The following is a 142,032-nucleotide window of genomic DNA, read 5'->3' as shown; positions in this document are numbered from 1 at the left end:
CTGAACATCTCTGATTCTCAATCAGGTGTTTGTTTTGTTTTCTTCTTATTGTACACCTCTCTTCAGACCTGACATCCCTGTTTTTATCTTTGCCTTCCTCAACCTGTGTCCTTCCCAAACTTTCTCACTTTCCAAACTCTAATCATTACATTTCACCTCCTCTCCAGAACCATCCAGTGCTGCCCAGATTTCAGATTTCCCAGATCTCTGCACATGAAGGCTATTCTCACTTCCAGTGCCCTGTCCTCTCCACCTTCCCCTTTGCAGTTTACAGCAGCAGTCTCTGACCCTGGCTCCCTCTCCCACTCTGAGAGTTCTGATTGCAGGGGAACGGTGCGGGGGGGTTGTTCTCATGCCAGCACAGATAAACTCACTTTCTCTTTAACCCTTTTTCCTCTGTACACTATTCCACTATTTGTACCCTCATTTACACTTCCACGTACCCTCAACAATACTTCCGTATGACATTAACAACTACACTTTCTTATACCAGCCAAACAGTTTGTCCCATTCCCTTCAAAACCCACAAATCAAACAACATAGTTCTTCAGTTTCCATAAACACTCTTACTACCTTATAACTTTCCCTTAGCAATCCATATCGTTCAGTTATGCACCTCTCACCACAGAGCCAGCACTGACTGACCCACCTCCCTTACAGCTCTTCGCAGGCAGAATACAGTATCACATAAATGGCTTGATACTCATTCCACACAGACATCCCTCTATATTTTCATTGTCCCTGTCCTCTAGCTTATACATCAACCACCACTGATTACAATATTTAATCAGGATTTTTTTTTTTCGGCTCAGGGTTCCTCCTGGTTCCCCAGCGATATCTCGCCAATGTGCCAGTATACACCCCAGGGGTGAGCGCGCAGGGACCTCTTTGCTCTGTGATTTTCCCATCGTAACTTAATATAAACCACCGTATTCTTTTATAAGTAAAACCACTTCTGACACAACAGCACTGTTATAACTAATGACCACATACTTTACAACAATCGGTAATTAATAATACAAAATAAACACGTATTAAAACATAGATAAACAAGTATTGGAGACAACTTTCGCTTCGTCCGTCCCCGGCCGTTTCCCTCGCGGGAGGACGGAACCGCGGGTCGGGACTCCTCACTCGCCCCGCAGCTGGGCTGCGTCTCACTCACACCACACTCACACGACAATTCAAACAGAATTACAATATATCATTTGTTAAGCTTAACCAAAGATGTTAAGAACACCGGTGCTAGTTGTTGACGTAGGTCACCTATATAAACAGCGCTGTACGATACCAATTATCCCAGGATTACCCAAATCACCCTGTACCAGAGAGCAGACAAGCTCTGCCCAATTAGCAATCACCTGAATGTGAGCAATAGCTCTTTTACCATGCGTACGACTTACTGGCCCCTTTGTAGGCACTCCCTAGGGAGTCCTCCTAACCCAGCCGGCAACCTAACCTAACCCGTGAGCTCACATCCCTGGGGGGGAGCACGCCGACTCCACTGTGCCCTGCGTAGGACGTCTCCTCACGACTTACGGGTCCCCCATTTCACATACCTGGTCCGCCGATAGATGGTTCTTGTCTGCTCCTGCAGTGATCAGATGAGGGAGGGGAGTCCTTCCGAGAAATCTCGGGGCGCGCCAAAGGCGTCCCCCTTCTCAGCTGGTCCTGCAGCCGAACAGAGAGGGTCCCATCTGGGGTGCCAAATTGACTTGCGGAATCAAACTCTATAATCCAGAGATGGGTTATAAAGCAGGTATGTTTATTCCAGCGTTGCGCAGCGCCGGGTGCAAGGGGGATAGCTCCTCCAAACTTGCACACCGTAAGGAGAAAAGTGTGTTACAGTTATAGGTCAAGCTAATACATAATCAATAGTCTCCTCCTCAGTTTGATTACATATTCATTACATTCCCTATGGCCCCGTTCCCCGCAACCCCATTCCCTCATTCCCCCTGACCCCATTCCCCATGACCCTTGCCGATGTTTTGGGGTGAAATTCTTCTTCTGTTTTCTTCTTGGTGTTATCTGCTGTTATTGTTCTCCCATGTCGGCATCATCTTGCCCGGGGGGGGGGATCTAATCCTTCTTGTCAGAGGTCTCCGGACAGTTTCTTCTTATCTTTATTGCCCTCTTCTCTGGCTTTATTTTGACTAAGTGTCTGTAATTCCCCCTTTCCCTGCACTTTTAAATGTACAGTTACCCTTTGTCTTGGTTTCTGTGAAGTTCCCCTTTCCCTTTCTATAGCAAAATGTTACCTTACCACCATTTTGAGGTTTTGCTCACTCTTCAGATGGATGGACACTGCCAAAGGTTTGTTAGCAACAGCTTTATGTCCAAACAGAACAGTGACAAGTGGTATCCCTTAGGAGTCCATTCTGGAACAATGGGATCGAGTGCATCTCAGCAAGTTTGCTGATGATACTAAGCTGAGTGGTGGTGTTCACAAAACAGAATGAAGGGATGCCATCAAGAGAGACCTGGAAAAACTCAAATACTGGTGTCACATAAATGAACTGAGGTTCAGCTCGTTCAGGTACTAGGTGCTGTACTTGGGTCAGAGCAGTCCCAGACAAGGGTACAGTCTGGGAGAAGGACTCCTTGAGGGCAGTCCTGTGGAGAAGGGCTCAGCATGAGCCAGTAATATGCACTTGTAGCTCAGAAAGCCAAATGCATGCTGTGATGAATCAAAAGAAGCATGATCAGACCTCTCTGCTGTGCCCTCATGAGGCCCCATTTGGAGTACTGTGTCCTGGTCTGGGGTCTCCAGTGCAAGGAGTATGTCCAAAGGAGGCCGCAAGGATGAACAGAGGGCTGGAGCACCTCTGCTACAGAAAAAGGCTGAAGTATCTGGGGCTCCAGTCAGAAGAAGAGAAGGTTTGAGGGAGACATCATTGTGGCCTGTCACTTCATACAGGGGGCTTCTAAAAAAGATAGGGAGAAACTTTTCAAGCAACATAAGTAGTTACAGGACAAGGGGAAACAGTTTAAACTAAAAGCGGGGAGATTGAGATTAAAAGGAAATTCTTTACTCAGAGAGTGGTGAGGCTCTGAAACAGGTGGCCCAGATAAGCTGTGGATGCTCTGAGGGCATGCAAGCTGAGGTTGGATGGGGCTCTGGACAGCCTGGTCTACTGGATGGTAATCCTGTCAATGGCAGTGGAGTGGAAGTAGGTGATACCTTTAAAGTCTCTTCCTGCCTAAGCTATTCTATTATTCTGTGATTAGTATAAACCAACAGAGCAGGCACTTAAGTGCACTTGCAATACAATGGCACTCTGAATTGAATATACAAGATTAAATAAGTATAAGCATGAAATGGCATTACAGTTTTCTTGACTGTTTTGTCACAAAAAAAATATTCCATGACTACTTTCCTCTAAATTAATCATCGGATGTAATTAGAGTTGATCAAATCATCAATTCCTTTCAATAATTATTTTACTTTTAAAACCTACCAGGATTAACACTTGTTAAAGCAACTCTCAGCTTCTGTAAAAGTTGACTATATTAACTTTGTAGTAGTTAGAACTGACACAATGCAGTTTTTCTTTTGCTTCAATGTGAGCCTGCATTTGTAAAGTACAGTATATTAAAAATATTATAGGCAAGCTTATTCTGTATGCCAGCTTGCTTGTTGCACCACTCCATCATCTGTTCATTGTTAAGAAAAGAGAAAATTAAAAATAATTTCACATTTTGAGCCTGTGTACTTTCAGATGCACACAACATCAGCCAGTTATCCCATAGTTCAGTTAGAAAATGAAGTAAATTCCAACAATACAGATGTTACCATCTTGTTTTGCTTTCAACTGCCAAAGCATGATTACAGCTTTAGGCAGCAGGATGATTGTGATCCTTCAATTGAGTTCTTAACTGTGCAGACCAGCTATATGATGTATTGATTGTTACTTATATGACTTTCACCGTATTCTGTGTGTACTGCAGGATGCTGAGGACTTACTCAAAGTAAATTTATTTCTGCCCAGCTGTCTTCACTCTGATCCAAAATCTGGGTTTTTAACATTCTGTCTGACAAAAAAAAAAAAAACAAACCCCAAAATGAAACAAAATAAAACCCCTAAGAATTAGATCATATTCTGTTCTGAATCATTTAACTGAAAAAATAAAACATAACTCACATGCTACAAAAGTGTGAATTGGCAGCACTCAGTGGTACATCACCCACTACAGTAAATGACTACAACTTAATTTTTCCTTTTTAACTGCAGATTATTTTTGCATAAACTTTTTCATCTGGGTATCGCCTGTGATTTCTTATTGGATGCATGGATAGGGATGGAGCTTTTTGATTCAAGTTCTGCCAACTCTACAATAATGCAGAGAGATGGATTTCAAATGTTTTACAAGAATAACAAAATGGTTCGCATTTCTTTTCTTGACCGTGTCAATATAAAGGGACTGGGAATATCTGGTGCCTCATTATTCTCTATCAGTCTATGCAAGATAAAAGTCTATTGTCTAATTTTTCAAAAGTATTCACCACATTGTGAATTTATATTAATTCCATTAGCCAAGATTCTAATATTACTATCCAAATTTGAGTTAGGGTTGAAAACCAAAACTAAGTTCACCCAGGGGTTTTGCTTCCAATTAGTCATGAGGAATGTGCACATTTTCAGTATGAACTACAAGGGCTGTTCCAAAAATAATGCCTTTTATTTTATTATATTGGCCCTCAGTGTCAGAAGCAGACAGTGTTATGGCAGAAGAGGTTGAATATTTCCTGCTAATATTTCAGTGCATGTGACAGATGGCAGAAGAGGGGCAAGGTAACCAAACAGTGTCTGACATGGGAGCACATATGAAGCAAAGGTGTATTACTGAATTCCTTCAGGTGGAAAAAACTGCATCCATTGACATTCATTGATGCTTGTTGGGCTCTTATGGAGGCCAGACAGTGAATGTGAGCACGGTGATGTGGTGATGTGTTTCAGCTGTGTCAACAATGGGTAATCTCCACTGGTATCAATTTTTACTAGTGCAGTATGCAGGTTCTTGTTCATCACTGGTGAAAATGAACAGCTACTGGTCGTGACTGTGTTGAAAGATAGTGTGCTGTGGCTGCTCTATCAAATGGTGCTAATACGCTGTTCGTATCTATTGTAATTTCCATAGAGCCAAAGAAGAGGCTTTAATTTTGGAACAATCTACCTACATTCTGAATTCCCAAATAATATTTCAAAATAAGAGTACTTGGATGATGATGCTTAAATATGACACTCTCTTTCTTGAGGCATATTTTAACAACTGCTTTAACTGAATCTCATCACCAGTAATCCTAAAATGTTCAGCTATAATAGCAGGCAGATCATTTTTTGTCTGCAGCTACTGAAAGTAAATAATCTAATATGCAGCCATGGGGCAAAGGTAAGAGAAATGTATGTCTGCCTGTCTGTTTCCATGTAGAATTGTAGATTTTGTGGCTGAAAGATCAGTCTGACAAATTCTATCCTTGCCAATCTCTCAGACATTTCAATGCCCACATTATTGAATTAGAAGGCAAAAAAAGGTCCTCTCTTCCTCTCCTTCTTTCTCCATTATAGGCTCTCATTCATATCTGAGTATAACTAGGGTTATTTTCTTTTAACAACATTTCATCCTCCAAGAGTTTTAAATTATCTTCACTCCTGTTTTGTTACCTGCAGCTTGTATGTAAGTGTAAAGAATTAAACATTTCAGAATTCATTTCTTTGTACTCTCTCTTCTATTGGAAGATTCTCCTCTCAGATTCAGTTGCCGTGATTGTTGCTGCCAAACATTTTGAAATATTCATTTCAGATCTACAGTTTCTCTATTCATTAGTAGTATTTCGAAGTCTAAAAAATATAAGATCAGGATGATTTAACAGAAGTTTAAAACAGTTCTGGGAGGAAAATTCATAGAAGTCACTAGCATACTTTAAAGATTGTAAAGGTAATGGTTAAAGACAGATCTTGCCTAAAATGCCTTATTTTACTGGCTAGAATGAAGAACCAGAAAATCCTGGAAACATCCTCTTTTTAATTTTACATATTGACTGTCCAGCAGTAATACCTTAGAAGCCTGAAGTGAGGCTGGAGTTATGCTGCAAACCTGCTAAATTTGTGAATCACAGGCAACTTTATCTGTGCTCCTGACACTGATCTTGCTGTGCTTAAGAAGAGTAGAAAGAGCTCTTAAGGCATGATTCACCTCATCCTAATACAGACATATGTAATAGGGCACATGAATCACCTGCCCCAGGTGCCAGCGTTTCTCTGTTGATTAATAAGAGAGCCTTGGATAACTGTTCATGTGTTTGCTTCTGTACTACAGGCACTGAAGCTAAGTAATATGAAATTGCAAAGAGTGGGAAGAGACACAAAGGCAAAGAGCAACAAGGTGATTTACCCAAATAAAAATGGAAGCTGGGGCCAAACTCTGAGGGTGAAACAAAAATCTGTCAATCTACTGCTTAACTCCCAAATGTCTATCCCACCTATCAGGTGGTACACGTGTTCTTTCTTTCTTCTTTCAAGAAATGAGACATACTTCACATTCTAGGAGAGGGCTGGTGATCAGAACATTAGACCACACCATAATCACAATTCATTCCTTATTCTGTATCTTGAAAGAGTCTTGACAGAAAGATATGAGAATATATTCCTCTAAAATGAGAAATTTCATTTTCCTCTTGGATTCTTGAAGAGATTTTATGTGGGTCTGTAAAAAGTAGAAACTTGTATCATCTCATGTGTATTTGCTTATCATTTTCTGTACAGTTCCATTAGTGCTTTCGGTTTGTTTACCTTATCTCGTGCCATGCCTGTTTCAGAATATGTCACTGTCTAGTACAGTTTCGCTATCAAAAGCCCCCCTTTATGGCCTGCATTGCCTATCAGTAGAGATAACATTAAACTGTGATATTGTCTTTGAGAAGAAACTTTACATACTTCTCTTCGGATAATTTGATACTTTGAAGTGTTTGCCTTTAGATATGAAATTGTGAATATTTTAAGGTTTAATTTTTGAAATAATGATCACATGCAGCTGTAATTGGTTATATTTAATTTCTTGTACCTACAAACTTTATTTAATTGAATTATCTTGTGATCTTGGTTTCCATGAAATAGTTATAACCCTGATATTCTTCAAAAAACACATCCTAGTTTGATCTGTAGCCATCTCCTAATTCCACAGACTGAAGAAAACTGGAATATTTGTCTTTCAGTGGAATGCTGAAAATGTACAGTTGGGCAGAAGAGCAAACCAGAAAAAATGTGCTGTATAATTTATTACTTTGCATTTTAAATACCAGTGAGATTTGAATAAGACCATTAGTATAGCTTATGTTGAAAATTTTTTTATTGTGAATTATTTTGTTTTAAGTAATGTTTTGTTTGGAAAACACTTTATAGAGACCTTAAATTACCTATCCTAAAAATGCAGTGTTGGTTTGCTTGTAAAATACCCAATAAAGGTTTTAATGCAGCTGCAGGCTATGTTGTTTTTGATCTTCAGCCTCCCCAAGGAATTGTTAAAAACTAAATACTGCTTTAAACCTTAGAGTCACACTCATTTCTTTGGGAGAGGGAGAATACATGGCAGAGTTTGGTGGATGAGTGTGAAATCAAGGGAAGAAAGGCAGGAGAAGGGTCCTTTCGTTGATATTTAACACTATAAAGTATGGGTAAAAATGCATATGCGTACATATCTTCATTTGGGACAGAGAGATTGCTCCTTGCAGGCAGGAAACAGATTTCTTCTTTTTCTTCTCTGCTTTCTGTGCTTGCCCCAGCTGAAGTAAAACCGAGAACACTCCCCAAGCAACATTTGCTCATCGAGAGGTCAAGTGTGGGTTGTGGAGGAAAACCTTTTCCCCTCCTGTCAGCTGTGTCTGTGGGTATGGGCTCACTGCACAGAGAGATGAGTTTTGTCCTGGACCATCTGTCTTGATGCCCTCAGGGCAGCAATTGCAAGAGCTCTGCTTTGCTTGTTGGAGAGGAAAAGAGGAATGGCCTGGGTGGGAGGCGCTGGTGCCCTACTACTGCCACAGGTGTCACCTATCAAGTGCCATGGAGATTTGGAGGAAACTTTATGATGCCACTGAGCTTACACAGAAAGAAAAACAGATTGAAGTGTCCTGTTCTGCTGCCCTCCAGCTGCCTGCTTTTATGGGCAGCTGCTTACATTATAAGCACCACAAGCTGTAATCACATGCAAATATTTGCTCATTTCCCACCTACATGCGCCATTTTCTGAGGGATATTAATACAACACATTCCATTCACGTCTATATTAATAAATACAAACAGAAAAGCTCAGTTTCAGAATAGCAGTGGGACCTTTTGCACAGCCCGTTTTTGGAAGGCTGTTGCATTTCAAGTGGGTGACGTCACGCTGCCTTCAGCTTCAGGGCTCAGGCACCTGCCAGAGCTGTGCTGCAGTTGTGTACAAAAGCTGCTTTTGGAGTTTCTGTCTAGCTGCTGACCCTTCTGCTGTGGGGCACTGTCAGGGTAGCTGCAGCTCATCCTCCTGTGGGGTCTGGGCTGATCCTCTTGGGGCTGTGGCCTTGCCAAGGCCTACAAGCAGCACCCAGCTTCCTTTTGTGTCCCAGCTGCCTGGCAACGTCTGTGCTGACCTCCCCAGGTTGCCATGGTGACACCTGCAGTGCAAGTGTCACCAGGAAGGGGATCGGAAATGATTTTCTCTTTAGAAATGAAGTTCTGGTGATGCTGACCTCAAGGAGTGGGTAATTTTGTTGCTGTCACCAAGGAACTGTACCTTTTAGAGCTGAGACAGCTGACTGAATTTGTCAGCAGGCAGTCGACAGTCTTAAAATACACTTGTAAGCAGAATGACAGTACCTCAGGGGGGTTTCAGCTCTTTTGGGCCTGGAGCATCCTCAACAGCGTGTTTCCAGCCCTTCATGGATGTGCATTTATTCCTTTTGTTTCTGCAGCTTTCAGGCCTGTCTGAAGCAGCATCTGACTGGCACAAAGTGGACTGTGACTTCTCAGCTCACATCAAAACTGTTGTTCTTGGCTGGATTAACTTTTGCCCCTCTGTGCATTATAAGCATAAGGCTCTGTCAGCCTCCTCACACCAACCTTTACAAATGTCACAGCCATATGCCCTCCAATGAGCTTTCAGGGGAGATTTCTTCTTGCAACCCAACACTTGGTCATCCCATTTGCAGACCAACTCCAACTGGAGTTCTAGGATTCATCTTCTTCCTACCTCAAATCCAACTCTAACCATAATATATATAAACAGATGCACCCCAAGAACAGGATGAACTGCAAGAAGAGAGTTCCTCTTGAGACCTTGCTTACATGCAAAAGCTCTGCTGCTGTCAACATTTTTGTTTATGTGTAAGATTACTTTCATAAGTAGAAGCTGCAAAAGGGCTGAAAAAGTAGGAGAGAGCTACAAGGCTTTGCGATAAATGTCCTCTTCTACCTTGACCAACAGGGATGTAGCTAAGGCTCAGCCAAGGTGAAGATGAAGGGCTTCAGTTGGAGTGTCAGTACAAAGAGGATATTGAAGAAAGGGATAGGCAGCACAGACTTCAACAGCGAACCTTTACAACATGGTAATGGCTCATGGTGTTGGAGCAGGGTTTCAGGCCAGGAGAAGAACTACATCTAGGATATCAGATAGAGTTAGGAGAGAAACAAAGCCCAGGGCTCCAAATGGAGTTGGGTTGCAAAGGGAAGGTAGGATGCAAGAGAAATCTACACTGATAACTTCTTCAAGAGGAGCATGATTGGGGACCTTGGAACAGGTCTGAAGCAAGGCCAAGATCTTATTTTAGAGTTAGATTCTGTTTAGAATTACTATTAGGAGAGAAACAGTGCCTCTGGCTTGAGTTGGTGTTGTTTCAATGGAACTGCTGAAAAAAGTAGATTGCATAGTCAAATCATTTGTGGGAAATTCTTCAATTGTGGCATAGGTGGCAGTATTAAGAACAGGTTATGCAGAGGCCCAAACCTTGCTTTATCCCATCATCTTGGGTAAATCCTACCAAAAGATGCCTGTCCATAGCCTTGTTCAACAAAATTTCAGAGGACTGTTGTAACATTATGCAGTAATTATGTTTCTGAACTCTGCATTTAGACTATTCATGGTATTTCTAATGGTATCTAATTTACCACACTATTTTATTTTGATGATCAAGAATGATGAGCTATCCGTAAATGCCTGTGACCTCTGCATTCCAGTGGTGTTAGAATGCAGCTTTTGTGGAATTCTTGCCTAGTGCAATTATAATGAAATATAGAGTATTTCCATAGCACTTCTCAGTTTCACAGTGCTTCATGAAGATAAATCAACTTAAGTCTTTCATGCTAATTTTCTTATAATGAAATGTTTTAATAATTATTCTGACCAGCACTTTTGTAACTTGAATGCTCACTGTGAACACAATGATTGCAGCCAAGCCCCTGAGTAAAGCAGAATATGTAACTCAGTCACCACCTTGGTAGAGGCTCCTGTATGCCAATAGATCTCATCAAGTTATTGCTGCTGCTGTAAATGTTGACTGTACAAAGGAGTCATAGGTCTGCGGTGGCAGACCAAGCAAGCAGTGATTGCAGCAGCTGGTCAAAGTCTGTGAAGATAGGAAGTAACTGGAAAGGAAGGGAGAAGAATTCCTGGATGAAAGGAGCTTGAGAGTTTGCGGGGGAGAAAAAGGATCTGTATGTCATGGACACTAAACTATCTCACTGAGGCCACTGGCAATTACACTATCCTCTTGTTTCCTTTTACAGGAAAGTACTGAGTCCAAATATAGTTGTTTCTCATCTAAATTAAGCATTCATCTTCTCTCGATTAAGAGATAAAATTTTTGAATCATTCAGTGACATTGTTGGAGGGTTTTTGTTTGTTTCCTTGCTTGCTTGCTTTATCATTGCTACGGTTGTACAATAAAGTATTTCTGCATGTCTGCATGGTTCAATCATTTTCTTTTCCCTGAAAACAGGTGATCTGTTATTGAAGCAGTGTGTTTCTAATTACATTTCAGGGGAAAAGCCTTGTTCCCACCATATATTTTAGGAGAAATGACAACAAAATGTCTTGAAGAAGCACTTGAGTAAGCAAGTGCCAATTTAAAAGTAAAAAAAAAAAAAAGATTCACAACCTGGGAGGAAGTTTATAGAAACACTCGTGAAATGGAAATGCAAAGATGGCAAACTAACTGAAACAAAATGCTTCATTCTTTGGGGGAGAAAAGGGGAAGAGAGAGAGAGAGAATGAACAGCAGAAAAGAACTGTACATAAATACAGAGAACTGGAATAAAATGGACAGTGACCAGGCAGTAATAGGCAGTGAAGGCAGTAAACTGTCAAGAGGACAATCCAACTACAGTACACCATGTCAAGATTAAAAAGTATGAAGAGAGATAGCCATGAGAATAGCCATGGACCACCCGGTCCAAACCTTGCTCAAGTGTTGACAATCATAGCAGGTTTCCCAAGACAGTGTCCAGTGTCTCACCATTTCTGTGCAACAATAATTTCTACGCACCAAAAATACTGCATAGTAAAATAGTCAATTTGCTGCAATACATATACTGCATTTTATGAACATGCTAGTGGCACACATTACTAAATAACATGCCAGAGAAACCAAACTATTTTAAAACTCATCTGATGAATACCTTCTTTTATAGAATTAGTATTTGAATGTACCTAAATTTCTACCATCAAAATATTTAGTCTTTTAACAATCTGTATCACTCTTACCACTTTCTATCAGTCCAAACTAGTTAAAGGAAGTAGCTAAGTGCTTTATATTGGTTGATAAATGCCATTTCAGCAGGTTTTTCACTGAAAGCTGGAAAGTTAAGTCAAAACAGGTACAGCTCAGTGCTACCATAACAAGAATGCTCACAGTATACAAGTGTGTTTGAAGCTGTCTCACACATCTCTACTCTACTTGTGGTCTGCGGGATTAGCACCCTCATTAAGTTCACACTGTTGAAAAAAAAAAAGGACAGGAAAGAGGGAATATGTGTGATTTCCTGGGAATGTTTAACTGTGAGCAGTGAAAGCCTGGGAAAAGTCATAGCAGAGGAGGTTGGGACTAATCTCCTCTGTTATATGTTTTATTAACAACTATCAATAAAAGTTAAAAAACAAATGTCAGGAGGTGAATGAGTTGAATTACAACTTAGCGTGTGGTCTGTGCTTGTAGGCTGGGAGAAGTGTTTGCAGCAGTGCTTCTGGACTTTGCCAAATTCAGATTTTAAGATGTGAAACTGAAGAGAACTTGACATGGGTGATGGAAGAGCAACAGCAAGTTTATTGAAAGTTATAAGGCAGCTGCAAAGCTTGGCCTCAGTCCTGTAGAAACAGCAGAAACTGTTCCAGCAACAGATGGTCTCGGGGCTTTCATTTATTCAGGGACTGTTAGAGTGTACCTACCCATTTCTGTCTCTAGTGGAAGGATGTCACAAGGACAAAAGAACAATTGTACTGGGTCAGAGATACATCCAGCCTTGTTTCCTGTCTGATAGTAGCCATTGCTCTCAGAAGAAGAGCATCAAGTGCAGTTCCAGGAGAAGATCCTTTTCTTGGTATGTGTCTGGGCCTGCACCAATTTGGCTTGAATATTTCCTGTCATTTCACTGCATCTTCTACATTATTCCAGTTCTAAAGTAGGGCTATTTTTTCTGTTGTTTATTCGGTTTATCCATCTATTATTTATTTATTTATTTGTTTGTTTCACAGCTCATTTATTTATTTGTTTACTGGTGGGGAAATGCATATTTTCAAATGGAAATAAAATGAATATTATTACTGCTAACTGCCCTTCCTCAGTTGAAGAGATGCATGGGGCTGAATCCACTTGTGATTCCTTGTGATACTCGTGATATCTGTGAGAATGCGGCTGTTGGGAACTACTGCAAGTGTTCTGAAAAGCTGAAGACTTATTGGCCAGCTTCCCAGGAACTGTGCAAGTGATGAGCAAAAGGATGTAAATCTCACCAAGTCCAGCCATCTGTATTTCAATCAAATACTCGACTAAGGGTGAGCTAATGTAATTTCAGTTGGGCTTACTCTGTATTACTCTGCAAGAATGAGGATTGTAGAATCAGAATCACCCACTCAGTCAAGCTTTTAAGGAAAAATCTAAGTCCTGTTGACTTACATGAAAAATAAGAGTATCTCTAAGAGCAATGCTAAGCAAGAGATACTATCAGGAAGTCATATTTAATTTTTAGACTTTACAGGGGGGAGCATGCACTGACATGAACTGAAATACTGAAGACTGAGCTTATGCTGAATAGTTTTGCTCACCTGTCTGAAAATTATGTAACATAGTCACTGCTCTTTAAAGAGACTTGTATGCCTCCATCATAAGTAATATTATTCTACAGCAACCTGCTTCACAATAATAGAACAGGAAGACTTTCAGAAGCTTGTGTTAATTTTTTCTTTAAAATCATAAAAATACTCCTTGTTATATTATTCTATTTTAACTTAAATGTCTTTCTTCTTATAATAGTTACTGGCAGTCTTACTAAACTGTAACCTAAAGGGATACTAGCACTTCAGCAACTGAAGCTCCCGAATGCACAGCCTTTTGAAAGTTCAATGACTAACCTAACTTACCAATGATGAGACATAGATGTATTGCCATGAGAACTATGTGTAAACAATAACGTGTGTTCAGAACAAGATGCATAAGCAGTTTCAAAATACACTGTCCTAGACACTAAGATAAGGAAAAAGTGTGTAGCATCTCTGTTGTTTCCAAATGCAGGGAATAAATGAGCTATTAATATGGATGCATTAATGCTTACAGTTAGCTCTATCTATTCAGTCATGTTGCAGTAGCTCTGTAAAATAACCCCTTCATTTGAATGAGAAATATATGTTTGTGTGGTGGATTATGGACTGTATAAAACTAAAATTATGAATCATATCATTTCTGTAAGGAAGGATATGACTGCTGCTGTCTCAGATCATAGTGTCCCTCATGTAGGACAAGCAGGCTGACAAACTACCAAGAGCTGTAGACTGGCCAGCAGCAGTATGGAGAGACTCACTGGCCCCAGAAGTATGAAACATGTTGTGGATGGGCAGCAAGGCAGTGCACACAGCCCCTGCTAGTGAGGTTCACTTCTTTGACTGGTGAGATGCCTACCTGGTGTGCAGGGCCATCGTGGGCCAAGAGGCTTGTTCTGCCTCTCTGATGCTCACAAGCCAAATAAGTTGTCCTGCTGGTCTCATGTGTGGGCCTTAGTTCCACATCCTTCTATCTGATATGCCTTTAGAGCAGGGCAAAGATCACCTGATGGACTGTGGCTCAGAGGCAAAATACTTTAAATGCCAGGCAGAGTGCCACGTTTGTAATGAGTGCTGAACAATCATCAGGAAAACATGCCATGAATTATCACCAACAGCTTTCCTCAGCATGGGAGCTAAACTTCAGAGGTAGAGATTGGCAAATCACCACACATCCAAATGATTTGTTATTCTGTATCAGAAACCAAACAGGGTGGAACCAATGTTCAATAGATAAATTACTCTAACTAGGGGGCTACAACCAGATGGACCAGACTCTGTACCTGAGAATCCAGACTAACTCAGAAAGGGGAGAAAAAACTAAATCTTGCAGTTGCTGGCACTGTGCTACTGAGATGATTTCTAAATTATTTTAGTAAGGATAACCCACATGATGAAGTGATGCTTACTCTGAAGTCAAGGTGATGAAAGTCAAACAGAAGGAAATAAAAATTATAGACTTGTCAAAGGCAGAGGCTTTGGGAGACAAAGTGGTTTATTAATTCAAATGTCCTCATGCTATCTCTGTCGTAGTATCAAGATAGACGGGGGATTTTCTTATCACTCTGCTTAGAAAAGGAACCAAATATCTGTTTGGTTTTTTTTTTTGTTTTTTGTTTTTTGTTTTTTTAAAAATCCCATGTAACCCACAGGTTACTTACAGGGTAGGACCCAAAACGTTTCTCAACCACCTTTTCAACAGTCAAACAGCACTACATTCCTTTATCTTGTCTCAGTTCACGACCTGCCTCTGAATTCAGTCGAGCAGGTGGACACTGGCTGTAAAATCTTCTTCACTTTGAAAAGTTCTTCTATACCTGTTAGCAAGGAAAATAAAAAGGACAATAGTAAATTTCAAATCTACTTTCCTGAACCTAATTTCCTTAAAACAAATCATGATTTATAGATAACATATAGAGTTCATATGATCAGCAGCAAGACTATGGGACTATTCCTGAAGCTTCTATACATCCTTTTTCATATGACATTTTAAGAGACATTTTCAAACATGCATGCTAGTGACTGATTGTGTTATTTCTCAATTGCCCTCCAAAGTACAGCAGTTCTGGAATATACCTTTACAATTTTAAATTCACTCGGTTCTTTGAGTTTCTTCAGTGATGAGTTAGAAGGTTATGTGTTTTTCTGCTGTTCGTTCTCCAGTGTGAATGTAACGCTCTGCTTATTGAGATTAGAATAAGGAGGTTTGTCTAATGCATCTTGTTCGTTTTAAATCTGAAAAGAGTAGTTATAGAAGCTTTGCCCCTTCCCCTCTTGCAAACACTCCTGAGTGAATCTGAAAATTGTAACAGCAATACACGATGTACACAAAGTTATCTAAAGCATGGCAACTATCAAAAGTGTCTTTTGAAATGAGTCAGACTTTAACTTTAAGCTGCGTTGTGTGACCTTTCGTTCTGACTGTGTTCTTGTATAGTGATGGTTTCACTAACCCTTGCATACAACTTTTTCCCAAAATCCTGCCTTCCAAATCAAGCCTTTTAAAACTTGGAAGTATAAGCAGAATACACGGTTTTCAGACATTCTATCTTCCTTCTCACAATGAAATGCGCCTTTTTTTCATGGTCACTATTTAGATGGTGGCATAACAGTGGGCAGTCTGATCTAGTGAGTAGCAAGCTTGCTCACAGCAGGGGATTTGGAACTAGGTGATCATTAAGGTCCCTTCCAATCCTGCCCAAGCCATTCTGTGATTCTATTAACAGCAATTTCTGCTCTAGCTGTTTCCAGCTAACCTAACCCCTCACATGTCTATCGCGATTTTATTGGCTGCTCAGCAGATCTGGTTCAGTAAGGTGATACCTTTCCCATGTGGTTTCTCTTGACATTTGTTTGCATCAATGTGTGCTGTTACTGTTTCCCTGTGAGCATGACTTAGTAATTATCTTCGGTGACAATTCTTTTGTATTGACTTCATCTTTTTGCATAGAGAGGACCTGCTCTTGAATTTCAAAAGCTGATTTCTCCTCAGAGGTGCCATAATTCCTTGATACTGCTGAGTTCAGAAGCCACCAAGTAATGAGACATGAATCTTGGGAGACGAGGATAGCTCTGAGTCTTTATGAAAAGGCCTGGATGCTGACAGTGAAGGAAGCCAGCTTAGCTGTGATATTTCCCTTTTGCTTTGCTGTTTCCCCAGTCAGAGTTAACAGACCTATGTTATCTCAGATTACAATGGCTATATCTGAAGTCATTTTATCTAAGAAGTGACTCAGTTTTGCTAATTAATGAGGAATCAAAATGAATGCAAATATCAACTAAGAAAAAAGCAATTTCAAAGACCTTTGTTATGTAGAGTGAACAGAAACAGGTTGATTGTGCTTTAACTCATTGTTAGCTGATAATTTCAGATATTATTTGAGCATCTTCAAGAGATGCTGAAAAATATAGTCAAGGTAAATGAATGATCATTGTCTCCTTTTCTGGAATTTGTATTTTCTGTAATAAAAATGGAATGATAGTACTTGTCTATTTCTCCTTCTAAATTCATACAACACCTTAAAAAGCTTTTTAAATACTAGAAAAAATTCGAAAGTAAATATAAATTTCAGTGCTTAGGTAGGCCTCCCTGAACTGAATTCTTTACTCACCCTCATTTGTAGAGACAAGTAACTGCATCTGCAGGAGCATGCACTGAGCATTCATTTAGCAATCAGAAATCAGGAATTATCTGTCATTTAGCAATCAGGATCTCCTAACGGTCATTAAGCTGGCAGATCCAGCTAACTACATAGGCTATAGTGCTAAGACTAAAATACATTGTAAGCAGCCAGGAGCTGATGGGTCAAGACTGACACCAAAGTTTTAAACAGGAATGAAAGTAGATGTTCATTCCATGCTCACTGTTATATGCTGATGCTAGCTGAGTTGGGGTTTTGTAGATGACCCTTTCAGGACTGTCCTTAGCACACCTAAAATAAGACAGACATGTAACGTTCATCCACTTTTAAGGTTAAAATCAGATGTGCCTTGAATTCTCCAGTCATATCTTGTGACTCTTGTGTATTACATACATCTGAGGAACCAGTCTTTTCCTGGATGAAGAGGAAATGTGTAACTTCTCACATAGCAGGACTGTTCTGGACACAGCCTCTGTGTTATCATCTTGAAGGCTGGTATTTTCCTTGTTGCTGGCAGATAGTGGTATGATGTCAACTGAGTGCAGTGCTCACAGACTGATATGTGAGGGACAGTTTGAATGATTTTACTAAAGGTCTACATGCTAGTGCCATGCCCTGTGTATGAAGAGAAGCAGAAATAGGAGTGCCGTCAATCAGCCTACGGGTGTAAATTCACATGCTGTAGAAGGACATAATTTGAACATGATATCAGTATGTAAGTAAAGCACATTTAAAAGATAAGAGGTCTCAAATGAAAAGAAATGTTTGAAAATTATGTGCTTTTTATAGTTAATTTATTAGGAGAAGCAATGAGAAAATAGATCAGGAGTGGGTCTTATTTTCCTGTGCAAACTGATGGGCTTCTGTCATAATGCAGGCATTGCACTCTGGCTGTAATACATCAAGGTGCTTGATTCCTTGAATGTCTTGACTTTGCATTTACAACCTCTTTAATTTCATAGCACGGGTGTTTATAGGCATATAATTAAAAATAACTCATTAAAACAATGTGTTTTACTCAGTTTTCCCAGATCATATAAATTAATCGCTGTCATATCATTCTCTGACCTTGTTGTAAGTAGGAAGGATGAGTTCATTTGACATTTACTCTTTGCCAGATTCACTTCCTGAACATCCCCTACAAAGCAGCAGATTAATTCTCCAGGGTTAAAGCATGATGCAGACAATGCAGCTGAACAAGAGACTGACAGAATAAGAAAACTCCTTACCACTCACTCCACTGGACACCAAAATATCAACGGCAAGATCTAGCAAGCTCTCTTCCTGTCAGCATGCATCAGAAGAGGAAAGAGATGACAGATGATTCCACTTCTTTCCTTGAAGTATCACAGCTTTAACAACAAAGTGCTGCTCACTGTGGGTTGGGACAAGGTGCAAAGGGGGGCACTACCTGTGAAGATTGTTGCTCAGAACTTTCCCTATACTCAAAGAAAACACTGTGAGCATGAACATGACTTGAATGCACCTTAAAATAAGAAAAACAAAAATAAAAATTCAGATGAGAACTAATGGAAACCATTCTGACAATAATGGCAGTTTGATGCAATTTTAAAACTGATGAGGCTCTAGTAATAGCACGGCTCATTTTGTCTTTCTAGTTTTGCCTGAGAAAAGAACTGCAATATGTAATAAACTATTAACAATACCAAGGAAAGAAAACAACACCCACTCTGTCTGATGTTTTGCCATGAAGATTGACTGGCTACCAACACAAAGCTTTTCAGGTCACAGTGTTCCATATTTTCCTCATGAAGTGCACTGTACACTTTGGTCACTTGGATAAATCTGTGTATACAGCTTCCTGATAAATTTTTCATTTTATTGCCTAATAAAAGGGACTATAAAGATCACGTGGATCTGTAATTGAAGATCCTAGGCTTAAAGAGAGAACAATTTTATAGCACCACAAGGGATGTGGTATTTGTTCTGAGAGTAGAGCTTACTTGCATCATATTTTTTTGCACTGCAGATGCTGAACAAAGAGATGCTGAGAATTTTTTTGCAGACAGACGCCAGACAGCCCTGGTTCAGTCCTTAAGCAATAGGAATGCAATTATAGACAAGGTGTCTTCCCCAGGCTGCATTGTGTGCAAGACCAGCTGCCCTCCCTCCAGCCCTGAGCATTGGGGTTTTGCTGTCTTGGCCTCCCACCTCCTGCAGCAGCAGCTCTGAGGGGCACGTGGCTCCCGTGGGCAGCACAGCACTGACCTGACCAGGCTGGGATTTTGGTTCAGCCTTGGGCTGCCCAGGGCAAATACATAAAAGAGGATATATTTAATCACAGTCAGGAAGTGTGTGAATTGTGAGCTCACATGATGTATCCTTTAAAAAATGCATCAGAGTTAGTCCTTGTTACCTTAGCTTGCTAGCCTTCAGCTACATGTTTTAAAGGTTCTGCTGTCCAGGGTGTGGTTGATTGATTAGGAAATCCTCCATGTGTAATCATCTGTTATGAGATACATATATATATATATATATATATATACTCTACAGGTTTGTGACAAATGGAAGGAGCAGAGTTTGTGCTGCATGTTTTTTTTTTTCTATCACAGCATACCACCATGTGTTAGATACATTTACATTGAGGAGAGCAGAGATTTATGCCCTAGATTACACATATTAAATAAGAGTTGGCTACTCTGTATTTCTCCAGAATTTTTGGATCCAGTCCATTCTGGAGAAATCTTGACTAACACAACCTCACAAGCTGGGATGAAAAGCTGCAGTTTCAAAATGACTTAAATGAAATCTATTGAAATGGAGAAATGTCAGTTAAGTTTCCACTTTGAGATTTTTATTATTCCAGTCAACAGTTGAAAGGAAATATTTGCAGGGAGAAGAATACCTTCTTAACACCCTTTGCATGAAAATGCATCTAAATGCATCTGGTAACCCTATCTAAAGATAAGATGATACAGTGTCACACAACAGCTTTCAATATGAAAAATGTATGTCTTAGATCAGAGACTATAACTAAACTGGAGACTGTATGGACAGGGCATCAAACAGAAATATAAGATTAAAGAGAATTAAAGATAGAAAAAGGAAATTCTTGAAAGATCTGTTTTAGAGTCTTTTCATAGGATCATAAAATCACCAAGGTTGGAAAAGTCCTTTAAGAACATCCAGTCCAACTGTCCACCTATCATCAGTGCTTTCCACTAAGCCATGTCTCTCAGTACAACATACAAATGTTTCTTGAACACCTCCAGGAACGGTGACTCTACCACCTCCCTGGGCAGCCCATTACAGCTCCTGACCACTCTTTCAGAGAAGTATTTCCTAACACCCGACCTGAATCTCTCCTGCTGCCACTCGAGGCCATTCCCTCTTGTCGTACTGCTAGTTACATGGCAGAAAAGGCCGACCCAAATCAGCATAACCTCCCTTTAGGCAGTTGTAGAGAGCAATAAAGTCACCCTTGAGCCTCCGCTTCTCCAGACTGAACCATCTCATCTCCCTCAGCTGCTTTTCTATTTTTTTTTAACAAAAGATCTGACAGATTTGTAAAGAAACAGGAGGAGGAATGTATGCTATAGTCCCTTGAGGACAGAAATTTCTTTTACTAAAAGAAATTTAGTAGCAGAAAAAAATAGAGGCATGAACATCTCAAGCACAGAAAAATTTGCTGGAAACTGGCAGTACAATAGTTGGAGGAGGAGAGACTTCAGAATGTTCTGCAGCCACTTTTTACCTAGTTCAGTAGTGTGTTATAATGGAACAGAAAGAAAATACGATCTTGTAGTGTATCGTACAGAAGTTTTCAATATCAACAGCAGTGTATGTAAACTGTAGGAGGCACTGCCACTGTCCAGGATGGGAACTGAACATTCACAACAAGTGAAAAAGATTACAAGGCTGCTATAAGGAATGGAAATTCTTTTACAGGGCAGCAACTGGAAAAGATTCATTTCTTTATGACTGTTAAACAGAACCTGAGGGAACATGTTAATGTTTTTATAAATATAGTTTGGGGAAAATCTAAGACACGCGGTGGCATGGAAACAAGAACATGCAAACTTAAATTCACTGAAAAAAAATATAGTCAAGTTATATAAATAATAAAAAATATATTCAAAGAATATCTCTGACCAGCAAGGAGCTGGAATAACCTGCAATGAGAAGTAGCAGAGACAAAAGAATATACACAGCTTTCATGTTAATGCACCAGATACTGTCCACTGCCCTGATCCTTACCACCTAGAATGGTATAAAGCTCAACTTTTTTCCAGGCACAGAGCAAACATAATTATTGGCTAATTTCTCTTTCGTTGTTGTCATTCTTTACTACCTTCTTCTGACAAATATTAGCATTAAGATTGCTTCTATCCCTTGCACATTTAAAATGCAGGCTTATGTTGTATTTGCCTCTCCTAGCCCATTTTCTTATCCAACACCTTGTTCTCCTCCATAATTTCCGATTTAGAACAGCCTCAAGACATTTATTGTGTCATATTTTATAGTTTTGGTTCTATCTTAACTTTCTGCTTGTCTGAGAAAAGAAAACATCTACAGATGCGTGTTTTGATGATCCAGTTTACTTCCTAATAAAATCAACTGATCAAACCATAAAAGTAGGGCAAGGCAGCAAGAGGAACAAGAAGCCAGAGACTGGAGCTTCTTTTGTTAGCATCACTCAGCAGGCAGCACAATCCAAGGCTATGAGCGGGTACTGAGCATCACTGCTATGAGTTCTGTGCCAAAACAGGAAAGAAAGACAACAAATTTTCTTATCTTTGCCTGCTATTCATAATGCCTGCCCTGGCACTCAGAAAGTTAATGTTGTTAACTCAAGTTAGAATAACTACACCTTAAAATAGTTTGCAGATCATCCCCCTATACTGCCTACTCCATGCTGCAGCTGGGAATGCCTTGCTGGTGTCCACCTTCCCTGCTGACGCTGTTCGCCATTCACAGTTGTGCCCACCTCGCTCCCTTTGAATGCAAACAAAGATAGAAAGACAGACCCCAAATGCTTACCTTACAAAGAGCAGTGGCTAAAGGACATGAAAGTAGCATCCCTGACCTTTCATCCTTTCTTCTTCATCTAGGCATTCAGATTGAGAAGCACCCCACCAGTGTGCTGGTTTGTGCCATGCATTGGAACTGATCTTGGCAAGGTTACTTTTATTTAGTTTCATGACCGAACCTTTTTCATCCTATGGAGCCCAGTTGAGTTTTTGTCATGCATCACAGGGAGAGCCAGAAGGAAATACTAGATTGGGGCTGCTGCTACCACACATGTCCACAGCTCACCATGGTAAATGAGAGGATTAGACTCTGATAGGGACAATATCCACAGCCCCATAAGAATTAACTTATGCCAGAGCCCATGGGCTGAGCTTCCACAACCTCACACTGGGCTCTGAAAATCACCTAGTATGAAGAACAAGAGGGATTACACTGCTCCTACTTCTTCAGTGCAAGTTGTCCCTAGCATTCAGTTTACTTCTCTTTCTCACCTGCCTCTGCCATGTTTCAAGCCCATAGGAATCTTGAAGACAGAATTTTTCTGAATTTCCCCTAAAATGTACCTAAGTGTTCTGCCAGCTTCTGCACCTCCTGAGGGTTCTTTTTAAAAATGCACAAGTTACTCATCCTTACTTCGGAGTTATTACTCTCCAAACCCAAGATTATTCCACACAGATAATTTCATATTGAACAAGAAACACAGAAGCCCCCAGAAAGGGCTTCCTGAGCAAGGAATCGATCAGAGCAAGATGCTTTGTCCACTTGCAGTAAAATTACTTGTCCTTACACACACATCTATTCTGGTATTTCTTACACGACTGATTTGCCAGCCAAACCACACGATTGTCTCTACCTAGCGAGCCATGTGACATTGATGGGGCGAGTCAAATGTGAGGGACTGCAAGAATGTAACCCCTTTAACTGAATAAACTGTGCAGCTTTCCATTTGTTCATCTGTGTCTGTGGCACAAACTGTTAGCTATAACTTGCAGTCAATGGTCTATTTAAAGAGTTAAGCTGTACATGCAGGAAACTTGCCACAGGGAAGAGATTATGCCACCGAGGCAGCATTCCCAGTAGTCGTCTTGTGTAAAACATATTAATCAAAGCAACTCTATCAGCTCCTTGAGGGCAGTGGACTATGCTCCATCGGTGTTGCTCAAACCACTAGTGGCCATCTACATTCCCAGCTGTGTACACAACTTGCAATTCTAGCAGCTAACGAAATGGCTAATTGCACGTATAGACAAAGCCAGGGTGCTTTGACTATGAAATTTCAATGAATTTGAGTTTGTCAGAGGCATTCACCTTTTCTTTCCCCCTAGAGGAATGTTACTTCTTGCTGTGAGCTATGCCAGTTATTTGAAGGATGAGAAAAATAGTTTAAATCATCATACTATATACCTAAGAAGGAGAATGTAGAAACCAAATTAGATTTGTGCCTCATTAAATGCCACCGACCTTAAAATGCTCATGTTCCTGTCGCACTGGTATTGCTAACTGCCTCTGTGCATCATGCTGTCAGTTAGAGAATGAGCTTCCTGAGGTGCCCATAGGTCACACACTTTGTTCAGCTGGCAATAATTTCAGAGATTATTGCCCAGCAATGATTTTTTTTGTCATGTATAATAAGTCAAAGAGTAATGAGCAACAGTTGTGCAAGGCAGTTTTTCATTGCTGCTTTTTATTTCTGTGGGCTGTTGTGCATTTGGCAAACATTTAACCCGTTTAACCTTGAAAGTTCTTGTCTCATTCACCCATATCAGGAGAGGATAATGAGTATTATGGACTCTTAAAAATGCTACACTGAAAGCTGTGCTTACATTCCCCTTATTTACACTCACTCTTATCCTTCTTGCAGTTACGCTTTGGAAGAAGGCATTGCTCAGTAAAACTTACCATTACATAATTTAGCAGGTTGAGATTCAGGTGACATTCAGCTGTGCTCTGTTTTGCCTTTTCTTGATTGTTTTCTTACCTCCTCAAATGTGATTCTTTTGCAAGGCTTCAGAATGCCTAAGTACTTTCACAGAGTGATGATATATCAGGTTAAGATGTATTTCTAACTTAGGTGACTAAAAATGGGTCTTCTCTTTTTGCTTTTTTATTTCCTTTGTGTGATTGCTGTACCTTGTATATGGCAAGAGTGTTGTTGCTGGTTTTGAAAAAGAGAATAGAGGAAAGGATGCAAAGGGAGGGAAGGGAATAGAAGGAGAAGGGAGTAATGATCAGGATATTGAATGAGACCCGTAAGAACCCAACTGCTATGTGGCCCAGTTTTCTTCAATAGCCTGGAGTAAACCAAGTGCCAGGTGGTGAAGTGGTGAGCCATCTTGGAGCCTTGCTCCTGCTGTAGGCTTCAGACTCAAAATTTGGACATTAAAACTTCCGCCACTGGTGTGGAAATATGCAAACAGAAGACACCTATTCCAGAAGAGGTGTCTCCTGACCGAATCTGTCTCAGAACAAATATTCCAAGTGGGGATGATTACAGTGCCATGCCTGGGCTCCGGTAATTCAGTCTGCGGAGCAGATTGCTCGTCTGTATTTCAGTGAGACCTCTGCAACAGACAAGGAACAAAGCCTAGACTGTACCATATTCTAAAGATATTTATATATTTTTTTTCTCAAGTTGAACACTGTTATCACATAGCAAGTAATACATGGTTAATTAGGCTTGCTTTTCTGCCTGTTGTTCAGATATCAACAATCAAATCACCACAGCAGATCTTCATCTTTTAAAGGCAGCTCTGTGAGGCACAGATTATATTATGCGTATTTATCTTTATATAAATACATTTTTAGCCTCCAGATAAGGAAGGACATTGACACGTTAGTATGGCATTGAAAATAATTATATCATTTATGAGCCGAACCCATTCACAAACCCACTCTTGACGCTTCCTTTCATTCCCTAAAATCAGCAAAATAAAGAGACAACAAAAATTAAATAGTGTTTTTCTTAGCATTATTGTTAAGCCTCTAAAATTGCTTCCTGAAGCTTGTATTCATGACCAGTGTGGTACCTCACTGTCCACTTCTGGGATTTCAAGCATTCTACTGCTGTTTTTGTCAGTCTAACATTCTTCTAAGAGCTTCCTAAGTATCTTTTATTGTAGCTGATCTGTATATGTTTTTTCTCTGACTTCCAGAAACCATGTCAAGCTGACCTGATCAAATATGAAACTGGATTCTTTGCAATAGCTCTCTCTGTTAAGAAGGTGTGGTAGAATTTTCAATAGATATGATTTCAACCTCTTGCTGCCCTGATATAAACTAAAGTGCTTTTTAACATGTATGCAGTCCCCTGTGCTACCAGGGTAGATGTCTACGCAATATCTGCCTGTCTGGCTGCTTTTATCTCCATTATCGGAGTAGCTGAGTTCTTCACAAGCACTGAAGAATTAATCTTTCCTCAGAACACCGTGTGGTTTTGAAGTACTAACTTCATTATCTCCCTGGGGAATTAATAGAAAAGAAAGATTAAGAGCTAAAGCATAAAGGTACTCAAGGTTTGCAACGCTGAGCTGAATAGCATCTAGAGGCACTGAACCCAATATATTTTCGTCTCCAGGTCAGCTAGTCCTGGGGAGAATTAGGAGCTTGTGGAACTGATCCCAAGAAACCTCTGATGCTATCCAAGATTTAAATACAGAAGGAGGTGGAACTTAAGTTAAATGCCTCTGCCTGTTCCTTTTATAGTGTGCATCTACACTTGGTTGGACTAAAATAATAATAAGTGATTGGAAATGATTGGAAAGCACTTATCTCAAATAAATGAAGAAATAGATGTTAGGGAGGTGGAAACCTGGTTTTGAATATTTCCATTTAGACAGAACAGGGATCTGAACCTGGTTTCCTGCTTACCTCAGGTCTGTCCTGTTGACAGGAAGATCTTTTTTCTTCCCTATTATTTACCTCATTCTTCTTAGGATTTTCAGGTCAGCAATTCTGAAGTTCACAGTAATTCTGGGCTGTATGACTTCATCAGTGCTTGTAGCACAGTAGCTTTGTACAGATGATCTATGGAGTGTACCGATCCATGGAGTTAGGGGACTAACAAGTGCTTCCTCAAATTATCAGTGTCACCTACCTGGATTGTGGCCTTTGTTGTCAGAAAAGAGATATCAGTTGCACCCTTGTCTACAGGAACTGAATTAAGACTTTGTAGAGTGCCTTGCCTTACCCTTGAACATGTATAAATAATTATCTGTGCAGGCAAAGACTGAGAGTAGGAGAATCCAGATTCCTTTAACTTCTGATGATCTTTCAGCCTTACCTGTTGTGAATCAATGGTGGTATGTTTGCCAATTGGGTAATTTCTCATCAAAACTTGGGTATAAATTGGAGATTAAGCTAAAACTAGAGCCTCTGCAAGAGTCACCTGTTCCTAGTTGCCTCATAGGTTTCAGCCAAGAATAGCTTGCCATAATCATGAAATAAAGTGCTATTAAAGATGATATTATTGAGTTAAAATTAACTTTAAAAAGTTATTTTTTTTAGTTGATCATTGCATAACAGAAAAAAAAAAAAAAAAAAAAACCTAATGAAGCTGCTCATGATCTTTTTTCTATGCAGCCAAGTAGTTTTTGTTGATGCCAAGAACGTATCATGTGAATAGCCTTAAATCCAAGAGATGTAACTGCACAGCATATCCAAACTTAGGCTTAGGAGAACAACTCCAGAAAAGGATATTTAATTCTGGAATAGTGTCCAAAGAATGGAGGAGAAAACCAGCAAACAGAAAATGATAAACTGGGTGTATGGAAGCACCAGCTGGATTTTCATTCCTTCATAAAATTTCACAGTGCGTATGCTATTTCTGTGCCTACTGAAAGGAACGTCCCCTTTGCAATACTACAGGCTTTATAACAGTCCTTTTACTGAGATGCATTTTTGATGGGACTAGCAAAAATATGAAATTGGGAGGTGAGCGTGGATTGAGAGTGAGTTCTTTAGGAAAAGAACATGTAAAATAATTTCAAGATGTAGAAAAAAGTCTTCTAAAGTTGCTGTCAGAAAAGTGTACAGGTTCTATGGTCCACTTATCCATTTTAAAACTTAATAATACCTGAAGTTTCTAATCAGAAAGCTATCCAGATTTGCCACTTTAAAATGCTCCATCTTAGAGTTTGATACAAATTATTTCTTTAGGAAAAATCTATTTAAAAAGAACTTGCATAACTTATTTGGGTTATCTTGGTTATGTGGCAATGACCTTATAAATGGGTCAGAAACAGCAGCTAAAATAAATACTGCATTTTCATTCCATGCATCCTGCTTCATCCACTTCTGCTGTTCAGGTCTAGAAGGGACATTATATCACAAATTAACATTTCAATAGCAATTCTCAACAACTCTTATTGCCATGGTTCTGTTCACCCACTGTAGGGCAATGAGAAGTGGTATCATGCTGTTTCTGAATCAAAGAGAGCATACTCCCCTTATGAGAAAGGAAAGAACTCATCAGACAGGAAGGAATATACACAGGTCCCCAGCTTTTATTCCCAACAATACAAGCCAGGTCTAATTTAGGCATAGAAGTTAATTATGGTTGTTCTGCATTGAAATATTCTCCGATGTGAAATGTACCCTATGATAAGAATCTTGCCTTTGGAAAGCTACTTTTGTTACCAAAGACTACAGATGAAATGGTGTGACTGCCAGGAAGACACCACAGACAAACAAGTTGGAATCTTAATATAAAATACCCAACAAGAGGCAGGTAAGGCAAGGACTGTATGGGAAATTTTCCTCATCAGTCACAGGTTTGGTACTAAATGTAGTGTGCTTCTATCCTGTGTAGGATCTGTTTTTACATTAACAGTAGCATACCCAATTATATATAATCCAACTATATATACATTTAACCCCACAGGGGTGAAAATGAGATGAGCTCACAGGAGAATTCTGAGATGAACCATCACATTGTGGGGGCATTCGTGGGGAGAAAATGTTTCCCACAAGTAAATCAGCACCTGAAAAATTGCATCTGAAAATCTTTATGGAACATTTCAAACAGGCAATGATGTGCTTATTGCTCTACATGCTTGCTTTCAGTTAGAGGAACAACTGCCTTTGAAAATCATTTTTGGTGTGTTTATTTTTTTTCCCTCCCTGCCCTCTCCCAAATACAGAATCATAGAATCATAGAATAACCATGGTTGGAAAAGACCTCTAAGATCATCCAGCCCAGCCATCCACCTATCACCAATATTTCCCCACTAAACCATGTCTCTTAGCACAACATCTAGACATTTCTTGAACACCTCCAGGGTTGGTGACTCCACCCTTTCTCCAGGCAGCCTGTGCCAGGCTTTTCCTAAAATCCAACCTGAACCTCCTCTGGTGCAACTTGAGGCCATTCTCTCTAATTCTGTTGCTAGTTACATAGAAAAAAAGCTGATACCTACCTGGGCACAACCTCCTTTCAGGTACTTGTATAGAGAATAATGTCTCCCCTGAACTTCCTCTTCTCCAGAAAGAGGGATGTCAGAAGAGGAAAAATGAGGGTGTATGACAGAAACAGTTGATTGCATAATCAGAATGATAATAAATATCAGAGCAAAGAAAATAATGCAGGATGTCCAGAGAAAGACAAGGTGATTGTTACATAGATCACTGTCTGCTGCTAAATTAGGAATCCTCTAGTTAAGGTCATAGGTGAGTGAGCATCAGATTTGCTGAAAAGACTTTTCCTTAGCAAAAATATTGTTATGATATATTTAGCTCTCCTTGAGTGACCTAATGACTTAATTTGCTTTTTCATTTTCTGTAACAATATTTGCATAGTCCATTTTGCAAGTAAATGATTTGGATCTGGAAAGATGTTAACATGCCAGAGCTGTAGCAACTTATAGGAATTCTAGACTCCGCTCATGACGCACAGAAGGGCAACACAATAAGAAAGTATTGATGCAAGTGAGACAAGTACCCTGTGCTAGTTCCTATCAAGTCAAGTTGAATGGAGTGCACAGAGAAACAAAGAACATGATGGACTAATGGCTCTCTCAGAGATAGACCTGTGGATGAGCAAATTCCTCTGAGTTATGAGGATGGAACGAGATAGTTTGACAAATGAGAAAGACTCAATTGGCGAGTGATGATAAATGTTATGAACTTGCCACATCATTTGTGCTTCTGGAAACATGTACTCAAGCCACTTTGTAAAAAGCAGATTTGAAAGTATTCAAAATCCTTGATGCAGCCCTGTAGCAGTGCAGTGATCAGGAGGCATTCCATGTGAAACAGAAAATAATGACGTCCATTCTAACAGAATCTGGAAAAAATGAAATCTTGTCTTCTGGTGTTTTATCTTTGTATGTTGTTATTACAAGTGATACCTAAATAATTTCAGTTTAAACATACAGGAAGGATGGAGTAAAACCTATTTCAGTGATGTTTATTTACCTATTCAGAAAAGTTAGACATTCTTGCTCCTGTCCAGGTGGAATTAGTCCCATGAAAATGCCTTTAATTTTAGTGGTTCTGCTCTGCAATAAATTAATGCATGCCAGTGATATCAGGGGGTTGTAAACCAGTTTGAGATGTCTTCCCAGGACCCAGGGTGCATCTCCATTACAGAGCAAAGGGCAGGAAAAAGTCCTTAGTAAAGCAAGTAAGAAGCCGTGAAAACCTCAAGGACCAGTGTGAGCATTCGAAACCATGCAAAATCATCACATACATTCCTATGAGCTGCTGCTGTGCCTTAAATTTGTACCAAATATTTTGCCCACGTCGTGTGCTGGAATAAGAGCTGCTAATGGCCTGTCCCCTGAAGCAGCCCCAGCCTTGTATGGGGAGAGAAGTGTTCCTTGGGCAGGAGGGCCACAAGGTCTCTCACAAAACCTGATTTATGGACAGCAAGCTTTGAGTCCAGCAGCATGAGGAACAGCAGGCCTTGGCTGAAGTCACCAGCATTACAGCAAGGAAGAGCTTTTCCTGCAGTCAGGAAGGTCTTTAGACATAAACACTGCAAGAAGCAGAGCTTTCAATGGAAAGAGACCCTTCCTAGGGCTGAAAATATGTTTGGAGGCTGAGCAAATGCAGAAAATTTGTTGGCAAAAAAAAGAAATGATATGGAAATAATACTCCCATTAAAATAGGCTTCAATGAAAGTATTAGCAGAAATCTGTATTAACTGCAGTTTTGTGCTGGGAAGCAACAGGCTATGCAGGAGTTTTGCAGAAGTAATGTATCATCTCCGGGGTTATGTTAGAGCAGGGATTAAATGAAAGTCAGCTGTGACATGCCCTAGAGAAAAGGAGCAGTGTAAGCTGAAGGTCAGCTTGTAAGGGAAAGGCACTGCAGTTCTGTTCTGTGTTGGCAGGGTCTCAGCTGGACAGTCACTTTTAGTGCAGGACATTAAAAAAAAAAACAAAACCAAAATCAAAAGATTTTAGAGAAGTCTAGAAAACATGATTTTTAAGGAAAAGAATTCAAAGAATCGGTGTTTAGTCTGAAGGAAATGACTGAAGTGACAATAGTCCTCAAATTCACAGGAGGCTGTGGAAGAGGAAAAGAACAATCTGCCCTAACTCACTGGGCTGGGGCGGGAAGGCCTCAAAGGAAGTAAGGAAACTTCAGGTCATGAAAGAAGGAGAAAAAAACATCTGCCTGCAGCAAGTGCAGAGTGTGGGCTGTGACTGCTGTAGAGTCACCTGCACCTGGGTGTGTAAAAACACATCAAGGGAAAGGCTCCCACAAAGCTGATCCCATGGCGGGATGAGGGGCGGGCTTCTGAGCTTCACTTCGCAACATTTTGTTTGTGGGTTTCTAAAAGAGCAGTCCAACTCCCAGGCTGCTTTTGTTGGCCATCAATAGAGACAATGTTTTAATATAGTTGTTAGACATTTCCTGCCAGAAAGCACTATATTAAGGCAAAGCTGACCGGAAATATAGTATGTAGCAAATGGCAAGAGCCTGACCCTGAGGAAGTGGATTTTTAGTAGATTTCAGTGATTTTTATCATCACGTTCCCACGAGCTCTGCTGGAGCTTATGGATTTCACACTAATGTAATGCTTTTATTCATCAAGAGGGAAGAAAGATCTGGTGAAGATTCCAGACAGACATAGGGAAATGCAAAACCTTCACTCAAGTGTTTATGGGGCAAAGAGATAGGAGGGGAATGGAAAGCAAACTGCTCTTGTTTCTCTGGCACCAATGAGGAACAGGCACAGATATACAAAATCCTTAGTCCATGTGAAACCCTGACAGTGTTTTCAGGATAGTAGATGGACTTTTTGAAAACAGTTTGGAAGCCATTTCCATAAAAGCAACTGTTGGCAGTTCAATCAATAAGCACATTTCCATCTCGTACTGGAAGAGTACTGGTTTTTGCCTTAGGCACATAAGGCACATAACTTCAGGGGTCACAGACAAAATTTCTTTAGGCATGGCAAAGCGATGCCACTGACTTCACTGTGAGCTCGATGGAGAAGGCTTTTTAAGAAATGATGTGGTTTGTGCTTCAGATTGGATGAAATACTCCCCTCGAGTATTTGGATTGCAGTATATCTAAGTTATTTTAGAATGTGCTCAAGATGTAACCTATTTAGTGCCCAAAATACAGAAGCTGTGTTTTCATAAAGTTAATGGCAGGTTGTTTTTGGATGACCATTTTATATCCTGTGGGTTTTAGCCACTTTTAATACCATCTACATCATGAGGAACAAAAAAAGTCTTTTGAGGGAGGTATTATCTTTAATTTGACTCTGGGTTTGTGATTTATAGAGATGGATTTGAAAGGAAAAAAACAATTGTTGGAATTCAGGCTTCTGAGCTTTAATCTGTATTAGCAGTCCGTGACTGTGGATGAAGACAGTGAAGCTGTGGCAGCTGAGGCTTATGAGTGCCAGAATCCTGTGAGCCAAATGTCTTGGTGACATTTCAGGTCTAAAAGATCATTTTTTTTCCAAACCCTTTACTCAGAGGAGAGTGAACTCATAGTTCCTTTAGTTCATACTGAAAATGGAAAATGCATTCTTTTCTGGGTCCAGATTGACCAAGACATGAAAATTCTTCTAGTTTGGACTGACAGTCACTGAGGCAAATCCTGTGCTTTTAATCAGGCTGCTGCGCCCTAATATTGTAAGCGTTGTTGACATTCAGTTAAATTAAAAGCGGGTGTTTGGATGTGCATGAGTGGAAATACATCTGTTCATGTGAATTTGCATGTACTTCATGTATTGTTTTAATGCAGATAGTGATGCATATGTACATAAATATATTGTATTTTATAGATGTATATATACAGAGAATATACATAAGTTATACACACATCTATTGAATATGCACTTTTCAAAATTTATAAACAAAAGGAGACTGAGAAGACTAAGACTGGAGGTTTGCAAAAAAGTGATTTTTTTTCCAATGTGGAATTTGATCCAGTGTGGTTATAAACTTCCTTATAAGAAAGTAACATTTCTGTCATTCCATGTACAGAAGCAATACGAGATGATATTGGTCAGGAGGAGAAAAAAATCCTTTCTTCTCATCAAAAAAAGAAAAGTAAAAAAGAAGAAAGAAGAATACTTTAGCTTTCCATTTCAGTCTACCTTATCCATTTTCAAACTAAAACCACACCGAATACTTCTGGAGCACTGCCACTCCAACCTCTCCCTTGTCATTTGGATGCTTTCTCTCTGAGGTCAGACTCCAGGACGTTTGTATAGAAGTTCAGTAAATCACCATATAGCCAGTGATAATAACTGAATAAAATAGTTTATTTCATAGAATCCTCGAACTGTACAATTAGAGAATCATAGAATGGCTTGAGTTGGATGGGACCTCAAGCCCTGCGTGTTCAAGTCTCTACAGTGGGCTGGTTGCCCCCCTCCACCAGCTCAGGCAGCCCAGGACCCATCCAACCTGGCCTTGAGCACCTCCAGGGATGGAGCACCACAGCTCTCTGGGCAGCTGTGCCAGGGCTTCACTCCTCTCTCAGTGAAAATTTATCTCTGATATCTAATCTAAATCTTCCTTCCTTCTGTTTAAAACCATTCCCCTTGTCAATATCAACCCATTTCTTCTTCTTGAATGGGGCAAGATCTTATCCACAGTGGCTTGGAGTTTGCCAGAAGGGGCAGGCTGTGTGTGGGCTAAAGTGCTCAGGAAGCAGAGGTCGATCAGTTCATGACTCACATGGGGCCTGGAGGACGGAAGGACACAAGCAGTAATGACAGTGGAGGCTGATGGTCACATTGTACCTTGGGTACAGGATAGAGCTTACTATTTTGTTTAAAAGTAGAAAGATATATTTTCTGTCCCCACAATGAAAGCCTTCCACAGTTCCTTATTTTGCTCACCACAAAACACTAGCGCCAAATACACACAAAGCAGCCCCGTCTCTGGGTTAAAAGGACAGCATAGCCCTTATCTTTATAGCAGGTGATGGGATCTTGCTCTTTCCTACTGAACACCAGTGTTGTGCAGATAATACAACAGTGAGCCCTTCGTTCATTGTTCAGTCTGGTGTAGGCTTAGAAGGCACCTGTGAGGAGCTTTCAAGAATTATCACTAAAACCATAAAAAGTTCCTGTTCTTTTTCAGACTGCAGTGTGTAAAGATTCTAGCATTGGGTTTGGTGGAAATTACTTATGAAGGAAAGGGTTAAAATGCAATACAGCAATAAATCATGATGGCTTTTCCCCCCAAGTAACTCTCATTTTCAGCTTAGCTTCTAAGAGGCATAGAAAACTTGCAGTCAATTTACTTGCATTTCTTCTTAGACTCTCAAGTCTCAAGAGCAAGGGAAGGAAGAAAACAGATACAAGACTGTGTAACCTAATCACTTTTCTGCCAAATAAAACTCATTAGCTGAAGTCATTCAGCCCTGGTGGCCCTACCAGGATGGCAGTCATGCCAGCCCTACAGGAAGAAACCAGACCAGAGATTGATGAATGTAAGTCACAAGTACAACGAATATTTAAAGGAGATTTCATGATTATAACCAAGGCAGCAAAGAGTCATTGAGCAGGTATGGAGCTGGAGCCTTGGCCTGGGTGTGGGTGCCAGGGCTGCTGGGTCCAGTTCCCCACTCACACTCAACATTTTAAAAGCTCTTGTGTACCCATAAAGGACATACATGCAAAAGAATCCACCAGAAACCTCTGATTCCGTCCTTTTTGTGTGAGAAAAATATAGCAGAAGACCTTTGCAGAGCAGCAACACTGATTAGCTGCTGGAACCAGGAAACATTTGCACTGATGAAGAAATAGTGGATGAAAATTGAGAGCACAGAGGCATCTCTTCTTGTTACAAAATCTGAATAAACCTAGAGAAGCTCCAGGAACAAAGGAAAGAAGGAATCAAGGCATATTTCATACTCGTAACCCATTGAAGCTGGCCCATGGCAATCAAAGCATAATAAGTCCAATTCATTTGACTTCCTGCTCTAAATCAAGATCAAGTTCTCTGCTCCCATCTCATGGTTCCTGCCACACAAATGAGCAATTCAGTCCACTGCCTCCACCCAGCTCTTCCAAAATCCACACCAAACTTTGCTGAACAAGTATTTATTGGGGGTAAATGAAATGGTGCAAGGTAAGAAAGGAGACAAAGGAATAGGAAAAGAAATATGATGAGATGAAAATTGCTGAGGTAGGCTGAGCACAACGCAATTCTTGGTTGGGTTATCCTTATGAATGACAGCAGATGTATCTTATGAATTTAGAGTAATTATTAAATATACATACTAGATGTTATTCAAGGGATTACTTCCTATATAGAGTTTCATTTTGATGACACTGTAAAGAATTGATACAATTTATCTTTAAAGAATTGTTAGACAAATTTCTAGGCAATGTTTAAACACTTTTGCATCAGGTTGGAATAACATTCTGCTAGATCAAATGGTTACATTCTGCATTCCTCGGCTGTCCCAAGTAGAGGTTGGTCACATTTGTTTGCCTGTGTTGGTTTATCTGCTTGGGGCTTTTGCTTGGCTGCTCCTTCCTTGTTTATTTTCCTTGGCTGGGAAAACAAAATAAATACTGAAAAATTGCTGTGCTCAGATGAGAGGGAAGGGATTAATCATAGGTCTGGATTTTGTACATAATCTTTAATGTATTTCTCAAACTCACCAAGGGAAAAGTGCAGTGTTGAGATCTCTTTCACCCTTCCAATTATTGGAGTTCAAATGAGAGGCTAAGTTAGGAATTAAGACAAATGTGCAAATACTGCTGGTTAGATATTACTAATAGTTGTCATAGATAAGTAGAAATGATAGTTCCAGTTATCATAGTCTTTTCAGTGTGCATAAAAGTATCCATAATAGAGTCAGCATCAGAGTGGATTTTAGTTTTGAAGGAAGCTCAGTAGATGTCCTGGTCAGTGCAGTTCCAACCCTGCAAAGATGGCTCAAGGCTTTTGTTTGGTCCCTTCTTGAAAACCTCCAAAAATAAGAACTCTGTGAGCAGCCTGTGTCAGTGTGTGAGGACAGACAGTGGGAAAGCACATTTCCAGCATCTAATCTGAGCTTCTTGCAGCTCACTGTGTCCATTGCTCCTTGTTCTCAATATGGGACTGAGCTGTATAATAACTACAGGATCACTGAGTCTGAAATGTTTTCCTTAAGCATTTATTGGTGCTTTTGAGCAGTTTCAGTGAAGTTAGAGACTTTCTTGACTATCTGCTTTATAGAAAACGTTGCATTTGAATGCTCAAAGTGCCAAAAATAAAATAAAATAAAATAAAATAAAAATTGGTGTCTTTATATGTAGAATATATACATATAATATATATAATATATATATATATATGTATGTATGAGTGTATGTGATGTGTGTATCTTTTATATGCATAACACTTATGCAGATGTGTGTGACAGAGGAAGGCTGCCTGAGCTCTGCTGTAGGCGTTGGGTAGGGCTGGGCGCGTTGCTGCCAGCCAAGAGCAGGGCCGCACTGCCCCGGCGTGGCGGCTCATCTCCTTGCATGCTTTTGTTCCCTGTCATCCTTCTCACTTTTTGTCTTCAGAGCTTTGCTCCATTGAGACGGGGTTTTTTGTTTCCTTTGTAACAGTGATCTGCAGATAAGTTTTGCTGCATTACTGAGCAGTCTGAAGCAGCCCCAAAGGTACCACGCTTTGCTTTGCGTTTAAGTCACCCACTACAACAGCAGATGGATATGAACAGTGCGATGTGGATTTTGTGGTTTCTCAGGGTTTGATCCATCAGCTGCTGAATGCCTGAGAGAAATATAGCATAATTAGGCTTCTATCACATAAAGCACTTGTGCTGACGTTGCTGTCCTGAAGTAGTTCTCATGCCTGTATGACAGTTGGGACCAGTTGTACCTGATTTGGAGGATTTTAGGCTGATTTATCAGCCCTATGTGAGTCATGTGAAGTCAGCTGAAGGCACTATGAGCATTACAACAGTGACCTCAAACAGTGAATTCCTGCATCAGATCTAAATAACACTACAGCTTGTAGTGGGCTCTGCCTCTGTGCTGGCTTTTCCTTAACACCTTCATCCAAACAATTTAAGAGAAAGCCAGGCTTTGGTTTGAATTAAGCTTGTGTCCCTTCTTGGCTGGCGGGTTGCACACATGCTTCTAGGGAAACAGAGCTCACAAATGTAGGAACACAGAGACCCCATGCTATCCAAGGCTGATCAACTTGATTTAGAGTGATGCTCAACCAGGTCACCCATTGCAGTCACTGCTGCTGCAGCCTGAGAATGCAAGAAAAATCTGAACAAGGCTATGAAGTTTGCTTTTTGTAGGGATGCACCCTGCTGAGGGGATTTATTTGTGTTAGAGCTGCTTACAACCTCTCGTAATGCCAAGGGTAATGTATCCCTATTTTTCTAGGGCCTGATTGTAATCTCTATTTCCTTTTTCACAATAATCAAAAAGAAATAAGAATGAGGACAGTCGATCTGGTTTTCAGAATTTAGTTTGCTCAGACAAGTCTTCTGTTTAAATTATCCTTTTTTATATGGAGATTTCTGGAAAGCTGATGCATTTAATGCAATTAGCCACAACCTTGACAAACGTACTGCATGAGGATAAGCAGGTTATACCATAATTGTTAATGAGACAATACATGTATTTCCTATCTGGACTTGTTAATTCAGGCCCCTGGCCATGGTATAATGAGTTTATGTTGGCAGGGGCATGGCACTGTTGTGGGAAATTATTGTTTTTGAGCTTATTGTTACTGAGCAAAAGAGTAGATGAAGGGACATAGAAATACAGATGGGAAGTAAAATTGCCAGGATACTTGCTTTATTGGAAAAAGAATGATATTTTATGTAATTATATATATATAATTAAGACATTTATGGGGATGAACATGGCAAATTGCAGGTTTCAATGGAACTTACATAGGGAATGTTCAGGAGTCTAACAATAGACTATAATTATTGTAAATTGGAGCAAATGTGATAGGATCCCAGGTTACATCAAATCCTGTCTTTGATCCAGACAGCAATTATATTTATTTTGGACAGTACTAGGGAAAAAAATGCTGTCGTGTTGTTGTGACTCAGCTAAATCAACAGGCAGCTGTCAACAGCTTCTGTGTCTGCCATCCACGCACACTTACTGCCAAAGGAATTTACAATAGTTCATAAACTAAGACATTAGATATGCTAGAATTGTCCTTGCTGGACTCCGAAAACCTAGCCATGGTTCCACAGAGACTCTGTCATAACTCAGCCCTGATTCCAATTGTTCTCATTCTCTCTTACCCACAAAGCCACCTGAATTGAGAAATACCTGAGATTTTATTTGAAGCTTATCTTCTCAAGGTGGTTTTCACCTTTGCTCTGACTTAATTTACTTTGGACAAACAGCTGTAGGCAGGTATGGCATGGAACAGCATATATAAAGGTAATCGTCAGACTCACTATAATGCTTAATTTATGCTATCAGAGTACACAGGAAGGCAGATTCACTCTCTGTATAATTCCATTGCCACCGAGATGGATGAATTTGACTCAGACTGTAAAGTCTGGAGTAGCAGCTCTGCTACAGCGTACCCTGATGAATTCAAACATCATTTACATGCCAGAAAGTCTGGGCTGTCTTAGCTACAGCCATTAAATAAGATGTATCCTTTACTACCATCTGTGTTCTCTGGCATGCATTCTGTGATCTGCAGGTATGTGGTGGGCTTTACCTAACTGCAGTTGTGTGCTGTGCATGGGAAAATCTCCATATGACAAACTATTGGCTAGTAGATGCTATGCTATGCCAGTACTGTAAAATTTACAGACATTGAAAATGTTGACCTGAAATATGTTTGTTTCTGTTGGAGTTAAATTCCTGCATGAATCAAGTATGTAAGTAAATAAACCTGAAAGTAAATGAGTATGCTTAAGAATATATTATTTAAATGAATTACTAGAATAACAGAAGGGGTATGCGCAGCAGAAACATCTTTTTGGAGACACATGTACATGTCAGCCTTGCATTGACCAAGACTGCTTCCAATATTCAAATCTTTTCTGTAATAAAGTCTGAGATTATTTGCTCTAGAGATTCTTTCAGAGGCTGACTGCAGCCTTCTGGCATGAGTAGTGTTCTCTGTGTAAAAGGAAACTCATGTATTTGAATTCTGAGTGAGCGTGATAACAAAAGTGTTTGCCAAAAATAATTCTCAATCTTTGGAGACATGTTTACTTCTAAGGAGCTGCTGAGGACACTCATGTGCCCAGTCCCTGTCCTAAACCAAGACTTACCTCTGAAGCATCCTTCAGGCAACAGCACTCTGTGCCAAGCCCATGAAGCAGAAGGTGCCGAAGGTCTGTACTCACCACACAGATGTTCACAACTAAAGGTGTGTGGCAGAGGATGGGACTTACCTGAGCAGTAGAAAGAGCTATTTTGAAAGAGTGTTTGGATGGCGTATTTTAGACATATAAAATTGTGCCCTGGAATTTTTTCTTTCCTTTCAGAGACTAGAGGAGGAACCGAAAAGGCTCTAGAAGTCTCTGCTGAAGGGATGTGTCAGCGTCATGAATCATGGCTTCCTAAGCTAAAGCACAAGTAATACATACAATCCACTCCAGAGGGAAGAAGCTCATCACACTGTTAAGTGATGCTGATGAATTTGAGCAGCTCGTTCCTGGAACAAGTATTTTCAATTGGAAAATAAAACTTCCACCTCAGGGGAGGTCAGATGTGCTTTGTTCAGCACAGCCATCCACAGTACTCTTGAATCTTTTACTGTGACACCATTTGATAACAACCCAATATGTTCCAGTTTTCTGTTCACCATACAAACTCACTCATGATGCACGGCATTTTAAACAATTTACTGTGTTCATTATTTTTCTCTGTTCAGAAGCAGGTTTGCTTTGGACCATCTGCAGAGCCACAGCTTACCATGAGAGGGTGGGCAACGACTAACAAGGCTGCAGATGGGACAGGCCCCGTGTGTGCTTTAATGAGTACTGTTAGAACTGCAGCTCCCATGAGCAGCCCCACAGCAATGCATTTTCTTGTGAAGGCATCAATATATAAAACATCGTTTGTGTTGTTGTTTCTTTTTTCCTTACTGCAGTGGATTGCTCTGTTGTTTTGGTGGGAGGTGTGCGAGTGGGGTGGTTCTGAACTGCCCATTGGTATTAACCCACCATAGCACAAGTTGTTTTAATTATGCCCTTCTTGACAAAATGCACAAACCTACCAGAACATACTCCTTGTTGCTTATAAAGCATAATGAAATACCAAAGTGATATAGAAGTGCTTATACATATAAATGTATAAAATTATTGCTGTTCACATTGATAATGATTTATCTCCTGAGCAGTATTTGCAGACAATGCCATCTGGTCTTTTTCAATTATTTTGATTGGAGATCCATTCATTAAAGGAGCAAAGAATGAATGCCAAGGAGTTGAACCACAGAATTTTGAAAAGGTTAAAGCAAAATCAGTTGCTTCTCCAACAGCTGCCTGGACATAAAAGCACTGAAAGAACCTTTGAAGTGATCTTTGAAGTGACCTCTTGTGATCACCTCAGCAATGTCACATTAAGGATGGTGACAAAACCAGAAAGAGAAACAGGTGCCTGATTGTGATAATGAAAGAAATAGAACAATTGCAATATTTTGAGCTACTCAAGGCCATACACTCCAGGGAAGAGCACTGCATTCTATGGGATTCCCTCCTAAGAGTGTGAAATTTAAAGTCATTCCTCAGCCTCGCCTAACTTCTCTTTCTGAATGGGCTTGAGAAGTACATTTTCATTTTTCCAAAGAGAAACTTTCTGATTTATGAGCTCTATCTTCCGCAGACCAAATTAAAATGTAAGAGGAACACAAATGCATAGAAGTAAGAAACATCATTCACACTGGAAATTTTCAAAAGAATTTTTAAAAAGCATTAAATATTTACATGAAAATGAGTCGTTTTCAGCAACAGGAAGAAGTATTCTGTTCTGTGAATGAGTATAGTTGCACATTATGTTGTCCATAATGTATTAATTAGAACATTCTGCTACAGATTTCAGGCTTGAGGAAAACCCGTGACAGGGAATTGCAAGAGTTCGTTGGACTAAACTGCATTCTGGGACACTGAGAACGTGCTCTTAGTAAATTATATGATACAGCTGCTGTAGCCAAAGCATTGCCAAGATCAAACTGGGTATTGCAAACTTTACCTTAAAGAGATAATATTGAAAATAGATGCTTACCGTAATGTAATGAAGTATAGGAAATTAACTTCTCATTTCTGTAAAGTTTCTGGTTCACCACCATGAATTTAGTCACCAAGTGCAACCAAGTTGCAGTTTTTGTAATGTCCTGGGTAGATGCAGTTAATGGGTATTTTCATTTATGCCTACTCACAGTTACATTATTGAAGAAGAAAAAAGACCCCATAATATTACCTCAGATAAAAGAACCACAGTAATACATTAACCTTGAGGGATGGGTTGGATTCTTCTGTTGGCAGGTTAGATCCCGCCCCCCTCAATGGCTGGCTTCACCAATTCAAGCATTTCAAGCAGATGATCATCTGTGATGGTTCACAGCTCTGCATTGTACCGCAAGCTGGGACATCTCACACTTCATTGTAGACATCGGTAATAGCTGCAGTGGCTTCTTTACAGAAATTTGAGAGAAATGGCCGTTTCCAATGTATGACTTATCTAGGAAACTCTCCTATCTTCAAACGAGGCACAATCACACCACTGAACACTGCATGTAAAGAAAGTCTAGATGAGATCATGAGCAAAGTCTTCATGGTTGGCACAGAATATAAGCTGACCCCATACATCCCCTTCTAAAACCAGCAGGATTCATTAGCTTGACTTACCAGTGCTCTAAAATGGGATGAAATACAGCAAATTTTAACATGAAATATCTGAATCTATGCACGGAATCCTTTATCTCTCACTCAGGACACATTTCTGAAAAATCTGTATACACAAAACTTGTATTAGACTCTTATGCTGTAGTATCTGTGTTCCACCTTGACAAATAAGCTCGGCATGATTTGGTTTCAACCAAATAATTGGAGAAAACCCAGTACAAAGCAGTGTTAATTTTGGAATTGTCTTAGAATTATTAATTTATGGTGTGTATGTATCTATTTATTTTATTCTGTTCACAATTTAAGCCCTCCTATATTTTTAGTGTAATGTTCATGTTAACAAAGAGGAGAATGTCTAGGAGATGATGGATCCTACTTACTGCATTTTATAATTCAAATTTAAGATACATTAATGGGAAAAAATATTAAAAGCCAATGTTTTTTCACATTAGGTCTGTTTTGGATGTGAAAACTGCTGTCACAGGAGATGTGAACTAATGAGCTCAAAAAATTAACGTGATTTAAAGGAGCACTCAAGTAGGTAGCACGACTATGTTGTAATCCTAATAATTCACCCAAAAAAGTCTGGAAACACTTCCTCAGCAAAATTATGTCAGTCTTTTCATTAGAAACCTGAAGTAGAACCATGTAGGATGAAAACTGCCTGTTACTTAATACAGGGTCCTTCAGAAATGTCCAGCATCAGTCAAAATTAACCAGAGCAAGCTAATTTCACTTTGCATCTAATGATGAAGTACAAGTCCTTTGACCCTTCCCAGAAACTTTAGTAGTAGTGGTAGTAGTAGCACTGCTAGCAATGTGAAGTATTTGCATGAGGCAGTGAAGGGCCAACGTGATCATACAATGCAACACAAAGGTATTTTGAGTCCGGTATGTTTAATTTTTGATCAGAAATAGATATTTGGTATTGTGCTCATTTTAAATACTACAATGTTTGTCACACTACATTTGGCATTAGACCTCTTCAAATATATTTAACAAATTGTTCCATGAGTAATAACTACATATAAAATATATTCATTGAATTAAAAAAATCCATATGTTTTTGTTGGTTTTTTTTTTCATGAAATACAATATATACATTATGATCCTATAGTTTTAAGATAAAATTTGGGCTTAGACAAATTCACAGTGTCCATTTTGTCTCTGTAAGAAAAATCTTCACTTTAAAAGTGCCAGGATTTTAAATTACATTTACACATTTCCTTAAGTGCCACTTCCTCACACTGCATTTATGGAGATCGAAGGTTTTACCATCATCCAGCACTGGGCCGCGAGTCCAAATTATACATTACAATGAACAAAAAAACATAGTGAAAGCAAATTTTGACTATAATTGCAAGTTAGAATTCTGGTAGACAGATTACTTAAAGGTGGAAAATCTTTGTGCAGTGGGGTCTCTAATGTGGTCACTAACTGGAGCCGTAGAAAGTGCTTGCTACTTCAGAAAACCAGGCTGCAGATATTCATGTGGGAATCCAAAATCAGCAGCCAATCCTGACTCAAGGAGATGGACAGAAGCCTTCTAGGTGCCAAAAGACAGTGAAGATAGATGGCTTCATGCTGACTTCCAACCACAGACCACCCCTACTGCCTTCGTTTCTGCAAAGTGGCTGACACAGAAACCAGAGCATCTCTGCTGATGTACAACCATCACGGCCATCTCAGAGTCTGCAGCACTCCCTGTGGACTACTGCAGAAAACATAGCAGGTTATGAGGTAATGCTTTTTAATTATCAAAGGCAAGTTATCAAATCGACTATTCTGTAGCTCATAGTTTTCCAGTCACACACAGTGTTTGTAATACATCTTGTTCTAGTGCCTTTGAAAAACTCGTTTCCTTTCTCCTTCCTCAGAAGAAGAGACCTTAAAAATTTCTAAACCCTGAGTTCATTGTATCTGAGTCCCACATGCTCCAATAGTGGCAAACCTCATGGGCTGAGCATAAGGCTGAGAAGTTCCCCAAATTCGTGGTTAATACTGCCTGGGAAGACCAACCTGCACATCTGACCACACTCCAGGTGGGACAGAACCCCTCAGAGTTCCCTGTATCTCTACATGGCTGCAAAACCAGTTCTCATTCAGTCTTTTTTTTTTTTCCCCTGAAAATACACAGTAATCTGACCAAAGTTTTTTAAGAAAGGACTCTCAATAAATTCAGATGGAAATGAATCTACAACCATTAAAAATAACATTTTTATACCTCCAGTCTAAAAGAGAGACGTGGAAAGATTCTGACACATTCCACAATAAATAAGATTCACAAAGCTACTTTAAAAGCAATTACTGTCAAGCCATTGCTAGCCTTGTTTCCTAAGCATACAAGGTTTTTATAGGTGTGTTATGCATCTTGAAGTTTGCATTAAAATGTTTCCCAGCCCTTTTAATTCCTTTAAACAATCTTAAAGAGGAACATAATAAATGTTCATAACAATCTCAGAATTGATGATTGTTAGAAAAGAGAAACCCAATTACTGTATTAATTGAGGGAAAAATGAGATGGCATTTAGCCCACATCCACTTGGAGAAACAGAAAACAGCCAACTATTCTGCATGTAGGTATTAGCTGGTTAGTCACACAACTGACAATCAGACTTAGCTTACACTACCTCTCCTCCAGCTAGAGAAAAGGGAGTACTGCAGTGAACAAGGTGGAAGCACTGGTGGATACTGATGATGAGATGCAAAAGATTTTTCATTGATGAAGTCCCAGGAAACACAGCACAGGACATTCTCACAGGGAAAAAAAAATAAAAGAAAAAGCAAAAAAAGGACAAGGGATGAAAACATCCAAACATGAGATTTCAGGCCTTTTGGAACAACAAGTTTTCTTTTGCTGTGGATACATCTGAACAAAATTCAACAATTTAAACAATGTTACCTTTGAGGAATCGAGGTCCCCAGAATTCAGAGGGTTCACACCTAATATTTTATTATTTCCCAATTTAAATAACTCTTATTGAAATTTCTTTGCAGTTTGTGAGTTTTACTTCAAGACAGAAAAGCAGAACCTGGGAGCTGGAACTTCAAGGATTCATTGTTTTGGATTTAAAAGAATTTGTCTCAGGCCTCAGAAACAGCTCTTCAATAAGCTTGGTGAAAAATATTTCCTTCTTCATGCACCGACTCCCATTGGAACCCAGGCATCTTTCAGGACGCCTCAGCAGTGATAGAGATAAGTAGGGAAGACCTCTGAGTATTCTGCTACCTATCTCTTTCAATGAGGCACTCAAATAAATTAATATCCTGCACATATTTAAGAAAGGCAATTAGCTTTTTTTTTTTTTTTTTTTTTTTCCTAGTTGGGAATGCTTGAAAAATTACATAGATTCTGATATAAATATGTAAATGACGAGAATATCCCTCTTCTGATTCATTAAAACAAATGCATGAATGTCTATTAAATGAAATTTGTTAAAGCAACCAGTTAAGGTAGGAAAAGTTTGGATTTATGTTTTTAATCTTTCCTGTTTGCTTATTAAGATTTCGCTCACGTTCTAGAAGAGGTAAATTGAATTTTAAAATGATCTAAAACTATCTCTTCAACGGGTAATGAATAAATAAATATCAAGTCATATTTCATCTTTACCATAGACACAGGATTTGCCACTGTGATTTCTGCAATAAAGAATTGGAATGCTGCGGTTTCTGAATCCGTAGTAGAAATGTGAGCTAGACTTGAGAAAAACAGAAATATGGCTTTGAGTGGATCAATGTTCTGTTGCATTTCTTAAATGTTTGGTTATCTCTTGCTTTCTTCTTTAGAGTTGATTGACAGTTTTTCCCCAAGTTTCCTTATAAGTTCTGCCAGATCTTCTGAATTTTGAGATTTTTCCTCAAGGAGTTCATACCGGAGACTTGAAATGTCCTGTTTAATCTCCTTCAGTTCACCTATAACAGACATTAGAAGGTCATACTGTTAAGAAAACATATCATGGAATCATAGAATCACCAAGGTTGGAAAAGACATAAAAGATCATCCAGCCCAACCATTCACCTATTACTAATACCTCCCATCTGGCATCAGTCTTCATGAAACAGTGCCAGATTGGTGATATTTTCTGATGGGAAAGGAGAAGCAGAAAGCCACATCTCTTCCTTAACTTCAATGTAAAGTTAATTTCATATTTCACTTCTAAACATGCAAAGTGGACTAAGTCTTTGGGGAATATTTTTTCAAGTGGCGTATGTAACCGCGTAGTTTGTTTTGGTTCTCTGATTAGAGGTAAACATGTAATTCATCAACATACTCACCTTCATTGACTTCATCACTTTCCTTATCGATCTGAGCTTTCAGTACATATCTTTTAATCAGACGCTTCATTATTTTCTGCAGAGAAGAAAGTAAGAAAATAGATTTCTGACTCGCTTATTGCTATGAAATTTCAACATCTATGCTATTTAGTCTATATATAGACTATTTTTTCTTGCTTTCAGACTTTTCACAGTATAGGACTGGTCAGATTGGAAGTAGGGATGTACAGCTCTCCAGTATCATCTACAGTAGACATTTAAACATTATTATTCTATTTAAGCATGCACATGAAAGTTAGAAAACTAATTATTATCTTCCTAATGTTATTACTTGTGAAGCTCAAATCAGACCTCTACTAAAGTCTGTAAGAACCATTAATACAGTTGCAGCTTTGATCTCCACATAGGTGAAAACATCTGGCCTTCAGTGCTACCAGATGATAGCAACCAAATAACCAGGCTAATTGCTAAAATCTTTTGCAATGTTTATTTTAACCTGTTTTTAGTATTACAACCAGTATCTTTTTAAAATGTGAATGTCACAGAAAATGGGACACACAAAAGAGTCATTTAAGCACCTCAGCCATGACTCATTTAACCAAACACGGATATTTTATTATGTAAATATACATATCCGTGGCAGTCACCTTTAACTGCTTTTAAGGAGAGAAAAGGCAAATATGAGAGCACAGTTCAGCTCAGGCAGCTAAAACTGCAAATGAATCACACAGTGCAAATGACCACCCCCTCCACTAATAAGACCAGTGACCCATATCAGCAAATTTAGATGTAAATTTTACTTTTCTAGGATGACTGAATTCTGTCCCTTGTTTTCCCATTAGTTCAAATTACTTGGCTAATAAGCTAACTGCTTCTGCATATCTATCTTGGCTTTAAATATTTTCATATAGTTTAAGCTGTGGCAACACGATATTTTTTGTTTTTCACTGCAGGATAGAAAATACATATAGGATCTTGAGTTTGCATTTGTCTCCATAGGAATGGATCTGAACAGAGGCAGCTGAGAAGTGAATCATCCTATTTAGTGGCTCCAGATCATCATTACAGTCATGCTGGCAAGTTCAGATGTGTTACTGTTTATTCCAATAACCTGAAAATTTTTCAGATCCAAAGCCACACACCCTCATGTTTATGGGATAAATTTATAATCTTACTATCCCTGCATGGTAATGATACAGGTCATGAAAAGGTGAGAAGTTTTTGGAATAAAGAAAAAGAAAGCAGCTTATGGTTAGAAAAGGTATCATTACTTTACTTCAGACTATTTTCAATACTCTTTCATTGAAGAAACAAACTTGGTTTCTTTGCTCTGCACCACTGTTGTTATTATGCAGCATCTGTACAAGTCTATTCCAAAAACTCTCACCTTTTCATGTCTGGTATCATTAGGATGCAGTGATAGACAGTAAGATCATCAGGAGACAAAAAATAAAGAGAATAATGAAAGCATAAAGGCTGGAAGATATTACCTGTACTTGAAGTATTAGAATCTAGAAACATGACACAATAAGTTAAGCTGCTTCAGCAAACAGATCAGGAATCTCTTGCATTTCTTTAGAATAATAGAACCACAGAATCATAGAATCACAGAATGGCCTGGGTTGAAAATGACCACAATGATCATCTGGTTTCAACCCCCTGCTATGTGCAGGGTCACCAACCACCAGACCAGGCTGCCCAGAGCCACATCCAGCCTGGCCTTGAATGGCTCCAGGAATGGGGCATCCACAGCCTCCTTGGGTGACATGTTCCAGAGCGTCACCACCCTCCGTATGAAAAACTTCCTCCTTACATCTAAATTAATCTTCCCTGTAAAATACTGTAAAATATTGCGAACAATTTTGCAAACAACAAAGACAAAAACAAACGATCAAATAAACAAAACCCCTTATATTTTATTGTATTGAAATGACTGTATTTTATTTCTGACCTACAGGAAGTCTATGGATTTGTTCTCAATTCATGTTGTTTAGCATAGATTCAGACTGTCTTCATGATGTCACTGATCTGCTCGTTACACAACTTCTTGACTGGCTGTAAAAATAAAGTTCTTTTTACCTGATATTGTCTTGGAGGATTGTTAAAACTGTTTAAGTGGATTTCATCAGAACTTCTTATACTTGACTGCTTCCTTTGACCAAGCTGAAATGGAAACACTACTTATAAGACAAAATAAATATGAGTGCAATATTAAATTAAATTACCCCACACAGATATCGTACATTAAAACATTAACTGTTGAGTTATGGAGTATGAAAGTACTGTGGCAGTCTTCGTACCTACGCATAACTCCATCACAGGGGCTGAAACAAGCCCTTCCAGGTTGTGCTGTAGGATAGGGAGAAAATGGGAGGTTTTCTCTGGATTATGTGTATTTTAAAAGGCAAAAACAATTGTACAATAGGCAGACAGATACACAGTCAATAATTATTGTTTGTATCTAACATACTAAGTTGAATTCAGATGGAAACTGAAATAAAGTTGGATGAAAAGCTAATGTAGCATTTTCATGCTTAAATAAAGATACCTTAAATGCTTTCAATATATGTTGGAAAACATAAGTTTATCTAACATGTTGCAATTTAAGTGATGTGATTTATAGCAAAAAACTTTGGCTAGTGTGTGCACATCACTGTATAAGCACTATTTTACAGGGTTTGAAAACTGATACATATTCTTCTGAGCCTCAGCTTTATTATAAGAATAAAAGAGAAAAGAACACCTCCCTGCTTCTTCAGCTCCTGGTTTCCTAATGAACAATTTCTGGAAGTGATGTAGTAGAATAAAGTGGAGAGTTTGCTCCCCCTGCAAAAAGCACATTTGTGTGCTTCACACACTATGCATGGACTGCATGCTGCTGAACGTCCACTTGGTGGCAGAAACTGCCAAGATTTCCACATAGCTTCATTTTTACACTGATTTGTTAAGCATCCTCCCTATGGCTTTTTCCCCTCCTAAAAACATCTGCTATAATGAACTCAGCTTGTCATATTAATGCCTGAACTAACACGCGTTTTTAAGGAACTTGCAATTAAACATTAGCACAAGAGTAACTGAAGAGCAAAGCGAAGGCAATTTAAATACACCAATGATACAAACTAACAAAAATAAGTCTCCTCCGTGGGAGTTGTTTGAAAGAAACGCAGCATACATGCCATTGCTCTTAGGAAAAAACCCTTAATGTTTACACTTGCTTCTCATGTCAGCTGTCTCAAGTACTGTTTGAAATTCAACGCAGTGGTGAAATCAACTCTCTTTAAGTAGCTTGATGAGAAGTTTAGAAAATGCCGACTCAGTAAAACCTTGAGCAAAAGCTGAGGGAATGGAATGGAGCTCTGGGGTTGACTTCTGGATGGTGCTGCATGGAGTCAAGATTTGGGCTCAGTGATCTTTGTGAATCCCATCAAATTCAGAATACTCCGTAAGATCTGTGAGATGCTAAAAGATTGACCTGCAGCACACAAGACATCTGAAATTCAAAACAAGGCTGCCTTTGGTGGCAGTGTTTGTCACATCTGTGTTTGCCTTTATAAGCCATTATGAACTTAGCCAGAGGCAGGGGCATGCCAGGGGCAGAGTGTTGCTCCATGCTTCCTTCTAGGCTTGTAACGAATTTCTTGTCACTTCTACTCTTCAGCTGTTATGAAAGAAGTGCTTGTCAGACTGGCTAAGAACCCACAGAGACATGTAATTTCTTTACTGGCTCCCATTCTGCCTAACTATAGCATAACTATCTCAAAAATTACTGACATTGAACAGGCCTCTGCTCAGTCTGCTGCCTATTTTAACAGTGATCCTCCCACTTTAAAAAGTTTCATAAAGGACATACTTGATTGTGCCAAAATAACAAAGTATTTATTTATTTATTTATTTATTTATTTATTTATTTATTTTTATAAGTGGCTGTTGCCATATGCTCACTTTTCTACATATTAAGCCTCATTGGTTCCTTACAAAGCTTTTCTTCCACAATGTGTTATAACAATGTTAGTCTTTAAACTTCCAGCTCTACCTAAAATCCTACATTCTCCTAATGCAATTAATTTATTCCAAACCACTGCAAGAAAAGTAGACCAGCTATAAACTCTTTAAACAAGCCTATTATATACAGCTATGAATAAACTCAAGTGCTTTTTATAACACTTGCATAAAACAAATATCAGAATGCTTTGGAATAAAAGCAAACTGCTTTCTTGGTGGGCAGGCTTAGATACAGGATGCAAAGGGAAATTCAAAACACTGCCCAAGCATGAGGGAGGCATTAGGAAAGCCAAGACTCACCTGAAGCTGACATCTGTAAGGGCAAAGAGAAGAGCTTCTACTGCTGAAACAGCAGGAAAAGGCTGAACAGGGGAAAATGTGGGTCTGTGGCTCAGTGGAGCATGGTGGTTAGTGACAGTGGACAAGTAGAGCTGAGGGACTTGGTGCTTTCCCTCTTTCAGGCTTCACCATTAACCTACCAGGGCACCCATGCTTAGTGAAGGGTTTTGATGAGGAGTTCCAGCAACTGGCTGAGAATGAGAGTTGAGTCGGGGCAAGTTGAGAGATCTTGGCCAACGCATGTTTGTTGGATCTGATGGGCTGCAACCATGGGTGCTGAGAGCAGATGGAGTCCTTGCAAAGATGACAAAAAAGTCATGGAGACTGGAAGAGGTCTCCAAAGAAAGACAGGTGTCAAACTCATCTTCAAAACAACCCAAAATCATGATCCTGGCAACCACAGGCTGCTCAGTCTTACTTTGGTAACTGGAAAATAATGGATTGAGTCCTCTCAGAGAACATTTCTGGATACATGGAGGAGCATATGGTTTCTGGGAACTGTAAGTGTGGATTTATGAAGGCTAAAATCTGCCTGACACTCCAGATGGCCCTCTGTGATAAAATGACTAGATTTGCAGATGAAGGAAGAGCTGGGGATATAATCTATCTTTACTTTAACAAGGTTGTTACAAGTTCTAGCAGTGGGCTCAGGTGAATCTCATGAAGTTCAACAAGTCCAAGTCCAATGTACTTTACCTGGCTCATGGCCACCTCCACTGTCAGTACATGCTGGGGGACAAAAGGATGGAGCACAGCCCTGCCAAAAAGGACTTTGTGTAGCAGGGAATGGCAAGCTGGACAAGAGTCAACAGCGTGCCCTCACAGCCCAGAGAGCCAACTGTATTCAGGGCTGCATTGAAGGAAGCGTGGCCAGTAGGGCAAGAGAAGGGCTGCATTGAAGGAAGCGTGGCCAGTAGGGCAAGAGAGGTGATCCTGCCCCTCTGCTCTGCCCTGGTGAGACCTCACCTGGAGTACTGAGTCTAAATGTGAAGTCTAAATCACTTTCCCTATAAGAAAAGGTAAAAGAAGCTGGGCTTGTTCAGCCTAAAACAAGAGAGGTTCTGCCGGGATGGAAGACTGCCCAGACAGGTTGTGCTGTCTCTGTCCACGGAGGTTTTCAAGTCTGGACTAGGCAAGGTCCTAAGCAGCCTGGTCTGACCTCAGAACTGATCAGGAAATTTATCAGAAAAAAAACCGATCAAGACTTACAATGAAAACTTAAAATTGTTATTATCTTTTGAAATTAGTAGTCAGTACATATACCATAAAATTACCTTGTTCATCTCTGCATCTTCCTGGAAGCTTTTCTTTTGGCACATGAATGGTTTAGTGATCCATTTTTTGAGTCTGAGTAAGAGATACAGCAAAGATTTTGGACTTGGTACTAAGTTGAAGGGTACTGGAAGAGTCCTCCCTTCTTCAAAGTAAGAAAACCAAAGTTTAGCCCTTGCAAATTTCCATTCTACGTCAGCATCATCCTGAAAAACAGAAACATTACTATTAATATGTATTAATAGCATTGTTAGTATTGAAGATGCTCTGGATAATGTTGTGTGTTTGAATGCAGTTGGCTGAATTTAATTTCAAACAGATCAAGGGTTTGTTTCTACCATGTGAAAACCACATATAAATGAACTATTATAAATACATCTAAAATAATGCAATTTCAGAAGAATAAAGTAATTTTGATTTAGAAACTGGTTAATGCAGAATGAGTGATAATATTCTGTGTTACAGCATCATGAAAACTTTTTGCACGTGCTCTAAGAGTAAGAGTAATAGGAATTAAAACTTCACACACAGTACAATGCCTAACTAAAACATGGCAACATTCAACTTCATACTCCTGGGCTTGACTGAGCAGTCATTTTCTTGGGAATCTGTTGTGATTTTTCTTTGTCATTTACTATGTTAACAGAAATGTAATACGCTCAACGAGAAAATGAGCTGTGATTTCTTATCATTTAATCTTTTATTTTCTTTGTGAAGAAGAAATAATATCAAAATTTTAACTAAGACTTTTGCTACTTTAAGTATGAGCTTATAAAAATTAGGGATTATTCCTGAATTCCTTCCACTTGCTTAAAAATTTGATTAAATCAGCTAGCATCACCACAATTTATGTTTAACATTTGTAATGGTCAAAACACTTATTTTACTCCTTTGTGTAAATCACAGAATGCTAAGGCCGGTCCCCTACACAGGTTGTAGAGGAAAGTGTCCAGGCTGGTTTTAGATATCTCAACCAAAGGTAACTCCATAGCTTATTGAGTCAGCTTGTCTCAGAGCTCCCTCAAAGTAACAAAGCTTTTCAAGTTCAGATGGAACTTCCCTTGTTCCAGTTTGTGCCCATTCACTTGGCCATGAGGGCACACTGCCGGCTCATGGTCAACATCTAGACTACCAGGACACCCAGCTCTTTCTCTGCAGAGCTCAAGAGAAAAGTTCAAGAGAAGTCCATTCTGCAGAAAGAAATGACTCAGTATAAAAAAGAAAGAAAGGACATGACTCAGTATAGCTGTATCTGGTTTTAGAAGCTGTTTTCTATTCATTTATGATGCTTATGGATAACAGTATGGGTTTTATTGCTCTGAACCTGATTGTTTATTCTATGGTCTTCTTAGTCAGAAAATTCTGAACCTCCCTGGAGAATGTGTGCTGCTCTTGCTTAGGCTGTGACCTCAAGCCAGAGCCCAGATCCTGGAACCAGATCAGCATCTACCAATCTGGGCATGCTGCTTTGTGGCAAAGCATCACCTGTAAAAGGCTGGGATGGGTTAGATTCTATTTTTTCAAAGCAATGATAATTATTTAAGTCTTTGTAGTGCATGGCAAGCAAAGGTTCATGACAATTGTCAGCAGCTCTGCTGTTTACTTTGTCAGATAAAAGTTTTGTTCACTTCAGAGGACTAAAGAAATGGTTGTTTAAAGTAAAGAAGGAAACAGTATGTTTTAGTCTAGCAAGGTCAAGGCATAGGAATGAAAACATTATTGTAGCAAGGAGGACACTATTCACTACTCAAATAGTAACTACAAACAAGGTGTAGGGAAGATTTACTAAGTCATACAATACAGCATATCCTTTTTAGGACCCTAAGACAGTTCAGTAGCAGTTCCTTGGTCCAGCCTAGTTCTTACTTCTTCAAGTACAAGCAGCTGAGCAATTTCCAGGTATTTTATAATAAAAACAAATGTTGCAATTAATATTTTTGAGTGATACATTCCAAAATCCTATGATGTGTTATTTTTCTAATATCAGATGACAACCAGAAAGCATTTCCAGGAGATGTAGACAATCAGATGTAAAACTATTTCATTAACAAATGGAATTTTTACCTCAATTTCCTGGAAGGAGCTATTGATCATGGCAATAAGCATGTTCAGTAAGACAATGACCATGGTAACATTATAGACTCCATAAAGAACGTAGCCAATATTTTCAATGAACTTGTGTTTATAATTGATAACAACTGATTTAACTTCTGAAAGTCCAAATATAGCCCAGAACAATGTCTTGAAACTTTCTTCAACACTAAAAGGAAAAATTAAACACATGCACATTACTGAAGAACTGTAGAGCCTTGTACAATACAAATTGCCAGCAACTCTTTTTATACAGACTATGACATTTTCTATTACCATAATGTACAACTCCTCCACCACAATATTATGCAGAGAAAGCTGACTATCTAATTTCCTACATATATGCTGATCTATAATGTAACGTAATTCCTAATATTTAAGAATGACAATAAAAAATTTGATCCAGTTTAGGAATTATATGCACAGCCTCAAAAGAATATTGCAGTGCTTCATCCTAAACAACTTTACATGCTACACACTTTCCTGTAATGTTAACATAAATAACAAAAATTACTGACTTTCCCATGCTTTGTTATAATTGCATGAACAGTTTGTAATGGTAATAATTGGTATTAACTATAACATAGTTAATATGGACAGTATTCTGAAAGTGTGATGTCTGCTTCTCTGACTGCAAAGCAATACTTTTCAGAAAAGGTGTCATTCACTGTGAAATCCTGAAGCTGAGTTTTTGCTCAGAGATGAAGGGTAAAGATCATAAGCCATGCTGTGGTGGCTCTGATTTATTAATATTTTTTTCAGGTTACTTCCTTCTTATCAGTTCATATATATATACATATAAAGAGAGAGAGAGCGAATATGTGCGATATATCACAAATATATATACACATATACATAAATCCAAATATCTGGGGCATCTATTCCTATCTGCACCTCCATGTAGATGTATTTCCTCTTGCTTTGATGAATAAAATTTATTTCCCAGTGACCTGAATGCAGTAGCACTGCAATGTGCATTTTGGATTTTAATGCCTTATCATTAATAAAAAACAAAAATCAGATTCATAATTTTAATTGTGAATGTACCTCTCTGTATGTAATATTCTATCAGCACTCTATGTGAGAATTGAAGTTTTAGGTATTTCATCCATTGTGTGAACTAATAAGAAGAAATAATAAGAAGATATTATAAGTAGAAAATTAGTAAAAAAATAAATCCCTCTTGGCTATGTTTGTTTCTTGGCTGCGTATGATTTGTAATTGCTTCAGCTTGAATATCAGAACAATACCAAAACGAAATGGGCATGGAAAATAATGAGCTTTCATTCAAGTGATTTATCTTAAAATCGTAGTTAGGAATAAGATGTCATAACAAATTTACACACAATAAGTCCCGAGAGACAGAAAGAGTAAATTCAGAACTTCATTTCTTATGGTGGAAAAGAAAAAAGAATAATGGCATAACAAAAGTGTACCTTTTCCTGACAAGATAGAACAATCTATTGCCATAGGAAACTACAGAGAGACGGATGGCTTAGACCTTTGGCCAGTGAGAATATACAGAACTGCCTGAATTAAATGAGAAGTATTTTATAGTGTATCATGTTGCAGTGATCATCCTGCTTCAGCGAGAGGACATTGGCAGCTGACTGAGGAAGCACCTCCCATATGCTGCAAGGGGCCGCTATGCTGTGCATTGAAGTTGTAATGCTGACTGCCCTCACAGTAGGATCTGTCCTGCAGGGCCAGGGTTAAGAACTCATCCACCAACAGACAAGAGAAAATAGCTATTTAATCCAACTCAAAGTGATTTTTAAAAACAATTATAAACTTATTTAATAATTTGTAGACGTAATATGTACAATGCAAGCAACTATCTTTCCTCTAAAAAACAGTCCGTAATCATTAAAGTTTTATCAGTTTTACTTACGTTGTAAATGCTTCATTTTGTTTCGCTCCCAGGTAGTAGGAGTAGAGATTAAACATTCCTATCATGAAAGCTACAAACACCATGATAAATATCACCATGAACTTGAAGATATCTTTCACAGTTCTGCCAAGTGATATTTGCAGGGGTCCAAAACTTTCATTGGCTGGTAAGATATAGGCTATTCTGGAGAAACTCAGCACTACTGCAATTGCATAAAGGCCTTCAGATATGATTTGTGGATCAGATGGATCCCAGTTGATCCTGGCTAGAAACAAAAGATGAGAATTTCTGTTAGCATTTTGAAGTTCACTCTAGGATATTTACTGAAGTGCTCTTTTTAGGTGAATAACAATGAACCAGAGTCATTGCAAATTGGATCTGAATTCAATGGAGCAATGCATATTTGGAATGGTCAAGGTACAACCTACACGTTATTTTTTCCTTTACTGTACATTGTATCACAAGTTTTCATCTATTTTCATTAGAAAAAAGTAAGGAACTTTGCTTATGAAAAGTAAGAAGTCATTTGTACCCTTTTGAACTTAAAAAACACATAGAAAACCAAAGTCCACCTGTAAGCAAAGTCACCGAGAGCTGTGAATACTTAGTTATCATCTGGCTTCAGCGTGCCGTGTATAACTGCTCAAATAGTGCTAGTAGTGGCTGCCTACTACTTCACAGTGTTCAGTGAATGCCTTACATTAAGATGTAATTAGAAATAAAAGTGAAAGAAGATACTTAAGATTGACATAGAGGTAGGATACTGGCTCCACTTACTGTACTTAACAGATCTCCACTGATTATAAATGAAAGGCAAACAAATTAAACAGACTGTAAGTTCAGTAAAGTACCATTCTTGGACTGTTTTGGACTATCCCAATCTGTTACTGAATTAAAGTTCAGCTTTTCTATCATGATTTCTACTAAACCCTTCTTTTGAAGAAATCCAGTTGTGTAAGTTACTTGAATTTTCTCTGAATCGGTGACTACCCTGCCCACAACACAGGGTTGGAATTAGATGATATTTAATGTCCTTTCCAACCCAAGCCATTCTATGATTCCATGATTCTATGATGCTATGACACTATCATTCTGTGATTGAGTGAATGCGATGTTGTCACTTGATGGGAAGCATATTTATCTGAAATGGTAGGACATTCAAATTTTAATCTCTACTTTCAGAAAATGTCAGGATGAGAAACCCAAAGCAATATCCTTCAGGATACTGAAGTTCAGGAGGCTTAAGTTCAATTCAGAATAGTGCTTCAGAGAAAGAGAAGAGGTTAACCTGGCATGGATTTCATACATCCCAGGAGAGCATTGTCACTGTGTGTTTATTCTCCTGTAAAATCTATAAAATAAATAATTTATACAGAAATGAAGGCAACTACTGACTTCTCGGAAAAGTACATTTCTGAGCTTTTAACTATCAAATAACTACTTAATACAAGTCAGTTATTTGAACAGCTTTATACTTTATCCATTCTTAATATGATGAGCAACTAATCTTCAAAATGCCCTCTGTATGTCCAAAAATGTTATTCTACAAGGAACTTATGGCCATGTCCATATTCACGTGTCATGACAATGAAATGAAAGACTGTGGATTTAGACATAGTCTAAATCATAGACTCAGTACAAGCATCCCATTTCTTAGCTGCTGTGTGCTTATTGTGGGTATGTGCAGATTGTTTTGTTCATTGAGCTACTCACTGTAATTGCCTAGAAATCTGTATAAACATGATAGAATCATAGAATCATAGAATTACCCAGGTTGGAAAAGACCTTGAAGATCAAGTCCAACCACAGCAATGATGCATCTGCACTTTTTATCTGCGTAACAGAATACTGTCCCTTTTTCTATAAACAGGTATAGCAGAGCAAGCTTTACCTCAGTTTTTGTGGATAACTGAAAGCAAAGATGAATGATGTTTCAGTATGGGGTAGCAGTCAGACATCTTCCATGTCTCCTAATAGGCTGTTACCATACATACATTATTACCATAGACAAAGTTTTACCATACAGAGATATTCTCTAAGCAGGCTTAAGTGTACATACATACACTTAAAAAATTGCTCAGTGCTGTTCAAGTGCAAAATAAAGCTGCAACTTCTTGGCAAGCAAGTTTACTAACGTTTATTTCTAACTGAAATATTAAAAATATTAATATAATAGAGTCTCTGAGCAAAGTATTCGACTGTAGTTAAAGATACATTGCTCATGTTGGCAGAAGAAGAACATCTCATTGCCTAGTTCTCTCCCTTTGTTAAACTGCATACATCTCATTCTCAGTTGTTTCAGTATAAATGTTTGCAACACTGTGTGACTGAAAAGACTAAATGATCAGGATTAAAATAATGTAAAATTTATGAATTCAGATTATTTCATTGCTTGTTGCCTAGAATTGTACCCAAGAGGATGTATGAGCACAGTAGGAATGAGAAAGAGAAGCACAGGTCAGAAATTTAACAAGTACATTGTGGAACTAATCACAAAATAATCATTAAATCATAGAATCATTTAATCATCAAGGTTGGAAAATACCTCTAGGATCATGCAGTCCAACCATCAACCCATCATCACCTTACCCACTAAACCATGTTCTTCAGTGCCATATATACATGTTTCATGAATACCTCCAGGAACAGTGAATCAACTACCTCTCTGGGCAGCACATTCCAGCAACTTGACCACTCTTTCAAAGAATAAATTTTTCCTAATATCCAACCCAAACCAACCCTGGCACAACTTCAGGCCATTTCCACTAGTTATGCAGGAGAAGAGACTGACTCCAACTCACCACAACCTCCTTTCAGGTAGTTGCAGAGAGCAACAGGGTCTCCCGTGAACCTCCTCTTGTCCAGATTAAACAATCCCAGTTCCCTCAGCTGCTCCCCATAAGATCTGGGTTCCAGACCCTTCACAACTGTATTGCCCTTCTCTGGACATGCTCCAGGGCCTCATTGTCTTTCCTGTAGTGATGGTCCCAAAACTTAATGCAGCACTCGAGGTGTAGCTATGCCAGTGCCAAGTACAGAGGGATGATCACCTCCCTGCTCATGCTGGCTGCACTATATCTGTTACAAGCCAGAATACCATTGGCCTTGGCCACCTCAGAACACTGCTGGTTCATGTTCAGCCAGCTGTTAATTAGCACCCCAATATCCATTTCTGCTTTAATGTACTAATTAACAGCAAATCTATTTTAACCAAACACATTCAACTCACCTAAGGTGTAGTATTTTATGTTGGGCTCCAGTGTTGGACTTGACAGATCCTTCATGTTTGCATCAACCAAGTTCTGGGCTCTGGATGCGTGCCAAAATGCCATAAATCTTGCTATGAATGATGCTGCAAAAATTGCTAACATACCAAAATCAAGCATATTCCATAATTCAAAAAGATATTCCTTTGGACCTTGAGACCAAATTTCTTTACATTCAGACCATATCATGCCTAGTAAAACAGAACAGAAAAAGCAGTGTATTCTTTCAACTTCACGTTCATTTTCTATGATATTTTATTATGTACAGGGTATGCCCTTGGTTACAGTCAAATCAAAACCACTTTGATCTTTGGGAGCTTGTACAGACACTAAAATCTTTGAGCATGTTCACTCATATACACATCAGTACTTCCTCCTCGTGTGCGTAATAATAACAATCTGTTAAACTGTTTTTGCCTATTCTACTCCAAAAGCTTTCAAATAAAAGAATGGGAAGTGACTTTGTCCATCTGTTATGAATACAGAAAGAGACTTAAAGAGCATAAATGCTCTAGCATGATCATATAAGCATAGCAGAACTAGTAGCAGAATTCACATATTCTCATTTGCAGAAGACCCTGTGTGACAAATGAGCATGCAGCTAGGAATCAGAGCTAACGCTTTGTGAACAGGGAAAGTATCTGTTTAATCCCTAATATTAATTAAATAACTCTAAAAGACAATTCTAGGAACATAGTATCATTTATGGCATTCTTTTTACTGAGCAAATCCTTCCCTTTTTCAAGAAAAAAATATTTAATCATGAAATAATTTTCAGAAGTCTTGAAAGTGTAAATAGGAAAACAAAACAAGATTGCTACCATTTATTTTTTTTGCATTTCCAAATTGTCTGAAAGATCTTTTTACCCTTTTTCATATAATATCAATTACAGTAAATAAATTCAATGCTATAACTGTATACACTGAATTAACTTGTCATAAGTTGACACCTACTTCTGCATGAGAGAAATAAAATTAATAAATTAGAAAACTATACATTCAGATCAGAAGAATACTGTTTATTCTCTAAATATCAGATTTAAACACAGAATATTTGGGAATCTAAGTGTTATATCATCTCCACAAAACACAGTAACACTCATTTATACAGCTACCTGATGAAATAATTAACATCTGTCAATGTCTTTTAAGGTTATATGAATCAGTTAATGTAAAAACAGCTCAAATTTCTATAATGGATAGAGCTCATAAAGGCACAAACTTATAATTGTCTAAGTTCATGAATGGAAGCAGATTTTGTTCAGCCTGAAATTACTGAATACAGTACTCACGCTGGGCCCTTATGACAATAGATAAAACAGGGACTATTATCTCCCTCGCCATCCTTTTTCCAGTGACACTCTGGATAACACTGGTTTTCCAGGCTGTGAGTACACATTGCTGACTTGTGTTAAGTTTTTCATCCACCAGGACCCCTAAGTCCTCCTCAGCAGGGCTACTGTCAAGATCTTCTCCCAGTCTGTGTACAAACCTGGGATTACTCAATCCAAGTGCAAAATCCTGCATTTTGCTTTGTTAAGTCTCATTATGTTCATTTGCATTTTTTAGTTCAACAAGGTCCCTCTGGATGGCATCCCTTCTTTCTGCCTTATCATATGCACCACTCAGCTTGCTGACACCTGCAAAATTGATGAGGGTACACTTGATCCCTTTGTATATGTCACTGATAAAGATGTTAAAGAGTACCAGACCAAGACCTAATTTGTCGTTGGCCTCCACCTGGAGACAGAGTCACTGATAATAATTCTATGGCTGTGATATTCTAACCGATTCCTTATCCATCAAGTAGTCCCCCCTTCAAATCTATATCTCTCCAGTTTAGAGATAAGGAAATGGTGGGGGACCACATCAAAAGCCTTGCATAAGTCCAGGTAGATGACATCAGTTGCCCTTCCTTTGTCCACCAATGCCATCACTCCACCAAAGAGGACCACTAAATTGTCCAGGCATGACATTCCCTTGCTGAAGCCTCGCAGGCTGTCATGGATCACCTACTCATCTCTCATGTGCCTCAACATGTGTAACAGGAGGATCTGTTCCATGATCTTCCCAGGCACAGACATGAGGCTCATCAGCCTGTAGTTCCCTGGGTCCTCCTTCCTCCTTTTCTTATAAATGGGAGTGATTAAATACATTGAATCAGACAGATTAAATATTTTTGAGAGGCTCTGTTCAGCTTTTTCTGTTAAATAGTACTGCATCACAGAATTGAATGGGTCAGCTCAGAATACTTTTCGTAGCATACACATCATTCCAATGCTGGATGGAAGAAGTCTACTACTGGATATTGTGAAATCTATACTCTGATTCTCTTTAGTCAAATAATAATGCATTATGCTGTGTGTAGTATTAATTCTGAGGAAATACTTGCAACATGAGAGAGTATTAACAGAGATGGAGAACTGGACACAACAACCTTGACCCACAGATGTGTAAATCTTTCCCTATGAAAGCTGACACAGTGTGATTCGAAGAAACAAACCAACAGAAAACTGGTAGATGATTTCCTTATCTATTCATAGAACTGCATGCATCCACATCAGAGATGCAGTTTTTTTGCCTAAGTTCTTTAACTGAATATTTGTGATCAACAGGGCATATGTAGAGGCCTACTGACATCTAGTGAGAAACATGAGGCCAATGTGGGAATGCAACCATTTGACCAGATTGTTCAAATTTTTGTATTAATCTTTAACTGCAAAGGAATAATTAAGATTCTAGCTTCAGTGAAATCACAGCAAGACAAATTTAAGGAAAAATTAATCTTTACCTATTACCCAAGAAATAATTAACATCTCCATCCATGAGAAACAGGATGTTTTCATTCTAAACAGCTGTTTTACGTTGCCTGTAGTTTCGTTGGGCCGGAGCTTGGTGCCATCAAATCTGTCAGCTGCGTTCATGACAAGCAGACCAAGAAAAATGGTGAAGGAAGCTGCATGGGCTACAAACTTCATAAAAGGTCCACGCATTATCCTTCCCAGCTGTAAGAGAGGTTATAAAACAAAAAGATATTGCACTCCTTTCTTCCCAAATAAGAAAAATGAATAAAAGGAACAGGAACACAGAGAAATATATGCTTCAATAACACAAAGGAGCAAAGACTTGGAAAGAAATTGTACTATGATGCTACACTGACGACCACATTTAAAATTTATTTTCTATCTCCAGAGGAATAATTTCATTACTCACTTTCACCATATATGTGTTTCCAGCTCAGTGTTTTGAAATAATTCTGTAATTCTTTTGGGGCATCTTTATGTCTATTATAGGTAATCAAGATAATTATTATAGTTGATAAATATATCTCAAATTTACATTCCAGTGATCCTTATAAGGTAGTGAATAAAATGGGAAAATGACATTTACTAAAAGCATTAAATTATCACCAGGAGCACATTATGACTTAAGAATTCTGTTTCCTAACTTTCCTGGTGCACATTTTGGCAGTTATTTTGCAGTTTTTTCAACTTACTCCCCCTTTTATAAAATGTCACTAGGCCTCAAGAGGGAATGTTTATAGTGCTGTAGTGTCTTTATTTCCTTCCTGAGTCCTTTGATGGAAACATTCTCGACTCTCGATGACTAAGCACTACTGCATAAGAGTGTAGTGCAATATTAAAAAACCTAAAAGTGCCACAAAACCTTACACAAGGCTGAACTTTTAGTGGTTATTTACTAGAGGAGATGCCTTGAAAGTGCCTGTATAAATAGCAAAAGTCTTAGCTCATTCACTTAGTTGGCAACAGTAGGAAGATACTTGTTTAGCCTTCTGACAAAAATCTCTTGGTAAGAAATGGAAGTAAGTGTCATGAATGCCAGACAAAATACATTATTATCTGTGGTCAGGAAAGGGGAGAGAAAGGCAGAACGTTAAATTATCACTTAAAGTATTTTTGCTACACTTTTTCAATAGCAAAAACTGAATACTTTTTACTTCACAATCAGCTTTCACAGCAAGAAAGAATAAAAAAGCAATTGTAAGGTCTCAATCACATTAACAATAAGAAAAGTAGACACATATAAGGATGGTGCTCTTGAAGGAACACTGTCAAGGTTAGCAGGCAGGTTGGACTGACTACAGTTCAAGTGATTACACAAAACCTGGAAGTTATTATGATGTTCCTACATAGAGATCCAAGAAAAACTCATAATGGCTCTTTTTAAATTTGCAGTCTTCTTAAGGAGAGCACATAGGCCAGAAAAAGAGAAAAAATATATATAAAGAAACAGCATAATCTTCCAAGATACTGAGACTTAAGCTAAACTCCCTGTTTAATGCACTTCCAGTGAGGGCTTTGACATAATACATTGTCAATGCAGAGATAAAGGGCATGTTCTCATTCTGTAACTTAAGTGCTTTTGCAGGTTTCTGATTCTTTGTACTACGGTCTTTGTTACAGAGAGTGTTTTATACATTGGTACAGGTTTCAGTTGATCTGTGTGGAGTCAGGAGATGCATTCAGTGCTCCTCACAGGTCTCTTCCAGCTCAGGACACTTTAAGATACTATGACTCTAGGACAAGGTATGGAACAGTTATACTGTCCTTCCTTCTACCCCCTGCATAGGTGTAACCTGAAATTGCTGAGGACTGGAGTTAGAGATTTACATTATTTCTCCCATATATTGGAAAAAACAATGATTAACACATTATGGATGTCCCATGCCTGGAGGTGTTCAAGGCCAGGCTGGATGGGGCCTTGCATTATTGCATTATAAATTATATTATTAATTATAACTGAACAGTTTGGATATTATAAAGACTCACAGATAAACCTGAAAATTATTTTTAGACTTTCAAAATATTCATGCTATTAAATAGTATATGAGAAGTTTTTGGTTAATTATCTCTATAATTATACTGAATTACCAGCTAGAAAAGCAGTAATTAGTTTAAAAAATTTAAAGGAGACTCCAAGTGGATCACCAGCTGAAAATCAACTAAGAGACAACCTTTACTCCTTCCAGGATCTGGCTCTCATGAATTTCTGACAAATTAACAGGAATCTGACCACAGATTTTTCTGAATATAAATATATATATATATTTTTCCAGATGTAGAATTCGCAATTCAGTATATATGGCCCAATGTCAAATTGTCGATTTTTTCCTAAGTATGAAATTGTTTACCTGTACAGATAAACAGATTGAGATGCAAATGTTACAAAGGCTGACCTGATTTTTGGCTTTCTTAGAGCCATTGCACGAGAACTTAAAGAAATGTGCCAGAAAAATTCCCATGCCAGCAGACATTTCCACTGTCTTCTCTATCTCCTATCACTGTTCCCTGCAGTGCCAATTGATGAAAAATAATGGTCAATTTATCTTGGAAGGAGGAGTAAAAGGAGTTTTAACTTCCATCAGATCATACACAGAATGGAGTCTATTGGTATAGATAATATTCTGTATTGGAACAAACCTATACTGAACTTAAACAATGGACATTTTTGTCTTCTAAAAACCAAAGAATCCAATTTTGAAGTACAAGTGGAGCACAAGAAAAGAAATCACAACTGTTAAAAAGGTAGACTGTATTGTACATTTGCAGAATATAATGAAACAAACCCAATTGAACAAGTACACAGATGACAGCAGGAGATTATTATAAAGCAACAAATGAAGTGAAACTTAAAGGATGTTGTCCCTTGCAACTTGACATTAAAAAGCTACTCTGAAACAGCTTTTATAGAATGTATGATAGTTCAAAATGGCTTGAAGATCCAATAAATCACTGAAAAGTGGAAATGACAAATAGATAAGTCACTGCTATGGTTGAAAAACAATTACTAAAGTATGTTGAATTTCAAGGTGAAAGTACTTACAAAAATCCTATTCACTATATAGGAAAGTGAAAATGTCATTACTAATTTTTATTGTCTAGACTGAAATAAATGAAAAACATGGCAAAACAAAAAGACCCAAACTTTTTCCTATCACAGAAAAATAAAAGGGAAAAAAATCAAATACTTGAGTCTTCAATCGACCTTTTACCCTGGATTCATTTGCACACTGGATTTGCCCTGCTAAAATAATGGATTTTATCCTACGCCCTGTAAGATCTGTTTGTTCCTTCTAATATGCTCTCAGAGGAAAACTTCAATCAGTGTCCATTTGCAATGGATAGTGACTAACTGAAACAGAGCTTCAGAATAACTTCTAGAGAGATCAGAGACTGTAACCCATCTCCAGCAGAAAGGCCTTCCACAGTATATGCATCGCTCAAGCATATATAATAGTAGCATCCAAATTCAAACAACATGTTATAAATGGATGCAGGGGAGGCTGAGCAGTTGCTTCAAGGACTTCATGGAATATAATGAGTATAAGCATCATCCTGAAAAGCCAACATCATTCACCTTGACTTCTAGAAAAATCAGTTATAATAATTTCTGACTTCAGTGTTTTGGTGACTTTTACCTATTAATTTTTAATCATCAAAAATAAAATTGCCTTTGAGTTAGTATGAGTCACCCTGCAGCCTGAGCTTAGCCTAGCTCTGTGTCAATGAAAAATGAATATCCTCAGTATCTGACTACTAATGCAACAACTAAATGGAGAATATCATGACCCACTGTTTACAAACTACAGTTATTACAAGACATTTCTTACTCTGCTATGTTTATTTAAATTAATATACATTGTATTTAACACACACAGTTGCCTATCATAACTACAACTGTCAAAACATGCAACCCTGAAGCCATGATATTCTAATTCAGTTTTGAACTAACAGAGTTGTCATGAACTATCTGAGCATGAAGATACCTCACAGCCATATTTTAACACTGCCACACAGGAATCTACATACAGACGACGCACACATTACAAGATTCTACCAACTGACCTTACTGCAAGGAGCAATCCAGTAAGCCATTGAAAGGAATGGCAGTCCTACTGCAACAGCAAGAACAACCAGAAACTTCACTGCCATAGTCTGCTGCCGTAAACCTGACAGATTCTCATACCAGATGGAGAGAAGTTGTTGCTGGCAGTTTGGATGTGCTACAAACTATAATAAAGAAAAGCAGCAAAGCAAAAGTATATTATTATCAAAACGATTTTGATTAAAATAGCATCTATAACAAATGCATTAAGACTGTGGGATTAGCAAAACATTCAATAAATATGCAAAGGAGCACTAACAAGGCTACAAGAGAAAGGTTTTTTATGAGCACAATCTCCCAGCATGCAGGCACATCGCTATCAGCAACAATAAATGCATTAACCTTAAAACAGTTTAATTCTATTGACTCTGTGTTCCATTACAAGCTATTAATTTCCACTTCAGTGTAATTATCCATCATCTTTATCTGTTCAAACTGCACTTGTTTCCAAAAGTTAAAATTTTCATGTTGGTACTTCAGAAATTTCAAAACAAAGTCTTTTGTTTTGCAAATGATGGTATAGTCTTTGGTCATTTAAGAAAAAAAAGGTGCCATATCTTCACATGCTAAGGTAGAAAATATCACTTTTTCAGCTGATATAAGATTATTTTGGTAGCACATTGGATAAAGGCTATGATTGTAACTTGGTTATGGAATCTTCTGGGTAAATACTGCAAAACTGAGAAGTCTGACTGGTCATCTGTTAAAACTTCTATAAAGCGTAAGAAGGATCTTACAAAGGTAGTATTAAAGTTAGGCTCTTCTGCACATTAGATTTTATCTCAATTTGGAAATACATTTAGATGTTTAACTCAATCCAGTGTTTCTTCTACAAGAAATTTCATTATTTAAAGTATGACTGGTTGAAGGTGCCAGAAATGTGTTTATACATAGCAAGCTAGAGAATGTGCCTGCAGGTGTCCAGCTGGAGAAAGAACTTCCACTGAAAGCAAGATAAAGACTCAGGCACTATGAAGTACCAAGTCAGTGCTGTATCTACCCTTTGCAAGTTGTTTCAGCTCTTTTTAGTGCGTTTTCCTTTTCAAATGTGTTGTATGATCGTTTTCAGTTGCTTGTAGGTGCTCTTTAGTTAAAATGGTTTTCATCTTCTTTTCATGAACACAGTAAATACTGCTACAAACGTTCAAGGTTTGCCCCAGAGAGATGAATTCAATTCTGTTAAAAAATGGCAAGTCTGCCCAGGAAAACGAGGTCTGTGTATTCAGTCCATGCTAGATTTTCACACATTCTGATTCCCTATTTATTTACTTATATATTTATAATAAGAAATTATTTAATTTCACTGTGTCTTTCACTATAAAGGAAAAAATTACCAAAGGTCTTGAAGCTTTGAGAGAAGACAGCCCTACTTCAGGGAAACCTGCTCTTAAGGTGCATTCTTGAGCCAAAGCCTTGTGCCCCTTATTTCTACAAATCACACATACATAACTTCTGGTTTACATAAACACCATCTGAAACTTTACAACCTGTATTATTAAAGAGAAGCTCCTGGGTAATTTTAGAGCCTTCGTACAGCCACTAACTCAGCCAGATTCTATTCAACAGAGCATATTTCAAGTACAGATCAGAGTCTTAAACTGGTAGTAGAAAGTTAGCAATGTTAGCCAAAGAAAATAATATAATTTGTGTTTTTGACACTTCCTGAAGCCCAGTATTCTTCAGAAGCAAAACCCACTACAGTGTTTCTCTTACATCATGTCTCTGATCAGTACAGAGAAAAATACACATTTTCTGTGACACACAGTTTTAACAATTTTTGTGAACTGAACGTACATTTCCAGGCTTCAAAATTAGTGCAAATTTATTTCTCTACTATTATTTCTTTTAGACAGAAAGTAAAAGCAAGTAAATATCTAAACATTTTGCATATAGCTAGACATTTTTTCAGAACTATTAGATTTCATACTCACTGTGACCAGCATCCACCCTGCATACCTGCTTCTGTATACTACAAGTTGTGTGGGGCAAAGATTCTTTTGTTTGTAAAATATACAGGGCAGAAGGTCTCTAACGTTCATCTAAACATCCTAAAACTACCAAAACATAAACACTTAGTCATTCCACATTTTAATATTATCATGATGACACTTATGTTTGATCAACACAATTGCTTACTTTTTTTACTTCATATTTGATTGCTAGTTTTAAGCGGCTAAGGCTGGGGCGACTGTGTTCTCCATTACTACTGTGGCTCGTCTCTACATCACCATTCAAAATAGCTTCCACTTCTTCTGTATTTCTGCACAGATCAAGGAGTCCAACTACAAAATCCTTGCATTGCATAGACAATTTCTTGTAATCATTCTGGAAAACAGAGGAAGAAAGGAGATGACTTGATGTTTAGAGCTAACAACAGAGGCAGATTTCTGCATTTAAGTTACACATTTGTGAGAATCAACAGGTGTGGATTTTTTTTGCATCTTACTTTTCTACTGGAAATTAAGCAGCATTTTGTTACTTCCCCTGAATATTCATGAAGAGTAATATTTATCTCATCTTGGTCACCTAGGATACCTAGATCACCAGTTTTTACCTCTGAGTAACTTCCCAAGGCTTGCTTTAGAGACAATTCAAAGTAAAAAACAATTTTAGAAATATTATATGACATTATTTTAAGGACTATTTCAAGCTGAGTTGTATAGAATGGAGGAAATGATTTTTCTATTCACCACAGAAATCTACGTAACTAGCTCAAATATGGAAAGTTGCACTGTAGAAAACAAAATTGGACAGCAATAGTATTCTATAGAGAGCACAACTAAACAAACTCCTAACTTCCTTGAGAACTATATGAATATATTTCATTTCTTTGGCCTTGAATTATTCGTGTAACTCTTACTGAATTCTCTCACATTTTCCAACAATTTTTTTAGCTTGAAAACACAGGAACTCATTGCTGTTTTCCAGCAGTCACCTCAGTAGTAGTACACCAATATCACATCTATAAACTTCAACTCTTTAGACCAAACATCTGACAGCAGACTCTGAGAAGTTAGCCAAAATATTGTTCTCTAATGGCAGGTTCAGCTCATTACTACCAGAATCCTACCAGAAAAAGAGATTTTAATCATTGTGCTCCATCATCCATTAATAATTGTTTGCTTGCAGCTGCGTTTGGATCCTAAAAGATGGATTGGGTAGGAAGACAGGTAGATGGATACATTTAGATATAGATGTTAATCTAAAGCTAAACAATATGTATAGACACACTGCCCTCTGCCTAAATCTTCTGAGAGAAGTACTTATGCATGTGTCCAAAAGTTCCAATATTTTAATTTTACTATTTTTAATACTTTTAATTTACTAATATTTACTAATTTTAGGAGTTAAGGATATAATTATTGAATTAGAATGTAATTTTTCCCAAAAAGAGAATGAAAAAAAAAAAAAAAAAAAGAAAAGAAAAAAGACTAAAGTAATAACAAAACAAAACGCTACCATGCATTCTTTAGTTTCATGTTCAAAGTAAATTCCTGTGAATACTGTTATTACAGGAACACATTTCTACCTCTTCTGATTTGATCTTCATAGCATTCTCTCTTCTCTGGTTCTTTCTGTCTGCTTAGTCCCTCCTTTTTAAATACTTCCTCATACAACGTGCCATCTAATGCACAGCCAGAAAAACAAAACATTATTTAACACATACCACCCAAATTTGCTTTCTGAGGGTGTACTTTATACACGTTTGTCCTTTATTAACCACAAAACAACAACAGTTAATTATTTGGATAAACTGTAGAGCTGCATCTGGATTTTACATTTCACTTCCCTTAAATGAATGCAAAAAGTCATAGACAAGTACTTATTTAAACCACTGTATAGCTACATGTTTGTGATTTATATTTTTAATAAAGTAATGTGACCCAGACAACTCAGATCTATCAGACAAGATAACTTTTAATGTCATTTATCTACAGAGAAGAAAGAAGCTATAATAATAAAATGAACCTTGCTGTGGCATGCTGTGTATTTTATTATTGTATTATTTAATTTGTCTTTCTTCAGAAGAATAACTATAGAGATTAACAAACATCCTAACTTCTTGGCAGTACAAGAAGTTATTTTTTTGTGAGTAATATTCCACTTTCTCTCTGGCTTTCATTTTTGTACCAGCTTCTAAGATAAGACTTAGTATTCAATCACAGTAATAGTGAAATGTCCTCAAAGTTAGAGGGAAAACAGTCTTTTGAGATTTCTAGACGAAGGAGAATCAAAGAATCAACCTATGTACCCTTTCACATGAGCTATGATGAGCAGACATAGCTGACACCTGAATACCAAATAAAAGAAGGAATATTTATGAACAAAGTTTTATGAACAAAGCAATTTGACCTACAGAAGTAAGTATTTTGTACTATACTGGCATGGGCATACCTTTTGATATGTCATCCGAATATGTGAGTTTATATGCACACTAACACACTCATTAGCAATACTTGCCAGCTCTAGTGCCTGAGATATGACATAGATCTTCAGAACAGGATGTGAGGAGACAATTTCTTCATGGTGATCTCCAATGCACTTCAGTATTCTCCAAAGAAAACTCAGATGTGATACCCAATTTTAGTGAAAAATGTATTTTATTTATTTATTTATTCATTCATTCATTCTGAGTTTAAACCTGTTATTGAAAAGTTACCAAAATGTATACTGAGCAGCTGGATATCCCCATTCACACTCTGTAGAATTAGCCCACTTCCATTTCCACTCTGGACACAGCATCATAATTGTTTTTAGTAAACTCCATCACTTTATTTTCTCATTTGCAAGCATGATAAAACAGCATCCCCTTCTGTGAAATACTGCCATGGCTGCAATCAATAGCAGCTGCTGAGCTGAAGTGGAGTTACAAAGGAGCTATGGGGATGAAGCCATGCTCATTATATCCACACTGCCTCTCCTATGGCACAGGAAGGCCGCTGCACATTAGAGCTAGTCAAAGGAAATGTATGCTCCTGTTCCTGTTCACAGTTTGCTGTCTTGAGGTAGATTCATCTATGAAGAATTGTTTTAGGGAAGGTTATGGAGGATAGGGGGGATGATAATATGAGGGCTGCTCTGAAAGTAATTCCTCCTATTTTATTATGTTGCCCGTCAGAGGCAGATGGTGGTATGGCGGTAGAGACTGAACATTCTCACCAACATTCCATTACATTTTGTTGCTGTGTGAATGGTGGCAGCAGAGGGGCAGTCTGACAACAGACAGTGCATTTTATCAGTAACAACAATGGCAATGGGTCACCACCACTGGGGCACATTTTTACGAGTGCAGGCTCTTGTTCATCACTGACAAAAAAGTACAGCTAATGGTGGTAACTGTGCTGAAAAATAGTGTTTTGTAGCCAAGAATTTTCTCTATCAAATAGTGTTACTGTGCTCTTTGCATTAATTGTAGTTTACATGAAAATAAATTGGAGGCATTATTTTTGGAGCAGCCTATGTCACTTATCTCACTGCAGCCAGGTAGCTGCAGGATGATTTGTCATGGGCTGAGCACAAGCAAGGTACTTCCAGTCAGGTAACTTCATCACTAACAAATCAAGTCTGTTCAAATTGCATGTCTGCCTTGGGCCCATTGTTTCCTCCATCCACTTAAATGCACGGTAACAGCCAAAATGGTTAACTGCAGCACATGCTTCTCTCCTTCTCACTGTCCCTGTCACAGATGCAGACACTTCTGCTTGTCTCCCAGTTATCCTGTCTTTTGACATTAATATGAGCCAACGGAAAATGTTTGGTTTAACTCACTTTTTCATAATGGCCTACAGCACACAGAGAATTCCACAGGTTTTCTTCTACAGCAAATTGTAAACATAATCAATTACAAAAGCAGCCCTCAGGAACTGAGAAGACAGTTTGCAATTAATTTACATTTGCGGTCTCTAAAAAGAATCGGCCCTTAGCTCTGCAGCCAGGGGGGTGCGTGCTGCATTGTATGAATGTGACACAGCTGGCTCAGGGCTCCTCAGCAGCTCAGAAAAACATCTTTTGCCAAATTTTGGCACCCCAAGGCTGAGTGGACAGGCATTTACAAAGGCAGACAATTGCATTATTCCCTTTACAAATATAGTCCTTATTCCTCCCATGCCTCTTCTTCATCTCTAAAAGGTACCGTTAACTTCTCCCTAAGAGAGCTGAGACTACCCATGATGAAGACTGCAACCTGATTTCCATCAGTGTATAAAATTGGAAGCAGACAGAAAATCAGGCTTTGAGACTGTAATTTGGATTCGTTTCTCATCAGAAAAACAAACTCATAAGGCTTTTTTAGGGGTATTACTTTACACCAGGCATTTCATTTATTGATAAAAATGCAGCTTTCCTCTCCATCTCATTACACAATAAAACAGTGTGTTGTTATTATATCTGTAGAGGACTTCACGCTAAGTACGAATCTTATCCACTTTGAGCAGTGCTGGGCCACAGCTGTTCCTCTCAAAACTCCAGGCCACGTCTCTGCAGGACAGCATTTATCAGATATCATCTCCATCCTAACAGACAGATATTAGCTTGAGGGTGGGCAAACAATTTAGATGAGAAAATAAAGCCAAACATTAGCAATCCCCCAATGTTCAGTATACTTTAAAGCTGCATGCTTGGCTATGTTGTCCAAAGCTAAATTAAATGGCTTTCAGAAAATCTTGCAAATGTCCAAATTACTCAGGAAGCCTAAATTAACTGCTCACTTGATACAGAAACATTACATGCATCTGTCCAAGCACTCTTCCTTTAGAAGTCATCCTCTATTTTTTTTCTGTATTTAATCCTAATAAAGAATAATTCTGCAAAACATTTCAAAGAACAATGCCTGGAACCAAACACATCGTGCAGGTAGTGCTAGATAGCACAGCCACAGAGGGCTGAAAGAAAGGAATCTATGCCAGAGAGCACTGCTTTCTGCTGCTTATAGCACTGATTCATGTTCAATTTTACCTTAAAAAATACCCCATAAGGAGTGTAAAACGAGTGGATTTTACAATGATGCATTATCAGTAAGTTCTATTTTCATTTAGGCAAGTTTTTGAAAACTTTATATGGCTGAGGTAAACTCTAGGTGGAGCTAAAGATTTACCATGTCCAGATAATCGATGCACAAGAAATATTCTTGCATTGATTACAGTAACACATGTAGCACATTTTAACCAAATCCACATTTTTACACATAGTCCACACTAGCCAGATAACTGTACTGAAGCCCTAAAATAAAGTAAGGGGATGTTTTTTTTATATAAATTCCTAGGATATGAGCAGAGACATGGGCTGTCAGGAACCCTGACCATCCCAGACTCAGTAAAGAAGCCAGTGTCTTTTTCCTGCAGCTCTGTAAACATAACCTTTGTGCTGTCTGCACTGAACTGAAGCCAGGTAGCCCTCAGTCAAGCCCCCATCCTGTCCTGATACTGTAAATGTTACCACTTGTTAATAGTGTAAATGTTATCACTTGTCAATGCACATATAAATATACTCTCCAGTCTTTGATATTTATCCAGAATCACCATGTGGTTTTATAACTTGCAAAGCTGTACCAAACCTTATGTAGTCAGCTGTCTGCTCCTGGTGAAACTTTAAATTAATGGTGACTTAAACCCCTGCATTATCTCGTGCTCCTGCTCCTCACTGCTCCTATCCACTTACACTCTGCCCTAAAGCATATGGATGTCCCCAGCAGAGATTGGCTGATGTACAACAGCTCTGCCTCTTCTTTAGCTTCCTGCTTCTGCTGAGTGACACTACTTCAAAATCTAATTTGCAGTTATTTCACAATACTATACTGGAAGTCGAGTTCTAATTTCAGAGAAGACAACCGTGGCAAAAGAGGAACTCTAAAGAAAAATCATGCAGGGCTGAGAGGTCATACAGAGCAAGGTGCTCTGCATGCTGTGGCAGTGCAGGCTGCAGAAGCCTGTTCACTGAACCAGTCCATCTTTCCTCACTTGTGAGCTCCATTTCCTTCCCTAGTAGCATCAGGGACAAATTCTGTGCTCCCAGTTCATCCTGCCCATTGTGTACTGCAGCACACATTAGAAGTACAACCCTTGCTGACAGTTTGAGATGATGATGCTATTCATCTCTATCAGTATTAACTTGTGTCGCTTCAAGTGCAGTACACTGAGCTATGCAGTCCCTACAAATCAGACATGCCACTTATGTCAACATAGCTGCAAACTTAACAGGCTGCACTTATGGTGTATAAAAATGTTTATCTGTTCTGTTCTAAATTTACTCCCTTTTAAGTTAATCAAGTCCTTTTGTTCTCATTTTCATCAGCTGCTCAAGTGAAAGAAACAAGAGAATGTGGTTTAAATACTTTTCTCTAAACTGTAAGTGCAAGCACTGGATGAAATATCAGTCCACTGAGATCCCAAGATTTCTGCCAGAAACTTCATGGGGCAGACTTTCATCCTCTGAATTAAGCTGAATTAATTTTGCTCTTATCAGAATCTGGGCCTTTGTATTGAACTGCCTTTTTATCAACACACAAGTTCTCATACTTGTACCTTTCCCATTTCTCAGCGACACCTTAGTGGGGGGTAATGAGCATCTGTGAGAAGCCAAGTTGCCTGCAGAGTTAAACCACAATTGCAATCTGCCGTTAACACTACCTGTGTTTGCATGAGGTCTGACTTTTTAGCTACTGAGAGCAAAAAGCTTACATTAGTGAGACTATTACGGTCTGAAATAATACAACTAAATGATGTGATGGAGTTCAGTTGCCCATCAGTGTGAAACCACCTCAAGGGAAGTGATTCTGTCCCTCGCTTTCATGAGGCCCCATCTGGAGTATTACATCCAGTTCTGGGGCCCCCAACACAAGAACACTGAGCTATTGGAGCAGGTCCAGAGGAAGACCACAAAGATGATCAGAGAGCTGGAGCAGCTCCCCTGCAAGAACAAGTTTGAGAGAGCTGGGACCCTTCAGCCTAGAGAAGAGAATGCTCCAAAGAGACCATACAGCAACCTTCCAGTACCTGAAAGGGGCCTACAGTAAAGCTGAGGAGGGACTTATTATAAGGGCAGGTCACTACAGAACAAGGGGAAATGGCTTTAAACTGGAAGAGGGTAGGTTTAGACTAGATATTAGTAAGTAAATTCTTTTCTGTGAGGGTGGTGAGACAAGGGAACAGGTTGCTCAGCTAGACTGTGGATGCCTCCTCCCTGCAAGCATTCAAGGCCAGGTTGGATGGGGCTTTGAGCAACCTGCTATAGAGGGAGGTGTCCCTGCCTATGCAGGGGGGCTGTAACTAGGTGAACTTAAAGGTCCATTCCAACCCAAACCATTCTATGATTTTATGATAACTGAGCAAAAGTGATTAGAAGATATATAGAAACAAGAAAGAAAATAAGCATATTAGAAAAGGACAATATTTAGAATCCTTTTACTAAATTACTGTAAAATATTGTGAGAAGTGAGTAAAATTTTTCAGTCCAACTATAAGAAAATATTGAGTGTATGAGTAGAACTGTTTCATGTGGCTTGCACAAGTGACCAAAACATCTCCCCTCTCACATTATCCTACTGTTTTATTAAGATGATTCCAGCCTTTTCCTGTTCAAGGAACATAAGAAAGACCTTTGAAGTATTTAATTCTGTGTCTGTCAGAACAAGTATCCCTCTACTCACCTTAAACTCTTTTTCAATGTTGGCAAGCACAGCCAGCTCATTGCTTAACTCTAAGGCAGTCATTACAGGGTCTTCACTGGATAAAGACAAATAAGCAGGGCTGGCCAGACCTTTGTAGGCATTGATTCTGGACCTAGAATGGCTGAAAGAGTCATGCTTTTGTTTCTGGTTGCATTCACTGCACTTGCAGAAATAGTCATGTGGTCTATCAATCCGAGCCCCTTTTCTCAGTAGAGTGTAGACAATCTCATACTCATGACAGTGAGCAGCCAGAATGATTGGTGTAACATCATGAGAAAACCGTGTTCCATCTTCATCATATGCATAGAAGTCATCATGCTGGAGCTCTGACTGGCTAGGACTTAATGCAAGCCTCTTGCCTTCTGCAAACGCGGGATGGTTTAGGATAGCTTCTACTATCCTAACATAACCTTTGCTAATAGCCAAAAGCAAGGCATCCCCAACCCGAGATAGGTTCTCCTTTTTCAGCAAAAGTTCTGTGATCTCCAGGTGCTCGTTAGCAACAGCTAGCTGCAAGGCATTCTGCCCCATGTAGTCCACACAGTTGACATTGAGTGAGGGACATTCTTCCAGCATTTTGCGAATCACTGGGATATTTCCATATTCTGCTGCATCCAAGAAGCGCTCTTCCTCAAGAGAAAGACTTGTTGAGTGGTCATTAAACATATATGCTGGCCCTCGACTGGCCTGTCTCCTCCCCTTCTCCCGGAGAATGGTCTGTCGTCGTAGCGCTAGTCTGTTCTCGTTGCCCCGGCTGTGAGGAAACAGAGAAAGTATTAATTCTGCTGTATGACAGGGCATGTTGATCTTAAATAATAATATTTAATAATAATTTTAATAATATTTAAAATAATAATAATTTTTAATTGTTTATCTGTTGTGTATTTTTAATACGGTACGGAGATTAGAAACCCTGACTTTGATCCATTTTTTAACCACTGTCACTACACAGCTCTGAGATCAGTAGTGAACCATGCATTCTCTGAACAAGAAAAAAATGCTAGCCAATCATCCTTTAAAACTATACTTCCTATTTCTGTAATTTCTGGCAAAATTGAATTCTGCTTTACACTACAGGGTAAGGAAACACTTTTAAGGTAAGGTTCTTTTTGAAGTTGACACAGAAACCATCCTCTGTTTTTCGAGTACTTCCCTATTTATCTGAACTTCTCAGCTTCTTATAGTTGTTTCATAATCCACCCTTCACTCTAATATGCACAGTTACTCCATGCTTTTTGTTTCAATCTTGAAAAAAAAAACTCAAAAAGACACATTTCAGTAACATTTGCACATGTTGATTCCACTTTCTGGTGGAATCAGAATCAGAAAACATTCAGCTAAGTTTGAAAATTTCCTCAAGAAGGGTAAAATTACATTTTGCTGGATGAATGTGCCACTTTATGACATTTGATCTAGATGAGATATTTTGAAGGACTTCACTGAAACTATTCTGCTATTATCAGATCTCAAATTTGTTGCTTATGTGTATATTTTAAATACAAAGATGACCTGTGGGATAGCATTTAAATGGTAACATATGCAGTGACTGCCTTCAATCCAGAGACAGACAATAACAACAGCACATGGTAAAGAGAATAGGCCATGTCTACTCAGCTGGCAGGAGTCCCAGTGACACCACGTGAACCTGTGTGCCCTCAGACAGCCCTTCATTCACAGATCTTTGCTGGGTGTACTTTGGTGCTAAGTCACAGCTCAGAGTGAAGCTAAGTCACAGTGTGAAAAGGGTCAACAGTCATGGGATGTGGGACGGCATATCACAGCAGGATATGTGAGCAAAGAAATTTTCCAAAGCCCCATCTTCCTCAGAGAAACACACAGGCACACTACATTTGCTTTTATTATCCTTACTGCTGTTACTATATCAGCAGCTACCTAATTTACATTTAGGATGTGGCTTCTCCTCTGACTTTTGGATGCTCTTTTAATATCTAGAAATAACAGCTCATTCATGAATTAGAACTCTACATGATAAAAGCACACCTATTATGTTATATGACATCTGTTCCTCCCCCATCTCCTCATCCTTTTCATTATTACAGTTCAGAACATTGATATCCTCCTCTTAATTCCTCCATTTAGTGGCTTGCCACCAAATTATTCTAGCTTTATAACAGCTCTGAAATGCAAGTAATTCTACTACTGAAACTGTCATTCATCCCTCACTTAACTTGCCTTACTCATGAACCATTTAATTATTACAATATAAAATGAACCATTTCAAAACTAAGCTTGTTGAGGAATGCTGAATTCTCTGCTGTTTTTTGGGTTTTTTTTTGTGTGTGTGTTTTTTTTAGTGCAAAATATACTACATTCATTCTAACAAGAAGAAAATGTAATTCATGACACTGCTATCTCTGCCAGCTAAGATCCTAATCCTCAACAGAAATCCAACTGCAAATCATTTTCTCTCCTAAAATTACTGTTATACTTCTCAGTATTCACTACAACTTCATCTTCTTTTCTTTTTGAATAGTAGCTTAATGATTCTTTACATACAGATGCTCACATACACTTTAGCATTTTCAGTATTTTGTATAAAATAATAATTGCAAGCAATATTTTTATTCTTTAAATGTGTACCAATTAATATGAATTTGAGTATTTAAACAACAAAGTAAAATCATCATTTGAATCTGACTCAAAACTTCTTCATAAAAAATAGCAATATTAAGTATCTTCTTATAGACTTTTTATATATAACCTTACTACAGATTTCCTTCCTGCTTTCTGCCTTTTCTTTTCAGACATACAGTCCTCTAAAGCACTGGAAATGCTTCAAATTGACAGTGTCTTAAACTGAACAGGACAGTTCTTTGCAAGATAATTAGAGGTATGGAATGTAGGATATCTCAAAACTGATAACTATAGCATTGCTTAATATGCAGGCAATACTAATAATGTACAACAACAGTAAGGCTGTAAGGTCCCAGAGCCTTAGTTGGGACTATGTCATAATATAGAATAAAAATAAAACTCATCCTCTTCTCCTTGAGATTGTTCTTGAGGGCTGCCTCAGTTCCTCTGGTTTCAAAGCATACAAGAGACCATGGATATATACGCTAATATCTCACAGATGAATATGTTATGTTGTTGGTAGAAAATTTTCCATTCATATTTCCAGAAATCTTTAAAGAATATGCATATTTGTTCAAAAGTCCTGCTCTGGAGAAGTTTCATAAAAACCATGAAAACTAAAAGATGATCATGTTACTGACATTGGCAAAAATATTGGTGCCAAAAACTGAAATTCATTAAATAGAAGTCAGAATGTTGTGTGTGTTGTTGTTTTTTTTTTTTTACCTAATTGCAAGCATTTAGGTGTAGAAATTAGGTGCTGGACTGGTCCTGAAAAGTTTAAACATGAAATATAAAAGTCTGCTGGTAGGATGAAGATCACCAAGAAGACACGAGAGAGAAAGATGTTAAAGACAAGTATGGGAAAAAAATGGAGAAAAAAACTAGGGAGAGGGGGAAATTTGATGAGATTTAAGGTTCATGAACTGCATGAACATAGCAGAGTCACAGACAGTGGTATCAAGTGCACCCTCAGTAAGTTTACAGATGACACCAAGCACTGTGGTGCAGTCAATACACCTGAGGGGCTGAATCCCATTCAGAGGGCAGGGTTGAACAGTGGGCCCAGGTGAATCACATGAGGTTCAACAAATCCAAGCACAGCATCTTGCACCTTGATTGTGGCAACCTGTGCAATCAGTACAAATTAGGGGACAAAAGGATAGAGCACAGCCCTGATGAAAAGGACCTGAGGGTACTGGTGGACAGCAAGCTCGACAGGAGGCAGTAGTGTGCTCTCACAGCACAGAAAGCCAACCACATCCTGGGCTGCATGAAAAGATGTGTAGTCACAAGGCCCTGAGTGAGGGAGTGATCCTGCCCCTCTTCTCTGCACTGGTGAAATTTCACCTGGAGTACTGCATCCAGATGTGGAGTCCTCAGTACAGGAAGAATGTGGACCTGTTGGAGAGCACACAGAGGAGGGTGACAAAAATGATCTAAGGAATGGAACAGCTATCCACCCTTTAGAAATGTATATAAGCATTTATAAGATCCCCTTTCAGTTTTCTTTTCCCCAGGCTGCACTGTCCCAGGTTACTCAGACTCCTCATAACAGAGATGTTAAGTACCTTTGTGCCCCTGCACTGGACTCTCTCTGGTAGTTCCCTGCCTGTCTTGAACTGAGGAGGCCAGGACTGGATGCAGCATTCCAGATGCAGAATAGAGGGGGAGGATCACCTCCCTCACTTGCCGGCCACAGTTTTTAATGCACCCTAGGAGACCACTGGCCTTCTTGGACACAAGGGCACATTACTGGAACTAGAGACAAGAGAAGCAAACCAGAGTATAGTTATGCATTTTGTACATGAATGGTTCCACCAAATTTACTTTAGCATCATTTGGTTTTAGAATTTAACAAATAAAAAGTAAGTAAGTTAATGAAAGAAAACAAATTTCCAAAAAACAGATACAAAAACAATGGCTGTACTGCTTTTAAGATGTTTTATAATGTGCTGCCATGCCAGTTCACTGAATTTGTGAACTGCCATTTTTTCTTCAGAGACATTTAGAAAAGCAAATATCATTGTGTCAGATTATTGTCAAAAAGATATATTATATGATTTTTTGCATTATTCTTTTCCTGCACTTTAATGAATGAACACATTCTTTCTCTGATGCATACTGATTTGCCCTTTTTTCATTCTGTAGTTGAATGATTTATAAATAAAAGAAGTAATTAAAATCATAGGAGGAAATCTTAAGCAGAAAGAATAAAGAATTATTTGGACAAAACCTGCTCTTCTAGATGAAATTCAGAAAAAAGAAAAAAAAGAAGAAAGAAAAGATTTTTCAAGGTGATGACTTTAAAAAGGAATAGCTTTCATATCAGCTTAGAAAAATATAGGAAGCTTACAGAGTTCAAGGCAGGAGGATTAGGGTAAATGCAAAAATAAAGAGCATATAACTTTTTCCTGATCTACAGTTCTACAGTTCGTAATACTCATATATATACTAAAAATAAAAGGGCTTGCTTTCAAAATTAATTTACACATAGAACTGTGCTGTCAAAAAAAAAGTTGGAAAAGCCATTTATTACAAAATAGCAAATATTTAAACATATTATCTTACATGTAAGCTATAACTGTGTTTGCTCTTTTAAATTGCTTTGATATTATGCTGTCAATCACTCATTTGACTCACACTTCATTTTCCTATTTCCTGCTCCTTTGTCCTGGCTCTTATGCCTAAGACCTTGTGCAGGACTGGTAATGGTCTTGCTAAATACTATGACTATGAGTAAATCACCTTACCTCATAAATAGTGGACAGCTCAAGAGTCCTTTGAGCTCCAACCCTAATGACAGAGCTGCATGCGAGCTCCCCAGTTCCTTCTATATATTGTGAAACTTGAGTGTCTATAGTCTCAGGGTAGATTTTGTGGAAGGAGGTGGCTTATTGAAAGGCCCACCTCTTGTGAGAAAGTAAACTTCCAAGGAAAGCTACATGACGTGACCTTATGTGTCCACAAACACCATGGGAGCCTTCCATGCTGGCTCTAGAAAAAAAAAGCCAACAACAAAAAGGACATGGAGTCTGGAGCAGGGTGGAGGTACTGTGGTCAGACTGCATGGTCATCCTTCAGGGATGAGGACTTGATTACACAACCATAGAATCATTTGAGTTGGAAAGAACTATCTACTCCAGTTCTCCTGCAGTGAATATCTGCAGCTAGATGAGGGATGCACAGAGCCCCATCCAGCCTGATTTTGAATGTCTCCAAGGACAAGGCTTCCACTGCCTCTCTGGGCAATGTATTCACAGTGCCTCACTAACTTTGTGATAAGCTGGTTTGGTTTTTTTTCTTATATTCAATCTAAACCACCGTTTTTTTAGTTAGAAACAATTTCCCCTTTTCCTATCACAACAGACCTGACTAAAGAGTCTGTCTCTTTCTTTCTTGATGAAACTATTGGAAGTGATCAACTACCTTGTTTTTCAGAGCCAGCTCTCAGACAGTAGTTTTCCATCTTTCTGTCAAAAACATGATCTCTGAGTAAACTTTGCAAACCAAAGGCATGTTTGACTACAGTCAACCAAGCTGCACTTCAGTGTAAGATAACAGTAATGAAATGACCATAGACAGAAGGAATTTTGGGGAAAGTACCATTGCTGACAAGTCAGGAGGACACCACTGGCTTCTGGAACCAAGCAACAGGCTGAGTCTTTCTTCCTCCCACACAGGGGCACTTATTGGAAGATTTGAGCACACTAAGCTAAACTGATTTAATTCCCAGGAAACTCAGAAATCTCTATAAAGATTCTCTAATCAATTCCAAACCTTCACAATGTTTTAACCTTGCACTTCTTCACACTGTTTAGTAAAAGCCATTGTAGGTGTTCTCTCAGCATGAGTTTTGTCCAAGTTGAAGGAAAAGGAGGGCTAAAAAATTCATGTAGAGCCTCTGTTCAACAGGGTGATGGACCTAGTGACCAAAGACATCATGGGTAAGGGAGTTAGATGATGCTTTTTCTGCTCCAGTTTTCACTGTTCTGACCCCAGACTTCAGGGATCCATAAATGAAGTTTCAAAGTGAAACATTCCTATGTTCGAGGAAGATTGATCTAGACTGCAAGCAAGCCAGCTGGATCCACAGCTCCTTGCATCCAGGGTATAGAGGGAGCTGGCAGACATCACCACCAGGATGTTCTCTGTCAGCTCTGACAGTGCACACTGACTAGGGAAATTTGTATCCATGGGAAAAAGATGTGCCCAAGTTTTCAGCTCCCCATTGGCTTCAGTATCACCTTACTTAAACTAAATGACAATCACCATAACAATTTAAAACATGTATTTTTACCTGCTCTGTAAAAATGATCCAGTATAATAAAGTGATTCTGATGACCTTTGATCCTTGTAAAGTCAAAGTAAAAACCTTGAGTTCAACAAGATTAGCATTTGTTCATTTAGTTATAGGCTCAATGAACTTCAGGCAAAAAGTATAGTTTGTTAGCTGGCTTTCATTTCTTAAATAATAGAAACTGATTATATTTGTATTCTAGCAACATACTCAGTATGATTTATCAAAACAAAGAGTAATCACTGCCCATCAAAAACACTCAGAATTAGGTATTTTGTCCAGTATAATTTCCTCTTTCCTTGCTTGAATATATAAGAAAATCTCTGCTTAAATGGAAAAATTAGCACATACACTTCCTAGGGAGAAGCTCATCTTCTGGCATAGGACTTATTATTGACTGAAATAGAATACTGTACTGTTTGCTGTAGCATATCTTTGAAACTGAGCTCTAGAATTTCAGTGTAATACATTACATTTTCAATAATTTTCAATAATTTTCCCCCCAAACAGAATATTTTATATATAAGGAAAAAAAAAAATCCCATTTTACTCATTTGCAATTATAGTTAATTAAAATTAAAATTCTGTAATTAAAACTGGTTTTTGTAGCACAGTGCTATAAATATGTTTAACTGCAACAGACGAAGCAAATAATTCTACTTTAGTATTTCTGTTTAATTAGATACACACAGTAAATATTAACTGGGGAGTTTGTTTGTAAAGGTATAAAATACTTGGTTGCCTCCAAAGGCAAGGAGAGTAACTTGATCCAGAATTTATTTTACCATTACTGGCATCTCCTCATTCAATCAAAAGAAAACAAATAGATACCTATGTTAGGATCTATTAGCCACATAATTCTTAAAGCAATATGAAATCTCAGCCTTCACAAACTACTGTGCAACTGTTGGTTGCAACACATAATTAATACACTTTGGCAGGAATGTAGTCAAAAGGACCATACTAACTTATCATTAAGAGCCAGCAAGACCAGACTAGAATACATGCACCATTTTAGATACCATAATACAGGAAGGAATTCTACAAAGTAAGAAATAAAACACAAGAGAGAAGAAAATTAGATGATTAGATGAAGTGAAGGTCTTCTTCAAGGTATATAATTTAGTTGGAACACGGACCCCCAAAGGATCATGGAGGTAAGCCCCTTACAAGCATAGATATCATCTTGAATAGTTACTGTAATACATTCGGCTCTGACTTAAAGGAAGCCAATTTATTACTGGAATTTTCTTATCTCTCATTAATCCCTCTGAAAAAATAATATAGAATTTGGTTGTTCTCTCCGAAACCTTCATCTAATTTTCAATCTAAATTGAATAATTGACCAAATTAAATATATCTGATTTTGTTTGGAAATCAGAGTTGTCTTTCAAATTAAGTAGCACTTTTCTATGACAGTATTTATTTGCAACACTCTCATTCATAGCAAGCATGCATGAACTTAATCTTTATTTTGTTCAGCTAAATCAAGCTAATCCCATTTCTTGCTACATCCTTTATACCTACCACAGAACAAAACTATACAGTAACTCCATTTGTCAGTGTTCACAGTAAAATGATTAGCAACCATTTTGTGTTAAAATGTACATTGTTAGTTTTCTCACTGGTGCATTTATATCCCAGACACCATCTGGGCATTAACGACTCTTCTGGAGCTAAAGATAAGTCTACTGCCTTAGCAGGCTTTCCTTAATCAGCTGTCAGGAAGTGAGAGTCTGATTTATGAACTAAAAGAACTGTGTTGAAAGATCCTATTTCAAACCTCAGCTCTCTCCAAGGACACTGACTTTCACAATGAAGAGCTGTGGAGATGGCAAAGTTTGGGAGTGGAAAAACTTCTGAGCACATCCAGCACCCTAATACAGAGTAAAAGGTTTTTAGGAGAACCTGTAATGGTAAATAAAGGCTGCATGAGCTTGAGTGGTGAGAGTACAGACTCCTCCTCTTTTTCTTTTGCACTGTTTAAGATTACACTGTTAAGTCATTGAGGCTTGTGGCTTGGCTTTACTTCCAAAAATGTATTAGTTCTGTGGTAATACAATACAGCTTCTTAGGAAAGCAAAGTTCTGCACTTTGGCCACAACAACCCTAGGCCATGCTACAGTCTTGGGGCAGTGTGGCTGGAAGACTGTGTGGAAGAAATGCACCTGGAGGTGTTAGATTCATCATCCAGCTAAACATGAGCCTGCAGCATGCCCAGGTAGCCAAGAAGGTCAATGACATCCTGACTTATATCAGAAAAAGTGCAGCCAGTAGGAGCAGGAAGGTGATCATCCCTCTGTACAGAGCCCTGATGAGGCTGCTGTATTCTGTTTGGGCCCCCTCATTACAGGAATGACGTTGAGGCCCTGGTGCATGTACAGGGAAGGTTAATGAAGCTGATGAGGGTTTTGAAGCACAAGTCTTATGAGGAGTGGCTAAAGAAACTGAGATTGTTTAGTCCTAGTCTCCTCCTAGCGAAGAGGAGGCTCAGGAAAAGCTTTATGGCTCTCTACAACTGCCTGAATGGAGGTTATAGTGAGGTGGGGGTTGGCCTCTTCTCCTGCATAACTAGTGGTAGGACTAGAGGGAATGGCCTCAATTTGCACCAGGGGAGGTTAAGTAAAAAATAGGAAAAATATCTCCAAAAGAGTGGGGAGGCACTGGAATGGGCTGCCCAGTGGTGGAGTCATCATCCATTTATGCTTTTGTCTTATAGCAAAGCTTTAGTAAGAGAGACTGTAGTGCAGCCATTAACTTAGGTATACTCATGCATAAGCAGACAGATATGAAATAATATTGGGCTTACACAATCTTGTAGTGACACATAGGCCTTATACTTCAAAAACAACATAGACCATGTGGAATTGGTCTAGCAGATGACAGCAGAACTGATCAAAAGTCTGGAAGATGTGAAATGAAGTGTGAGCAGGCTTTGTTTGGTTTAGAGAGGACTGCAAGAAGATAATGTTCAAATTATAGTGTAAAAGAAGGGAATATCTATTCAGATCTAGGATTACTTAGCATCCCACAGCCCTGAGGACCCTAAAACCTGTTAGTAAGAGGCAACAAGTTTATTTACAGAATCGAGGATTACTTGGATATTTTATTATTTATTATTTATTATTTATTAATTTTATATATATATATATGCATATATATATATATAACATACATTAATAAATTCTCTTTTGTGAGATAATATATAATTTTGTAATACATCCACACTGGTGATTTAGAGTTCCATATGCCTTAGAGGCTGATGCTAAAATGTAAGTGGGTAGAGTTGAAGTGCTCTATAAACAACAAGTCAAAACTATCTGTGGAGATTTATAGAAGATATTCCAAATAACCAATGACAGCGACTGCAGCAGAAATGAGAAGAAGTGGGAAAAGCCCACAGTGATCATCCCTTAAATATTTCATTTTGCAGCACTCAAAGGGTACAAATAAGATTTGACAAGATAAGACTTGTCCAAACTTATTCTTTTTTAAATCAGAAGGTACACATCCAACATCATATATGAACTATGTCACTTTTACCTTTAGAATTGTTTTCTGAAGTTACAGTAGAAACTGATGCATCCTCTGGGACTGCCCTGGTATTTCTGGGACCTGCACTGCCACAGCTTTTTGCCTCAGTACAACTGAAAAGTGTTTTCTCCAAGCAAGTTTATTATGTTGTACAAATGCTGTTACAGAGAAGTGGTTAAAATCAATCTGATTCTGTTGTCCACGGCCTGGTTAAAAGTTCATCTGTCGCTGTGAAGCTGGAAGGGTAATGATCTGACTAACATTTTCTTTAGGGAACAGCAGGAGATTTTCCTCTCTCCCCTGGAAAGTGGTTCAATGACTACTTATTTTTTTGATGGAGAGAAAGCACACAGCATAGGCCAACCAACCATTTCCAAGGATCCTCATTTCATTTGTCATTCTCTCTACTTCTTACCAGCTATTTCTCTCCAGCAATAAAACTGCTGGCTTATTCAATAATGAAGCTGCTGCTCATCACTGAAAAAAGAATGGCAAACAAATAGAAAATTTAGGGAAATAAGTAATAAAATAGTGTCTGCAGAAAAAAAATGGTCCAAAGAGGAAATGCAATCTGGAAAACTGCAACTGAATCTGCTTCAAGGAGATTTATCAGTAACAATAAATAAATGGTTAAAGAACTCTGTTTGCTATTAGATTTCGAATAAAGAAATGGGATTCATATTCCTTCCTAAGAGAAGAAAAGGAGAGAAACGAGTCCTTTACCATCCTAGATGGTATATACCGTGTGCCCCGGTGGCGCAAGTGGTAGGAATGCCACATTGCAACACCGGAGGCCCGGATTCAAATCCCCTGTGGCGCAAGTGGTAGAAGTGCCCCTCTGCTACACAGGGGGCTTGAATACCGGGGGTTGGACTCCATGATCTCTAAGGTCCCTTCCAACCCGCATGAGACTATGATACTATGATACGATACTTGAAAGACAAAGAAAACAACATTATAAACATTGCAAGATGGTATAACTTGACAGACGACACCTAGAATGGAATTGAGAGTGCTTAGTATGGAGTGCCTTTTACCACTCTTCTATTTGAGGATTAGTGTAATTTTAAGCTTTAGAAGACTGCCACAGAGCTGTTTTTGTAAGACTGAAGATACTGTCGTACCTGAGGACACAAATACTTTCATGTTGGCTGCTGGAAACTTTTGACAGTAAGAATGGACATTTCATATAAGATTTGAAGTCTAATTTTAAGGTCACTGCTGAAAATCTGAACTGTTATCATCCAGTACTTGCTCAGAATTATATTTATTTCTGCAAAACCGCATCCTTTATAGTTACATATTTCTATGGATCAAATAGTCATAATTATTCAAATTAAAACTATTATTTTAGCTAAAAGACTGGGAAGAAGAGGTTAAAAATGAGTTAAATATAAGGTATGACTTAAAAATAAATTTCACAACTGGCTATATTGCTAACTGATTTGTGTTTCTTACATAAAACACCTAAGGTATGGGTATTTCACAGTCTTCACTGCTGTGAAGGCTACTTCACTGCTGTTTCAGTTTCACTGTAAACTTATTTCAAGAGATAGTTTGAATTCTTTACCTATTTCTACAGTCTTATCACTAGCTATTCTCAGAGTAAATAAGACACTGTGTTTCTGAAGGTACTTATATGCCTCTGGCGTTGGGCCTTAAACAATCTCCATAGGTCTATCTGAGCTTGTAAGATTGTAAATATCCTGTGTCTTGTTCCCTCCCCAGCTATCCAGGAAGTGCCTAATTTTGTCACTGAGGCTGATGGTTCTTTCTGAGGGTCACTGTGCAGGCAGTGTTATATCTCCTTTGAGAAACTTAGTGCCCTGGTCTCCTGGGCAAGTGCTTGCTGCCCCCCTCAAATTGTGCATATTATGGAACTACTGCTGTTGTACAGTACACAAATTAAGGAAGCAGCCAGTTGTGCTGCCTCTGGTGAGTTATCAGCTTTCATTACTTACCTCATTAGGAGCAGACTATCAGTAGCTGTTATCACAGAAGACTATTCTAGATAACAATTGCTACATGGTTTGCTGCCTCAAGCAAGCTTCTCTGTTCTTTTCCCTAGCTATCACTGGAATTCCTGTGTTAATAAGCTACTGAAGTTGGCAATCTAAAAACCCAATATCCGACTTTGTCTGGGATGGCTATTCAGGATCCTTTTGTTTACCTAGATATGAGACCAATGATCAGCTCAGCAATTAGGTCCAGCATTGAAACTCCCCAAATTCCCCAATGTCATTTTTTCCTATTGCTATTATTTTATTATTGCTATCATAATATTATTCTTGATGAATTGTAGACTTTGGCACTAAATTCACTTACTGTAATGGTTCATGTTGCTTTTCAAAATGAAGCTTAAGCATTGTCCAGTTAGAACGATGACAATTAATAGAATGGCTGTAACACAAACACAGCTGCTCTCTGTGACAAACATGCCTCCGTAAACAAAACTTTATTACATTAGTAATGAAGCAGCAGACATCAACAAGATATCCCTTGTACAGATCTCTGGAATGTTGTGCTACCACGGAGTAAGAGCCTGAGAGCTGTGTCCCACTGGTTATAAATAAAAGCACTTAAAATAGAGCATGAATACTTGTACTGATGTTAAAACTGGATACAAATGAAGCAAACCACTATTATTCATAACCAAGTTATCTTGGTACTCCCCAGATAGAACCTCAAAGATTTTTAAGGAGGAACTGACTTTCAAAACATAAATTACTGACAAGGTCCTGTGTTTCAGAAATCTGGCTAATATTAGATATTGATCCCACAAAGGAAAAGGACAAATACACTTTTGTTTGTTTGTTTTAAAAGGTTAAAATTAATTTTAATTCAATTAAACAGATTTATTCCTACACCATTATAATCTATTTGATGCATCAGTTTTGCTGACTAGATTAGGTCAAGATGTTGTTTCAATACACATTCTTGAAGAAACATTCCCTCCTCTGCTCAGTGCTGCTCCAGTACCACGTCATTTGTTATGGTGATGTAGATGCTGGAGCAACTCCAGGCTGACCTGAACCAAGAAGCTTAACCAAAGGATGGTATTTCTGAATAAAATGCTTATTTTAAACCCAGCTCCTCAACCCAATTTATCACATAGATGGAAATACTTGTGTTGGCCCATGGTAAGAGGCAGCATGAAGACAAGTGATGGGGAGCAACAAGAAAAGGAGGCTTGCTCCCTTAGGTGACAGTGTTTGTTAAAGTTGGGTCCATGGGAGGGCCACGCTTATGAAGAAAGGCTAAGGGAGTTGGGCTTATGCAAACTGGAGAAGGCTCTGGGGAGATCTCTGTGCAGATTTCCAGTACTTGAAAGCAGCTTATAAGCAGGAGTGAAGCTGACTTTTTACATGGACTGTTAGTGTAAGGGCAAGGAGGAATGGCTTTAAAACAAACAAGCGGAAATTTAGATGTTAGGAAAAAAACTCCTTACGCAGAGGCACTGGCCAGGCTGCCCAGAGAACCTGCAATGCCCCATCCTTGGAAGCACTCAAAGTCAGACTGGATGGGGCTCTGGGCTACCTGATCTGGTTGGGGCAACCAGCCCACAGCAGGGGCTAGATGACCTTTAAGATCACTTCCAACTTAAGCTGAATGATTCCATGAAAGTCATGCTGCAATATATAGAAATCTAGGAATACAAAGATCTACAGTAAATACTGGTCTGTGCCTCAAAAACTACTGTCTGTCACACTGATTAATTCACTGCACCAGCCTGTTTTGCTTTGCACTGCTCTATGACATGAGCACAATAAAAACAAATGATATTTTATATTAATTAATCAATGATGATCTATCTATGAAGATAGTAAAACTGAAAGATAAATCATCCAGAAGGCAGATGAAAAGCAACATAGATAATGTAATCTCATATGGATATTTTCTATGAAGCTCTGTAGTTGCCCACATCACAACTGCATAAACCAAACCTGGATACACTGCTCTTATTTGAATCTGCATTGAAATTTGAAAGGAATTATATCTCAAGTTTAGTGTTCTGATTCACATAGCAGAAAACAGGTTGAAATCTCTGAGTCCAGAAGGACAAGGATTTTTCTCAGTGTCAGATTTTTTACTGTGTATCATCTGCTTACTTTCTACAGTTTGCAATTGCAGAGCAATTCCCTCAGCTGATTTCCTACCCTAAGGACTGCTTTTGCTCAGATCCCTGCTTCATCATAAGGCAACTTTAGAACTCTGCTACTGAGAATCCACGAGAATGATCAGGAGACTGGAAAGAGCAAAGCCCCACTTACACACAAACCTTCTCTCTAGAGAGCACATGACACAAAAACAGATTTAAACTGTCTGGAAACTCAACAGTGCAGTTACATAGTATGTATTTTCCTCCTGTTGTGTCTGCTTTTATTTTGACCACACCATAGGCATGTTTTTGAATAGCACTGGAGAGACAGCTGATGAAAATATGTATTGCATACTTATTTTCCAACAACAAGCTGAGACTGTAACTCTCCCCTGCAAAGTAAATTGAAGAAAATTGATCAGCAAGTGAAATTAGCAGATAATTGGTTGAAACCAAGCAAAAGGATGTACTTCTTCACGTTGTATATTTAGTATGTGGAACCCACCACACAACACTGAGGGTGCTAAGTTAACAATAGGCTCAAGAGGCAACAAGGCAAATGCAGAGAACAGAAATCCACCACTGCTGTTAAGGATACTGCTTATGAAACTTTTTAGTAGTAAACAGCAGGAAATGATGAAAGTATGGTTTCTTGTATTCACTACTGTCATCATCTTCCCTTGGCATAAGCTTTTGGTCCCAGTTGGAGACAGGATAATGTGAGGTAACTTAAACATCATGTGCATATATATATATTTGAACACATTTACAATCATAATTAGATGATTCACAAGGTTTTCTTGAACCACAGGTGAAAGAGTCTGCTTTTTGAATCCTTTACCTTGAGAGGTAAGCAACTTTCATATGAATGCCTAATAGACATGAAAAGCACATGGATCTCTTTAAAGGACTGTTTCTTGCTCTCTGACCAGGATTTAGCATAGCTTGTTATTTAACTCACTAATTTTACTATTCGTAAGTATCACATAGATGTGTGCGTGCTCTAACAGCATAAATTAATAAAAGACCCTTTCTGAATGAGCCTTTCATAAACTTGTGTATGAATAAAGATGATTAAATTAGGCAACTGAATGTATGCCTATACATTAGAGACAAAATTATATTTGCATTGCTACTCTGTGTAAAGCCACAATCTATCACAGATAAATGGAATAAAATTTAGTATAGTGGTAATTTATAGTTATTATATTCATGTTTCTAAAAAAAATTCACATCTAAAAGAAATGAACATTGAGGAAATTAGTGCAAAAAAGTATAAGGACTAGAAGCTGGCCTGAGATGCAATTTTTCTTTAGAATTTGAAGGAATAGGGTGTTCATACAGCTGATCTTGATTTAGGCTCCTTTCTAATGCCTGAAATTAAACAAGAGCTTTAGTAAGCTAAGTAGAACATATCAGAAAGACAAGGAGATCAGCCCCTAATTGATTAGCTCTGTAGCAGCACAGTATTCTTCTTTAGCAAATTCCAGAGTGGAAATGTCAAAGCTCAATGGTATTAGCTCTTGAACTTGCAGCAACAGCCTAAAAGCTCTAAAGCAGTACTGATTCACTTTCTTGCCATCTGACATTTTCTACATCAAACCCTTCTTGCCTTTGCAAAACCATATCTGGAGAAAAAACATTAACATAAGACTGGTGATTTTGATGTATCTGATGATCTATAACAGTATCTATAAGAGTAATTAACTGTAAGAAATACTGTTCAAGAAGATTTTCCAATGTGCTATCCAAGGAGTTCAGACTGGAATTCAAGTCCTTTAAAGTGTCAGGAGTCATAGCTCAGAGCCTTTTTTCTAAAAGTGGTTAGCATCTTCTGAATTGCATACATAATGTTGTATCAAACATACTTAACATAGTGTATTTTGACCTTTAAAGTAAAAAAGAAAACAAAACAAAACAACAAAAAAAAAAAAACCCCACAAGATCCAACTAAATAAGGTACAACTCCAATCTTTCTTGTTGTTCCAGGCTGTCTGCAGTAAGAGGAGCAACACTATCAGTATTGGCTGGTTCATATTCTATGTGCCTAAAGCAAAGAGCATGGGCAAAAGAAAGAGTTTCCTGAAATAGAATTATGCAATTATGATCTCCAGCAAAACGCCAGTGGTGGAACTGCAGGGGACATGACAGTAGATGACCACAGCTGGACACTATAGGTAGCAAATTTGTGAAATGATGGACAAACTTTACTTAACTGCCTTTAGTAACCAGCATCTCATATAGTATTTCTTTCTGCTTGCTAGAATAGGCAGATCAGGGAGACACTGCAGAGAGAGACAAGATACAGTCCTTGCTGAATATCAACAACAACTAAAAATGGAAAGGAGAAAGAGCAGAAAATTAAGGCAGGGATAGGGAAGAATGTATTTAAGTTTTGCCTCAGATATGAAGAGATGTCCTATTATGGTTCTGAGGAATTGGTCTTCTGATAACGGAGGAATTTGTCATTTTAAGATTAATTCTGCTCCAGCTTGTAAAGCTGACACATTCAAGAAAATATGTTAAAAGCAGAAGAACTTCACACTCTTGCTAACATTCCTCCTCTTTAGTTCGATTGTACCTCTTACTTCTTATCATCATTCGTGTTCATTCTGCTTTGCTTTCCCTAATAAACCAAACTCAGCTTATTGACATATGTGATCATTAACCTCGTTTTTGAAATGCTTCTCCCCAAGGGCCTTCTTAACTTCTCCTTCATTAATTTTTAAATTAACCCTATTTAGAGGGAACAGTCACCTACTATCTCCACATCAAAAACTTGCCAGAATATATTTATAAAGTGCCTGGAAATAATAATATACAATAAAATTTAAATAATGAAATAGAAAATGAAAGATAATGCAATCATTCTTCCCAATCCTTTGGGTTGTCTGTTTTCTATCTGTAAAATGCAATCACTTTAGGACAGAAATTGTCTGCACTTTGCACAGTCTGAGCTTAAAAGACAGCTGTTGATAACAAACAGCTCGGTTAGAACACACTGCAAGGACAGCCTCATTTGATCTTCCATGTGGAATATGCACAGGGAGAAGGATTCACAAAATGCATGGAGGTGCACCAAATTCTAGCAGATAGACAATTACCTTTCCAGGTAATCTGGGTTCAAAATCTCTTTTAATTTTAAGAATGAAATGTCGAGCATTTATACAAAATCAGAGGATAATCCAAACCAGACTGAATTTTTGGTTTAAAAAAAACAAACAAACAAAAAAAAAACCACCTACTACTTCAGTTTCTGATTCTTAGACTATAGAGGGTATGTTTACGTTCCCAGACCATATGGTATTGGTTTTTTTCAGGATTCTGGAGACTATTTGCCTCTTCACTCTGCGCTATTACTGCTCTTCCAGTTGTATCTCACCTCCAAGACAAGGAGAAGCCAGCAATATAATACATTTCTCATGTGAATAAGCCGCTAGATTTCTCCATTCTTAGTCCCTTCCCATTATGCAACAATCCATCTATGGTTGTTCTTTGTTTCCTGGGAATTAGCCAATATCCTACTTCATCTTTCACTTGACACCACTTCAGTTTACAATCTCCAGCAAAGAATCTTGTCAAATGATTTTAGAAAGCATAAATATTCCAGTGAATATCACTTAACTGATGCAACATTTTTATGGTACTTAAAAAGGACATTAGAAAATTAACCAGTCTTTTTGCCTTGTTTTCAAATTCTCTTGGGCACTGATGGATATATCATTCATTTTCAGGGATTTTCTGATTCCTCAAACCACATAAACCTCAGAGTTCTCATACAAAAATACTTCATCAAATTGTAACACTAAAATTATATGCTTAAGCTTTGGGCCAGCAAAGGTGAACAAATCCTGAAATGAACAAATGAACACAGAATCATAGAATCATAACGGTTGGAAAAGATCAGAAAGATCATCAAGTCCAAATGTCAACCCATTTCCACCATGCCCACTGAATCACGTCATTGGTTTAACTTCATTATGCTAAAAAATCAATGGATAGTAGACAGCCTCTTACATTCCAGTAACAAAGAAAACCAGTAGATGGAGAGGACTGGTATCTCCATATACAAGAGTGATTTCATCTGTGGAAGCAGAAAAAGTAATCCATATCACACCGGAATTTTAATTAGCAGAATCCAGTTAAGAGAAGCTAGCTTTTGGTGTAGCTGTTACCCTGCCCTTGCTTTGCTACAAACGCCAATGCAGCTTGAATCTGGAGTGGTAAAACATGGCCAGAACCAAATATCCTTATCCGCATTTCATGTATATTGTATAAAACTGCCACTTCCTTATTTTTATGTGACCTAAATAAAGAACTCCTGTAAGCAAAGAATGAGCTTTTTCTTTTCTCTAAAAACACTTTACATTTCACCTATAAATAAGTAATAGTGATATGAAGCATCTGGGCCAAGTTCACTGTACAAAAATTCACTCAGCTATCTAAAACAGTGAATAGATTCATGTAATGGTACCCTTAGTTTCAGAACACATAAATTTCTTACCTAAGGACATTTTGTGCCTCCTTAAAAATGTGCAATTCCCAGCACTAGTAGAAGTAAAAAAAAAAGGTGGATGAATCAGGTGAACAAGGTGGATGAATCAGGTGGATCTTCAGGATGGCAGGCTCTTGTCCTGCTGGAGGACTTCAGCCACCCTGACATCTGTTGGAAAAGTAGCACAGTGAGTTGCAGGCAATGCAGGAAGCTCCTGGAATGTATCGCAGATAATTTCCTAAGCCTAAAGGTGCTGAGAATAACTAAACCCTTCTTGTCTATCCCCAGCTCTGTTCTGCTTCTATCCTTCTGGAAGCTATTCTGAGGCATATGAAAGAGAGAAAGGTAGTGTGGGATAACCAGCATGGCTTCACCAAGGGTGGGTCCCTCCTGATCAATAAACCTTGTTGCCTCCTATGATTGTATAATGACATCAATGGACAAGGGCAGAGCCATTGATGTATCTACCTGGACTTCGGTAAGGCTTTTGACATGGTCCCTTATAACGTCCTTCTCTCCAAATTAGAAAGATACGGATTTGATAGATGGACTGTTCAGTGCATGAGAAACTGGTTGCAAGATTGCACCCACAGGGTGGTGGCTCAATCTCTAGGTAGAGATCAAGTGACAAGCAGTGTCCTTCAGAGGTCAGTACTGGGACCAGTGCTCTTTAACATCTTAATCAATGACATCAACAGTGGGATCAAGTGCATCCTCAACAAGTTTGAAGATGATGCAAAGCTGTGTGGTGCAGTCTAGACCTAGACAGGCTTGAACAGTGGGCCCAAGTGAACCTTGTGAGGTTCAACAAATACAAACACAAGGTCTTGCACTTGAGTTGTGGCAACCCCCAATATCATTGAAAGCTGGGGACAAAAGGGTAGAGCACAGACCTGCTGAAAAGGATCTGGGGGTACTGGACAATGGCAAGATGGACAGTAACCAGTAGTGTGCCCTAGAAGCACAGAAGGCCAATCATACCCTAGGCTCCATCACAAGAAGCACTGCCAATAGGGCAGGGTTGGTGCCCTCTACTCTGCACTGGAAAGATTTCATCTGGAGTACTGCATCTAGATGTGGAGTCCTCAGTACAGGACAGACATGGACTGCATCCAGACAAGGGCCATAGAAATGATCCAAAGGATGGAACACCTCTCCTATGAGGCCGGACTGAGAGGGCTGTGATCCTATAAACACAGCACTCTGTTTTAGGTTCTTCATGCTTTTGGATATTGTATTTTCTTTTTCACAAAATGATTTTGGAAAAGAGGAGTGGGAAAAAAAGTAGAACAGGTATTATGAGAGTCTGAAAAGAAGCATGCAGAAGAGAGTTCTACTTCCCATTATGATAAATTTTTCACTAACAGTTAAAGAATTAAACACAAAAATAAGTTCAAGACTGAACAAAAATAAAAGATGAAATACACTTGAAACAGTGAAAGTAATAGACATAAATTAGTGAGTGCTCAGTATTCCTCATAAAAACTTACTGAATTTTATCTTTCTCCCCGATGTATTTGTACGGAAAACAGCACAATGCTGGAAAATTACTCACAAATACAAAATGTAGAGACCTTGCTCTCAAGCCTTACTGAACAAGTTGTACTATTTATTCCTGCTTCCTATGTATCTTTTTTTACATCAGTCTCTAACTATGAAACCTATAAGCCTGAACTTCAGGTCAGAGACTTCAATTGAATTTCTTTCATTTTGAGTTGATTTCATTCTATGACAGGTCAGTAGTAAGGAAAGTATACTTATTTTCTTTGTCAGCCTTAACTACAGCCGGCTGAAAACAAGTTGTGCACAGTACATGTCCTTTCTCTGCATCATCGATCATAACAAAGTCTACCATGGTCTTCAGAGTTCCTTTGCGTGTATGCTGGACCTGTGTTGAACTTGTTGATTAGTATAATTGCCAGAGCAGTGAAGACAGATTGCAAATAGCAATAGTGAACTTGCTGAAAGGATGTTAAATGTATTCCAAATGCATCAGAGAAGAAAAAAAATCCCAAGAGACTACGTATCTCCTCACAGTTCTGTTGTTCATGAGTTGTAATTTTTTAAATTTTGAATTATCATATCACACATTCTATTATATTAAAAAAAATATAAAAATAAAAAGAAGAAAACATTAAAGTACGGGAGAAAAATATTTCTAAATTACTTAAAATTTGAAATAAATTATCAAAATAAACAATAGAAAATATAAAAATTTATATACCACTGAAACAAGATCAACAATTTAAGTCTTGATTAGGAGCTCTTCATTAGGGGAAAATAAACAAACAAACAAACAAACAAACTAAACATTGAATGAAGTCTGATTCTTCTGAGTAGGACTTGTCGAAATGACCCACAAAAAAAAAAATAAAAATCAGTTGGATGACCTAAAAGGGTTGTGTTATCATTCCACAGCTGTATCAGGAAGCACTGTTGACAAGAAGGAAAATAATGTAAGAAATCTGATTTATAAACAAACTTCTCATGCTGGCACCTGGATTATTTAAGGCACTTAAAAAATGACAAGTTAAGTCAAAGAGGGAAAATGTTCTCTAAATAGGGGAGAGCATGAGAAAATTCAATGAAAAGTTAACAACCAGGACCTCAGGTCAGGAAATTATTCAAGAACACAAACTCAGTTTCCTGAAGCAGTATAAGAGCTTGGATGTTTCTCTGCAAAACTAAAATCCATCGGAGTCAGGGAGAGCATGAATTTGGGTCATGCATGTTGCAGGAGAGAACACTGTCTAGCCCTTTCTGGCTGCATGTCTGCATTCTCCTCTTGCATCACCAAATTAGCATTTTTCAACAAAGGAAAAAAATAGAAATAAAAACACCATGGCTTGTTCTGTTCAGACTTTATGTTTCTTGTGCTACTTTAAGAATTCTTGTGCCCTAGAAAACATTTTGCTGGATTTAAATTCCAGAGAAGGCATCCTGCCCAAACTCCTAACATACACATACTCCAAGTGCTAGAAATTCCCATGCAGTACCACCAAACAGATTCAGAGCTACAAATTAAATAAATCATCTTCTACAGTCTCTGTTTCTGGAAATATCTGGGAAGTGATCTAGATGTGCTTCTCCAGAATAATGAAAGGTTTACGCGTCTGTACATCTTAGAAATGCCACTGCCCAACAGCCATGCTGCAAGGCTTGTAAGCAGCAATCCCCCTGTGTGAACGGAATGTAATTAAATGAGTGAACATACAGCTCCTCTCTGAAAATTCTGTCCTCCCTCTCACATAACAGACATGCACCAGCTCCACTCACAACTGTATCAACAGCATCCTGGGTCTCTGTGTAGCATAAAATAGCAGGAAAAATAGCACCAAGCAAAACTAAAAATTATTTTCCCAAGAAATCATGGGCAGCACATCTTTCTTCGGGCTTTGCAAAAGTAAAACTACGACAGATTGAATAATTAATATCGTAAAATAAGTAAATAAGGCAAGAAATGTAACCCCTTACATCCATGTGGCAGTGGACATTGCTATGTCTAGGGCAGCTCAGTGTGGGACAATGTCTGAAATTGCTGATTTTCAGTGTTCCTAAAATTGCCTGTTTTGCAGGGAGAAAAGAAGTACATACCAAGTGCTGTACTTGGCAAAGAACTAATAACTCTCCTATGTTATGTAAAATGGCATTTTTCATGTTCTATTTCCTTTATTTTTACAGTTTCTGAATTCACCTTTCTGGTGGAGAACCACAGCAATTTCATGAGGCAGCTGCACTCGGTTTCAACTTCATGTGCTGAAATTCCTTCCAGAATAAAAACTTGTATTGGTTTCATGTGCACTGAATGCAATGACACAATAAAAGTTATTTGAAAATACTACGTATAACTAAATAAATTTCCCTCATTTTATGAGAAATATTTTCCCTTCATGCATTATTTATCGATGCAGCATCTAAAGCCTCCTAACTCTTCCTCTGCTGGCTGCTCACCAGACACACAGGAAGCCTCATGGAAGAGCTTACAGGGGAATCTTGATCTATATATATATCTATGATTGCCATCCGTCATGAGAACATTTTTTTAAAGAAGACAAACTGACAACTGAACACTGCCACCAGCTATCCCAGCTGTCAGGGTTCTCTAGATATGCCCCAATACTCGGCTTCATTTTGCCGCAAGTCTAAGAAAGGATGCGTATGGAAGTACAGGTTTTATGTGATCGTCCATCATCTCACCTTTCTGTGGGTTTCATTTTGAAAGGCTTTCTCATGATAATACCCTACAGTCTCAATTTCTCAAGTAAGCAGCTCAATTTACAGCACAGTTTATAGAGGGCCAATTGTCCCCTACACTGAAGTCCAGACACTGGGCAATAACTTTTTGATTTTGATGCACAAAATATCCACTGATAAGAAATACACTGTATGCTAGTATTGTGTAGCTTTCTTAAATAATAATAATAATAATAATAATAATAATAATAATAATAATAATAATAATAATAATAATAAATTAAACATAAGCACAGGGAAAATAGGGAAAATAATCTGGCTTTTAATGGAATGAAGATTGAACATGTACTCTTGTTGACACCAAAACTGACTTTTGAAAATAATTTTGAAAAAGTCTTTGGAAAGACTTTTGACTCACTGAAAATGAGATAATGTCTAATCATATCCCTTATGTGTGACACAATCAGATGGGATTGATCTGACTAAATACAGATGGACACAATGCAGAAATCTGCAACTGAGGTAGGCACCCCAAACCTTCACAAATAAGACCTTTTTCAGCAAGATTCAATGTCCTAAGCAAGTGTCTAAATTGCATTGCACACTAGAAGTGTCTATTTACCTCCATCAGTTGTAAAATGAACTAAGCATGCTTAGATGAGATATAGATATCAGATCTACACCACTGAAGTTATCTTATATAACTAAAGACTTTTTCATGCTCCTACTCCAGCCCATATTAATTGCTGCAAAAAAAAATACCCCTTTTTTATCTACAAACTTTATCTTGCTAACATTCTTAAATCACTCTGACTATAGTAAAATTGCCTCTGGAGCCTCAATATTCATTTTAGAAATCGTACATCAGTATATGAAGGAAGATACTGAAAATCACACTTGAAGTTGTATGAGAAATCAGATTAAAAGCATGAATCCCAAAGGTTTAAATATGAACAAATGCCCTCTTAAGAACATACTTTTCTGACATTCAGTCTAAGCTCTGGCAAAAGGTCAAATAATGCTGTGAAAATTCCCCAGGCAGTTACATTTGTACCATGTCAGCAGAAGCTAGACAAAGCCAAACATCTCTTTGGATGAGATCCAAGTGTTACTGACTTGTGTGGGAACTGTTCTGGTCCTTTAATGGTCAAAAGAGGTCTGAAAAGTCTTGTGATGAGATCAAGCAATATTATCTGTTTGGAAGAGATGAATTGCTATCAAAATAAGCAGACACCTTACTTTGGTTAGCACCTTGTATTAGAATATCAAAATGAAGAATAAAAAAGTCAGGTATAGAACTCTTAGTCCATCAAAGATAAAAAAGTTTTGCTGCTCAGTCCGTTGAATTCGCTGTATGATTTTCAATTATCAAAATCACAGCTCTGAAGAGAAACGTGTTCTGCTTTGCTGCACTATGCAAAATAAATTCATTTGTGTAAATTCAGAAAAATCTTACATGTTGCCTTTATGTTAAAGGTGCATGCTTGACTTCAATACTGAACTTAGGTAGAAGTGCTCACAGATAACTAAAGCTTTAACAGTTTTACTGGTTTGAAACACCTCCCTGGCATATATTTCACTACATTTCTGCAGGAGACAAAGGCAACAGATAAATTCAAAGTAAATTCCTGAAGCAAATGATAAAATAGGATTACTAATGCAAATTAGCGAGAGAACAAACTTTTTCAACAACAAAAAAATAATTTTTACATCTTTTGAAGCAAGAAGATAATCATATTCCATCACTGCTCTATCACCACCAACACGAGAAGCCATTTAATGTCCTTTTCCAAGCCCGATAGAAAGGTTTTAAAATACTTTATGAAATACTCTCATGCTATTTTTTCCCCCCTTTTCTCTTTGAAGTGCAGTTTTCCTAGGCTTCAGTGTTCATAAATATTTTTGGTTGATTACCTTAGGATGCCAGTTTAAGGTAAAAAGTATAAAGGACATATGCCCAGTCAGAAAGTTGTTCAAGAATCATTTTTGCCCTGATGTAACAGAAGGCTGGATTTGAATGAGTATGTCCAGTGCAGAATGTTTCATGGCTTGTTGTTCCCACAGCAAACTTCTGGGTGGTTATATCCTTTCCACATGGATGTGAGCTTGGCCTGTAGATGTTGTACATGCTCTGAGCTTGTGGCTGTCATTGGCATGGTGCAGTGGCTTTACAAACCCAGCTGGGAGGTTGAGGGCTTAGACTCAACATTGAATTAATTGTGATTACACAGCTCTGCAGCAGGAAGTTTGCACTGGGTCAGATTAGAAACTCAACAGAATGAATGCATGCCTGTGGGCAAACATTATACAGATGCTGCAGTGTTGTTTTTTATTTCCATTAATGTATCTGCCCAGGAATTTTGATGTGTCTGTTTCTACTACATGAATAACAGAAAAATCTCTGGGTCTTCTAAGATGGCTTTAGCTAGCAACTCAGTGATTAAAGGCATATAACCTGTTCTTCTTCTATCATCAGCTCAATTAAGACACAGAAGTGATGTCTTATACTGATTACAGAATTTTTACCCCATCAAAAAAATCCCTTTCTTACAGTTTCATTTTTATTTAATATTGAAGAACATTTTTCAAGTCCTTTTTTTTAAAAAATAAAAACAAAAAAACCCAAAAACTCTATTTTTCCACTTAGTCCACTGCTGCAGATAAAAGATTGCAAATTAATTACATAGAAGGACTTAAAAAAACCCTAGAGGAACTTGATAAGCCCCATCAAATAGGCCCATCAAATTGTTGTGCTCTTCTTGGACAAAGCCTTCCTCACTTTCTGTTTAATTTTCTATAATGTACCTTAACATATAATTTAACAACTCTATATAGACATACCAATTTTGACTGAAGTTTCAACTTCTTCCAAGTGTTCCAGTTTTCCATTTCTGAATTCCCCCATGTTTATAGACTGTACATGTTTCACATATGCACAAGTGCAGAGTCACCTCTTCTTTTACTTGGTTTCAGATTAACATTTTAAATTAACATTTAGATCTAAAGTAATACTTCTGTTTTTGCATTACAAAGAGCATATACAGAAAAAAATCAAATTTTTAGTTGCTGGTTTTTTTTCCTAACAAATATAAATCTGGATTGATTAAAAGAAAATTCAAGAAGACTGGGAAAAAAATACTTCTTGTAGGAAGAACAAAGAACATTATACACTCATGATGACATTGAGACCTCAGGCTTTTTTGTCTCCCCCACAAATACATCAACAGCACCAGAGCATTCTTCCCTCCTCTTTGTTCTGTTCATTGCTTGTCTTTGGAAACACATGGAGAAAGAAAAAAAAAAAAAAAAGTCACTCAGCTAGACCTGTTTCCTGGGATATGAAAGGTTTATTATTTGTTTTGGAAACTTGGGAGCTTTATTAGGGTTATTCTTGGACATTTGTTCTCTCCACGTTTTTCCTTCAGGACCCAGTGTGCCTTTTTCAACTTTTTGCAAGTACCCAGAAGTTTCACAGAACACCTGCAAACTGAATTAACAGGTCCTGGGCAACAAAATGAAATTTATATTTTCAAGTCTCCCTTGTAAAACTGTTGATCACAAAGGTACTGTTTTCTTAAGTGTCTGGATGGCATATCACACACAGGGCTTTTGTTCAATGACTTCTTAGGCTGTCTGTACTAATAAATAAGTACCAAGGAAGGTTCCTGGGCAGTAGACCTCAGTCTGCATGGCTACTTGGTTATCATGGGCATAGGCATGTATTTGGATTCAGCCAACTAGCACTCACAAATATTCCCATCCTGTGCTCAGGAGTTAACCCAGACCATAGAAAATTTCAATGAGGTAGTCAGCATGCTGTCATCCTGTTTTGGTAATTAACATTTTAATGAATGCTCATAGATTGTTCAGTGCCAGTTCACTTTCGTCGCCCCAGCACACTTCATTTTTTAACATAAATACAGCCTAAGAGCTCTTCCCACTTTCCAGATATGCATCCCACAGAGATACCAGCTCCACATCAGAACAAGATTCAGGAAAATGCAATGCAAATTTTACTCCAACATCTTTACATTTCCAGAGAAAGAAAACAATTGTGCTGACGGGGAAGCAAACATAGCATGCTGCAGAAGAGTCCTCAGTCTGTCCAGTGACAGGACCAGAACAAGAGAGCATGCAGCAGAAAGCACCTTCCATTCTTTTCCTCTACAAATTTACATAACAGCAATTCCTTTTCGGAGCATAAAATAATTACTTCAAATTCTATTTTCAGCAAAAGGAGGGAGAAATCTGCATCTTCTTAAAGATGTAATTGTATTGCAAGCACTTGCAGAACCAACCTTCTCTTCAGAACCCAGCATACTAGAGGCATCTGATTATTTTACCTGTGATCCAACAAATTAAGCCTAACTCAAAATTCAGCACTGAGTAAACTCAGGAGATTAGTTGTTCCTTCCAAACTGTATATAAGAGTTTCTTTCCTATAGAATCATAGAATCACTCAGGTTGGAAAAGATCTTAAGATCATTGAGTCCAACCACAATCTAACCATACTAGCCTAACTAACAACCCTCCACAAAATCATGTCCCTGAGCACCACATCCAAACGGTTTTTAAATACAACCAGGGATGGTGACTCAACCACCTCCCTTGGGAGCCTATTCTAGTGCTTAACAACCCTTTCAGTAAAGAAGTTTTTCCTGATATCACAGAATCACAGAATCAAGAGCAATAAGGTCTTCAGCCTCATTTTCCCAGACTAATCAGCCTTTAGTCTTTCATGGAGGGAGCAGGGATAGGAAAGGCATAGACTGAACACCATGATCCAGGAAACAGTACTTTAGAAGTGTTCGCTGATCACTTTAGACACAATTAAGGAGTGTCCAAGACTTCTTCAGGCTTTTCTTCTGGAATCAGCACTGAGCATAATGACGATCAACAGAAAAGTTTTGAAGTGAGGAAAACCAGTGCAGCAAGTCTGGTGCTGGGAGATTAGACAGACAACTTTTCTGTTCCCAGCAACAGACTCTGTAGTTACAACATTCCCAGGTGAGGGCTACCTGGGGGAACGTGTAGATATGCACATGAACAAATGTCTCTATCTTTTGTGTTGTTTCACTCCCCTTCTTAGAGATAAAAAAAAAAAGATTTTTGTTTTTTGTTTGTTTCAGAGCAAAGAGATGAGCTCTTTCCATTGGCACTAACTGGTACAGCATATTTCAGAGTTTTAGGCAATAGTTTGCATTACAGGCCTGTGAGACTGTTCCTCAGCTATGCCTACACCTAGTAAAAATGCCCTGTAACACTTCAGGTCACTATTGCCAACTGGCATCTCAGAGACTACAGCCACAGCCACTTATACTCAGTTCCAGTAAATTCACTGCTGAGAACATAGCCAGCAACACTTAATTGCCAAACTGTGAGGGCAACTGTTTGGGACACTGTAGATGCTTTAGGGAAAAAGCATGCCAGGGAATTTTCCAACTTGTTACTCACAAGCAAAGAATCAGTTGAAGATACAAAAGTCAGCATCAGCCTTTTCTACAGAGACTGTGAGGTTATGCAGCCTAACAAAGTGAGAGAAGATAGGAAGGCAAACAGCATGATTAGAGAGAAGAGTAGAGCTTGTTTAAGGACTTGCTTGGCAAGATCCTGTAGAAGAACAACTAAGTCAAGGAAAGATGGCTGATCTTCAGTTAACCCTCTTCAACAGTATGAAAGCAGTCCTTTGTGATGTGTAGAATGTCAAATAAGTAAGGCAAAAGGAAGGCATGGATAAATAACAAAGTTTGGCTTGACCACAGGTGCAAGAAGGAAGCAAAAGGATAGTGGAAGAAGAAATTATCTGAGTGCAGTACAAAAACCACATTACTCAACCACTCAGGGATGGAGTCCAGCAAAACAAAGTTCAGGTACACTTGAAATTAGCAAAGGCTGTGAAAGGCTACAGGAAAGGATGTTATAAATACAGTGGTGACAAAATGGAGCACACGGGACTGTTACTCAGAGAGGCAGGAAAACTAGTGACTGAAGACATGAATAAAAGAGCTACTCAGCACTTCCTTTGCCTTCACCTTTACCAGTAAGGTTTGTCATCTAGCCCCTCAGATCTCAAAGCTATCAGTCTGGTGAAGTAAAGCATTATCTACATTGCAAGATTAAGCTGGGCAATATTTAAGTCAATCAGACATACAAATCAAGTTGATCAGATACATCCAAAGTTGACAAGGAAGCTTGCCAAGAAGTTTGTCCTCTACTATCTTTGAAACATTTTGGAAACTGGGAAAGGTGATGACAAAAAAGAGGCACGTGTAATATCCATTTTCAAAGCAGAGCTTCCCCAGAAGCAGGATATGTGGAGTTGTAGGTCAATGAATCCAAACTCAACACCTGGGAAAGACAGACAGCAAATTCTTCTGAAAGGCTTTTCCAGTACGTAAAGGACAAAGTGACTGGCAATAGTCAGCAACAATTTACTACAAGCAAATCACGCCGATCAATTTGATTGCATTCTGTGACAAGATAATGGGCTCACTGCACAGAAGGGAGAGCAGTGGCTGTCAATTACATTAATTTTAGGATGGTTTTCAATCTAATCTCATAGATAAATTGCCATGATATAGTTTGGCAATGGACATGATAAGGTAAGCAGAAAATTGACAGGTCTTTTGAGCACAAAGGTTATCAACAAGCACCACAAAGTCCAGGTACAGCTGGTTACCATCAAGGAATGATACTGGCATCAACAGTGCTTAATGTATGACATTAACACACCTCTATAACACACCTCTATAACACACATCTAGCAAGTCCCTGGTTGATACAAAAATGGTGGGAATATCTGGTACACAGAAGAGTAGGCTGGAGAAATGGGACAAATTGAACCTTATGAACAAAAGCAATAGTAAAGGCTTGCATCTGGGATGGATTAAACACATGCAATAGGCTGGGGGCAATCTGGGTAGAAAGCAGCCTTCATCAAAGGATCTGGAGATCCCGTAGTTGAAAAGAAATCTTCCATGTGCCTTTGTGGCAAAGGCAACTGACCACTGTATCAACAGGAATGTTACCAACAGTTCAATTAAAATGATCCTTCCCCTCTGCTGGGCACTGGTGAGACTCTACTGAGCACATCTGGAGCTCTGTATCCAATTCCTGACTCCTTAAAACAAAAAGGTATGTCCTGAGACATGTCCAGTAGACACTGCAGATGTTCAAGGTCACAGGAACTCAGGAGATGAAAGCTAAGACTGAAAATAGGCCTGGTCAGTATGCAGAAGAGAGGCTTAAGATGAAGATATTCTTGCTTTCTACAACAACCTACTGAAAGGACACGAAAAATAAGCCAGACTCATTTCAGAAATGCACACTGAAAAGACAAGATGCAACAGGCAGAAATTGCCTCAGAGGAAATTAAGATTCAGTATGAAGAAAGAATTCTTCATTGTGACACAGGCTGTACATAGAACCTATGCAGTCTCCACTGCTGGGAGACATTCAAATTCATCTGAATAACACCGTCTGAATAACTTGCACTAGTTAGACTTGCAACTGAGCATGGGTTTGGCTTAAATGACCTCTGGAGGTCCCTTTTAACCCACATTGTTCCAAGACTGGTGACTCCATTAACAAGATAATAACAAGTTAGAAGTTCACAATAAGTGGCGATAAGTTATTTACAGTTCAAGAAAAGAGCTCTTGAGAAAAGATCAAAGGAAACAAATTGTTCTCAGTTTTGAAAAGACTTCTGATGTACAAAAATATTTTCACATAGGTTATGCATCTGAGAGGAAAAGGGTATCTATTCCCTTGGACAAGGTAAGAAAAAGTTTCATTAAGAAAAACTGTAAATATTAGACACTTGGTAACAAAATCTCAGCAGTCAGTTGCCATCCATTATACCAAATCATTCAATTACATCAATCTTTTTCAAAGTAGCAAATAATTTGTTATGTGAAATTATAACAAATACTTTATTGAATTCTGAAAATTAACTCAATTGTCCTTTGTATTCATATAGTCTTGCACTAGCCTGCAATGCATGGCCATTTGTTTAAGCTTTTCCTTCAACAATTTTTTGAAAACTTTGTGTACTCTTCCACTATATTTTTTATTAAAACATGGTTAGTACACCTATAATATATCGAATATGAAATGTCACCCCTATTTGATAGGCCTATTAAAACCTGAAATAGAAAATGAAAGATTGTCTGTAGAAACTGATAGCTTCTGTTAGTCTTGGGGGGGAAAAAAAAAAAAAAAGATCCTAATATTTTTCCCATTACATTTATAAATGCTTTAAATCACCTATACCTACATGAAATCTCATTTTAAGAGACTGTCTTACAAATCCTCTGCTAAGCATCTATCAGACTGAAATAGCTCTCTTTTTCTTTTCTTTTTTTTTTTTCAATCATAAATTAATTTCAATCATCTGCCATTTTTTGTTGAAAAGAAGCAGGAAATTAATTTTAAGTATTTCAGAACAAATTGCCTGACTGGAAAAATTGAGAATCTTGACAATAAATGAAAAGGAAAATAATTATAATACAAGTAATGAGTGGATTGTAACAAGATTTATTTCAAAGCTCCTTTCCAGCAGATCATCCCTTAACCTGTACTGATTACACCATACCTCAATGTCAAGAGTAAAAACTGGGGGCACTATTTAAGATTCTCAAATCAGAATAAAACTTTGCACCCCTCAGAGCAGCCCGGGTAATCAGAAGTTTACCCAGACTTTCAGCCTACATGACAAGAAGATAATCAGTAAATATCTGGACTTAACTTATGTAAACATACAAATACTCAAATCTTACCTGCAGTAAATATACCTAAGAGACGCTAGATGGTTAAATTCAGTTGAACCTCACTTCTCAATAACCTAAAACACAATTTCAGATTTACATCAGGAAAGCTATAGAACTGCAACACTAGTGTTCCTGAATTCATCTATTCTTACAGAAGACAGGCTAAAGTTCTGGCAGTGGACACTTCAACAACTTGATTACACTCAGTGATGCTGTGCTGCTTGAAAGAAAAGCAACAAAACTGGTGACAGGACTAGAAAACATGACTTACAAGGGACAACTGAGGGAACTGGATTTGTTTAGACTAGAGAAAAGGAGGCTGAGGGGAAACCTCTAAGGATTAATGATGGTGTCAGTCCCTTTACTCAGGTTTCAAGTGATAGGATGCAAGGAAACAGTCTCAAAGTGGACATACCATATACAATTGCAAGTGCCATATCACTCAAAAGCTGTAATTCTCCTCAATTAGATTATGCAACAGGGAGGGAGAAGCAGTTCCTGATTCTTGCCCCACAGTTCACACCTATGTAACAGTAGCCACAATCTATTCCCAGACCTCTCTGGCAGATAAGAAGGAAAATGACACTATGTTAACAAAATAACTCAAGCATTGGCTGGTGATGCCAAGAAGTCTGCCAAGCTCTCACTGCCTTTTGTTGTTTAATGAAAATGAGTAATTCCTTTCAATTCCATTTACTGCCATCTGTGTTCAGAGCAGGGTGAAGGAAGGGGATGTGGGAATGTCTATGAGTATGTGTGCAAATATAAGCTTATTTATGTTTATAAATGAAAACAAACATACATCACAGAGTACAGTTTAATGAGTTCATTCCAGTTTTTGAATGCATGTAAACGCAACTGTTGCACACCTCAACAAGTGTATGGGGAGATCAGAGCACAGGGTTAAACACAGGCACAGAATACAGACTTGCCTTGCAAGGCTGTCTTGTTTTCTTTCTCCCTGTCTTCTAAAGGTATGAATTACTTCTGGCATGAATCAGAGCAAATTTTCACCATTACTTTTAACAGAGTTGTGTAGTCACAGGCAATGGGCTAAGATATAAGCAAAAAGGCCAGAGAAACAGAAAAACTGTCTCCAAGAGAAAAGCTAGACAGAATTACAAAAAGGATGCTTGGACTAAAACTAAATCAGATAGTTTCATTTTATTTTTGTAAAACTATTAATTTCAGCTGTTGGCATCTTTTTATTGCATTTCCCAGTCTGGACATATTTTAAAGAAAGTATGCATTAAAGTCAGGGTCCATAGCATAATAATCCTAATTTTCTACAGCACTGAACTGACAATAAAACATCATCACATGGCAAAATATGAATTACAGACAGGTGTGACAGTGCACTACTTGTCACCCCACCCAGCCTGGTCACCATGCCCAAGACCTAATGCAGACAGTGAGGTGCAAAAGAGCCTGTCCTTGGCACTGAAAACAATACAGGTTTAATGAAAGACAGTTAATGACCGCCATATTGTCTCAGACTGGGTGCTCAGGGAACTGATAACTCCTAGTTCAATAGATCCAAACTAAGTTGTATGACTGTGAGTCAATCACCTTACTATATAGAAAGTAAGCAGCCTAGGAGCCCCTTGGCAAGTCCTTCTTGCACAGAGGTGGCTGCACACTAGAATCTCACCTTGAGTAGGGACACGTCTAGGGGTTAATTAACACCTGCACAGACTCACTTGGATTCATGTGGTGACTCCTTGCTGACAGATCGCTGACAAGTGATTTATTATTTTAAACTATGCTAACTTAGCTAAGGTTTTAACCTGGATTCATTATGCACCCCCCACCCTCTGTGTAGCAAATAGCCAAGTATTTCTGTCTATTTCTGCTTACAGTACCAATGAAGGTATTAGAGAAAAGAAAGTGATGAACCGAATGAGCACTTCACTGCATGTATGCCAGGAAGTACTCATTTTTATTATGCAAATATGATGTGTAGTTGATTAAAGAAGCAAGGCAGTGTGTATTTAACAAACAAAGTGATATCAAACAGAAAGAACAGATTGGTGTTTCTCAGGAGAAAAACAAAAATAGATAAGAAGTAGGAAACTGCATTTCATGAAAACAAGGATGGAACAGTTATTTCTGTAGATGTTACCCATTATCTAATGCAAAGCAGGTTGAAGAAACATATATTTATTTATTTATTTATTTATTTATAAAGAGAATTCTGCTATAAGAACAGCATAGCATAGCTTCAGGATAAAGATTTACCATGAAATGCTTATCATTTCAACGCATGCTTACATAAAAGGCAAAAAATGTGGGGTGGAAAAAAAAGTCAATGCCTTTGATTTACTTTTGATGATTGTAATTACTGTTATTAGAATGATACATTGTAATAATAAGGAAATAGTAATCATGTTTACCGTTCCTTGATACGTGTAAAGAATTTACTTGCTATCCTGACCTTAAAATTTAAAGAAGCTTCTGCTGAGCCAACTCAGTCACCACTGGATTGAGATTTCCATTCTGCCTGAGTTGAAACAGGTCTTGCAACTCAGCCTGGACCCCCCAGTCATGCAACTTACCACTGAATCATTCTCTTAGCTGAAAAAAAATAGATATAATAAGTGTCCCAGAGAGGCATTTATTTGAACTGACACATTAACACATGGCTTTTGGAGAACTACCACTGTATCCACTGAACATATTTCTTGCCTGCTTCTTGTTGCCATCAAAAGAATTTCTAATGTTGCAACCTACTCTACAAAACAATCATAATATAATTAAAACCATTTATTTACGTAGAAACATTAACCTGTATCACTTAACATGACAAGTTTGGTTATTTAAACCAGAATAACAGTATTATGCCCAATGGAATCACGCTAACCTACTCAGAACTTTAGTGGCACCTCTAAGTTCCAATTTCCCATAAGACTAAATTACAGCATTCTATACTTATGTTCACAAGTTTATTTAAAATAATAATAATAATAATAATAATAATAATAACAATAATAATAGAAAATTAACACCTTCTAACACAAGTTAAAACCACTCCACAATTGGGAAAGTAACAAATCAATCTCAAGGGCAAAGTCTGCTCAGTTTTACTGCTGAAATGTATCATCCCATAACTGAAAATACTGCAATGTGTTTCCATGAATATATTCCATTACTAGTCCACTGCCTGTACCCAGGCTAAAGACTGTTAGTACCACCACATATGAATATGCCCAGGGATTGGTAGAGAAAGAAACATGCTTACTAAATGATTGGGGTATATTAAACTGATGAAGTTGCAACAAATTTTACTGTTTGCTGTAGTCAGTAGAGCAGTACAAACTCAAGACCTGATCCAGACACTCCACCTCAAAGTAAGTCATTGCTATTCCCCTTACAACTAGGGGCCTGCAGCCGGCTGCTGAGCCAGCCTGAGCACTCCAGACGAGGGATACACCTGACTGTCCAGGTACATTCAGAGCTCCAAATCTTGCACCATTTTTCTTATGAGGAAAGGCAGCCAGTCATGTTGTGCTGCTATCCCAGGGTTGTCTGGCCAGTAGTTCCAACCTGGGACAATATTTCCCCTCTCCCAATATAATATATATCTGATATATTTAAAGTAGAATTATCCCCCTCCAAAAAGCTATAAATATTATGAAATTACTTCTCAATCAAAAACAGTATTTTTCTGCCGCATCTCTCATGCAATTCTGTCTCCCCAAAACTGCCTTCATGTCTGTAAGAGAGACATTTATCTCAGGTGCCTTTCAGCCTTGAGGATAAAATAGCATGCTCACCTACAGTATTCAGCGGGCAGCATCCTTAAATTCCCAGGGCAGCTAAAGTCATCTGAAACAAACAAAAATATCTGCCCATGTAAATTGTTTCTGGATGGAGGACAGGAATTTGGGATTAATTTTCAGGTCACCATGATATTGCAAATGCAGGCTTTTTTTAAATTTTTTTAATTTTTTTTCTCAAACAGTCAATGTGTCTGTCTCCTGTGTAAACATTATGTGAATTTTATATAGTTTCTATTTTATCGTTTAAAAAAAATGGCAGAGCAAAATCCTCCTTTCAACTGAGGAACATTCTCAGATTCCCCCTGTGCTAGGCTTCATGCTGACTACAGAAGCATTAAATTAAATAAAGGTGATGTCAGTGAGCCATGAGTACAATTCAGAGGGGAGAACGTGATCTGACATCACAGAATGTTGGTAAACAGCCTTAATTGTAAGAAATTCTATTCTGAGACTGTTACATCACTTGCTACCAATTCTACTTCATCCATACTGACCAAGGGGAACGTAAGGTGAAATTCTGCAAAATCTTCAATATATTCAATGAATATATTGTTATGTACCAAAAATTCATCAGATTTAAGACTTTTGTATATTGGAAGTTTAGCTAATGAAAAGATCATGCTCTTAATTGTTTGGCTTGTATTTGAATCTAAGATTATAGACAAAATTACTTCTGTTAAAGGATAAAGCAATTAGTATCTGTTCTTCTTCCTGCCTCTGTTCTCTAATGAAGTGCAGGCAATTAATGTGAAAAATATCCCTTGTCATTCTCACCTCTCCCCACAAAAATATGTCAGTCTCAATGTTCTTTAGTTCAGTAGGCAAGGATGAGAAAATCCATCCATATAAATATACATCCGTTCAGCCTCAGTCAAAGCATTATGTGCTGTTTTTCACTTCGTATGATTTCACTTCATATGATTTATTTATCATTTCTGAAATCTACATCATCTTCCATGTTTAAGTTATCATCCTTGAGCTACACTACAAAGCATACAAAAAGAGGATAAAATGCCCATTCACAGATAACAGAAACTGAGGATAATATTCTCCACACAGGCATACAACAGGCATCAAGTCAGCAGCAGCACATCTGCACATTGTGACTTACAAATGCTCCACTCATCAACAATCATTCTACAACACTTTAGTCACCAGTGTGATTCAGCCCATCCTGGCGCAGACCTCAGGAGCCATCCTCTGGGGGGATCTATGTCTTCCATGCAACACAGAGTGGAAGGAACTCACACAATGAGGCTGACTGCATAGTCTCAGACAGACTCCTCAGCCTTTCCTACATCTGCTGCTATTATGTTACCCAAGCAGCAATCTTAAACTAAGAGAAAATATCAAAGACTGCCACAGAGATGAAAGGAGGTACCAGCAGGATTTCCACGTTCCAACCCAAACCCCATGTATAAATCAAAAGCAAATGAATGCTAATGTTCCTGACATTGTTACTAAATGATGTAGGATTTGAAAACAAAACATATACGAGTGTGGAATTTGTTAGTTCTGTTATGTTTGATCCACAATATGTGATATGTAGAACCTTATCTAGAATTTCAAAACTCATGAAATCTGCTTCCAAGAGAGGTAAAGCTCAGGAACATGAAGCAATCAGAATTTGCTCCCACATTATTAGCACCAGGAGTGCTTGTAAGGTCCTGAACCTTCGTATATACACATACATTGTCTTCGGGGCAATATCCACACATTCACCAGCCCTTCCACACTCTCTTCAAGCTTCAATAAAAACAAAATCCAGATAGCTACTGCACCATATTTCCTATTGGTGAGCCCTCCTCTTCTGCATGTAGATCCATGCAACTTCCAACCCTCTGACGTACTGAGGCTTGCAGGCCAAGTCCAGGCACATACACACAGTAGTGCTGCCATCCCTGCACCAATGATTTCCCCATCAATTCCTGCAGGCAGGTCAGAAATCCTGCAGAAGCCCAAGCTGGTTAATCTCCCTATAAGATATTATCAAGTGCTCCAACTGACGGATATGAAGATTGCTGTTTTTCTGATGAGATTCAAAAATCAGTAACATAGTAACCTCAGGTCATTAAAGATCCTCAGATAGTTTTTTAAGACCAGAGTCATTAGCCTTACTGTCCTTTTAATCTTTGTACAGATTCTTTCTTCAGTTTCCCTTCCCCTCAAGCCCTGCTTTTCAACTCTGTTGCTGATTTTAGGCTGGAAGTGGATGCAGGATAAGAAATCCCAGCATATATTTTATATATCAACCTGTTAGGTAAGAGCATTATTATTTTATTAAACAAAGCAGTGCCAAAATTTCACTGTCACATCCATTTCTGTTTATCTACTCTATCATATGCTGCTAATGGATTAAGTAACTTTCTGACCTAATCCTCTAAAATTCCTTTCTGAAGAAAGGCATAAACATTCATTTCTACTGCTTCATACAGCAAGGAATGTTCATTCTGAGACCCCAACTTTTGTCTGCAGACCCTGGCTCAGTTATTGCAGACTTTAAGTTAGTAACGCTCTCCAAAATGTTTTACATAACAGACCTTTCCTTCAGATATTTACATTTCTCTCCCAGTCTGGTTTTCCTTGTTATGAGATGCCAGCCCAAGACACTTGCAATTATTCCTCTTTCCATCTTGCTGTACCTCCTTCATCTTTTCTGGGCAGTCAGAGGCTTTACAGACCCTCACAGTTTGGCTGGCCTTGCTGTGACTCAAAGCAGTCACATGGGCTGTGGTCATGCTTCCCAATAGCTTTGATATTGTGCAGTTTTTTAAGATTCTGAAGTGAGAAAATTGAAGTGAGGCATTATAAAATGTCAGGGAAAATTTCATCCCATCTCCACTACCTAAAACTGAAGTTATATTAACTTCCATTAGCATTAACAATCTTAGATGCAATTTTTATTAATAGTCATTGCATTATTTAATTCAGGTTTCTACATGCAGAGACAGAAAGGAAAATTAAATAGTACATTGAAAGGGAAGAATAAGATTCCAAGGTTCACTTGAGAAAGCTAAGAAAACAGTCTTCCCAAGCAGTCTTGATAAATTAATAGAAAACTTTGTTCTAAGAGATGGGGAAAAGAAGATCTACAGAGAGGAAGAGTAATTGCTGACAAACAGCAGCAGCTTTTTGCATCTGATGTGTCAGATAACTTAGTTGGAGCAGGACTTAAACGTCTCAGTGGAAATTTTAAGGGTTTTACTGCAAGTATCTTCAAATATCCTGCTGCACTGGAATTGATTTAATTTCACTTCCCTGGTACATGTTGGTCCTATACAAGGCTAGAACTCTCTGAGCTCACCATAGCTTATGTGCTCCCATCAGGACAAATCCAGAGCCAAATGCACAGAAGAATGCAAAAGGGTGGAAGTGGGAATGCCACTGGGAGGTCGTGGAATCACTGAATGGCTTGGGTTGGAACAGGCCTTGAAGATTATCTAATTACCACCCCTCTGACATGAGAAGGGCTGCAACCCATAAGGTCAGACTTCCAGGGGCCCCTTCAAACCTGAGCTTGAACACCTTCAGAGATGGAGCATCCACAGCTTTTCTGGGCAGCTTGTGCCAGCACCTCATCACCACCCACGAACATATTTGTCCTTCATTCCAGAGCTAAAAGAGGCTCAGGGGTTCTTGGTGCACTGGATTTCCCTTTAAATAAATGCAACTAGTACAGTAGATGTTTATGTGAATTTATAAATTATCTCCTTCATTGTCTCTGTGATAAAATTTCCACAGGCTTTAAATTACTATTTCAAAATCTTTTTCTATTTAATAAATCTGGTTCATATTAGATTTATCACAATTAGCTATAAATCAATAAATCTATCATTAAAAAGAATATAAATGTATCTTCAACATCAGCACTAACCAACCTCACAAGTACAGACAACCAATGAGAAAGTCACGGTAGTTATGGCATTACATTAATAAACTTAAGAAAAATACTTTCAAACAGAAAACAATTTTAAATTAGCTTAAGGAAATAATGCATAAAAACAAAGATCAGTAGAGTGGAACTAAACTAATATAGAAAATCAGCTATTGCATTGCAAAATGGAAGGGAAAATTTGTTCGTGGTCTTTGAACAGGAAAAACATCTGGTTAAGAACAACTTCCGTTGTGAACAGGGTTCACTGTGTTTTCAGAAATGATTATCAACACGAAAAGTACAGTACAATGGATCTGATCCTATATCAATCACTAAACACAATCAGAAATTAATGGAATTTGGCCACCAATATTGGTACATGAATAATGAGGCACTACTGCAAATGTTTAGGAAAAAATATTGCAATTCGCTGTTTATCGCCCGTATCATTCCTGGCACCAGGTTCTGTACCTGGTAGGCTTTGGGAGTTAGAACTGGTCTTGCTGACTCTCAGATCTGCTTGTATTGCTACACACGAGACAAATGCTAAGAGATCAGACAGTCAGACAACTTCCAACTGCAACTGCAAAAGTGTGAAGGGCTCAGGGGGAACCAGAAGGCAGGGCACCTTCCCACCCTGTGTTGAGCAGAAATATTACTGCAGTGAGTCTAAGAAGCACAGACTTCTTTAGCTTTACGATGCCAGTTTCCAAAGCATCCTTCTACAGACTGCATCTCTGTTAAAATTACTGTCTGGATTCACAGAATCACACAGAGTCGCAGACTTACAGGTATAGGAAGGGACCTCTAGACATCATCAAGTAAAACCTCCTTGCTAAAGCAGGTTCTCTACAGCAGGTTACATGGGAAAGTATCCAGATGGATCTTGAACGTTTCCAAAGAAGGAGGTTCTACAACCTCATTCAACATGTGCACATGACTGTTACTGCTGTTACTTGCTCCTGCAATAGGATGGGTGCTGCAGAAGTATTAATAATTCACACAGGTCATCATTTAAAATGTTGTTGTCCTAAGAATCTCTCCCAGCTGCCAAGTGCCCAGCTTTTGGCAGGCTGACAGCTGGACTGCGTGCACTGTGTTTGTAACAGGCTGAGGCAGCTTTACATGAAGTGCTGAGCAATGAGTTGCTGCCACTTGGCAGGCAGAAGACATGTACAGAGTGTAGGATTTACAAAGTTGAGCAATCTGATGCAGCTACCAGTTCTAAAAAAGGGAAGAAAAATCCTGTATAGAACATGTGCAATATGTCTGCCACAAACAAAGAAGAGAAAGAACATAACTTCTTAAAGATGGGAGAATCTTGCATTCTGAAATCCTTCTAAAGCAATCAGTCATAACAGCCATAACATGGTGAAAACCAGCATGGGCCTACAGGAAATCAGCCATCAGAGCCACTGAGCATCCATCTGAATTAGCACCAAAAGGAGATGATAGGCAACAGATCAGCACTGCAGTCCATACTATCATCCAGCTAACCTACTTGTTAGTTATGCTGACTACCATACTAAAAAAAAATAAAAAATATAAAGAGGAATCAAGATGTCTGTGGCTGCTGGCAGACTTTTTAATGCCTCCTTGCTCTCAGCTGTGAGTTGAAAAGTCTGCTTGCATGACCATGGCTAAAGCAAGGATCTTTTTCAAAGGAACAACTCTATGGGCTCAACAGCATAAGTCTGTCCTTATGTCATTGACTGACCAAAGCCCGATTAGGAAGTCTCCCATGCAGCTCAGAGGTTATAGAATAATCTGTTCTAGCAGATTATCCTCAACATGAGCCTGTTAAACATTTGGGCTACCCAGCAAAACTCCCAGTACCTCCACTGAGATCAGGGCTTAAATGAATACTTTATGTCGTTTTTAAGAGAGGCACTGTTTCATTCAAAATTTAACACCAAAGCAGCAGGAAAGTTTCCTGATAATTTCCCGGTCTGAATATTCTTTGAAACCAACAATGCTGCATCATCAAACCCTGAAATCTGTATTCTGTTTTGTTGGTCTTTTTTCCATGCAGTTTGCATACAGCATTATCCTTTGGCTCATCATCCTTCCTTCCACCTGCATAGGAAAGGCCAACATAACAAAAAATTTTAAAACTTCAGTTCTTTAATTTTTTAACCACAACGTAATTTCAAAGGGCAAAAAAAGAATAACCCAGGTCATATTCTTCTCAGCTGGCTATGGACGAGCTCAGATTGGTTTTGATTTAATTAATCTCATTAACTATGTGTTGATGTTAACAGTGGTATGACTAATGGCATGACTGAAGGAATGTTTGAACAAAGAGGCGGACATCACATCTACTTCTCACTGATTCACAACTACTGTTATTACACAACTACTGTTATTATTACTATTTGTCACTTGTATTTCATGACTACAATCCCACAGCAAAAGAAAGCAGACCACCTACAAGAAAGGTTTCGCCCTTCAAATCCACATCCTCAACACTGTTGCTTTGTTCCAATGAGCAGATTTTTTATTCCTTTACCAAAATGAAGTTACACTCCAGTACTGCAGAAAGCAAGCCACCCCCACCACCCCCACCCTTCCCCCTGGAACTTGAAGAACGCACCCAAGATGACAATTCTTGATATGCATGCAGCTCCATTCTCCTTCCACTTGCTTGTGGGTTTCGTACCCAACCTCACATCTCAGAGCTTATTGTTTTTAATATTGACAAATACCTATTTACACATATTTTGTTGGTAAGGCATTAAAGCACTAAAGTCACTTTTATGTAAATGGTACAAAAAAAGTGTAGTTGTGGAGAAATGGATACAGAAAATAAACCCCAGTTTGTTTTAGTTATCTTCACATCATATTCCATTATTTCTATTTTGCTAAAAATAATAATTCTGATTTAAATTGTCACTCCTTAGCAAATAATAATTCTACTGCAAGAGAAAAACTTAAATCTATCCCAGACAACACTGAATGCAACTTAATTATCACTAAACTTTTTGTTCACATTTCAGTATCAAAACTCACATTTAAATGCATCTTATCAAACCAAATGTTTTAAGCCTTCCTGTTGAGCAGATGTCACGTGCATGTCTACTCTCATGAGTATGTATGCAAATATGTATATGTCTAATGTTACGCACTTACAAATTCCAGCCCTTTGCAAAGTCACTGCCCTGTACTGCATCAGTTTGATGTAAGAAACCATAGAAAGTGATGAATACAGTTTAACTGACAAAAAGAAGCGCCTGGATAAGGAGCTAAGAGACATGGTTTAGAGGTTTCCTGTAGGTATGGTAAAGGGAGGACGGTTAGACTAGATGATCTTATAGGTCCTTTCCAACCTTGTGATTCTGTGATTCTATGATTCTATGATTCTATGAATTTTCTTTTGCCCATGTTTGCTGAGCTCAAACACCTATACTTAGCTTGATGAGGTCGACTTACCATGCTAATTTGCTGATATGTGGGGATATTGATCATTTGCTTGAGTCAGCTTCTACAACCCAAAGCTCCTGCAGTGGTAAATGCTGCTGGAGGATGTTTCACAAAGAGCACACTTCTTACTAATGCTGGCAATGAAAGTGTGTTGTACACATCATACAAATTAGGTCCCATAGGGACCTTTACTTTTTCAGTAACTTCATCATAGTGACCCACAAATCTGCAAAAATCCATGGACCATAAGGTTCCTAGTCTCCTCAGCAAAGAAGTCAGAAGCAGACCTCAGAATGTCTGAAAAAGGTTTCTGATGTTCATAGAAGTGTTCAGTGAGAGCTGGGTCTGTAGCTCTAGGGTTGTTGTAAGGTTGCACGTTCCTTGCTCCTGGCTTCAGAGTTCAATGAGTGCAGTTAGATCTCAGTGAAATGCAAGATGCTTGATTCATGAATTATTTATTCATTTATTTATAATCTGATTCTTATCACAGGAGTTGGTTATTCACAGGAATACACTGAACTATCATAATTTGTGCAAGACCCACAAGGGCCAAGACCCACATAGGACTTCTAACAGAACCCCATGAAATGGCCTTCATAAAAGGGCATGCCATAGGAATGTAGTTAGACAACACTTATATAGATCCAATAATAGCTCTTTTCCTTTTACACTGCTGAAGAAAGATACGCACTCCAGAGATTGGTGATCTTACTCATCAAATTGGCATTATGAATAAGCCTGCAGAAATATTACCACAGGTCATGCAAAACTGATGATGAAGTCTTCAAACAGGTCACTGCTCTGGCAGTGCAGCTGATGGAAGATCACTGCTACATTAGTGAACATATGCCACAAATAAACAAGTGTCTAGCAGCTAGATCCAATAAATCACTCAGGTCTTCACCAAAAAATGAACACGTGTGCCTCAGCTCACCTTTGAGAAGCAATTTTCAGGCCCTGTATTAGTTTCAGCACAAGCTTGCTGTATTTCTGGCAGCCTCAAAGCATAGAACAAACCCGCAAGACTCCATCTATGGAATACAGAGCGTGCTCCAAGAATGTACCTGAAGAGAGTACTTTGAAGACAACCGACATGTTCTCCATCTCCAGCCAGCTTTGTTCACTTCATGGATTAAGCTGCATAGTTAAGCTACAGCATCACCCACTATCAACAGAACTCACATTTGTATCTTCACACTGTCAACTAAACTACTGCAAGAGATTTTGAGAGGATGCAGGATCTCAACAAAGGAACCGGTTCTGAAACACAGCTGCCACACAGCATACTGCTCCCCAAAGAGATTATTTCGAATGAAGAGTCTGGAAGATAATTTTACAGGTCATTTCAAGCAAGAGAGTTAAGGCTGCAGACAAAAAACTATTCTATGTCAACAGCAGAAATCCCCATATTACAGGCAGGAAAGAAATTATGTAGTGTATTATTTAACAGAGGAAGCGGTTTAAAGCATACATTGGCTTTAATAATGTCAAGAAATATTTGATTTGAAAACCACAGAAGCTGAGAAATAATCTGCACCTCGAGGCAGTTATGAATATCAGAATCTTTTTCTTTACTCCTTTCATCCAATAATTCGTGTGCCTTGTTTAATTTACAACTGACATTTTAATGCCTAATTGTCCTTCCTCACATGTATGAGAAAACATATTTCTTATAACAACGCAAAATATTTCAACATATAAATAAGTAATACAATCAGATTTTGGAGTGCACTGGTGCATTCTGACTACCTCTGTAGGCTGGTCATTTATTCTTCAATCCCACGTTTCCAGAAGGGAAGTACGCACAAATACTGTCACTTTTCAAATTCCACTGCATATCAGTGCTCAGATTTGGGCTAAGACCTGAAAATACACTTTCTATCTTCTTTTAAAGTACAAAACTGGATTTTTTACCCATGAACTATTTGCAAAAGAGGGAGAATTTATGCATATTTTTGTACTTCCGCAGGTGATCTTCTGACTTACATGTGGTAATGCATTTTTCAACACATCGGAGACCAGATTTAATAACTAGCTGGAAGAAGACTACTAGAAAGAGTGTTTCCTTACATAACATTTTTAACATGCAACTATGACATTCCTAAGAAAGTAACCTCCTATTTTGGAAACCATTCTGCAAATCACCAGAGAAGTGTCTTTCCTACCCAAGGTTCTGAAAAGCTATTTCAGCACCAATTCCCACTAGAGCCTCTTGCTGAAGTCTTGTACTCAGGAAAGTAGTACCTACCTCAGACACGGCAAAGCTGCTCTTTGGAAAGAGTGTTGCTGATCCCTATTCATTCAATATGAAATACAATGTTATGTAAAAGCACATAAACTCAGAGAAAGCTTCAAATATGTAAGTAATTCTGCCAGGTCTCTTACTACTCACAGAGTCAGTTAACAGTGACAGGTCAGTATTTCAAACTTAGTGATTAAGTATTAAATTAATAATCATTTATTATTATTATGTATTTAAGTATACATTCACATATGAATACATGAAAGTATTTATACTGTCTCAGTCTAAATGTAAATAAAAACAATAAATCTATGCTGTTGAACTCACTGACACACACTGCGCCAATCAGGTTGATCACAAACAATTATTCCTGTTTTAACATAACTACACAATTTTAAAAGTAATGAACCATCTGAAAAATCTTCTCAAACAGCAACAACAAGAAGAAGGCAAACTCAGTGTTTTATTAAACAGTCATTTCCTTTTACAAAGGGACCATATATGAAAGCTCAGGAGTAACATTACTGAACTAAAGTAGTAGTAGTTCATGGATTAGGGCTTAAACTGCAAATACAAGAAATGGTTCTCTTAAAATATTAATTTTTGAATCCAGAAACTACAGTATTCAAGGCAGTGACAAAGAAAAGCATGAAAAACATGTTCTAGGAACAACACATGCAGTAAAGTCAACATAAACACTAATTGACTACTTCAGGAAACTCCTCCTTGTTATCAGCCCACAATTTAAGTGGGAGTCATGTCATATTCCACTGCTACATGTGTTACCCTCTCAAAGCATTGGAAAGGAGGCACACTGCAGATCTTCTGGACCTCATCTGTACTCTACTTTCCTGCCCTGCGTTAATCAACATCATACAAGATGTTCCTGGGGCATTTTTACATGTGCAAATGATGCCCAACATTTTCCAGTTAGTTTGACAAAAATATCCATAGCAGTGGGATGCACCAAGAAATAATTTCACTGGCAGTACATTCAAGACCTCCAGAGACCTTATGACTCTATGGATACAAGGTAGGGTTCATACAATATACTTTACCATAACATCATCATGAAATACCAGTCGTTTGAGGATTTCACAAGAAAGCAAAGAGAACTATTCATATCACATGTAGATTTCAGAGGCTATAAATCATACAGCCTAAACACCATCCATCTGATCTTGTTCTCAGCCATGTGAAGGCCACTGGTAAAACTAATCGGTTCTGGCTCATGACAAAGATATGCAAAAAGTATTTAAACATGATAAGGAAAAAATAAATAAAACAAAAAAAAAAAAAAAAGAAAAGAAAAAAAAAAAAAAAAAAAAAAAGTAGGAAGGAACCCACGAGGACTGTCGAGTCCAACTCAGTACAGGTGGTTACTTCAGGCAGTATAAAATTCAGAACCTACACTTAGTAATCACCATGTCCTACAGGAGCCTATGCTCACTGCATTCATCCCTGCCAGTCTAAGAAGTCCTCCTTGGTCCTGTGGTCCTGTGCAGACACTGTCTACAGCTGCCACAGGTGTCTCCTTTGAAGATGAGACGCCCACAGAAAACAGCTTCCTCATGCTTACTGTGCAACCAAAAAAACAAGTGCACCAACATCAAGGTTCACTCAAGGATCCTTCTTGGTAACAATTATGTACAAATTGAAAGAGGCACACTCCTCACAGTTACATCCACCCCTTAGATCAGGTAGCACCTGTCTGTTCTCAAAGACTGTGGCTTCAAGTTGTACCAGAGGAGGTTTAGATTAGACTTAAGAAAGAACTTTTTCTCTCAGAGAGTGGTCAGGCACTGGAATGGCTGCCCAGAGAGGTGGTGGAGTCGCCATTCCTGGCAGTGTTCAAGAGGCGTCTGGATGAGGAGCTATGAGATCTGGTTTAGTGGCTTGTGGTAGCAACGGTGATGGGAGGACAGTTGTAGGTCCTTTGCATCCTTGTGATTCTGTGATTCTACTGATGGAAACACTTCCCAGAGGGGGAAACATCAGGGTCTGAAAACTACCTGCAAAGCATAATGAGTCCACTAAGACCCTGACATGACATAATCTGGGACAGATGCGTGCATTTAGTGCTACCGGAGCTCTACAAAGAAACTTGATTGGTATGTAGGCTTCCCTCAAAGACATTCAGAGATGAGGAGAGGTGACCATCACACTTATGTGCCAGACCAAGAGCTGCTGGCATGGGTTGATACTGATGAAATGGAAATGCCTGCAGCCCACAGCTCTTGCAGACCTTCCTTTAAGACACTATTTAAAACATTTAAGCAAGATCATGGAAACACAGGATCATAGCACTGCAGAATCATAGTTTAGAATATAGAACATTTATCATAGAATCAATCATTTGAGTTGATAAGGACCTTTAAATGCCATTTAGTCCAAGTCCCCCAGTGAACAGGGACACCTACAGTTCCAACAGGTTGCTGCCTTCCCTTCAATATCTCCAGAGATGGGGCATCCACCACCTGTATGAGAAACCTGTTCCAGAGCTTTACTACCTTGATCATAAAACAAACAAACAAACTTTTTCCCTTACATCCATTCTAAATCTCCCCTCTTTTAGTTTGGAACCATTTCTGGTTGTCCTATCACAGCAGACCCTGCCAAAGACATACCCTCTCACAGCCGTGCAACCCTGAGTACGCATCCAAAGAACACAACGACTTTCACATTAGCTCAGAGCTGAAGTCCATCTAGTCAGACCCTGTGCTAATTAATCACCATTCGATTTTTCTCAGGAAACCATTCATGAGATGCTTCCCTATATTTTGATGTGGGGTTTAAGCCCACTGCACAATAACGTATGCTATTATAGCTAATGACCACACAGATTTAGCAGTCGGCAGCAGAAACACTTGGAGCAATAAAGCAGAGAATCCTTATAACTCCTGATCGCTGTTAACCGCACGGTGCCGGGCACGGCGTCACCGGACAGCACGGAACCGGAGCGGCTCTGAGCGCTGACCTGGATTTTAACAGCTGCCGGTGCCGGAACCTTCGTTATGTATGTTCCATTTGGTCCTCATTGCGTATGCTCGTGCACCCTGCTTCACACGAGAGCATCTACCCAGCAAAACTTAGAAAACCCCATCGCACGGGGCCGACAAAACGCGCAAAGGAGATGACGACGGCTTGTTGAACGCGGCCGCGTACAAGTTAACATTTCCGCGGTGTATCAGCCCCATCAACCAGCGCTAATTGCGCTCCAGAGCAGCGCGATCTCATCCCGCTCCGCTCCCCCGGCCCCGACCCCCGGCACTCACACGGGGTAGAAGGCGTAGGGCGGCAGGGCGCTGTCGTCGCTCGGCTCGGCGTCCAGCAGCAGGTAGTCCTGGCTGTCGTTCCTCCGGGCGCCGGCCGCCGGGGAGCCGCCGTTCCGGGGACCGTAGGGCTGCGTTTGGCTCATGGTGTCCCACGGCTGTGCCCGGGGCCGCGGGCTCCCGGCGGCTCCCTCCGCGCTCGTAGGCACGGCCGGCTCCGCCTCGCCGCCCTTCCCACCCCGCGGCACCGCTTCTCACCGCGCCGCGTCCCCCGGGCGGAGGGTGGGCGATGCTGAGGGCCCCGGAGAGCCCGGAGAGGGGTTTCTATGTCAACCGCTGCCCCGGGAGCCGCCGCCCGATGCTCCGGAGGCGGCGCGGGGGACGGAAAGTTTGAGGCGCGTCAGGCGGCCCGAGGGGAGGGGGCGGGAGGTGGAGGGGGGGGCGGGCAGCGGTCGGATCCTGAGGGGGGAATAGAGAGAAGGGAAAAGGAAGGAAAAGGGGAAAAGGGAAGAAAAAGGGAAAAGGAAAGAAAAAGGAAAAGGAAAGAAAAGGGGAAAAGGGAAGAAAAAGGGAAAAAAGAAAGAAAAGGAAGAGAGGAGTTTTGCTGTTACGTGCCACTTGTCTTTCCCCTCTTTCAGTGGAGTCGTTTTGGTGTTCTGATTTTACTAATGAAAATTGTAATAGATGAAATATACTAAACAAAGTTTTCTAAAATAAATAAATAAAAAAATAAAAATAATAATAATAATAATTAAAAAAAAAAAAGTTATATGGGCACCTTTCAATTATCAAACATCATAAGCTTACTATTTCTTTCAGTAATGTTTATAAAAGTTAAAATGAATGCATTCAAATAAAACCTTTCCTTGGTTTCTGGCAGCATTCTCATCTCGCAGCTCTTGCTGGTATCGTATTGGGGTATCGCACAGCCCTGAACTGATACAGAGCACGCACCTTCCCTTAGTTTGGTGGAAGGCTGAGAAACTAACCAGCACCATCCTCAACAAAAAACACAGGCTGGCTGATGTTGCCTATGCTGCCAAATGCCCTTTTCAGATGGTGGCTTCGGTGACTGCCTGAGCCACCTGCTGAGCTGCAAGAGGAGGTGCAAGGAGAGCTCCAGATCTAGCTGACATTACCATGGTCTTTATACCAGGTTCCAAAATGCCTGCAGTTAAAGGTAGTTCTGCAGTTGCTCAAAGTTCCTGAAGTTTTTTTCCTCATAGCTCCTGCTCTTGAAGTCATGATATCATGAGTTCTACTAATCTTCGTTCCTTTGCCAAATATTTCTCTTTTCCTTTCTATTCTTTTTCTTTCTTTTTACCATATGGAACTTTGTAATTAGGAGGTTTAATAGCAATGTTACCATGTGTATTTTATAGTTCTCGCACTGCTTCCTATTTTGTATTACTGTAAAAAGAGATATCACAGAGGTATGGGCAGGCTCTGCAATTGAGAAACATGCGGTTGATGATAATACTTCACATTTTTTCTCTAAGAAAAATTGCTTGCCTTTAACAAAGTGCGTTGCGATGGGGCGATTCCAATGTCTTCCACTGCTTCTCTTCTCACATCCTTTCATTCTACTCAGCCATTTCCCATTTCCTTCTGCTGCTTCCTTCTAACTTCTGCTTACTATTTTACTGCCCCTAGGACTATTTCTCATCCTCCTCGTGATATTTTTGCACACCTCTCAGCCTCCAGCTTAACGTTTCTCATTTTCTCAGTTGGTCCCTTCATCTTTCCTTGATCTTCATTCTCATTTCAGCCCTGTAAGCTCTGGTATCACTCCTACATTCTCACTGGTCTCAGATCTTCCCCAGATTCTGAAGCCACACTCATGAGTTGCACTGATATCTCTCCTGCTTTCTTTCAGATCTTACCATTTACCATGGCAGTGAAGAAATGTGAAAGAAAACAATTTGGTGCTTTTATTCAAGCATGCTGCAGAACTGACACACATAAGAAAATCAACCAACTTCAACAGAGACCGCTCCATCATTTCTTTTTTATGGCTGCTTAATGACAGTTAACCACAAATAGTTGCTGAATTTTTGATAGCTCAGCAATGTGAACTCTTCCAGATGTTGGTCATCTCAGTACATGCTTTATGATTATTTTAGATTAACAGTACATGAACACTTTAAGGTTACTCGTACTGTACAGGTTCATTGTTTTTGCCCCCTGAGTTCAATAGGATGTTTATCAAGGTGAACTATGAAAGGAATCCTTACAGTGACACAACAGAATAGGCCCTGGACAATGTTTCTTTTTCCACTAAGACAAAGAAAGCACCTATTTTGTTGGGAATAGTGACTCTTCCCTCCCTATGTGCTTTTCACCTCCAGGAAAGCACCTCAGTATCATGCAGTTTTATTTCAGTTTGTTGACGACTAGCTAAGCTGGATAGTGAGGCACTGTCACAGGCTGCTCAGGGAGGTTGTGGATGCCTCATCTCTGAGGACATTTAAGTCCAGGTTGGATGGGATCCTGGGCAGCCTGGTCTGGTGGGCAGCAACCCTGCTTACAGCAGGGGTTTGGAACTAGATGATCTTTGAGGTCCTGTCCAGCCCAATACATTCTGTGATTTTATGATTCTAAGTTAAACAGCTGTGTGGTCATGATTTTCAGAAACTTTGGCTTATCAAATCACAAGAACAAACAATGATCATCTTTGAAAGAGAAGAGGATTTTGAGACAAACAAAAAGTCTGAATCTTGATGGATTTACTCAAAAACAGGGTATCTTTCACTTTACCGTAACAATTATCTACACTGACGTTTTACAGATCAAAAACACGCGGCACTATGGGAGCGGGATGTATTTTTACTTGAAGTTAGATAAGCACACAACTTCTGAGGTCAGTGGATGTTACAAGTCACAGAATGACGGAAACACTGGCCAGAGGTGACGTGCCATGTTGCAGTTATGTTCCTTAGCAAACTGCAAATTGAATTACCATGAAATTGCTGCACATGTTCTAGAAAAAGTTATCACACTTTCACTGCAGTCTTTCTAATTCTGTGATTCTGTGTGATTCTGTGATATATATTTTGAATCAGAGTGAATACAGAACTAGGCAGAAAATTCATTTATTCTGAGCCTTTATCTGACTTAAACACCTATTAATGTTTTGTTCCTTTAAAATAAAAGTTCTATAATTTTGATTAATGACACAAAAAATGCAATACTTCCCCACTTAATTTTGTTTTCTCCCCAAAGTTTGCTGTCTGGATGCATTTCTAAAACTGAGGGACAGTTCATTATTTACAAATTATAATCACTGTCAGAAATAGCACCTGGTCTTTCTTCCCCTTTTTTTTCCTTTTTTTCCTTTTTTTTTTCTTTTTTTTTCTTTTTTTGTAAGACAAGCTCATTGAGGAGGGAGGCTCCAGTGGTTAATGGTTGCTGGTACCCGAATGAGAGCAGAAGCACTGGATCATGAAGCAGTAGAAACATCATCAGAAGCTGTCCAAAATATCTTTGCTAAGAATACTCTGAGGTATTCAGGTGCAGGAAATACTGATGAGCTTTTCCTGTGGAAAAGGGATGAGAAGGAATGAATTTACTAAAGACCTGTTCCTACTTGTAGAATTATAGTGAGCACTTCAGTTTGAGAGTAAACAGATTCTTAGCATGTTTATCTGTGCCTATCTCTGCCGTATATACAGATATTTATGGAATCGCATACACATAACTTAAAGGATTCCACTCAGGCATCATGCTGTGTTTTACTGTCAGAAATGTGCAGCTCTTCACTATGTGCTTTTAAACAAGGTCTGTCATGCTACATTTGCCTTGATTTATTTGATGTAATTAATTGTTGTCAATTATTTTTAAAAATTTGAAGCACTCACTAACACCCACTGGTACTACATCTACATGATAAAAGTCAGTGCAACTGAAATATTGTCATTACATCTATCGCAGTTTTATTACACGTAATTTTGTGGGGTTTGCATAAACACTATGCTTCCAACCCAGCAGTCTGAGGCATGCTGCTCAAAGATAAAGAACACTGCTAGTCATCAAACTCCTATTACCATTAGATATAATAAGATACTCTTTCTTTTTTATAAGTGAGTAGGAGAATATTTGAAGTCAAAACTAGATAGAATTAAGTGGAAAATATCTTGCTAGTTTCTGAGAAAGTGAAAAGGCAATTCTGTGATTCTGAGATAGGTGAGGTTGCATCTGGAGTGTTGGGTCCAGTTCTGGCCCTCCAGGATGAGAGCTGAACATACTGGAAAGAGTGCAGCAGAAGGCCACTAAGATGCTGGTGGGCCTGGAGTACCTCTCCTGCAAGGAGACTATGAGCGAGCTGGAACTGCTCAGCCTGGAGAAGAGGAGGTTCTGGGGGATCTCATCAATATCCATAAATACCTGAGGGGAAGGTGCAGGCATGTGATGGTCAGTAGTGCCCAGTGCCAGGACAAGTACAAATAGTGATGAATAAATAGAGCTTTACCAAAAAAAAACTGAAAATGAGATTCTTAGTATTCAAAGGACTTCTATGAACATTTAATCCTTTTGGGCAAAGAGGTGTGTTTGTACAAAACAGTTGTTTTGTACATACACACACACACATATATATAAATATATATATATATAAATATATATAAATACACACACACATATATATATATATAAAATCAAACTAGCTGTAATGAGTGCCTCCTGAATATGTCTCCCTGCTCTCTCAGCTTGGTAAAAGCAGCAAGCTATTTAGAGATTCTAACATGATGGGTATTAGTGTTTCAATGCTGCCTTTGGGGTGGGATTTATAATCTTTGATATCTCTCTGATTTCATCCTGCAGTATGAAAAATAATAACTCAGAGCACTTTATCTGTCAAAGATGTCTACCTTTTCTAAGTTAACTACAAATGATCTCTTATTTATGTTTTCTATGAATTGCTTGTGTTCCTTTATTGTAAATCAGTTTCTACACTAAAAATCTTGCTAGTAATTTGCTAAGAAATGAGATAATTCCCTCTGAAACTCTATTTCATTTTTCTGTTCTGTTTTCTTTGCTAAAAGTAGATGCTTTGATCATCTTAGCTACACTGTCTTACCCAGTGACTTCAGGAGCAAAGCAGAATAGAGAAGGGTTGAGTAGAAAAAGGGTTTAAATCCTTGAGTATTTTGAGGGAATTCCATCTTCCAGAATGGGGAGGTGCTCCAGCCCTGTAATCATCATCTTGGTGACCTTCGTCTGGACCTGCCCAACCAATTCAGTGTCTTCATCTTTCTGTGTTGCTGCAGACAATTGATCTGATCAGACTTCTTCGGAAATTGGGAAAAGCAAGCTATTGAAATGCCTTTCAATACCTGAAGGGAACTTACTCCCAGGAGGGGAGTAAACTCTTCGAAAAGGCTGATAATAGCAGGACTAGGGGAAATGGTTTTAAGTTAAAAGAGGGAAGATTTAGGTTGGACGTTAGGGGGAAGTTCTTTACTAAGAGAGTGGTTAGATCCTGGAACAGGCTGCCCAGGGAGGTTGTGGATGCCCCGTCCTTGGAGGTGTTCAAGGTTGGACAGGGCTCTGGGCAACCTGATCTAGTAAAGGTGTATGTTTGGTGGCCCTGCTAGGCAGGGGGCTTGGAACTACATGATCCTTGAGGTCCCTTCCAACCCAGGTCATTCTGTGATTCTGTGATTCTGTAGGGAGAGTGCTGTGTTGCATGCAGGAATGAGCCACATTGAACAGCTCCACCTGAGGACTTTACTCCATTATGAGATGTACCGTCAGCCTTCCCAGCAAGTGACACAATGCACTGTCACTTCATGTACTGGACAACTTCCTCAAAGACCTTAATTCAAAGATTTTTAGTAAAGAAAACTCAGCAAACTTAGCTAAATAAACCACAGGAGAGACAAATAATACCTATTCCTCAGTCATTTATTTAGGAAAGCCAGGAAGGAGCTTCAACAGTTTCATATGGCAAAATTTGCCATCGTTGTTTAGCTAAACTAGAGAAGAAAGAAGGCCAGTGGCATACTGGCTTGTATCAGGAATGGTGTGGTGAGCAGAACTAGGAAAGTCATCCTGCCCCTGTACTCGGCATTGGTGAGGCCTCACCTCGAGTACTGTGTTCAGTTTTGGGCACCTCAGCAAAGAGAAGACATGGAGGTACTGGAGCAGGTCCAGAGAAGGGCAACAAGGCTTGTGAAGGGCTTGGAAAATCAGCCCTATGAGGAGAGGCTGAGGGAGCTGAGGAAAAGGAGGCTGAGCGGAGACCTTATTGCTCTCTTCCAGTATCTGAAAGGTGCTTACAGTGAGAGCGAGGAAAGTCTCGTCTCACTGGTAACAGGTGACAGGATGAGGGGAAATGGCCTCATATTGCACCAAGGTAAGTTTAGGTTGGATATCAGGAAAACCTTCTCTACAGAAAGGGTAGTTAAACACTGGAATAGGCTTCCCAGGGCAGTGGTTGAGTCACCATCCCTGGATGTGTTTTAAAACCATTTGGATGTGGTGCTAAGGGATATAATTTAGCAGAGGGTTGTTAGAGTTAGGGTACTATGGTTAGGAAATGTATTTCCTTAGAGATTTAAGTGGATATTTTGTTTATTGTTTTGGTTTTGTTTGTGTGGTTTTTTAAACTGTTTTGTATTATTACCATTGATATTTTACTATTCTATTATGACCACTGTAATTTAGTAAGAAATCTGTTTCATTTGGTATTGACAGTGGATAAAATGGAAATATTAAAGTCTGGCTGAATACTTTTTGTTCTGGCTTCATAAAATGCCCACATGGTAGTTGTATTTTTAAGTAACTCTAGCAAAGAAATAAGTCGTGAAGATGGATGCACTGAATTGTTCTGCTCATTTCCTTTTCAATAAACATACAGGGATCTTCTTTTATCCCCTGAGACCAGATGTACAACATTAAATGAAATTCTGAGAAATTTCCATTTACACAAACTCCACAAAAGGAATCTGTGGTGTTAAGTTCATTCCCGACACGTAGGATTAATGAGGAATGGATAAGTATGAATGTAAAAAGGCAAAAGTGCACTGAAAGTTTACGTTGTGTGTTAAAAAGAATGTTATTGTTGAGTACATTGAAGAAATTATTCCAAAATAAATAGATGAGGATAAAAATGGTTAAAATAAAAAGTTTTGTGTAAACCAGACCTGCTAAGGTAATGGGAGCATTTATTCACTCAGTATTTCCAGATGAAGTTTAATGGATCTGTGGTTGTTTAGTCTATGTGTTTTCTCCACCAAGTTGAGGTTGCAAGGCAAGTTCATTTGCAAAACATCTTGTCTCAGGCTTCACAGTTCTCAGTTTGCTGGTCCTGCAGTGCTTAAGAAAACAGTTTGCAAATATATATACATATGTAAACTGTATGCACATGCATCACTCTTGTGGAACAGAGTTCTGTACAGTTCACCTATTTCAGAGATGTCTTTTACTAAATTAGATTTCACTGAGATCCAAATGGAATATATTTGTAATTTTAAAAAAGTATAAAAATGAAAGGGTAATTGTCCTCTATGGACAATGCTTTTTACCTGAATCTTTACCTGATGATTTTCGTTGGGTCCAATGGCACTAAAATGTTCAATTTATAGATATTTTCTTTTCCTGGAAAGCTATTAAATCCCCAAATGAAAAACAAACATTCTTGATCACTTCAGAATGTATCCCATTGATTTATTTATGTTGGATTTTTATTTTTCTTTTGTAATTACTTTATATCACTTTTGGTAATTTAGTAATTTTAGTAATATTTGAATGCTTAAAATCAGAATGAAGTTCCTTAGCTGCTCTCAAAGTAGATTACTTCAAAGAAGCCAATAAACATGATTTTGTTTCAGTCAATTAATTAAAATATATATATATATATATATATTTTTTGTCAGGGAAAGTTAACTTGGAAAGTTTGAATAAAGAAATGGATTAATAATTGACAGCTTCTGTAGACGGTCCACTGGAATGCTGGTGAAATTCTGATCACACTGGAATCTACAGAAATTGTTGCATCATTGAACAACAAGAACCAAGAGTTTATCTTTCTTATGGCAAGATTGCGATAAAGGCTTTAAACAATTCTCAGCTGACAGGAACAGCTAGATCAGCATGCTTGAGTTATTAATATTTCATAATAATAACAAAGACTCTCCCACAGAGATGATCCAGCCCAATGGAACCTGATGTTATTGTTTTGCTCTTTCTTACTGGGAATTGCTGCAAACTACTTTGAAAACTGTTGTATTGATTAATTATTTGTGCTTGCAATGCTTGCAGTCTTCTGTACTGTCATAAATGTCCAATTGATGCTTTCAGAAACATTGGTCATAAATCCAGCCAATGCACTCCCAAGGACCAATTGTCATGAGACTTGTACCTGAAATCCTGCAGCTTCTTTTTTGGACTACAAATGGTAGATAAATATCTACACATTAATTTCAGTGCCTTTTCTTCCACTGGAAAATGATATATGAGTTGGGAAAGGGAAATACCTGCAAGGATGAATCCTTGGATTTGGCTGCAGGTTCTGTCCACCTCAGTTTTTGAGTGAAACTCTGAAAATCACTAGAAGCTCTGGGGTTGCCAGCACCACAGTGATATTTCTGAGAGGATTTTTCAGGAAGCAGATTGCTTTAGCAGCTTGTTTTCACAAGAGACAATACATTGTGGTGGCTTAACATATTTATTAAATACTCAGATAGAACTCCCGTGGTACTGTGGTCTGAAGCATGAGGCTGCTGCTGTTTCTCTCTGGGCAAAGTGTTGCATACTAAAACTTTCTATTGAGATTCTTGAGTCTTAAAGAATCTGTTTTTCTTCTTTACTTATCTCTTGGGATTGTGAGTTCTCACTGAGAAAAGGTTCTCATGCTCTGAGTTGCAAAGATAGAAAGAGTTGTGAAAATATGAATCCACATAGATTTGTTTCCATATGGATTAATGTCAAAATTAATTTTCATTTTTTAGCATTAAAATTAATTTTAATTTCAAACAGAGTAGGAACCTGTTCCAGTTATAAGAAGTAACATAAAGTAGAAGGAAAATGTCATCCATTCTGAAGACAGAATTTCTGTGGGAAGTTCTCTGTGACACTCAGTTCTTAACCATTGCTTCTGCGATAGAAGAGCCTTTCTGAGCCCTTTCAACAGCACTCCAAGGGGGGTCATATTTTTTACTTCTTTTTTTTTTTTCTTTCCCCTATATATGTCAAAGCAAGCACTAAGTTCCACTCACTTATGAAGGCTGCTGTTCATAGTGAGAATATTTATTCAGAGCAACTTGTAACTGAGAGAACCCTCAATGCTGCCATGACAGGTTTTAGGACTGAAATCAGGAAAGCTGGATTTCCATTTGTGGAACTCTTAAGTTTTAAAGTTGCTTTCTGACATTCAGTCACAATAGATTTAGAAAATCTTTGCAGATTATCAGTAGCAAATACAACTCTACAGTTAAGTTTAAAATTGAGCATTAAGCAACATCCTGCTGTGAAAAAGTGGCATCTGGTCAAGGATAGGAAAGCATAAATTTCAGAATCACAGAATCGTAGGGGTTGGAAGGGACCTCTAGAGATCATCGAGTTCAACCCCCCTGCCAAAGCAGGTTCCCTACACCATGTCACACAGGTGGGTGTCCAGGCAGGTCTTAGATATCTCCAGAGAAGGAGACTCCACCACCTCCCTGGGCAGCCTGTTCCAGTGCTCCGTCACCCTCACCATAAAGAAGTTCTTGCACACATTCGTTCAGAACTTCCTATGCTCCAGTTTCTGGCCATTTCCCCTTGTCCCGTCTCCACACACTGCTGAAAAGAGTCTTGCTACACTGCAAGTGGTGAACATAAGAACAGTATTAAATGTAATGTTATGCTGGGGATACTTAATGTCCCTGTCAACAAGATAGTTAGCAACTAATGTGTTCCAAATTCTATTCTTAGCAATACTACTATTATTATATTATTATTAAAGTAATACAGTGCTCTTAATACTCAAAATTGCTCTTTGGTGTTTTGCTGGATGTCCAGATCTGTACCGTGAACTTAGTATTTTCAAAACGTCTATTGTGTGCATGTTTACTGTCCTGTCTCACAATCGACAACCAGCACTGTCTTTCAGGAAGTATTTCATGACATAAAAAGCCAAATGACATTTTTTCACATCTTAAAATTGATTAGGTTTGTCAGATAATCAAAGTCCTCTCTAGGTGATTCAGCACATGGCCCTATTCCTCCAGTACTTGTCAACACTCTTGATCTTCATTTAGAAACATATTGTATTTCCAGTTTCAATTTCCTGTAGGTTGGCACTGGCTGCTCATTACCGTGCCCACGCCTAACACACTCCATACTGTATCTTTCTCGTCTCCAAAATCACAATGCACAATGCTAAAAATTAGTTGTGAAGGTGACTGGGAAGTTTTTTTGGTGAAAAAGAAAGAATATAACCAACCAGATCTAAATTAGCTTTCTTGACTTTTCAAAAACAGGAGAAAACAAATAGAAGAAAAATATGAATTTCTGTGTGAAAGGCTCAAATGCAAATTCCTGTTCTAAGTAATGGGTGTGAGAGGTAGTGTAAAATTGCTTTCATTCACTTTTTTATAATGGAAATTATAAAAAAAAAAATAAATTATATATTCAAAAAGAAAATTTCTTTTTGAAGAAAGCAAGAGTGTTGGAAAACGTGAAAATCCAAAGATGGCAGAAAACTACTTCATACCCACCCTTTGTATGGAAAAGGATATGAGCAGTGGCTCATAAAATCAAACAGGAATTTGAAAACTGTACAAATATTCCATACTGATGTAATGAATTTTTATTATACTGAATCGTAATCACAGTATGCCCATACTGTTGCAGTAAAAAAGGAGGTGCGGGGGTTGTTTTGTTCTCTTTTTTAAAGAATCAAATATAGCTGTGTAAACTCCAGATGCCAAAACTGTAACATCAAGAGGCAGGTGCAGCAGGAAGCAGAGTTCGTAAGGGAAAGATGGAGAGTAATTAACATCTGTGCTTTCTTTTTTTTTTTTTTTTTAAGTAAATATCTTCACTGACAGATGTGCAGCATGTAAGATGCTCCAGTTCTATTTATTCATTCTTGCACATTACCAAGGCTTGTTTACCTATTGATCTTTTTCTTTTCTTAGCCATTTCCCAAAATGAAGGAAATCATTATTATTCCATCAGTTATCCACATTACTATTATTAGATGCAAGAAGTATCTCTTTCTATTGATGTTCGTTCAGCTTATAGACGACAAGTTTACTAATTGGAGAACAAAGCGAGCCAAAAGACAAGAGCATCTTGTTATCAGCACATTTAGATGAATTTTCACAGCCATCTACACAGTGACTTGGGGAAACAGCTCAAGAAACAGCTCAGGCTTTGGAATTATGCTGTGGTTGTAAGTTTATGTTATAGAAACATAGACTAATAGAATGGCTTGGGTTGGAATAGACCCCAAGGATCATCAAGTTCCACCCCCACTCCCACAGGCAGAGCCACCAACCTCCATATCTAATACTAGATCAGGCTGCCAAGGGCTCCATTCAACCTGGTCATGAACATGCCCAGGGACAGGGCATCCACAGCCTCTCTGGGCAGCCTGTTCCAGCACCTCACCACTCTTTCTGTGAAGAACTTACCCAACACCCAATCTAAACCTCCCCTTCTTTAGCTTAAAATTTTTCAACAAACTAGAGCACTAACTAACTCCCAACGAATTGCATGTTGTTACGATGTAGAATACCAACAATAAAAATCGTAAAACCATGACATTGGCCACCTCTCTTCTGATGGAGCCCAGGATACCATTGGTTTTCTGAGCTGCAAGAGCGCACTGCTGGCTCATGTTTAGGTTTTTTTTACCAGGACCCCCAGATCCTCCTCCACAGAGCCACTCTCAAGGAGTTCTTCTCCCACCCTGTATACATACCTGGGACAGTTAAGAAGACCCTAGTCAGATTTTCAGAAATGATGAACTGACTTGTGGATTCAAGACACAGTTTCAAGCATGCGGTATGCATTGTTGAGCATAAGTTGAACTGAAGGGAGGATAAACTCCTATGTGCAGACAAATGCATGAAGATATTTGCTCTCCTAAGTAACATCCACGGATCAGAGATCTCCTTGGTGACAGTAATGAAGGACTGCAGGCATTAGCTGTAAGCTAGTCAATATAGCTATGAATAACAGGCTGCTTACTCAATTTGTCTTGCTGTTTGACCATGCCTTTTAAAACTTGAAAACTTTACCTTAAATCAAATTTTGAATTGAATTTTCTAGATTTCAGTTTTGAATTGAAACTTCCACGTGGAAATTCTCTTGTAGCAGTTCTTCATGAAGAAAAGGGTGAGCTGAACAGGCGTATGGCAGCTCTCCAAGCTTTGCTGGTGCTGGTGTTGTCTTTTGTATGATTCATCTGAACACCAACACCTTCTTGCCTTGTGACTGCAAGTAATACACTCATTTTGAGAATGACAAGGCATGAAAAGGTAGTGACAGGCTGAATCTGAAAAGAAAAAGGTCATCTCTATGACATTAAGATTTAGGTGTAAGTATGGTAACTGGCTCAGTACAAAGGGATCTGCCTCTGAATCTCAGACTATTAATCACATTTATCCTTCTATTTCATTTACCACCATGGCCACAGAAGGGTCACAAAATCTTCATTCGGGAGAGTTACAGAAGGGATTCCTGTTCTCATTTTCAGTGCCTCAGAGCACATTTATTTGGACTTCACGAGAGAAATTCAGTACCAGATGAAAAACAGCTACTGAGCTGAACACTGTCTTGGGACCCATTGGGACATGACTTGAGAGATGTTCCTAAATCTGCCATTAGCCACTGCATGATGTTAAATCAGTGTGTTTCTCTGTGGCTTATATTCACCATTGGTACAACACAGAGAACACTTTCAGTCATGTCAAGAACACAAGCTGAAGAAGACAACTGTTGTGTGGTTGTTGGTTTGTGGTTTTTTTTTTCAGAGAAAGGAACCTAAATTTATCTGAGTAAAACCCCTAATAATGTTTAATATTATTAGCTACTGTATTGCATCATTTAACAGAAGCCTCAGTTCTGTAGCTATGATGAATCCTAGAAATGCTGTTCGTGTTTCATGGTACTCTACTGCTTACCACACATACTGACTCATTTTTCATCAGGCAATTAGAATTTCCTTCAGATGTACAGTAGAGAGTGAACCTCTCCAATTCCAATCAAATGAGTACATGTTATGTGGTATTTAAACAAGACAATGCAGCTTCCTGATTAATCATTCTTTACTAACAGCTCATCATTACACAGTCTATTTCTGAAGCTTCTCATCTCATTACAGTATCAAGCAGTTATTATGCACTCCTTGTTCAGTGTTTTCTGATTCTGTTCCAGCATTTCATGACTTTGACTTACTGCTGGATCAGTTTACACACACACGTTAAAGCTGTCACACTAAAGCCTTTATTCTTAATTACCACTAAGGTATTACATGAGCAACCTGGTCAAACTTAGTACTTCCTGGGTAACATAAACTCAGTTTTGTTGTGAATGGTTTTATATTGTTAAATCCAAACTATTCAACCATCTGTGTTAAATGACTAATCTGGGGGAAATTGCATTCTATTACACTTAACTTCCACTGCATACAATTACTCAATTTATTTTGTATTCTTATGTTTGTACTTTGCAGCTCCATTCTTACAGAATCCAAAAAACAGAACTACCCACTGTCACACCCTCTTTGTTGAGATATCTGTCAAAATGCAGCATCACTGAACTTCCTCCCTCAGTTTGTACACTGTCAACATGTATTTTTTTTTATTTCATGACAGTGCACACAAATTATTTCAGTGAAGGACTTTAATTAATACATGAACATCAATCAATGAATCTCTGAAGCAATTTAGGGAGACAGTGATGAGTTATGGATAAATGAAGACACGGGGAATTTAGATTTGCTAAATTTCAATAGCATTAAGGAGCAAAATGAAGAGCAGCATTCTGCCTACATCAAGTCTCCAGGTTGTCTTTGTTGCTCAGACAAACACGTTTGCTCTGTTTGAATGCTTTCTCTTTCCCAGTTCCTTCCATTCCACAGCTTATTCTTCTGTCCATGCGGTATTGAAATCTTCCCTGTAATGTAAGAGTTTTTGATGGAAAACCTCTCAGAGTCAGCAGTCCCCAACCATACATAGGTACCTTCCTCCTGGCCTTCCAGAAACATTAATATCACCCCAGTGATAATATTCTTTGAGATTAATGAAGAGCCCTTTACACCACCCCAGCAGTGTAAAATCATTCGAAAGTGACTGCAAAGAGCTTTTACATCCTAAATACTTCACCAAAGTCCAGTTAGTCAAATGAGTGAGGATAACTAAATATGGAATCAAAATGGAATTCTAATGAATATGAATAAAAACCTGCAAGGGCAACACATTCACACCGTATGATGAACACTGCTGACTTTCTAATGCTATCATTAATTCTATGCATGTTTGGATTTCATGTCTTGACATAAAATATGCTTCATGACTATTTAACAGCCTTTTGATTTTTATATTTTTCAGTCTTTATTGATGTTATCTGAAGTTTCTCTAAGTGTCAACATCTTTTCTATAGTCAGCTATTTTCATGTGAATATACCTCCATGCTCCCTCTGAAGTTTGCACAAATAGGAGGGTGGAAGGGCACTGACAGCTGCTTCTTTTTCAGTGTAGTAATCAATGCTCTCAGAAAGTTTCCAAGCAGTAGATACAGTTACTTGTAATCACATATAAAAATGTCAGTTAAAATAATAAACACATTTCAGTCAATTTTCAGTCTATTTTCCCTAAATCTGAAAGAGAAGAAATCCATGAAAAACATAGATATGTCATGTACATACAGAAAAATTTATGTATTCTTAATTATTATAATAATTAAACAATAATACTGAAAAAGATATACAGAATTGCCCCTTTACAATCATTTAGGCTCTGGATCCAACAAGGCTCTTATACACAAGCACTTTTGTAGTGCAATATGGTGTAGTCGGCATACAGGCATTTAAATCCTTTAGACAGGCAATTTGCTTCAAAACGTCTAGACGAGAACAGTTTCTTAAAATTATCACAGTACAATCGAGGAGATCTACTCTGGTTTGTAATTAAATTCCATCTGTTTTCAGATTTAAAACTAAAAACTTTCTTAAAACAACACAATTAAATCAAAGTCGTTTCCATATGCTAATCAATTCATCAGCATCTCTTCATCTGCTTAGTGCTGAGGAATAGTATAAATCCGGTCATGAAGAATGACACTCTGACCAATTTAGGGCCATCTACGTCCTATTAAAATGAAAGCTTCAGAATTAACTCAACTAAAATAGTCAAGTCCTGAAACTGATTCTGAGGTTCATATTCAGCTTTATTCCATACCCAGATTGTGTGAAGTAATTCACAGTGTTAATATTATCTGAAGTAAAGGAAATGGAGAATAAACCAGCATGCTGCTCTTTGCTTCACTTTGACCTTGCTGAAGATCTACAAATCCACCACAAATCCAGGGCTTTGGATGTTCTGAAATCACTAATCTGCAATGAGCATTGAGAGAATTCATCACTCCTACTTCCCCGCTAGAATCACAGGAAAAACAGAGAAGAGCTATTTCTATGGGAATTTATTTTTATGGTTCTTATGAAGGATTTCCAGTGAGACACATTCATGCTGAAAAGTTCAGCTAGGGTTGGATTAGCTAATAGAGAGAACCTTGGTCCTTAATCATGGGAGGCCTGGTGGGGTTGAACAGCACCACCATAGAACACAGTGATGTAAGGGAAGCCATCTGGCAGTTAATTTAAATGAATCTTCTATTAGTTTCTAGTTATTCTGTGATTTCTGGGCTGTAGTGACTGGTTCTATATGGAATTCAAATTTTTAAAAACTGTAATCAAGATACTTATAGTATAATATACTATATATATATACACACACACACATATATATACTATATATATATACATTATACTTATAGATACTTAAGTAGTCATAATAGTCGTATTAATAATCAGTGGCAGTATCTATTTCTAAGTCTTACACCAGAGGGAGGCCAGACAAGCTGCACAGTGCAGGTAACTTAGCTTGGATGAAAAGATCCCAACCCAACATCAATTGTTTCCTGGCTTGACAGTCATTATAGAGTAATGAAATGGTTTGGGTTGTAAAATACATTAATACTGTTTGGTTCCAACCCAACATCTTCCACCAGACCAGGTTTCCCAAAGCTCCGTCACGTTATAGGTTTGGAAAGGTGCCATCATCATCACTCGGGACCCACAATAATGTTGCTGTGGATCTGTTCATCCTCCTTTGCATGGGAATTACTTCTTAGAAGAGAAATCCCACTTCTAAACATATTTATCTGTCCTGAAGGGGATATTCCTTAATGCTTCCTTTTTGTCTGCCCCTTCCCTGGCAGAAAGGACTGCACTGGTCACAGCTGTGCATGTTTTTTATGGAAATGAGAAGACAACTTCCTGACTTGGCCAATGCAGAAACTCAGCTCCATTTTTATTTTTTTTTTTAACTTGCAGACCTGGGCACGATGCCCCTACATAAGAAGATCAGCGCAAGCGCTGAATGGCATTATTCAGTGATAAGAATGCATTTCTTTCCATTGAGTTTATGCAACAATTTACTTTTCTGATGACAATATTTTATAGAAGTCTGATTTAGTACATTCTTCTTTCTCTCTGCTCATTTTTCCAACTTGATGAAGCATTCAGTGCTTTTGAACAATTTTCAGCAGAAACTATTTCAGTTTTTGCAGATCTGTTTCTGGCCTGAACTGTTTCTTGTTCTGTGACAAGGATGAACACTTTTTGTGCTGTTGAAACATTTTATTGTGAAAAAATAAAAAATAATTTTAAAAAAGAAATACAAGAAATAAATATTCCAGATATTTGATCTTCACAATTTGTCGCTGTGATTTATATTATTTTACACAAGTAAAGCTTCTCAAAAAATTAGGTGAGACTTATAGATCATTTTAAAGCATTTGAGCCACAAAATTCACCCAAACTTGATTTTGGTTTTGACTTGTGTCCTGCTCAGCATCTCAGAGAAAAATCAAGTTCTGTGGTACATTTTTAGTAATGTTTTTATGTTCAACACTGGAGATATTTCGTTTAAAAAAAAAAAAATTATAATGAAAAGAATAATAAAAAGAATAATAGATCTTGAAAAGACTTAGTTTTTTTGTTTGGGATTTGTTTTTTTAGAGGTTGGCAGTACATGAAAATATTTTGTGAAATAAATATCCATCTTTATTTGATCTTTATTCTATATCCACTTTTAAGAAAGGATTAGAAGGAAGTATTTCTAAGCATGGTAAAGTCCAGATTACCTCCAGTCTATAACCAAGAATGGAGAAAGCAAAGAGCTATGATTTATCCGTGATTAAGCTGGAATGTCTCTGGCAGGACTCTCCTTCTTTCTACTGGTTGTAGTGATGCCTTGGAAGAGGAGCAGACTTCAGAATATTCAAACAGCATATTTCCTTTTAATACAAACATTTCCAAATGGATATGTTTCACAAGCTGACAGAACCGCCATTAAATTTGAACTTGTTTCTACTACATCATGCTTTTTCATCTGACAATTTGAAATGCATCTCACGGGTAGAAATGAGCCAGCCGTAATACACATGAAAGGAATGGAGCCCTTCAAAAATGTTTTTGTCTGTAAAGGAAAACAAAAGCAATTGCCAAGGTTTTAGAAAAATTTCTCCAAGATAGAGGTTAGGTGCTGGAATGGGCTGCCCAGATGGTGGAGTCGCCATCCCTGGAAGTGTTCAAGAAATTTTCTGATGTTTTACTGAGGAATATGTTTTAGTGGGAAGTGGTGGTGTTGGGTAGACTGTTGGACTGGATGATTTTGGAGATCTTTTCCAATCTTGGCCATTCTATGATTCTATATAAATTGAAGTGTTGGTCATGGAAGTACTACAATGAAAGATTATTTTCCTTTGCTTGAATTTAATAAACACAAAATGAAACCATATTTGGAAAGTACTAAGGACAGGAGTCTTTATCATCCGTGATGGTACATGTGCTGTAAAATATACAAGTAACTTTAAATGTACAGCTGTATGAATCATACCGCTAAATCAGTGCATGAGCGAAGACAAAATAGAGAAGCTGAAAAAAAGATGATCCAAAATGGGAATATTTAGCATTTTAAAAGCTCTGAAAATTATAATTTTATATTAACCCCAGATGTTTTCTTCTTCCAAAGATGCCTAACTCATGTTCATTTTATGTAGAACAGTCACTCTGTTCCTCAGACATACGGCTATAACCCTCCCCACACAGGGCATGGGCTGGAAGCTCAGAGTTCTGAGAGTGCCCACCTCAAGCCCCTGGCATTTCTGATGGAATTACTTCATTAAAATATTTTGGAAAAGAGCTAATGAAACACAAAGAAATTAATTTCTTCAGGCCTGAACAGGACAATATCTGCCATTGGACCTTGTAGATCTGGTAAATCGCGGTGTGATTACAATTTTGTGTCCTCATCCATTTGTAAGAATAGAATTTTTCCATAAAAAGGGGAAAATCAACATGATG

The 142,032-nt window shown here is 38.5% G+C and overlaps 1 protein-coding gene across 1 annotated transcript; it reads right to left on the bottom strand.

Moving 5' to 3' along the window:
- Positions 1-42,057: 42,057 nt before the first annotated feature.
- TRPC6 (transient receptor potential cation channel subfamily C member 6) lies at positions 42,058-123,746 on the bottom strand. Its single transcript, XM_015852255.3, has 12 exons — positions 123,459-123,746; positions 74,863-75,637; positions 67,356-67,544; positions 65,180-65,344; positions 61,105-61,318; positions 58,277-58,504; positions 55,048-55,312; positions 53,130-53,325; positions 51,068-51,271; positions 47,532-47,615; positions 45,453-45,528; positions 42,058-45,089 (listed from the first exon to the last, which is right to left on the bottom strand). The coding sequence occupies exons 1-12, from the start codon at positions 123,599-123,601 to the stop codon at positions 44,941-44,943; spliced, it is 2,688 nt and encodes an 895-aa protein (XP_015707741.2). The 5' UTR covers positions 123,602-123,746; the 3' UTR covers positions 42,058-44,940.
- Positions 123,747-142,032: the final 18,286 nt, after the last annotated feature.

The sequence above is a fragment of the Coturnix japonica genome, chromosome 1 (assembly GCF_054131305.1).
Source record: "Coturnix japonica strain WE chromosome 1, WE-NBRP24, whole genome shotgun sequence".
Classification (NCBI taxonomy): domain Eukaryota; kingdom Metazoa; phylum Chordata; class Aves; order Galliformes; family Phasianidae; genus Coturnix; species Coturnix japonica.
The sequence above is the reverse complement of the archived record's forward strand: the minus strand, read 5'-3'. Positions and strand labels throughout refer to the sequence as shown.

Excerpts from the sequence above, each read along its gene's own strand:
- TRPC6 (XM_015852255.3), bottom strand. The coding sequence starts at position 123,601 with ATGAGCCAAACGCAGCCCTACGGTCCCCGGAACGGCGGCTCCCCGGCG. Across the intron at positions 61,319-65,179 it reads GGATTGCTCCTTGCAGTAAG|CTGGGAAGGATAATGCGTGG; the intron begins GTCAGTTGGTAG and ends CCTCTCTTACAG. Across the intron at positions 55,313-58,276 it reads CATAAAATACTACACCTTAG|CCAGGATCAACTGGGATCCA; the intron begins GTGAGTTGAATG and ends TTTTGTTTCTAG.